The 144,179-nt window shown below is 41.6% G+C and overlaps 6 protein-coding genes across 7 annotated transcripts in view; 5 read left to right on the top strand and 1 right to left on the bottom strand.

Moving 5' to 3' along the window:
• Positions 1-14,481, top strand: part of ABHD6 (abhydrolase domain containing 6, acylglycerol lipase) — a gene marked incomplete at its 3' end in the record, with an annotated part of 22,834 nt that extends 8,353 nt beyond the window's left edge. The window contains exons 2-8 of the mRNA XM_084246531.1: positions 375-531; positions 1,916-2,029; positions 4,810-4,942; positions 7,765-7,922; positions 9,291-9,345; positions 9,561-9,661; positions 14,305-14,481. Of these exons, the coding sequence (XP_084102657.1) occupies positions 375-531; positions 1,916-2,029; positions 4,810-4,942; positions 7,765-7,922; positions 9,291-9,345; positions 9,561-9,661; positions 14,305-14,481 (895 nt within the window). The remainder of the gene's footprint in view (positions 1-374; positions 532-1,915; positions 2,030-4,809; positions 4,943-7,764; positions 7,923-9,290; positions 9,346-9,560; positions 9,662-14,304) is intronic.
• Positions 14,482-21,435: 6,954 nt separating this feature from the next.
• Positions 21,436-24,922, top strand: RPP14 (ribonuclease P/MRP subunit p14; the record flags this gene model as incomplete). Its single annotated transcript, XM_084247676.1, has 5 exons — positions 21,436-21,521; positions 21,620-21,704; positions 23,861-23,937; positions 24,346-24,424; positions 24,866-24,922. The coding sequence occupies exons 1-5, from the start codon at positions 21,445-21,447 to the stop codon at positions 24,920-24,922; spliced, it is 375 nt and encodes a 124-aa protein (XP_084103802.1). The 5' UTR covers positions 21,436-21,444.
• A 107-nt stretch (positions 24,923-25,029) lies between these two features.
• HTD2 (hydroxyacyl-thioester dehydratase type 2) lies at positions 25,030-25,536 on the top strand (the record flags this gene model as incomplete). Its single annotated transcript, XM_084247348.1, has 1 exon — positions 25,030-25,536. The coding sequence occupies one exon, from the start codon at positions 25,030-25,032 to the stop codon at positions 25,534-25,536; it is 507 nt and encodes a 168-aa protein (XP_084103474.1).
• A 7,633-nt stretch (positions 25,537-33,169) lies between these two features.
• PXK (PX domain containing serine/threonine kinase like) lies at positions 33,170-105,947 on the top strand (the record flags this gene model as incomplete). The annotated part of the gene is made up of 18 exons (XM_084246530.1): positions 33,170-33,271; positions 56,200-56,250; positions 59,068-59,115; positions 67,460-67,646; positions 75,757-75,834; positions 76,169-76,242; positions 77,098-77,172; positions 80,796-80,900; positions 81,473-81,574; positions 82,776-82,937; positions 83,329-83,446; positions 84,651-84,729; positions 86,948-86,996; positions 91,313-91,390; positions 91,914-92,000; positions 92,739-92,808; positions 95,493-95,555; positions 105,730-105,947. The coding sequence occupies 18 exons, from the start codon at positions 33,170-33,172 to the stop codon at positions 105,945-105,947; spliced, it is 1,746 nt and encodes a 581-aa protein (XP_084102656.1).
• Positions 105,948-107,229: 1,282 nt separating this feature from the next.
• Positions 107,230-112,307, bottom strand: PDHB (pyruvate dehydrogenase E1 subunit beta; the record flags this gene model as incomplete). Of its 2 annotated transcripts, XM_084247977.1 has the most annotated exons (10): positions 107,230-107,922; positions 108,223-108,364; positions 109,059-109,150; positions 109,480-109,590; positions 110,002-110,287; positions 110,438-110,473; positions 110,582-110,644; positions 110,732-110,839; positions 112,124-112,177; positions 112,266-112,307. In XM_084247977.1, the coding sequence occupies 10 exons, from the start codon at positions 112,305-112,307 to the stop codon at positions 107,777-107,779; spliced, it is 1,080 nt and encodes a 359-aa protein (XP_084104103.1). In that variant the 3' UTR covers positions 107,230-107,776. The 2 variants fall into 2 exon arrangements, with proteins under 2 accessions (XP_084104103.1, XP_084104104.1); XM_084247978.1 differs by lacking the exon at positions 112,124-112,177.
• Positions 112,308-143,697: 31,390 nt separating this feature from the next.
• KCTD6 (potassium channel tetramerization domain containing 6) overlaps positions 143,698-144,179 on the top strand; it is a gene marked incomplete at its 3' end in the record, with an annotated part of 2,273 nt that continues 1,791 nt past the window's right edge. The window contains exon 1 of the mRNA XM_084248074.1: positions 143,698-143,769. Coding sequence (XP_084104200.1) covers positions 143,743-143,769 — 27 coding nt within the window. The 5' untranslated portion in view covers positions 143,698-143,742. The remainder of the gene's footprint in view (positions 143,770-144,179) is intronic.

Raw genomic sequence — 144,179 nt, 5'->3', positions numbered from 1 at the left:
CGTACATTTTGAGGAATAAAGCCAGAGCACCAGTGCAGGGAGATATCAAGAACAATTTCTCCCTCTCAGAGGCTCTAGAAAGCTGTATTAGCAAAAGGCCATTATGTGTTATACTTTTCAAGGAAATGCCACTTTCTTCTTTCTATTTAGAGTCACTGGGGATATTCATACCAGAATGTCCACTTAAGGTGCTTTCTGAAATGGTTTTGCTAAGTGTTTCTTGAGGGCCAAGGTCTAGGAGACTTGGAAATATGCACAGAGGAGGAGGAGGAGTGGCAGAAGTAAGATTATAGAGAGGATCTTTCTCCGCTCCCTCCTGAGGTCACTTCTTTGGAGCATGTTGATTTTGTTTTGCCTTTATTTCCCCTCCTCAGGTACTGGCGGAGGACGCTGGGCATGCAGGTCCGCTATGTTAACCATGAAGACTATCAGTTCTGTTATTCATTCCGGGGCAGGCCTGGGTATAAACCTTCCATTCTTATGCTCCATGGATTCTCTGCACACAAGGATATGTGGCTCAGCGTGGTCAAGGTACAGTTCCAGATTCTTCTCTTTCAAGATGATGTCACTCAGTAAAGGGTTTCCCCTTGGATATGGTACCATTAGAATGGTAGAAAACAAAGAGAAACCAGAGTTATAGTTCAAGTCATCTGGAAACTAATGCAACATATAATTCAATTTTGTAAATTATAAATTTTGTCAGATAAAATCTGACTTGGATGTTATTTTTTATATCTTCAAAATCATTTCATTTTATGAATATCTCTTAGGGAAGGTTTCTGACACTTTCATCTTAAGAACCATCAATATCGTAACTATTAAGGTCAAGTGTTTAAAAAATTGTTTGTTCCTTTGTACTCTAAGTTTCTCTTTTTCCTTCCCCTCCTTTCTTTTCTCCTTCCCTATTCCCCCTTCCTCCCTTTCTCTGTCCCTCTACTTCTGCTTTTTTTTTTTTTTTTGGCTTAATCATTTAAAGAAAAAGTCAATCTAGCAGCTTTCTGGGCTAGTTTTCCAAATCAGTCACTTTCTGTCCTGCGGGTTTGATGACTTGTTTTACTTGTTAAGAGTGTTGAGCTGGCAAAGGTTGGAGCTGGGAGAGGTCTTGGAGGGAAGCATCCTAGGATCCCATTCTCAAATAGAACCATAGCCCCCCAAGTACTGTATTGTGTATACTAGAAGGAAAAGGTTCACACAGCCGCTAGTCATTTCTGTGTCCTTCCTCCCGAATTCTGCTCCCAGGACAGTCGTCCTCATGTCTTGGTGAGCCTCTCACTTCTTGTCCCCACCTTAGTATAAGTGTCTTTCATATAACTGGATATTTATTAGTTGATAACTGATATTTCTCATTTTCCTGGTTAAAAGTGACACATATTTAAATGAAAGAAGGTGCTTTTGGAAAATAATCACCCCAAGAATTAAACCTTAGTGTTTAAAAGAAAAGTTGAAACCAGAATGAGATTTTTAGAGATGGTGGTTGGGTTCCCTTAGTAGGTTGGTTCTGAAGCTGTCTAGGACTCTGGGAGACCAGAACCATCCCATCTCATTCCAAATCAGTGGCTACATGGCTGGAATAAGTGTGGAAGGGATGAGGGAAAGGAGAAGGTAGTAGTACTTGCCAACAGGTATCAAGAAAGAAGAAGAGACTCAAGCTGCTACTCTGATATTGTCCTGTTTGATCAGTCTTTTTCCAAGTCCCCTCCCTCTTGTGTCTTTGGGGCCTGTACTCTCTGTGAAGTTACTGACAGTGCTTATTCACATCAGATGTTACTAGGGTTGAATTCTGGGTGACCCAGGCCTATACATCCTCAAGGATGACCATCTGGGTTGCTTGGTAAGTGGGTACAATCTCCCCAGAAAAGTAGGCAGACGTATTCTACATACCACATACTGACTCTGTTGGCCTGTGTGTCCTCAGTTCCTTCCAAAGAACCTGCATTTGGTCTGTGTGGACATGCCAGGACATGAGGGCACCACCCGTTCTTCCATGGATGACCTGTCCATACAGGGGCAAGTCAAGAGGATCCACCAGGTAAGCAGAAAGCTCCATCAGAAATTGTCCATAAAGGGTCTTGCCACCACAGCATGCCCAAACCTGGACAGCACCTAACGGACTCATACTGACTCATAACCAGTCACCCATGCATTCTGCCTGCAACTATAAACAAAATGACATCCCAGTGGTTTCCTTGGTTGACTGTGGAAAGCCAGGGTTTATTGCAGACTGTTCCTCTCTATGCCTAATATTTTTTTTCTGCTATCTGGGCTTTTTCTCAGCTCTTTCAAAAAGGAATTAAGAATTCTCAAATTTCAAAAAGGAATTAAGACCATTTCCCTAGAGTCTCTTTTTCTGCTTACCAACTATATTGATGATAGTAGTAGCCTGTCTGCCTAGTTTGGAGGATAGTGAGGGCCCTCTTTGCATTTTGTGTATTTTAGCATCTATATTCGGCCCCCTCCATCTATACTTTCAAGGCCAGGGGGCTCATACACAATTCTAGAATTTAGTAATCCATACGTTTCAAATTGATGTTTAGGACCTGATGTTTAGGTATAGTCCCTTTATAAGGATGTTGATGTCTCTCACATACCCCCTCCCCAATTAAACTATTCTAATGAGGTCAAGAACCTTGGCTCTTTGCTCTATCCTCAGCAGCTGACCAGATATATAATGGATATCTATTAATTATTTTTTATACTGATGGATATATGTGGGTGGATAGATGAATACTTGGGTGGTTGAACAGACAGATGGATAGGTGGATAGTTATATGAATGGACAGTTAGACGTGTCGGAAGTGCCTTGAATTAGGGTAAGTGTCAGCACACTGTCGCCCAGGGGCTTTATTTGTCCTGCCTTCTATTTTTGTAACCTAGGTTTTATTGAAGCACAATTTTATCCATTCACTTATATATTGTCTTTGGCTTCTCTTGGCAGCAGACTTGAGTCATTGTGACAAGATCATATGGCCCAAAAAGCAGAATATATTTCCTCTGTAGGAAATATTTACACCATTGAAAAGCTTGCTGATTCATGAATTAGCAGAATATTTGTTAGTTTTATACATATAAGTCACTCCTCAGTCACTAGTGCCAGGTAAAAAGCCTGCCAAGATAATGAATGCAGAATTTTAGATCCCTTTTCATCAATAGCTCTTTTCAGTTGTCCTCATAGGAAGTACTAGGGATTTTTGCTCTGTAGTCACTGTTGTCACTATCTATAGTTATAAAACCAGGCTCCTTCTCTATTCCCCCACCCCTCAAGTTTTATTGATTTGCCAATTGTGTACATAACTATGTCATTTTGGGAATACTACTTCATTCCTCCATGCGTGCACATACTTCATGCACCTCCACCAAAGCTCTAGTGCTAATAGCCTATCACCTGCCCTCCCTCGCTCCTCCTCCCTCTTCACCCCCTCTGGTATAGGATATATTGTAATATAATTTTAGTATTAAATTATTCTAGTGTAATGTTTTACAAAGTCTAAGAATTTGTTGTGTTTTGCCAGTTTTGGGTTTTTTTGTTGTTATTTATATTCCATAAATGAGCAAAACTATCTGGTAACTGGTTTTTGTTTTCTGACTTATTTCACTCAGCATAGTCATCTCAGGATCCCTCCATTTTGTCCCAAATGGCATTATTTCATTTTTTTTTTAATAGCTCAGTAGTATTCCATTGAGTCTGCAATTTCTTTGTCCCATCATCTGTCATTGGGCATCTGGGTTGCTTTCATGACTTGGCTGTTGTGAATAATATTGGATGTTGTGAATAATACTGCTTTGGAACACAGAAATACATAAATCTTTTTAGGATAAATACCTAGCAGTAGTATTGCTACATCATATGTGTGTATATATATATATATTTTTTTTTTTGAGGACTCTTTATTCCGTTTTTCACAGAGGCTGCTTCAAATTGCATTCCTACCAACAGTAGATGAGTGTTCCTTTTTCTCTACATCCTCATCATTTGTCGTTTCCAGTCTTTTTGATATAGGCCACTCTTATAGGTGTGAGGTGATTTTTCATTATAGTTTTGATTTGCATTTCCCTAATAATAAGTGATGTTGAGTGTTTTTCGCATGCCTGTAAGCCATCTGAATGACTTCTTTGAAAATGTATCTATTTAGGTTTTTGTCCATTTTTTGATTAGGTTGGTTTTTCTATAGTTGTTGAGTTTTATAAATTCTTTATATATTTTCAAAAATCAGGTGTGTGATGGGAAACTATCTGCTCCTGGTCCATAGGTTGCGTTTTTGTTTTTGTGATATCTTTCTCACACCAGATGCTTTTTAGTTTGATATAGCACCATTTGTTTTTGTTTCCCTTGGCATTGGAATTGTGTCCCCAGATGCAATTCTGTGGCTGATGTCCAGCAGTGTATCACCTGTGTTTTCTTTTAAGTATTTTGTTTGAGGTCTTATGTCAAAGTTTTTAATCAGTTTTGAATGAAACTTTGAGTATGGAGTGAGTTAAGTTGTTGCAAGTGGCTGTCTAAGTTTCTCAGTACCATTTGTTGAAGAGGTTTTCCTTTATCCATTGTATGATCATGGCTTCTTTGTCAAAGGTTAGCTTTTGTATGGGTTTATTTCTGGGCTCTCTATTTCATTGGTCTGTACTTCTGTTTTTGTTCCAATACCATGCTGTCGTGATTGCTAACACTTTATAATATAGTTTGGAGTCAGGCAGTGTGATAACTTCATTTGCTTTTTTTCTTCCAGGATTTCTTTGTTTATTTTGGGTATTTTATGGCTCCATATAAATTTTATATTTGTTTTATCCAAACCTCCTTCTCATTTCTCTGTCTAGTTTGTAGAATGCCTCAAGCTAAACAAAAAGCCTTTCCATCTGGTTGGCACCTCCATGGGTGGCCATGTGGCTGGGGTGTATGCTGCTTCTTACCCATCGGATGTCTGCAGCCTGACTCTTGTGTGTCCAGCTGGTAAGTTACAAGGCTAAAATATCCCCATGAGTGACTTGAACATAGTGGGGCATGAATCTAAAAGAGCCAATGTCTGCTATGACTTCTTCGAATCATCTTTTTGATCTGTCCTTCCAAGATATGAAATACTTTAGTGATTGTTTACCAAACAGTAGCTGTATAACCACAATCATAATCATCCTGACTTTTAAAATATTAAGCTAACCTTGTTCCACAAAAATTTTGAGATGGTTAATTTAAAAATGTTTAGTACTTTGTGACATATAAATATGTTTAAATATAATGATAATATTGTCATTTGACATTTATTTGGTTCTTTTTAGCTAAGTTCTTTATATAAATTTAGTTCTCTCCATAATCATGTGAAGTATAGTTTTGATTATTATGCTTTCTGTTGAAAACTCAGAGATCTTTATTCCTTACAAGATTTTTTTAAAAATGAAGTTTAGTTTCTCTGTTCATATATGTATCCACATGCACATCCATGTAAGCAATTACATGTCCCTGGAAGTTATGACCTGAAGTTAATTTATTTACATTCATTTTTCCTTGGATTTATAATGTGGTAGAGAAAAAGTTCTTAATTTTTTTCTCATTTCCTTGTTTCCTCTCTCTCTCTCTTTGGTTCTTTATAGAGGTATGATTTTAATATAGGATATTGCCCAAATTTTAACTCATCTTAGTGGTTTCTTACATGTGTAATTACTATGTAGATCAAGTTATCATGCTCATTTTATAGGTAGAAACATTGAGGCACAAAAAAAATTCTGTTAGTCTAAGAGCCTAGGTAGGAATGGATCGTAGACTTTCTGACTCTACAACCAAGGTGTGGCCGCTTTGGAAGTTCTTCAGTATTAACTATGTACCTCATATGACTCATGTCTTCTGCATCCTTTCTATGATTCAAATAGAACCAAGATATGAATTTAATACATACACTTTCTCCTGAAATGTAACTAATATGATTTAAAGTGTATCACTCTGAAAATTATTTACATGAATTTAGTTTATATGAATTCAGGTTTGTTAAGGACATTAAAATTGAAAGCAAACCTCCAAAGAGTTGTCTCTTTCTCTTTTCCTAAGTGCTATGTCTGAAATCATTTGCTCTTTTAATAATAAAGTTTTAAAATTGAAGGAATGTGCCTATGAAAGGTTATTAGATTTTAAATCACTCATAGAAGGTCAAAACTAACTGGATTTTAAATTTTTGTTGAATTGTCAGAGAAGAGTTTTACACCTAGTTTTAAATTAAAAATTTTAAATTAAAAAAAAATTTTAAATTAAATTAGTATGTGAAAATGAAAACATAGAAACAAGTTCAGGATTATTACCTATCTAGATTTTTTACTTCAAAATAATTTTAAATATACAGAAATGTTGCAAAGATAATATAGAGAGTCCCATGTGCCTTCACACAATTTCCCCCATTGTTAACAATTCACATGACCACAGCAAATTTGTCACAACTAAGAAATCAACCCTGGTGTATTCCTAGTAACTAAATTCCCGACTTTATGTGGATTTCATTAGCTTTTCCATGAATGCTTTTATTTCTGTTACTGGATCCAATTCAGGATACCACATGACATTTAACCTAGAATTACTTTTAAAACTAGGGGAAATAGGTCATGCAATCTGCATGGCATTTTGAAAGCTACACACAATACCCATGTGAGATTTAAAGGAGTTGCTGAATATGGGACATTGATAAAGTCTGGATTTCTGCAGCATGGTATTGACACCCCTGCCTTTCTTTCTGAAATCTACCTCTTCAACTCAGATGAACACCTAGAAACTTGTTAGTGTTAGAAGTGAAAATTAGGGCTTCCCTGGTGGCGCAGGCTGTTGAGCGCAGTGCTGTGAAGCTGTCCGCAGCCCCTGCAGCGCGGGTTTGATCCCAACCAGGGAGATACCCACATGGTGCGGCATACCTCTCCTATCTTGCACGCTACTCTCCTCAGTAGTGTGTTTCGGTCAGTCTGCCTGTTCTGCTCCCCACTTTGTCTTGGTGAATCCTCTCACTCTCCTGCACATCTGTCCTGTACCCTAGTTCTTGCATGCATGAATAAATAAATCTTTAAAAAAAAAAAAGACGTGAAAATTAGTTTTGCCCTTCTGCATACATTAGTTTGCGTAACTCTTGTGTTATGCTCCAAGGTGACAGGAAATAATGGTCAGTCTCCAAGCTGTTCAGTCACAGGATCCTCTGATGCTCTCCTGAAAGAGGAACTGTGTGGAGGCAGCTATTGCCGCAACCTGAGTAGGGGATTCCCCCACTCAGTAGGGGATTCCCTCTTCCTGTGTTTTGTGTATTGTCCCCTAAATAAGTGATTACCAAGTGAGTCTAGGCCAAGAGGAGTAATCACTCCAGGCTTGATTTCTTCCCATCATGTATGTCATCAGATCTCCTCTCAGTGATACAGGTGTGAGAGGGTCTCTTGCAAGTTGTTTTCCAAACTAAAGCTTTTTAAATGTTATCACACATCTGAATCCCCTGGCAACTTGTTGAAGTGCAAATTCTGATTCAAGAGACTTAGGGAGGGGCTGAGATTATTTATTTCTATAGGCTCCCAATGTTGCTAATTCTTGAACCACAGTTTGAGTAGTGTCTAAAATAGTTTTAAGGATTTTTTTCCCCCACAATTCTCAGAATATGGTTTTTACTTTAGGCAAAGATGGGAGTATATTTAAAAAAGGAATCTAGTGAAAAATGCCTGAAATATATTAGCTCTGGGCTGATACTAGAGTTTCCTTAGAGAGAATGAGGTTTGGTGAGAAGGTGAATATATTGTCAAGCTGTTCTGGTTTGAATCCCACAGGCCTGATGTACTCAAAAGATAATCAGTTTATACAACGACTCAAAGAACTGCAGGCTTCAGCTGCTGTAGAGAAGATTCCCTTGATTCCCTCCACCCCAGAAGAGATGAGTGAAATGCTCCAACTCTGCTCCTATGTCCGCTTCAAGGTGCCCCAGCAGGTAATGTGATCACAGCAGCAGTATGCCTGCTCTCTGCCAAAGGCTCAGCTGACAAGTACAGCTTTCCCTCCTTCCTGTACTAATTATCTAATGGTGAATTCAGCAAGGATCTGTACAGTGCCTGTGACAGATCAGGCACTGTGCTGGCCACAGTGATTAATAAAAAGAGAAAGTCCCTTGGCTGACACAGACCAGTAGGGGTGGTGGACAAAGTAACAAGTAAACAAAGAATTATAAATTATAATAAATTTTATAGAGGAAATGAAGATAGTACAGTGATTGAAAACAGGGACGCAGGGGAAGTTTGGTAAACTTCCTTAAGGGAACAGGACATGGAGAGGGAGAAGAGCAGGGCAAGCCCAAGGCGCTAGAGAGGAGGCCAGGGTGACTAGTGCACAGAGGTGAGGGAGAGAGTGGATTGAGATGAGGTTGAAAAGGAATGATGGATGGATGCAAAATGGACAGATGCATGGGTGCAGAGTAGATAATAGAATAAAGCAAATCTCTGATGCGGAGCACTGGGTATCGGGCAACTTCCCACTGGTTTCCTCTCTGGGCTTCTACTAATCAGATTCTAGTCATGCTCCAGAGAGTTGGTTTAGTTCAAAGCAGTTATGGCTGGATCTTCCCAATTCAGTCAGTACACAGGAGTCCTGAGAGACTCTTACAGGGTAGATGAGGAACGCACAGCAGCTAATGTGAACCATGTATGCTACTTTGAGAATCCTGAGGCAGGAGGAAAATCCTGAGGAGAATCCTGAGGCAGGAGGGCTGTGTTCCTTCTGGCCAAGGCACCACTCTGCATCAGTATCCCAGGTCCACTTCCAGCCTGTCAACATTTGCTGCAGCTTTGCCAGCCCTCAACAGGGAAGGCAAAGACAGTGTCAAATAATAAACAGAGAACTATAGAACCCTTCCCAGAGGTCTCCCAGTGGTTGATGTCTTCATTAAGAGGCCCATTATCTCCAGCAGTTTAATTTTTTTTAATAGATTTTGTTCTGTATTTAGATTTGATGAATTATTACTTGATGTTATTTTCATTCTGATTGTGTCTTTGGCTAAACAAAGGCTCTCTTAAGATAAAGTGGCTCTCAGGCCATCTTGGGTGTTTTTTTTTTTTTTTTTTTACATGCTATAGGGACCTTTGACTTTATGTACTCAAGTTCTTTCCTAATTACAAAGATCAAAGCCTTTCATGACTTTTACTCCCTATTATATTGCATACCACATACGGAAATTCAGAGCACCAGGCCCTAAAAACCTTGACAGTGCCATAACTTCTAGACTTTATCTCTGTCGTCGTACCAGTGCCATGCGAGGCCTGAAGAAACAAATCTCTTGCTTCCTGACTCTGTTATTTACACTTAGATCCTGCAAGGTCTTGTTGATGTCCGCATCCCGCACAACGACTTCTACCGCAAGCGTGAGTAGTCCTGCTTTCATTTAAGTTTTGAGCTTGTGAAAAGTGAAGTTTATTTGTGACTGGATTTTGTTTCCTAAATTCCTGAGGCTTTGTTTTCTGGAGTCCCTCAAAAGAGAAAGTGGAGGCCTGGACTCGATGATGGTCCCCAGACTGTAATTATGTGGCACCCACAGGCACAGCCCAGCATTTACTCATTTTGTTTTCCTTTCCTGAAGTGTTTTTGGAAATCGTCAGTGAGAAGTCAAGATATGCCCTCCATGAGAACATGAACAAGATCAAGGTCCCGACACAGATCATCTGGGGGAAACAAGACCAGGTATGCCGTGTGACCCTGGGGTCGCCTGTGCCAGTCACACTAGCCTCTGAGGAAAACAAGGCACCCAACTCCCTGCTTGGTTTCCCACATCAGGAAGAGTCAGATGCTAGTGTTTATGGGGAGCATCATTCTATGAGTTCAGAGCAACAACTCTGGTCTCAGCAACCTCTGAAAGGCAATTTTTTGCACCTAAACACTACCTGAGTGAGCATCACTGTGCATGTGGTTTGTGAAATGTGAGAGGGGCTGAAGGGTGAAATCTTAGATATGAAATCCCTGGGTCAAAGGGTGGGTGCATTTTTAAATTTTAATAGATCTTATCAGATAGCTGTGTGTGGTTTGCTAGAGCTACTGTAACAGTACCACACTCGGTGACTTTAACAACAGAAATTGATCATCTCATGGTTCTAGAGGCTGGAAGTCAAGATCTAGGTGCCAGCACATTGGTTTCTTTCGGGAGCTATGACAGCACCTACTTCATGCCTCTCCTCTTGCTTCTGGTAGTTGCTGGCAATCTAGTGTTTCTTGGTTTGTAGATACATCACCTTGATCTCTGCCTTCCTCTTCACATGCCTTTCTCCCTATGCCTGTGTGTCTCTGTGTTTTAGTTTCCCCTTTTGGGAAGGATGTCAGTCATATTGAATTAGGGGCCCACCCTGCCCCATTATAACCATGTCTTCCCCCGCCCCTAGTTTTATTGAGATAAAACTGACATACAGCACTATATAAGTTTTCAGGAGTACAGCATGATTTCACATACATGTATTATAAAATGATTACCACAATAAGTTTAGTTAATATCTATCATCTATAGATATAAAAGAAAAAAAAATTTTCCTTGTCATGAGCATTCTAAGATTTACTATGAACAACTTTGATATATATTATAAAGCAGTATTAACTATAGTCAACTGTTTTACTTCCTCTGAACTCATTATATCTGCAATGACCCTATTTCCAAATAAAGTCATTTTTGAAGTTCAGGGGCCTAAGACTTCAAAATATGAATTTGGGTTTGGGGGGGGCACAATCAACCTGTAACAGGTCCTCAATAGAGATACTTATTTGCATCCAGAGCTCCTTTTTTGTTTGCAACTAGTCTTTAGAAATAGTACAGTACTGAAAGTTCTTCCAAAGTTTAAAACAAGAGGTGGTAGTATGAAACGGAGCATTTAGAAGGCCCGCAGACAGAATTACAGTGTTTGTTAAAGGGTATCCAGGAGTCTTATGCTATTGAATATTGTGTGAAAAGGAAATCAGAGAAGCTGTCCCCATTAAGACAGTTCCTCTAAGGACCCTGAGGTGAAAGCCACCATTGTAAGCCTTACCTGAGTGACCCACACACCCTAACTGTGTTGTTGATGAACACATAGGCAGAAAGTCTGACTGGGACCACAAAGGCCCACAACTGTGTGTGACAGCCCAAGAGAAGAGACTGGGGAAGAGAAGCCAGACCTGTGTCCATGTTGTATGGGGACGGAGGAATGCTGGCATCTGGATGCTGAATCATTGTGATCTCAAATCAGCCAGGTGTGGCCCAGGCTGCACAGCACAGGAACATGAGCTTAGAGAGGTGAAGGGCTCCAGTGTTCCCTTCTGCAGCAGCCAACACTCCAAAAGAGCTTTGTGTGTGCCTGACTCAGGCCAGGTCACAGCGAGTCAGTCAATCAGAAATCAAGGGACAGAACAATCAAGTCTTTTTTCATTCTGAAAATCCCAAAAGTGATTGAGGTCTCTCAGACCCAACAGGGAGAGAGGCGAGTACCTGTCACCCTTTAGAGAGAGTGCAGAAGTGAGAGCACTGGCTTTGGAATCTGAAAGTCTGTGTCCCAGCCCTGCCTTTGCCTTTAACAACCTCTGACCTTGAGCAAGTCATTCATTTGCTCCATATTGCGGTTTCTCTTCTACTACTTGAGTGATTGTGAGACTCAAGTGAGGTAATATCTTAAGATGGTCTTTCTCCAGTTGTGAAAAAATAAATTAATTCTCACCCAGGCCCTTTGCCTCTGATAACTGGCCTCTGCCTGTGATGCAATTTCCTCCAGGACTCTGAAGTCCATTTTGTTCCGGAAACAAATTCCATGGGCCTACTATAAATATCATCAGATCATTAATGTGTCCTGTACACTACTCTCAAGGCAAAGGCCAAACAGCAGATATTTTGGGAGCTCCTTATTTCATGATCTTTTGCTTTCCAAACTGTTTTGACTTTTGTCCTGCCTTGTCATCATTATTTGGTAACACAGACCCAACCCTGCCAGGCTGAATTCAGCCTCCTTTTGACCCTGTGACTGTACTGCATAACTGTAAGGGGAACGTTGTGCATTGTTGTCCTGTCTGTGTGAACATTGTCCACTGGATTTGAGCAGTACACAACCTGTAGAACTGAAACTGGCAGTCATTCCTGAGAAGTGCACATCAGCTCAAAAGAGCTCCACTCTTTAGTCCACCAGAGGAGGAAGGACTTTGGGAGATATATAGTCTATATATTCTTTCTGTCCCTTCTTGCCAGCACAGTACCTGGTATGCAGGAGACCCAGAGTGAGTGAGCAAGTAAGAAAGTAAAGTGAAACTGCTAACTAGGGAAGGAGACCAATCTACCAACTGTTTGCACATTTAAGCCAGCAGCTGGCTTAAATGTGCAAACAGTTGGTAGATTGGTCTCCTTTGAGATATATATATATATATATATATATATATAATCTAGTATGTGCCTGACACTGTATTAGGCCCTCAAGATACAGTAGCAACCAAGATAGACAGACTCATGCCCTTCAGCAGCTGATAGCCCACCTACCACTATAGCATCTGGCAGGGCTGGAAGCTGGGTGAGATGTGCATGTCAGTACAGAGTCAGATCTTGACCTATTTATAATTTTGACAGTTCGTTCATTACAGATCTTTCGCATTGGTGTTTATTTTGTTTATTTTTTTATATTATTATTTTTTTAATTTTAATTTTATTTTTATATTCCCCATACAATTGCAACCCCCTATTTTGACCCCAATCCCTTCTTCCCCTGACCCTCACCCCATAGAGTGTCTCTGATTCATAGTTGTTTGTTGATTTTGATTTTTACTTTCTTATAGTTATTCTTTTTCCTGGTCTCTTATTTAAGTTTTCTAGATTCCTGCTATGAGTGAGACCATCCAGTATTTTTCTTTTTCTTTCTGGCTTATTTCGCTGAGCATCATCCCTTCCAGCTCCATCCATGTTGCTGCAAATTGCATGTGTTTATCTTTTTTGAATGCTGAGTAATATTCCATGGTATATATGTACCACATCTTCTTGATCCAGTCATCTATTTTTGGGCATTTGGGTTGTTTCCAATGCTTAGCTATTGTAAACAGTGCTGCTATAAACATAGGGGTGCAGGTGCTCTTTGGAATTGGTGTTTCTGTGTCCTTTGGGTAAATACCTAGGAGTGGAATTGCTGGATCATATGGAAGCTCTATGTTTAGTAGGTCCAGAAATCTCCACACAGCTCTTCACAGTGGTTGGGCCAGTTTGCACTCCCACCAACAGTGCAGGAGAGTTCCCTTTTCTCCACAACCAAGGTGTTTATTTTTTTTTAAACACTATATACAAGTAGTATTCAGGTTGATTACTGAGCTTTTTAGAGCCTGCTTGAATTTTGTGCCCAAGGTCAGTGCTCCACTTCACAGACATACACCGGTAGGTACGCCCTGCACAAGAAACAGCTGACATAGGTCCCACAGACATGTGTATCTCAGGGGAACCCCTCAGCTGTTCCATGGGCCTCTGGGTGACCTTGAGGAATGCTGGATTTGACCAGCATAAGAGTGTCAAAGTTAGAAGCTCAGGTAGGTGTTTTTGTCAATGCATGGTGATTTTTGACCTCTAAGAAGGATGGACACTCTATTGGGAGTTACCATGCTTTGACCTGTTCACTCCACCTGCACTTCCTCTGGGTATTTTTCCACAGAGCTGGATTTTATTTCTGCTCATTTACCACAGTAGCCTTAGCTGTGCATGAGTGATGAAGCAAAGAGGTCCCATTAGTCATCAGTGTTCCCCCCTTTCATTAGGCTTCCCAGTAATGTTCCCTCTCACGATCCACGGGTGCTCTGCATTTTTCCCCAAGTCCCACCTCTCCTTCCAGCTGGGTGGGAAATCTTGGTTTTGATGATCTGGGTAGATAAGAATAAAGCTTAAAAGCAGACAGCACTCTTTACAGTTTTATTTTTGCTGTTAACAATGGAGAGAAGGGGCACTCCTGTTATGATGAGCTGAAAGGGAAAGTGATTAAGAGAGGGGATTTGAATGCAAATCCAGTGCCAGAGAGGATGTTGGGGGGAAAATTAGGTCAAGTTGGCACAACAGCAAGGTCATTCAGATGAACTTAAATGAGTTAGTTTTTAAAAAATCAGCTTTAGAAAAGTGGTAGCCTTCTTGTTGGAAAAGCGTTCCTAGTTATTCACAGACTTCAGGACCTGTCTGGCAACCCTACCAGACCAGATCCCCTCAGTAATGCCGGCAGCTGCACAACTCCTGGTAGGCGGTTAGTTCCATCTGAAAGTCACAGGAATGACTTGGTCCTAAAATTCAGGCTGAGGTAGGAGTTTTGACCTGGGTGTCTGAATCTTTTCCATCTGTTGTTGTTTCCTTTTCTGTCCTTCAGGTGCTCGATGTGTCTGGTGCGGATACTTTGGCCGAGTCAATTGCCAACAGCCAGGTAGAACTTCTGGAAAACTGTGGGCACTCAGTGGTGATGGAGAGACCCAGGAAGACAGCCAAGCTCATCGTTGACTTCTTAGCTGCTGTGCATAACACAGACAACAACAAGAAGCTGGACTGAGGCCCTGACTGCACCTGCACTCTGCACACGCATCCTCTCCCACCCCCAAATCTGATGCAACCACCACTTCTCAGGGATCCTGCCCCAGATGCACCGGAGCGCCAGTGTCCCTGAGCAAATCAGTCCCCTCTCCCTGGTCTCGACAGAGCTTCAGGGGCCATGAGGAAATCTCCAAGATGTTTTTCACAAAATGCAAACTCACATGGAACAATATAAGAAAACCCAGCCATGAAATCTACCGAGAAGTCTTTAAGTTCATGTTGCAAAGCAGTCACCTTGGACCATAACCACCTTGGCCATTTTCTTTAAGACATGTGTCACAGACTGAGACTCGAGTTATTTCTGTTGCTTTAGATGTTCTCCCCCGCATGGTCACTGGCTGTCTTAGGAACATTAGTTCCCTTTCACTGAGCCCATTCTGTTTATGTCTTATTTAAGTTTTACATAAGATACATATGTGAATACAGTCCATCGCTGTAAGTACAGGAAGGAAACTAGCAAACTGGACAGTATTTACAGGCATGGAAGGGCGATGTTCCAGCCAGCCCTCAGAGCTACCAGAACAGCAGAGAACACAGGTGGGAGTTTGATCGGCCCCCACATGTCAGGTTTGTCTCCAGTGAATCCAGAACAGTCTCAGTATAAAGAACACCTGGCAGGGGGAGTTTCCTGGGAATAATTTATTATTTTTAACAATAAGACCAATAAAGCAATAACATTCTAGAAAGCTATCTAATATCAGACCCGGGCTCCTTGCTCAAGCACCTTGTGGGCCTCTTTTCTATTTTGCTGTGCTACTGAAAACCCTTGGATGTAAAATACTAGCTTGTTAATGAATTCTGTGAATTCTGTGAACAGTAATGTGATTGAAAATAAGTCTAACAGCTGTAAAAGTGACCACAATATGACATGAAATAAATTCAGTAAGTCTAGATCAACAACATGCAGATGGTTTCTATTTCTAAGCTTCTAATTAAGTGCAATGTTGGCACATTTGTGTTTTTAAAAGTAATGCTTGTTTTACAGGCTAGGAAGAACTTGCTTGGATGAATTGTTAGCTTCATGTTTAGAAATTATGTATTAGTTTATATTCAATTGAAATTGTATTTCAAAAACAAAAGGCAAAAATGACTCACCTGTTTCGTTTGCTGCTCTTCTCTTGGATCTACCTAGTCTCTGCAGTAGCTTTACTCTTTCAAATGTTTATAGAGTCTGTAGGCAAGGAGCTCTAGAAAAAAAAGTGAGATGAACTTTATAGTTTCCATCTTAGGAACCTAGAAAACAATAGTCAAACTTGAAAAAATGAGAGGAACTACCACAGATGGGAGAAAAAAAAAATCAATGAAATAGAAAACAGATGCTATTAGCCATGCTGCTGGTTCTAATCTCCTATATTTACCATTAATGCTGAGCTTAGTAGGTTCTGGGAGAGGAGGTCAGTCTTGGTGGGTTTCAGAGATGAGTTTCCTTAGGGTCACTGAAGATGCCCTGAACCTGCGTAAGTACCTCCAATTAGAACCCCTACTGGGTGCGGGAATTATTATGTCCTGCATTGAGCAAAGTCTAAAGATCATCTCCAAACCTCCAAAGGAGTCTCCATGCCCATCCCCAGTAGGATCTTTTGGGCGGGTGTACACTGGCCCTCCCCCCTGAAGGACCCATGATGGGGAAGCATCCACTGAATGTCATGAGCAGAGCATGTGAGTGTCGCTTTTGACAAATCTATAGAGTAGATTTTAATATTTATTTATATTCTTACATCTTTGTTAATTTTTGGATAGTATTTGATTTCTCCCTTCTGCCTTGCTTCTCCCACCACCATAGCACCAAGATCCCTCTCCTCCTTCCTTCCCTGCTGTTTGCCTCAGATCTATGGTCTGCTTGCAAGGTTTGGTTTTTTATCCCTGTCCCTTTAAAGTGGGTTTGCATGCCTCTCCTTTGGCCCTACACTTCTGGCCCCACTGTGCTAGGAAGAGAGGAAGACAAAAAGCACAGCTCCCCCTTGTGCTCACCTTTGTGATTGTGAAGAAGCTTCTAGTTACTGCCAGCTAACTGCCCTGTGTGCCACACCCCCCACTTCCCCCAGGGCCTTGTGGTGTGTGCCTTAATCACAGTTTTGAAAAGACTGTGAAAGACTGCCAGAAGCTTCTGAAACAACAATGGAAAGCTTCACAATCACAAGTGGGCTCTTGATCCCAATACCTGGAGTCAGGGCTGCTGAAGATGAACCCTCCCCTGTAGGTGTTAAAGAGGCTGAGGGACAAGCAATGGTTGGAACCCAGTTTACCATCAGCCTGGGCTTCTTGTCCCAGGTAGAGGTAACACTGGGAGTGACTGATGCAAGAAATGCATTAGTTTGGTGGTCCTGCTGGCTCTTCCACTGAAGCCTTGTGAGTACAGGGCCAGGGTGGTCATGATGGTCTTTTCCTGTTTCTGCTTATCTTGTAAGGACAGCAGGGCAGACTTGGGAGAGTGAAACGAGATTAAAAAAAATAAAAATAAAAAACACACCTTCCTGTTTTAAATGAGGGAAAGAATAGATTTTTCGTAAGTTGACAATTGTGTTTCAGAGAGCAGGCCGGCTGAGAAAAGCATTTGCTGTCCTCAAGATGACCTCTCATTGCCCAGACAGAAAAATTAGCCATGGAATTAAGACAGAAGTTCACTCCTCACACATATAGGTAGGGACTATATCATATTCAGCAGTAGTAACTACATAAGATTCAGGCTATCATCCCTTTGCCACTTCAAGAAATTAGAGGATGAAGGATCTCTCAGGGAGAATGAGACAGGAAGGGTACAGACAAAGGCAGAGGGACAGGACTCAAGGACAGAGATTTGCTATTCCTATTATTTACATTCAGCTGGTAAATAATAAGGTTAAATAAATCTGACTCTAGGCCAGAAACCTGCTGCCATAAATTTCCTTTATTCATAGTGCTTTTTTGTACAGAAGGCTTCAACTACCCCATATTATGGAAAGGCTGACATCTCTGAGTGGGGAAGGAGGCAAACTGCGGCCTTTCCTGCCTACCCAGCACCTCTGGGAAAATGTCTGCATGTTCTAAGACAAGATAATCCAGTCCCTACTTGTTCAAACTCCCTCTATTTTGGTTAACCTTTGGGTCCTGTTACGATTAAAAAATCTTGCTAAAGAAAAAAAAAATACAGTCAGAACCAGTTCAGGACTTCATCTGTGAGCCCCATGTTAAATAATAGGGTTCAGATGAGATACTGGGGTTCAGATGACTGGGATCTTTAGGTTACCTCTGAGGAAAGTTTTGGCAGGGTTCCCGTTTGAGTGGCACACAGCAAATTTGCCATGGAGATGAAGATGTATTAGGAAAAAGGGCAGGTGTATTAGAAAAAAGGGAAGAAGATGTTTCCACAGACACAAGCAGTGAGAAACAGCTGCCTTTGAAAGGGGTGGGTTTCTTAAAAGAAACACCTGTGCAGACATAGGTAGGCAGTCTTGGGATGAGAGCTGCATTTTGCCAGGGCAGGAGTTATTTTGATAGTGTTCCTTTTGGGGGTAAGGGTTTATTCCTTTGTGGTATTGTTAAATCAATCACTTCTAGGGTGTAAATGAATTAATTCGTAAGGACCCGTGAATCTCTGTAATGGCCCTCAACCTCCATATCCAACCTCTGGTCGAAGACTATACACCTATGGGTATTTTCTAGAGCAGTCCTTTGTAATGACTGATTGTGGGGTAAAGAAAATGTCAGGCTTTTCTGCCCTTCCGCCATCAGGATAGATGATGGATCCCTGTGGTCCCGAATGCATGCCTGATGGCGGGCACCTGGAATAGGGTGTGGGCATAAGTAGATGGGATTCAGCTGAGCTAAGACTGTGCTTTTTAAGGGCGGCGTCACGGGGACGCCAGCAGCAGCAGCAGCAGTAGAAGCCAAAGCAGAAGTCGAAAGAGAATCCGAGAAACAGCAGAACGAACGCCAGAGAGCCCAGATAGAGTGAAGACTTGCTGGGGGCTGGGAGGCCTGCCAGCCTCCTGGCCCCCCAGCATCCCTGCCTGCCATATGCCTGGTGAACCCCAATAAAAAAACCTGCAAAAAAACCACTGAGGACTCTGACTCCTCGTTTACCTGGTCTGCATGGGATCAGAAAACCTGCACTGTGGCCATTCCTGCCTTTACACCGATAATTCCTTTATCTCCATCTCTGGGCCAGGATTAAGGATTTTTCATTTTTATAGTTGGTTTAATGATAATGTTGATAATTTCTACCCCCACCTCCAATTTCTGGTCTTGTGACGCCTCTATCCTAAATTTCCCACGCTAAGCGTCCACCAACCGGGGAGGTTCGCTGCCAGGTTTCGCCTAGCGTCCGCGGCAGCCTCCCGGGCTGGCGCTCGGTGAACACACACACATACAAACACACACACACTCTCTCATTTTATATATACATGTATAAATATAATCAGAAGCTGAAATGTATGTCAGAAGTCCACCAACTAGGTCTTTCTCATTTAAAAGTCTCTTTAATCCTCAATTGTGAACAAGAGAACACTGAGAATTCAAGCAATTGTAAGGCACTCCAATTTCAGTTTGGTATTAGAAAGTGAAAAAGTTTCCAAGTTCTTTTATGTCCAAAACTGAGCTACTCTGTTTTTTCTTGACAGCAGCCTGGTAAGATGGGTTTACCAGAAGATTGGTTTAGGACATCTTTCTCCCATTATGTGGGTGTTATCTGATAATATTAAAAGCTATCTTTGGATTATATGAGTTCCGTGAGATAAGCTGTGGTTTCTGCATGGTGTCTGGCACAAAGTGAGCATCTGCTAAATATTGGCTGTTATTAAAAACCATATATATCTCGTGAGTATAGGTGGTGTCCCCCACTGAGTTCCCAGTACCTAGTAAAAAACGGGAGCTCGGCAAGGACTTATTGAGTAAATGCATGGATGAAACCTGGTTTACATTTGGAAACGGGATCAACTGAATCTTTTCACGTCAACCCAGACAGAACACCTACTCTGTGATGGCACCAGAAGGGACATTGAGAACTGTCCTTCCGGAGTGCCTGACTTACAAGATGCTCAGCAGAAAGGGGTGTTAGGCATAAAGATGAATAATCAGACAAATGAATACGAAGCGAGCTTCCGGATCGAACAAACAGACCCGGCGCCCCATTCTCTATGCAGATATTTGCATACACAGTTTTCTCCCAAGTGGGCACCAGGGAGCGCAGAGTTAACCCAGGAGTTCTGATGATTACGCCTGGGTCCTGAAGGGGACGCCGCGTGATTACGTCATATCCGTAGCAACGATCAAACATCCGGGGGCGGGACAGGCAGAAGCCAAATGTAAACACCCCCTCGAGTTTGCCGGCCTAGGTTCTGACCTCTGCTCGGCAGCGCCAAACTTTGGTGGATGCTTGTGCGTAACAGGAGATAAGCGAGGCGTCGGGCTATTCGGGCGGAGAGCGGGTAAGTGGAAGCCCATGGAAGAGCGGCTGTTTTCCTGGAGCGGGCCCAGTCGCCGTGCTGGTGACGCACGGACGCGCGCGCCCGGTCTTGCGCTTGCGCACTGGGGAGCGGCGGCTGGCAGCGCGGCGCGGCGCGGCCTAAGGCACCGAGCGCCAGCCCAAAGCTGGTGGGGAACCTCCCCGGTCGGTAGACGACACGACTTCTGGTCTCGGTTTCCTAGAGTGGCTGTGAAGACTACGGGCACAGAGGTGCCGAGTAAATGGCGGAGGTTAGTTGAAAATTGACTACTTGATCTGAGAGTAGGGGGTTGAGTTTTGTTTTTGTTTTTTAAATCGAGATTTAGCCCGCAGATTATATATTGAATGCATGTTGTGTGCATGACAGTCTTTTACGTCTTGGGAAACTGCGATGAACAAGACAGATTCGCGTTTCTCGTGGAGCATTCGGTCTTTTGGGGCAGGGGAGTGAAGCACAAGTTCGATCCCGGCCGGCCAGGGAGCTACCCACATGGCACAGCAGGCCTCTCTTGTCTCGCCCGCTGCTTCCCTCAGCAGTGTATTTCAGTGGATCTGCCTGTTCTGTTCCCCACTCTGCCTCTGGTGAATCCTCTCACCCACCACACCTCTTACCTGTACCCCAGCTCTTGTATGCATAAATAAATCTTAAAAAAAAAAGTAAATTACATGCATGTGTTACATGGCGCGAATTGCTATGAGGGGAAAGTAGGGCAGGGACCGGGACGTGGAAGGGAGGTGTTGTGACGTTTAGCCCATGGACCAAATCGAGAGGTGAGATTTGAGCAGATGTCCTAAGGAGTTCAGGGACTCAGCCGGGAGCATTCTCAGCTCGTGGAAAAAGTAGAGGTGAGGTCTAGAGGCTGGAGGGAAACTGGTGTGTGAGGAAGACCTACTAGACCCGTGTGGTAGAGGGGATTGAGCAGAGATGTAGGACTTGAGGTGAGAGTGGTGGAGGAAGCAACAGCATAGGTAGGACTTTTTCTGTCAACTTTAAGAAATTTGTTTTTGCTCTGAGTGAAATGGAAGATACAAGGTTTCGAACAGAAAAATATTGAGGCTGGAGTAGGTTTTAATAAGCTTACTGTGCTGATGTAGAGACTAGATTTGGAAGGGAGCTGGTGGAAGCAGGGGTACCTCTTTCCCAGCGTTCTCTCAAAAGTGGGAATATTTTTTATTTCATAAGATCACTTTGAAGTCCTGTGACCGTAAGGCATGTGACGCATCTAGCACAGAGCTCACTACTCGGTAAGGGAAAGTGTTAGGTGGGAGATGTTAATGGAAGTAAGAGTACAATGGCTTGGCATATGTAAAATATAGACACTTCCTTTGTGTCTATGTGTGTAAAACTTTAGTTTGACCAGGATTCGATGAATAACTGTACTAGGAGGTCTTTAAAACTCAAATAGGTCCATTCTTATTTAAAAAGTGTGAAATTGCTCTCATCTTGATAATTCCTAGTCCTCTTCATAATTACCATAGGTGTGATCAGCGTTGGAGAAGATGCCAGCTCCAGGTACCACATATGAAAGAGTAGTTTACAAAAATCCCTCTGAACACTACTACCTGAAAGTCTGTCTGTAAGTTCAGTCTCCTGTTCTAGTTTAAATTGCTTTCTTATGACTCTGGGTAGCATCAAATTTAAGAAAATGTGTTTTTTCTCTAATTTTTTTAACAGAGAATTTCAGGAGCGTGGAGTTGTACTGAATGCCGCACAGTTCAAACAACTGCTTATTTCAGCCCTGAAGGACCTGTTTGGAGAGGTATGGAATAATTTGGAAGATTGAATACTCCTAAGATGTTCAAACTCTACAATTGTATTTGAAATTACAGGGGCAGACCTTCGAAGTGAATTTTTGGTAGGTTCTCAAATGCCTTCTGTTTGACAAGGAAATTGCTAAACAAACATTTGTTCTACTATAGTATGGTCTAGACTGGTAACCCACAAACTGCTTTTTTGCCAATTGTGAAGATTTCTGGTTTGTCAGAACGTAAATCAGCCACCTTTTCCCTTACTGAGAAGGCCTATAAAAAAACACAATAGCTGAACTAAACAGTGTGCCTAGTGATATTGCTGATTTACATTCTGATGAAGCTCCTTATCTTGAGTACTTCTGTTTTAACATTCACTTGAAAGCAATTAGAAATTTGAGATGGAACACAGACAGAAGATTTTCAGGAAATTATTATCTGATTCATACATTCTGTCAAATCAAAATCTGCTAAGCACCTCATCAAAATTAAAAATTTTTATGCCTCAGGAGACTTGGTTAAGAATATTAAAAAACAAGAGTTACTGGGAGAAAATACTTCCTAAAACCATATATCTGACTAACAACTAATACCTACACTATAGGAAGAACTCTAAAAACTCAATAGTAAAAAGCCAAATAATCCAATTAGAAAATAGGCTAAAAAGGGCCTCCCTGGTGGCCTGGGCTTAAGTCTCAGCGCTATCACTGTGACAGCCTGATTTTGATCCCAGGCCAGGGAGTTAACCCGCATGGCACAGCAGACCTCTCCTATTTTGCCTGCTGCTCACCTCTGCAGTGTATCTTAGTAGATTCCCCTGTTCTGCTACCCACTATCTCTTGTGAATCCTCTCACTGCCACACCTCTGACCTAGACCCCAGTTCTTGTATGCATAAATAAATAAATCTTAAAAAAAAAAATTTCACTTTCACAAAGTAACATACTTGGTAAAATTCCATTAATCTTGAAATAACATAATTATATACTATCTGGAGAAACAGTGGTTGCCTGGGCTTAGGGATTAGAGAGTGGGGATGAGGGTAGCAATATAGAGGTAAAAGGGGAGCCTCGTGGGTCATTCTTTAACTTAATTATGCTGATGATTACATGAAACTATTTAATAACAGTTACATGAAAGTATTTAATAACAGTTACATGAAACTTATTTAATAAACTTGCACAAAACTATGTATATTAATATATACACAAAAATGAATGCGTTTCTATTCAGTGACCTTGTTGATAATATACTATAGTTATGCAAGATGCTGACATTGGAGGAGGCTGGGTGAAGGGTACACGGTATCTCCCTGAACATTTGTTTGCAATCTCACGTAATTCTAATTTTTTTAAATGTTTAAGAAAAAAAATAATTGTGTACCTTCTTTATGTCAGGAATAAAACCTGGTTCCTGGGGTTATAACTGTAAATAGACAGAAGTAGCCTCTGTCTCATAGTCTAATGGTCTTGGTTATTTTGGCAGGAATTATCTTATACAATGGTAAGAATGATGACCATTATGAAAAAGGACTTAATGGAGACCTTTACATGAAAGAGCAAAGCAAGTGATTGAGCCTAGTCTTGAGAATCAGAGAAAGAACAGTTTAAAGATTTGAAAGGTGAGGAAGCCTTAGCAATATGAAGAAATTATTGGAAGGGAGAATTATAAAGAAATTATAGTATAAGGGGAAAATTCCAGACAGGAGTAGTTAGAAATAAACAGGTCCAGTATGCTAAAAACAAAAACAAAACAAAACAAAAAAAACACTTTTTTTGGGCCTCCCCTGTGACGCAGCGGTTGAGCGCTGGGTTGCAAAGCTGCCCGCAGTCTCTGCAGCGCCATTTCGATCCCCAGCCACCGGGTGAGGGTCCCACATGGCGCACAGACCTCTCCTGCTGCCTGCTGATCCCCTCAGCAGTGTACTTTGTCAGTCTGCCTGCTCTGCTCTGGCTCTGGTGAATTCTCTCATCCTCCTGCGCTTCTGACTGTACCCAGTGCTTGTATAAATAAATAAATAAATAAATAAATCTTAAAAAAAAAAAGACAAAAATATGTATCTTTTAAAAAAAATGACACTTTTTGAAGGAGAAAAGCAGTTGACAGGATTAATTCTTAGAACTTAAGGGTAACGATAATAGTTTGCTAATAACATTATTCCATAATTAGGTTGATGCTGCCTTACCTTTGGATGTCCTAACCTATGAAGAGAAGACCTTGTCAGCTATCTTGAGAATATGTAGCAGGTATGAGATAATGGAAATTTTCTGATATAACAGTAAAGGGATGACTAAAGAAATAGAGCAAAAATGTTCATTGCTGAGAATGAGAAGAGTTTTGTTATTGTGAACTCTAAGCAGCTTTTAGAAGCTGCTGGGGGAATATAAATATCCAGTAGGAGTTTATATTCTAGAGAGCAAAACTTGTGATTTGGCTAAAACTACCTTTTCTTAATTGATGATTATCGTTGCAAATTCAAATGGATGTTTTAGAAACATTCTTAATTGAGACTCATTTTATCTTTATGCTTTTACTGTTAATGTTTTTTAAGTTAGGGTATCTGGAAAAAACTTTCTGGACCATCACTAACAAAAGGTACTAGGGGCATGTTGAAAAGGCATATCTTTATTTATACTTGTTTGATCTTTCCTCAGTGGCCTTGTCAAATTGTGGAGCTCTTTGACCTTGTTAGGATCCTATAAAGGCAAGAAGTGTGCTTTCAGAGTAATTCAGGTAAAAAGTATTCCCTCATGAAATTCAGGTGATACTGGGTGGTGGGTAAAACTGCTTTTTAATATATGTCCCATTTTTGTGCTTGTATAAATCTAGGTTAATTAACATCATCTTGTGGGGTGGGAGGGCTTGGAACTTAGGACTTCATTGCTTACAATAGAACACTTAGATTTTAGATTGTATGGGAGATGTTTTGAGATAAAACTTGGAATCCTAATGGTAAAGTCTCTTAGTTTTTTGCTTAATACCTTTACCATACATATTGAAATGCTCTTTTTGAGTTTACTGGGATCACTTGTTTATCTAAGGCTACTGCTCAGGATGTTCTTTAAAATACTACTATATCAGTCTAGGTTATCATATTAAACTGGGCATGTTTCTATATTGTCCTATGTTCCAATACAATTTTCTCCTTATATTCAATGTTAACTTTTCTTTTAGGTTTCTCCATTTCTCCTTGCATTGTCTGGTAATAGTAGGGAACTGGTATTGGATTGAGTAGTCTTCAATGTTAGAAACATTCTTCTACCTTTTGATGCCAACAAAATGTTTGAAGACTGAAGCAGGCTATCATCTCCTGTTGGTGGGATTTGGGGTTGCTAAAGATGTTCCCAGTAATTTCCAGCTATCATCTTTGGTGGTGTGGACTTCAGAGGAGAATCTGCCTGAACCAGCTAGGTCTAAGCAAGCAGCACTTTCAGCATGTGCACATCAGAGTTGGAGACCGGGCTGAACTCAGCAGGGCCTTCACACAGAGGGATGTGGTTACCTTCTCAGAATTAACGGGTGATGTCAACCCTTTGCATTTAAATGAAGATTTTGCAAAACATACGAAGTTTGGAAAGACAATTGTACATGGAGTGTTGATCAATGGACTTATTTCTGCTCTCCTCGGTACTAAAATGCCAGGACCGGGGTGTATATTTCTTTCCCAGGAAATTAACTTTCCAGCACCTTTATATACTGGAGAAGTTGTTTTAGCATCTGCAGAAGTGAAAAAGCTGAAGCGACTCATTGCTATTATTGCAGTGTCATGTTCTGTAATAGAAAGTCAAAAGACTGTTATGGAGGGCTGGGTTAAAGTTATGGTCCCAGAAACTCCAAAATCTTAAAGTATGTATCTAAAGATGCAAGTTCAGTCTTCAGTGTTACTGTTATTAACAGTTTGTGAGGAAAGCAAGGACTGCTGCTCTTCACAAAGAAATGACCAACAGGCCCAGAAGCCATGTTAGGGGAGGACAGTTGGTGGTGGGGTGTTCAAATATCCACTTTCCAATTTGGACCTCTGCTTAATATAGACTTGAGTATATTCATCATCTGTTTTCAAAATTGGAAGAAAAATTGGGAAGGTTATTTAGCTGAAGGTTATTTTAGGATTTGAAACCTAGTTGTGTTTGGATAACACAGACCTACCTGTGTCTCACTGAATTTATAACTAGCTAGCATTTAATTATTGAAGATGAGAGAAGTTGGGTCATCCTTGAATACCTACCTTTGAATACCTAGTAAATATTTTTAAATCCTGTTCAACAGTGTCTCTGTTAAAGTTTTTTCTGATTTGTTATGTTTACAACAAGATGGCTTCTTGCTCAATCTTCAGTGGCACTTGCCTGTCAAATGGATTTTCTGTTATTGAAGAAGGATTTACAGGTGGATTTGGACTCAGTTATATACTGTCGTGTATAAAAACAGTAGTAGTAGCTACTACTATTTTCCATTCTCTCCGTTAAATAAGGCTAGAGATTTCCCTGACTTGAAAGCTAACTGGGCCACACTATACACAGATAAACACAGTATACACAGACCAGTCTTTCAGGATGTCAGGCTCTCTGTGTTGGAAATCTACACCAACATAATAGATCTTTAATGCAAAGTTTCTATTTTAGTGCACATTATTTTCTCCCTTTCTTGAAAATATTACGCAGTTTCCATTGCATAAATAATACATGCTTATTGTAAAAAAAAAATAAAATAAAAGTACAAAACCATCATAGAGACCGGGTTTTTTGTGAGGGCTAAGGAAGAGGAAATATGAAATATATTCGTACTGAATGGTCATCTGCAGCAATTTTTTTTTTAAGATTTATTTATTTATTTATACAAGCACTGGGTACAGTCAGAAGTGCAGGAGGGTGAGAGAATTCACCAGAGCCAGAGCAGAGAGCAGAGCAGGCAGACTGACAAAGTACACTGCTGAGGGGAACAGTGGGCAGCAGGAGAGGTCTGTGCGCCATGTGGGACCCTCCTCCGGTGGCGGGGGAGCAAACCGGTGCTGCAGAGGCTGTGGGCAGCTTCGCAACCCAGCGCTCAGCCGCTGCGCCACCAGGGAGGCCCATCTGCAGCATTTTTTAAGAGAAGGATCTATAATGGAACGTACAGGTGGAAAAAGTTTTTTCCTCCTGCTAATAATCAGTAACGAGATTTTTTTTTAAGCTAGAAGTGTATTGGTTAAAGAATTTTTCTAGTCACTAGAGGGCAGTGATGCATATATAGTGAGGATTAAAAAACTAACGTATTTCATACTCGTTTATGAAGGTGGAAATACCAAAATCACTATCAGGAGCAAGGATGCTTTATTCTCATGAGTCAGATCCACCTGAAGAAAGCTTATTTATATGTAAAACATTACACGTGCTGAAAATTTGATATAACATTGAAAGAAAAAATGGGCAGCTTGAGGTACAAATAAGAACTTGAAGCTAACATTTCCTATGCCTGCAAAACTCATCCCTGGGACTTAGTGGCAGTCTTGAAGTACAGGTCCAAAAATACAGTGATGTTATCACTAGTATTTATCACAAGCTAATTTTCTGTATCTTTGAAACAACTTGTGAGGTTCATATCCCTTTTTTATAGGCAAGAAAACAGACTAATACTATGTGATCTACCCAAGGTTGTACAGCTGGTGTGTGGTAGAAGTGGGATTTAAACTGGGAGCCTGCCTGTCTCCAAAGCCCTTTTTCTATCATTCTGTGGGTCTATAGTGTTCTCATTAGAGTAGTCTTGATTTTACTCCCTATTCTAGTTGTAGCAATTTCCTATATAGTATTTTTTGGTGGCTTCCACACATAACTTGTTGCCTCCTGATTTTTGTGAGGACATCCAGCAAAAGGTTATTCTGAAAGTGAAGTGTGGCAATCCAATATGGTGGGGAAATAAGGAATGTCAGATCTGGCTTACTACTGCTGTCTAAATACAATTTCCCTTTTTTTTTTTTAAGTGCTCTGCACGTGTCATAGCTTTCTTTGGTATCTGTAAATCATTGCAAAGTCAGAATAGAGAAGTAGAAAGTAGGCAACAAGTTAGGGATACTGCTCTGTAAATGATGATTTGTCACTTTTATTTAAAGCCAAGAGTTTCACATCACTCATACTATGTAAAAGCCAGCTATAAGGAAAGCCTATTGCCTTGCATTTTCGTTTTGAGTCCTGTGTGAATTGTTAGAAAGAATGACTCTTTTCTAATTAAAATGTAAATGACCTTCAGATGAGGAAATCTCTTCCAGATAATTGAGAGGTGGTGAACTTGATTGTACCAGGTCACATGTCAGTACAAAAGCACTGACTAAAACAGGCAAATTGTACTAGCACTTTCCACATAGGGGCATTGTAAGCCTGCAATTTATGCGAAGTCTCATTATCATGGAAAGACATACCCATCTTAAGCAATTTCAACCTAATGTACTGGAAAATTGCTTAACAAATTTTTATATTCTATTAGAAACATTTCCATATTGGTGAAATGTCACCCATTTTTCTGAGCAGCAAATCTTGAGTAGCAAACAGAGAAAGCCTCACCACAGACACCATTTGTCTTGTTTATTCATCTAGAAAAAGGGATTGCTAAATGTACACCAGTACCTTTTAGGTAACCACAGGTTTTCACTTTGTACTGAATTATTAGTCATTTTTATTTTATGTTCCTAGAGTATGATTCAGAGACCAATTTGCTCCCAAAGAAAATTGCTATTAAATTACATCTATTAAGGTTTTATATTAAAACATACTACTAAGAGTTGACTGTCACTGAGCAGCTGTGCCACTCTGAATGCCACATGTGTTAGCATAACTTATTAACTAGCTCTGTCTGGGAAGAATAGGAGTGTTGTAGAATTACTCTTGGGCTACACATAAGTATCTCCAGGATTCCAGATGTTTTATTTTGTTCTGAGCTTGTCTTCATTTGGATTACAAACACTGCAGAGATAAGAATTCTCAGAGAAATTATGGGTTGGAACAAGATCGCTAGCAGAAGACATTTAAGTTCAAAATCATTAGAAACCCAAGACTTAATCTTGGTAATACTTCTAGAACAGGATTAGTAGAGGGTCCCACTTCAATTTGTAGGCCACAATTTCTAGGGTGGCTTTTAAATACAATCCAGTTCAAATGACCTCCGTATAAACCCTGGGCAAAATTCCTCTGTAGTGTGGAAAATATTAACAGGTCAAGGAAATAAGTGTGAGTTGAACTTTTGTTTTATATCCAGATCATGAATATTTAAAGAAAATCATTTTAAGTTGGGAGGTGATAGTGCTTAGGAACCACTGTTGTTCACGAGCTTCAGTGATTTGATTTGTAGAACATTTGCCAGGTCCGGAAATATCCTCACTAAAACTCATTCTTTTCAGTCAGTCTGGCCAAATGTCAAGTTGTTAGATAAACAACCTGTGGGCCATCTAAACATTTGGCAACAATGAAGAGTATAAATCTTTTTCCCCTTGCTAGCTCTGAGTAGTTGTATATGTGGCAAAAACTACGGGACTGCATTCTTCATGAGCTTTACCGAGCCTGAGACAGAAAGCAAAGCTGATTTGGTTCAGATCAGCTCTGCTCTGGGGGCGGGTTTCCCCACATTTAGCATGAGCCATTCCAAAACCAAATGGATGTGGAGGCTGCTATAAGGTTTGGGGTTTGCCACCCCCCTCAAAGGTATATAGGGGCCCAGTTAAGTCCAGGATCTTCAGAGGATCACTGACAAGGCACTAATTTGGGTAGAAAATAAAATCATAAGGCTTACCATATTGTTATATTCTGAGGGGCTTCTGGCAAAATTTCCAGAGAAAGGGAGAAATTAGATTAAGGGTTATTTACTGGAATCATTCCATCAAATATCTGATTTCTCATTTTTCCATTTCCCTTGTCAAGAACATTATACAAAGGTGTTCTTTTTTGACCTGGGCAACTCAGTTGTATGACTTTTTTCTAAATATGCAAGTGAAATATTTTTGTGAGACATTTTTAAAAATCATAAAATCATAAAAATGCAAAGAATCATCCTACTTCCTAGAGAACACATTTTTAATATTTGGTGGTCCCTTTTGGTGTTTTTCTTGTAAATAAAACATGAGCCCATATAAGTGCATACATTTTCTTTCATTTATTAGCATATCAAGAGCAATTCCCAACATCAGTAAATATTCTTTGATAATCTGTTTTTTAATCACTGCAAAATATTCTAATGATTGTACCATGATTTGTCCATCCCCTTATTGTTAGCTATTTATCTTTGTGCGTTATATGTTTGCACTAATCTCTAATTACTTCCTTGGTATATCCCCCTGGAGGTGGAATTACCAGGTAAGAACATTTTCAGAGCCCTTGATCTGTACAGTATTGTCAAATCCCAATTCCTAGTTTACATGGTAAGTACTCAGTAAATAATTGGTAAATGAATAAAATGCCTTTTGGAGAGGTTGGGCCAATTTATACTCCTACCAGCAGTACATGAGAATAGCCTTGTCTTGGTCAGTAAGCATCAGACAGAAGTAATGATTAAAGAAGAATTTTGATTTCTGTGAGTCTGTCAATAAAATAACCATTTGCTTTGAGGAAACGGAAGTAAAAAGTTGAATCTTCCATCTGACACATGGTTTTGTTTTAAACATACTGGGACACAGTGAAACGCAGGAAGAGTTTTAATTGTTTTAGCACCAACTCATGAAGTTCTATGTTTCCTTCTTCATGTTTCTCTCCATTGGGTCTTGGTCCCTAAGTCAGTTTGTCATGACTACTTGGCCCCTTGGGGTTACCCACAATCCATTAAACTTAAGATCTGCAGAGGTTACCCTTTAGAGTGCAATTTAGATGTCAAATTTTGGTGGTGTTGATGCTGTCACCAGAAAACTTGCCTGAAATATAGAAATTTAGGGGTGATAAATTTATGAGTTAAAAACCTGGCGTTCTCAGAAGTAAGAGGAAGAAAGCAACTGGTAATGTTTGTGAAAGGTTCGGCATGGTAAAGAAAAGGAGAACCAGGCTACATTTCTCAAAGGGAGGGAAAGTTTATTGCTCCCAGGGCGGACCTCACACACCCAAGGTGGGGGTCAGTGAAGCCGCACACATTGTTAGGGGGAAGCAGGGTTTTATAGGGTAAGGAGGGATCAGGTGGGAAGTTGGGCTCGGACGGCGGGAAAAGTTTGTAGGGCGCAAAAAGATTCCTGGGGCAGGTAGAGGTTCTTTGTCTGAGAAGAGACTGTAGGGGATGGGGGGAGGCTCACTGCCTGAATCCTCCAGGCAGGTATCCGCATTCCTGCCCCCCAGGTGGGCTTCCTGGTTGGCTTCTGCATTCCGGCCTCCTGCATGGACATTTCAGTTTGTGTCCATACAGGTATTGTTTCCATTTGGAGATAGGGAACTGGGGCTGAGAGGTTGGTCACACACATCTGTTAAGGCCCAGAGTCTTGGAGCTCAAGGTCATCTAATTCCAAGTCTAACTCCACCATCCTTAGAATGCTGCCCAACAATATCTCTGTGATTTCTGTGTGTGTGTGTGTGTGATTTGGTACAGATGGTGTTGTTATAGAGCAGCCCCGATATTGAACGGGTTCCTGGCTGTGGGTCCTCACCCGCGTGCTTAAAAGGGACTTATTAATACTCCACTACAGGCACACACAAAAGGTTAATAAAAGGTTTATTTACAAGGGAAAAGGAAATAAGGAAAATGTACAACTCAGGGAGAAAATAGGGAAATAAAGTCTTTAATGCGTCCTACCCGATCCGCCGACCTGGAAACCCAAAGTCACTCTCAGAACTGGCCAGACGCTGCGAGCTGGTGGAGAGCCAAAATGGGGGACCCCCCAAAGCCCACGTGTCTGCCTTTTATATCCACCTGGCTGCTTAACCCCACCCTCAGTTCCCAGCTACCTTCCCTTTGGTGGGGATGGGATTTGGAGTTCCCAGTGTCTTTGGCTTTGACCTGGGGTGGGGGTGGAGTCCACAAAGCCTGTATGGAATTAGCTTTAGGACATCCTTTTCCTAAGAGTGTCAGAATGGTGGTCTTTGGTTCTGGCTGACTGTGGGCAAATTTGGAGCTGAGGAATCGATCCACAAAATTCTCTGGGTTTATGGTTCTTGGGGCCCACAGTGGGCCCTAAGACTCCAAGTCTGAGGGATCTTGGTGAAGGATTCATGGGGTTGAAGGCATTGTGTTGAACTGTTATAGGACAGGGAGAGGGGCAGCCCAAACCCCGCAAACCTGCCTATTCTAAATGGGTTCTGCCATCCGCCGCATCAACACAAAACATATGACACTTTAATGGGAAGGAACTTTAATAAAAACTAGGAAACAATACAGGTAAGGCAAAGAGTCTAGTTTCTAAATGAAGCACCCAAAGTTACCCGTCCCCTCGTGGGTAAAACTCCATCCATATGGGATCGGCCCAGAGCAAGGCCCCAAAGCCTGCCACAAGTCTAAAGCATCTTCCAGTGGGGACCCACAGAAAAGGGTCAGAAACAACCAGACAAGCCCAGAAGGAAAAGAGCAAAATCAACATCAAGATAAAAGCTGCCATGGTCACCTCCCCACGGGTCTCACCCACATCTGTGTCACCCCGTCCATGACCAAAAGACAAGCGCAGCTTCTTCACGTGTCTCTAGGCTCCATGTGCCTCCTCCAGGTCTCCTGGCTCCATCCTGCTTCCTTCCTCAGTCTCTTCTTCTGCTTCTCCTCTTCCTGCTCAGCTCCACCCTCCCTTGGGTGGGGCAGGGAACCTCCCCCTTTCCTGGGGACCACCCTGTTACAGAACTAAGATCTGGGGTCACTTTTTAGGGTTCAGAGTTCTAAGAGCTTGGGTGTGAGAGTTCTGGGCTTCAAGAATTCAAGAATGGGGCCTAGTTCTGAGTGCTCAGTTCTTAGGTTCTTGGGTCTGAAGAGCCAAGTTCAAGGGACTTGTAAATGGAATCTGGGGTGGGGGTGGGGGCAATTTTAAAAAGTTTCTGGGACTGTAGGGTGCAGACCAAGGATCCTATCTTGAAGTTTTATGGGTCTTAAGGGCCTTGGGCCTGGGAGGCCAGGGTGGGGACGCTGCAGTTGTAAAGATCGAAGTTTGCCAGACCAGGCTTTTGAGGGCCTCATGTGAGAAGCCCCAAACTGAGAGGACTGCTGTGGGATTCTCTGGGCCTGCGGGGTCCTGAATGGCAGCAGGCCCAGGACGTGGTGTCTTCGGATAGGAGAATCTTGGGAGGAACTGTGGGGTGGGGTGCCGCGTCTGAGGCCCGGCGTTATGGGGACCGCTTGGGGGCGACCCCGGGGCCTGGGCCAGGGCGGCGGCGGGCGCGCGCTAGGACCCGCGGGAGGCGGCGGCGCGGGCGGCGGCGCTAGGACCCGAGGGGCGGGCGGGCGGCGGCGGCGCGCGGGGCGGCGCGTGTTGACAGCGGCGCGGCCGTGGAGCCGGGCGGGCGGCGGGAGTCGGCGCCTCTGGTTCCTGTCCCGGGTCCCGAGGCGCTGGCGGGCGGGCGTCCCGGGATGGCCTTCATGGAGAAGCCGCCGGCCGGCAAGGTGCTGCTGGACGACACGGTGCCGCTGACAGCCGCCATCGAGGCGAGCCAGAGCCTGCAGTCCCACACGGTGCGCGGCCCGGCGGGCGGGCGGGCGGGCGGGCGGCCCCGGGCCGCGGAGGGGCAGCGGGTGGTCGGTGCGGGCGGTCAGCGCTGCCCCGGCGGGAACCCGGGCGGGGGGTGTCGGCGCCGCCGGGAGGACTCTGGGGTGGCGGTGGTTCTGGGTCGGGGCCCCCGGGGCCCAGGCGAACGCCGCGGTCCGGAGGGGTCCGGGTGGGAACCGCAGCCCCCGAAACGGGAGAGGTGGTCAGCGGCCGCCCGGAGCGAGGCTCGGAGCTACTCGGCGGCATCCCGGAAAGCAACTCCGAGCTGGGGGTGGGTTGGGGTTGGGTTCCCGGGCCCACCTTGGGCCGGCGGGGTAAAGGGATCACCCAGGACCCTCACCCAGCCTTCTCCTCCGCCTTTGGGGCCGCTGAGTTTCCCTCCTTTCACATGGAGATCCGAGTGGTGCAGACGAGGGTGGGCCGGGCAAATGGAAGGCTGACTCTAGAGCTCACCTGCTGGGGTAGAAGAGCAAAAGTGTCGAGGGTCTGTCGCCCCATTTCCAGGTAAGCGACTTGGCAGGAGCTTGGGGGGAATAGCGAGGGAGGCGTTCTAGGGTTCTGTTATGGCAGGTGTATGATTGTGCTCCTTCCTTCCTCCAACCTGCTGTCTAGTGGGTAGTGGTAGCTTTCATTTGAGTTTAAAATCCATTGGAGTAACATAAAGGAGTAATAGATTCTCATAGTAAGATAGAGTTCATTTCTGTAACATATAACATAGACTCTCTTTTATTGTTGTTTTCATTTGCATGTACCACCCCACCCCCAACCACACTATGCATTATAATTTACAAGCCATAAACCCAGGAACCAGTAAGAAAGCAGAAGTTGCCAGCCAGTGGGATTTTGTTTGGGAAATAATGAATGGGGAGAGGCATTCCTTAAATTGTAATGTTTTGTTAGGTCACCAAATCAGATTCCAGCTCAGAGACTTGTTTGTTTACCATTGCAGTGTGTTTGGGGTTCATCATCTGGAGCTAAAGCTCACAATAGCTTTCTGTTTCTTTTTTTTTGTTTAATCTGTTCTGGTGACTTCAAAGAAACCTTTTATTCTGTTGTATTAAAGTGGGACTTTTTTGAACCTGTTTCCTCTTCCAACAGCTATGTTTTGTGGGACTTGGGTTGTTCAAAGTATTCATTTCCAGTTAGGAAAATGATTGTATATTTTAAAGTACATTTTATTTCACGGTGCTTATCTTTAATCCTGTTCTATAGACTTGTGAGAAGCCACTGTATAGGAAAAATTTATTCAACCTCTGTAGTAATTTTGCCTAAGAGAGCATAGGTTATGAGTTGAAATTTAGACAGGGCGTCTCAATAAATTCTGCTATTAAATAAGATTTTCAGCTTGAAGATTAGCAAGTAAATTTTGTACCTTTCAGAGAGTGGGGGTGAGTCTTTTAGATTTATTTTGTGCTGAAAATAGAGTTGCTTATAAATGCTCACAGGCCACTGCTTCCTAGAAGTATTCTATGATGGCCACTGCCTCAAGCCTTGTTTCACTCCACATTAACCTTGATTGGTTTTTTCTGACTGAGAAGAGCGATACTTGTTACTCATTTTGGGGTCCTAGTCCCTGGCATCTGATAGCGTTTTGTGTGTATTGTTGAATGAATAAATAAATGAATTGGAACCTTATTTTGCCTCTTTCCATTTATAAAGTGTTAGTGGCAAAAGTTTGAACGAGACATCTGAGGCATTAAGTTAGGAGGTCTTAACTTTAGCAAGTTCTTTAGCTAGGTGGTGAAAGGTATAATATTGTAGAGCTTTTCTTTAAGAAACAAGGTAAAATAATTTAGAGAATGACAGTTCCGGTAATGATGACTGAACACCAAAGACAGTGACTCACAGGAGACTCATGGAGGCAGATGTGGTGGAGTAAAAACACGCAGCATTACCTTGCATAATTTTTGACTCCTCTGTGTTCTTATTATTCTAGCTTTCAAGTCTGAGACTGAGAAATATTGCACTTGCAGAATTTTATTAGCAAAATCATATGCTGATTCAAACTTTTAGAACTTTTTATGAGTAAGTTCCTTTAAAACAGGAACTGTTGGAAATTATTTTTCAAAGAATTATTTGTCAAGGGTGGTCTATAGGAGAAGGTTGAAGGTGGCTTTCCAGAAGGGAGCCGCTGCCCCCCCAAAAAGTCAGAGATCTCTCCACCCTTTGACATGCTGAATCTCTGGGGAGTTACTCCTTGACTATAGACAGAAGCATACAGAGGAGTCTCTAGTAGACAACCTTGTGTTGGAAGAGGCAAGACCTTCATATGGGTTTGGACTGACACTAGTCAGGTGACATTAGTTGGCTAAGTCACTTAGGCTTTTAATCTTTAGTTTCGTCATCTGTAAATGAGGGTCATAAATGCCTGCCCTACTTGCCTTGTTACTGCCTACTTGTTATAAAGATCAAATGAAATGATCTTTACAAATTATTTGTAACATGCATTCCTTCTTCTGTATCTACTCACTTCCTGGTGACAAATACTCAAAGGGTTAAACACATTAAAGTGTTGGTTGCTATTGCAAGTAAACTAATTTTTGTCCATAATTCCTTTCATTTATCAAGGTTGTTTATCCTTGGGAAACAATTTATAGTAGATTTTTAAATTTTACTTATTTATTTATTTTTTTACAATGTTAATTTTTGGACAGTATTTGATTTCTCCCACAGGTGTAATTCCTGTAGTTCTCCTACCAACCACCATAGCACCCGTGCTTTATCACCATACTCCCTTGTTCTCTTCCCTCCCCTGTTTTGGCATCCCCCGTATCTATGGTCAGCTTGCAAGTTTTGTCTTTTATCTGACCATTTGTTCACTTTCTCTGTATTCAATATATAAGTGAAACCATCTGATATTTATCTTTCCCCTTCTGACTTATTTTGCTTAGCATAATCCCTACCTGCTGCAACAACATTGCTGCAAATGGCATCATTTTTTATTGCTTAGTAGTATTCCACCGTGTATTTATACCAACCACATCATCTTGATCCATTCAGCTGCTCTGGGGCATTTGGGTTGTTTTTATATCTTAGCAATTGTAAATAGTGCTGCAGTAAATATACAAGTGCAGGTTTCATTCTGAGTTAGTGTTTGTGTGTTTTTTGAGTAGATTCTTAGGAGTAGAATTGCTGGATCCTATGGTAGCTCCATTTTTAATGTTTTGAGGAACCTCCACACAACTTTCCAGAGTGGCTGGACCAGTTTACATTCCCACCAGCAGTGCAAGAGGGTACCTTTTTCACCACCTCCTCACCAGTATTTGTTGTTTCTAGTTTGTTTGGTTTTTTTAATAGCAGAAAATTTTAAGTTACATTGTTACTTAGAAATTATGGACTGTGAAAATTAGATTCTGTGGGTTAGAAAATACAGATGCTAGAATGATGAAGGGAACACAAGATTGCCACAGAAACATGTATTGGAGGAGCAACGGCAGAAAGGGTACAGGCTGGTAGGTGATTCTATGCTTCACTGTAGTTTGAATGATTTTACTTTCTATAGGGGAAGATATTTAAAAACTTAAGGAGAGGATTTTACTTTATAGCGTAAAGTCAATTTAGCTTCAAAAAAATAGATCGGACCTCTGCTATAAGGAAATAATAAAGCTTCCATAAAATTAGAATGGATAGTAGTTAGGGGGAGGGAGCTTTCAGTGTGGGGTGGGAGGAAAGGGAAGGATTTTCTAAGCTAAAGCAGCACTGGTAAATTGTGAGAAAGTTTGGGAAGACTAAGAGAGATAGCAAGAGAAGTAAGTTCTTGGCTCCATGAAGGGAAAACTTTTAAAGTCAATAGGCTGAAAAAACTGCTTACTTAGCTGAAACAGAAACCAGAGGAAACCAACAGTTTTTGGAGATGGTTGTTATCAAATACGCATATCCAATTTTGCTGGTTGGTAAGCTGTGGTGTGATAGGTTTTAATCTCAGTTTTTTCCTTTTAAAATACTCTTCTGTGAGGTTCGTCTGAATCAAGGCCCATTTACTCACCATTAGGTGCATTTTGTTCTTGAGAAACAAAAGATAATTTTAGTGATATTTGAGGCATAACAGAACATTTAAAAAAAATCTGTGGGAAAGATAGTATTACATGTTAAAATCTTTACTGAAAATGGATCTCTCCTTGAACCTTTCACTTTTGGAAACTGCATTCCAACATGGTTTATTTGTTCTACAAGATTCATTCACTCAACAAAAATGTACTCAGTGCCTACTCTGGGCAGGAGAGGTGGTCGTGAACTAGACTGCTCTTGCTTTCATGGAGCTTTTGTTCTGTTGGATTCTGAGAATTTCTGTTTTCCAAGGTTCAGTCAAGTCAACCAGGATCTTCATTTGTCATAACATAAATGGTCTTGGGCCTCCCCTGTGGCGCAGCAGTTGAGCGCTGGGTTGCAATGCTGCCCACAGCCTCTGCAGCATGGTTCGATCCCCGGCTGCTCCACAGCCACCGGAGGGTCCCACATGGCGCGCAGACCTCTCCTGCCGCCCGCTGCTCCCCTCAGCAGTGTACTTCAGTCCTTCTGCCTGCTCTGCTCCCCGCTCTGGCTCTGGTGAATTCTCTCACCCTCCCGCGCTTCTGACTGTACCCAGTGCTTGTATAAACAAAACAAACAAACAAACAAATAAATAAATAAAACATGCCTCTATTAAAAAAAAAAAATAACATAAATGGTCTTGAAGTTTCTTTTGTGGCCTGGTTTATTGAACTTCAGCTTCTTATCTGGCACCTTTTTTTTTTTAGTCTTTTAAATTCTATTTAGCACCAGAATGCCCATACAAATGTAATACCAAATTAGGAGACACCATTGCCTTCCCATCCTGACATTTAAAGTGACTGGGCTCAGTATCAGAATCCATCTTGACTTTCTTTTGGGATGCCATTTGGAAGTTTCTTTACAATTCCAAGTTATACAGAATACTTAAAAAGTTGCTTTGAAGCTATTTGCAAAGACTAATGCAGAGAGTGTGATAGTTAACTTGAAGCACTTCCACCCATTGTAATAGGAGAAATATTGTGTTGCTGGTTTTTTTTTTTCCCCCTGGGAAACTAGTCACTCATTTTCTGCTTGGTTATATATTTTCTCCCACTTATCCTATAATTAGAGAACTCTGAGTCTGAAACTTTTAGAGACTGGTGATTATTTAATTCAGAGATTGCTATTTCTTTCTCTTGAAGAAGTCAGTTTTTTGCAACTTACTTTAGGGGTTGGTGATTCTTAATCCTCATATATCACCTTTTTTGAGGATTATCCCACTAAAAAGTTTCTTATATAATAGGAATACAAATAAGAATGTGACTGTAATTATTAGGAGGAAATGTTGGAGTCTGGGGCTGAAGTTTATTTTATATGAAAAGATAGTTACATGTTCTGTTTCAAGGGAAGTGATGAAAACATCCACCTAAATGTACACAGGATTGTGATCTTGAGCTTGTTCAAAATAGAGATTGTGGCTGAAGGTCTAAATGGTTCCTTTTTCAAGCTGCTAGAGGTTTTTGCTCCATTTTACCTAAAATGAATTCCTTTATGTTTCAGATTTAGGCGTCCTGAGAAATTGGGTGCTGGACCTGAACGTTGTTTTAGAACTTGTAAAGTTCTTATGTGTTGCAGTGGGCATCATAGTAAGGAAGAGTAATAGGCTTTTTCCTATGTTTTTTTCCCTGTTAAACTGGATTATCCTTGTCAGTGATTTCTTTCACAAGTAACATGAGCATTGGGAGGAAGAAATTCAGGTGTGACTTCTCCTCAGAGGGCATCACAGTGGGCTCTTAATTTTCAGTTTGAAACTTTTGACTCATGGCTAAGGGACAAATACTTTATCTCGAGCAAATACGTGGGCTCCTGGAAAGAAAGAGTTTGTGCAGATTGTCTATTTAATCTCTATCTGACCTTGCTGAGTATCAAATTTGGGGCAAGACTGGCCAATTTTTTTTTTTAAGATAAATTTTTTTTTAAAAAAAGATTTATTTATTTATACAAGCACTGGGTACAGTCAGAAGCGCGGGAGGGTGAGAGAATTCACCAGAGCCAGAGTGGGGAGCAGAGCAGGCAGAAGGACCCAAGTACACTGCTGAGGGGAGCAGCGGGCGGCAGGAGAGGTCTGCGCGCCATGTGGGACCCTCTTCCGGTGGCCAAAGAGCAGCCGGGGATCGAACCGGTGCTGCAGAGGCTGCGGGCAGCATTGCAAGCCAGCGCTCAACTGCTGCACCACCGGGGAGGCCCAAGACTGGCCATTTCTAACTGAAGATCAAGATAAGAAATATTTCCTCTTGCTTACTGTAGGAGTACAGTTGAAAGCCAAAGGGATTTCCATTCCATTAGTTGTCTTCAAATAATCAAGCAGTTATTTTTTGGTGACTGGGAGGGGACTCTTATTTATGAACATAATGGTAATTGGTAGAATTCATTGCAGTGTAACAGGAGTTTTCTGGAAAGGTCTTTTTTTTTTTTATTGTAACAGCTTTATGTACTTCATATACTATGTACATTTCAGGAATACAATTCAACAGTTCTGTGGTTTTTTGTTTTTGGTATATTTCCAGAATTGTATATCTAGGATGATAATCAATTTTAAAACAATTTTATTGTCCTGAAAGAAGCCCCGGACCCCTAAGCTGTCATCCTGGAAAGTCTTAAAACATGGCAGGATGCTAAATTCAGAATAAATTCGTTAACTTTTTGGGTCTACCAGCTTCAAGTTCCTTATCAGAGGGACAAATTCTTTGTAAAGTCATATCTCCATGTTTATTTAACCTCTCAGAACCTCACTGACTTGAAACCTCCCCTTAGGCTGTGGATCTTGAGGAAAGGATGACGATTGGGGAAATTAAAAAAACTGTAAAGTGAAGAATTAATTATTTTCATCAGTGAAATACAGGTATCAAAAAAATGCACTACATTACCACATATACCCTACTTTAAGAAGACCCTCTGTTTAAAACAATAGATGAAATATTTCCTGTTCGTGTGGAAAAAAAATTGCTCTAGGTGTGTTTGGGTGTTTGTGCCTCAATGACTTACTCAACAGCGTGGCCCAGGGGAAGGCTAAGGGCTCGGTGCCATGGTTCCTCCTGCTTCTCAAGTACCTCTGTTTATCAAATCTAAACAAGGCTGCCCATATTTCTTTGACATAGAGCATCAGAAACAGGTCATTTCTCCTTAACTTAGTGGAGACCTTTTTGAGGTTGTAGGAGGAGGGAACGAACAGAGGGTAGGTATGGGAGAATCCTGGGTCTGAAGTCTCGTCAGCTATCGAGGTGGAAAGCAAAAGCAGTGTTGTTCACCAGGGCCTCCCTCTGAGCCTGCCCTCTGCTCAGGTGATAAATGATTCCTGGTCAGGTACTTGCTGCACTTTAGTCCTGCACGCGTTCCTTTTTGCAGAAGCAAAGGGAAGTGGCACCGGAAGCAGGTCTGCTCACACCAGACCTCTAGCATCTGGCCATCATGACAGCACCCATTAATCTACCAGAACACAGGAAACTGCCATGCCAGAGGCACCTATATGCGTGACCGAGGAGGTCACCACATTCACTGGCATCCTCGCACTTGTTTATTCCATGGGTGTTTCTGAAGCTCTGCTCTCATGGGCACTGTGGGTGACTCCAGGGATGCAGGGGTGAGCAGGCCCTGCTCTAAGGGTGCTTGGGTTTTTGTGAGGGGGGAGTGAAGGTGGTATTCAAAAGTGACCAAAAAGGCAAGTAGACAGGCTCAGAACTGGCAGATGGGTTCCTGCAAGAGGCCCCTGGCAAATGCCCTTTTTGGCTCTTCACATCCAGCTTTTGTTCATCAGTTGAGGAGTTTCAACGTTGGTGTCCACACATTTGACCTCTGGCAATGGGGTGAAAAAATAGAATAGAAAGTCCTGGGCTTTGTTTATTCTCCTGCCACTTCCCTGCCAAGTGATGGTGGTAATTGACGTTTGTGGGGGGCGGGGGGGGGCGGGGTATAGCTGGTATCTTCAGGATGCTGTTTCCTGAGAAATGTACTTATGTGCTATATGACCCAGCTGACTTCCTTTCCCCTAAGTGGTACATCAGTAATCAGGCTGTGGGTGCCTATCCTGACTTTGAATATAGTTCATGCAGTGAAGCACAGTTTTGGCTTCTGTGTGCTTCGTAGCATGAAGCTTTTTGGAAAGCTTTTCAGGTGTTGGGGATATTAATAAACTCTTATGAAGAGTCTTTTGTGCCTGGCCGCCCTGTGCTGTGTATTAAGATAAAAACATGAATTTAACAGGGAGCTTACATCCATCCTGGTTGAGGCGGCAGACACATAAGCCAAAGGTGAAGCAAGGAATTGAAAGTGCCTTTCAGGGGGGATAGTGAAGGCGTGGTGGCAGTGGCTCCCTGCAGGTCCTCCTGAGGGTTGGTGTACTAGGAAAGGCTTAACAGAAGTCTTTCAGAGAACTTGATCTAAGCCAGTATCGCCCCCCCCCCCCAACATTGTTGTAAACTCCTTTCATAGTAATATTGAGTTGCAAAAGTTTACCAAAAATTGTAAAAGAAAGATGACTTCAAACCAAAAGAATGTTTTATTCATATCAGTACATTAATAAAGATCACAACTAATGTTTGTGATCTGAACCATACTGGTTTTGGAAATATTTAGAGACAGAAAGAATGCTAAGGTGAATACAACTTAAGGCACTGATAAGAGCATCTTCAGACCATTTGCAGAGTTACCATTTTTAGGATGATTTACAATTTTTGTATTTCTCATTAACTTGTGTTTTGTGTTCCTTAAGCCTCCCTTTAGTGATGGTCTACTGTGGGGGTAAATGAAACCATATATGACTAAGAACAAAATCTCTTAAAAGGCTGTATAATTGTCAAAACCAGGATAAAGCAACTAAATCATGACCATACTCATTGATCCCCAGTGACCTTTCTCACGCTTCTTTTATACACACTCAGAGTTTTTCAGTCTGGTATGAATTAAAGAGAGAAAATATTTAAATATTTTATTCACAGATTCTTTTTAAGTGGAAATAGAAACAGAAGATTTATAGCTTTTAATACATAAAACCAGAAATACCTTCCAGGTCCCCTAGCTGTTCAGCCTGTTCTCAACTGTTACTAAACTACTATTAAGGATCTCAGTTTCAGAAATGCAGGAATGACTATGTTCTCTGGGAAAGTCTGTTGGATGCAACCCTTGCAGACATTAGGAATTCATCAGTTCATTCAGCAGGTACTGCTGAAAGTATGCCAACGTTTCCAGGCCCCTGCTCTAGGCACTTGGGGTGTAGGTCTAAGCAAGACAATTGTGATCCCTGCCTTGTTTTGTCATCTATTCCAAAAGGATTTATTTATTTATTTTTATTTTTTATTTAAAGATTTTTATTTTTATTTATACAAGAGCTGGGGTACAGACCAGAGTTGTGGGAGGGTGCAAGGATTCACCAGAGACAGAGTAGGGAGCAGAACAGGCAGACTGACCGAAAGCACTGCTGAGGGGAGCAGTGGGCAAGGCAGGAGAGGTCTGTCTCACCATGTGGGATTCTCCCTGGCCGGCCTGGAATTGAACCGGTGCTGCGGAGGCTGCGGACAGCTTCACAACGCAGTGCTCAACCTGCTGCGCCACCGGGGAGGCCCCCAAAGGATTATTGTGGAGGATTTTGCTATGGCGCCAATGATGTTGGGAGAATATGGTCACTTGTGAGGCCCCTTGGTTACCAGGCTAAGGGATGTGAGGGGGCAGTGAAAGTGGTATTTTAGGAAGCTTTACCCTGGTGGTACTCAAAGTTTAGTAAGAAGGGTGAAGGAAGGGGAGCAGCGAGTCCAGGGTGCCAATGAAGCAGTCAAGTTAGAAAGACCACATCACGAGTCAGTGGCAGGAAGGAGAGAAGAAAAGAGAGAGGAAGGAATACAACAAAGGAAAAGTCTGTTAGATTTTTTGAAAGAAACCGCAGAAATGATTAGAGAAACAGTACAAGGTAAGTGAGGAGTAGCTGATCTTCCCAGATCATGAGTCTGAATTTGGTTTTAGACATTTTGAGGAACGTGGAGAAGGCAGTGGTACTTGCTGTGGTAACCCCTAATGTTGTTTAAGCGCTTATTTACTATGTGCCAAGCCCTGTACTAAGTGCTTTATATTACTTGTCTCATTCTTCTCCCTCTTATCTTGGTTAAATTTGTTGAGGTATAATTTATTAAATACGTGCAATAAAATTTACCAATTTGATTAGTTTTGACAAATGTATCTTCTCATGTAACCACACCTAAGTGTCATCATTCCAAGTGTTTGCTTGGTGCTTCTTTGTAGTCAGTACCCCCTTAGTCCCAGGCAACTACTGATACGCTTTGTAACTATCATTTCACTTTTTCTAGAGTGTCGTAAGTGGAATCTTGCAGGAAATAGTTGTGTCTGACTTCTTTCTCTTAGCGTAGAGCTCTGAGAGTCTCCCTTATTGTTTCAAGTTTCATTTTATTGCTGAGTAGTTTTCTACTGTATGGATATACCAGTTTGTTATCCGCACACCAGTCTGTAGGCATTTGCATTGTTTCCACTTTGGGAATATTGTGAATAGAACTGCTATTGTGCAGACATATTTTCATTTCTCCAGGGTGATGAATACCAAGGAATAGGATTGCTGAGTCATGTGCTAAGCATATATTCAACTTTGTAAGAAACTGTCAAAGTTTTCTAGAGTCCCATAAACAATTCTGAATTGAGTTTATTATTTACATTTTCCAGTTCAAAGAAAATAAGCTATAGAGTAAGTAATTTGTTCCAGACCATAGGGCTGTGACAGCTGAATGAAAGTTTGTATACCAGTGACCTCTGAACGAAAGAGACCAGTTGATATCTGCAGAATGATGGACTATTTGATGGCTCCACTATTCCTTGTCCTAAACGAGGACACATTAGGAGTCTTTTTTTAAGATTTATTTATTTATTTATACAAGCACTGAGTACAGTCAGAAGCACGGGAGGGTGAGAGAATTCACGAGAGCCAGAGCAGGGAACAGAACAAGCAGACTGATGAAATACGCTGCTGAGGGGAGCAGCGGGCAGCAGGAGAGGTCTGTCGCGCCATGTGGGACCCTCGCCAGCGGCCGGGTATCGAACCAGAGCTTCAGAAGCTACGGGCAGCTTCATAACCCAGCACTCAACCACTGCGCCACCAGGGGAGGCCCCACATTAGGAGTCTTCTCCTGAACTACAGAACCAAACACTGCTTTAGGTGACCATTTCCTCAGTTCTCCCATGCTAGCTTCATAAGAGTGGAGTTAATTTGTTCCACGTGGTTGAGGCCTTGGGGCAGTGCTGTCCAGTGGAAATATAATGCAAACCAGGTATCTAAATAAAAATTTTTCTAGTAGCCACATTAAAAAACTAAAATGAAACAGGTGAAATTACTTCACTAGTATATCCTACTTAATTTATATATCCAAAATATCACTTCAACACGTACTTAATATATCTTGCATTAATTATTAATATATCTTGCATTCTTTTTTTTATTTTTTTTAATTTTTATTTTTTTTTATAAAGAGGCATGTGTTTTTATTTATTTATTCGTTTGTTTTGTTTATACATGCACTGGGTACAGTCAGAAGCGCAGGAGGGTGAGAGAATTCACCAGAGCCAGAGCGGGGAGCAGAGCAGGCAGAAGGCCCGAAGTACACTGCTGAGGGGAGCAGCGGGCGGCAGGAGAGGTCTGCGCGCCATGTGGGACCCTCCTCCGGTGGCCGGGGAGCAGCCGGGGATCGAACCGGCGCCGCGGAGGCCGCGGGCAGCTTCGCAACCCAGCGCTCAACCGCTGCGCCACCGGGGAGGCCCAAGAAGGTCATTTACTGGGTAGCCACTGTTAAGAGTTTACTAGGATCATAAGGTGGAAACAAAAAATCTTAGTCAGAGACCTGTTCTGTTTTAGTCCAACTGAAATTAACTTCCATTCCAATAACTGAAGACCCCATAAACCTGATGTCCACTTTAGGCATGTTAATATGAACATGTTCCTTTCTATCAGCACCTGCCTACTGTATGGTGGGGCTTGTTTAGCATTATGTGGAGAGAAAATAGTTTTCTTACTTATACACAATTTGTATACAGGGCCAGATTATGTTCAGCGCAGATTTGTGGATAGCAGTTTGTGTACATGAAATAGGAGGTGGGATTTCCATATCAGGAGACAGTGGGCAGGGGGGGTTCTGAGAGCTCTGCAGCTACATTAACTCATTTCCCAGGTCTGGATTCTTGTCTGTACTCTGCTCTTCACTCGTCCAGCTCTTTCCTGACTGGATGAACCGGTTCTGCCTGTTCAGCTGACCTCTGTTCATCAGAATGAGAGCGTTTATGATTGAAAGTATTTTGCCTAAAACCATGGAAGGTAGGGACTGCTACACCACTGGGTCGAGCAGACCTGGGGTTGAGTGCATTCTCATCACTTACAGTCGAGCACCCCTGTTTAAGGTATTTACCTCTCTGAACCTGGGGTTTCTCATAAAAGAGAGGTAGTGATGCTTGCCTCCAAGTATTGCTGGGTGGTGGAATGAGCTGAAGGACGGAAGGCATATAGGTAGTGCTCCATAAACATAGCAGATATTACCTTCAGCTCTAAAGGACATCTATGAGAGCATGACATGTATAGTCTTTATGTGGTTGGTGTGCATTGGAGCTAGTGTCTCAGAGAATACAACGACATTTTTCAGCAAGATAGAAAAAATATATGTGTAGTCAGCCCTTCATTATCCTTAGTAATGGTGACTAGTTCTATTGGAAATTGTTAAAACCAGTATGGACTTCCAAGCTAGCTTGATTTCAACCCATTGCTTCAGTCTTCTTTCTACCAAATGTTTGACCAGCCTTGATACTAGTAGATGAGTTCATTTATTTGACGTTCATCTTCTGCTTCCCCAGTCCACCCAGACAGTAAAAGTGCTGATAGTCATAAAATGGCCAAAAGTTCCTTTTCCAGAGGAAAAAAAATAATGGCATACTGTGCTTTTATCCAAACTCAGATCTCTCTCCTTATCTTTACACTCGGAATTCCTTATTTTCAAGCAGAATGTGTTACAAAAAGGATTGAACTACTGATTCATGCAACAGTATGTTTACATCTCAGAGGCAATTTGCTAAGTGAAAGTCAGATACAGAGAACTGAATGCTGTGTGATTCTACTTAAATGACATTCTGGGAAAGACAGGATAGGAATGGAGTACAGATGGGTGCTACCCATGATTGGGGTGGGGTTGATGGAGTATAATAGACAGCACAAGGGCTATTTGGGAGTGATTTGGGGTGATGAACTGATTTTGATTTCAATTGCAGTGTCAGAACTCTTTATTCCCTTAGAGAATGAGTTTTACTGTATGGAAATTTAAAAATAGAGCTTAAAAAAGGTAATACGTTTTAAATTACATGTGTAGCAAATCAAGAAATGTAAAGTAGTTGTTTTCCTGATTATAAAAGTAATATATACTCATTGAGTATAGCCTGAAAAATGTAGAGGGGAAAAGCCAAGAATTAAAGTCACCGATAATTTCACTTTCAGAGACAGCACCTGCTAGTGTTGGTGAGTTCCTTCTTGTTATCAATGATTTTTTTTTATTGCGGTAACAGTGGTTTACAGCACTATATGACTTAGAGGTATAGGATCACACTCTTCAGATGTATGTTATCACACCACACCCACCACCAAGGCACCCATAATCCATTGTCTCGAAGATTATCTTATCTTTTTTTAAATATTTAACATTATAGCAAATGCCTTTTCCCATGTAGTAAAACATTCTTTTAATTCATCCTTTTAAAGGCTTGCATTCTTCCACTGTATGGATAAACTATAAATAACTTATCCACTCCCTTATTGTTGATATTTAGGTTGTTGGTTGCTTTGGGAGGAGACTTAAATTTGGCACATTTAAAAGTGGGCTTGGTGGGGGAAGGGAGGAGTGATTAGGGTTGAAATAAGGGGGGGTGGGGTGGGAATTATATGGGGAATATAACCAAGATGAAAATGCATGCATTGTACAAAAATGAAAAATGATGTAAAAAATATTAAAAAGGTGGGCACAGGAGCTAGAACAGTAGAGACTGGTGTAATGATGTACTCCCTGATAAAAATCTGAGACTGATACACTTGCTTCTTGTGTTCAAAGAGAATGTTTGCTTTTTATTTGTCTTTGGTGCGATTAATAATACTGCCTCTGTCTCCTTTGCTTGATGACTAAAGTCAAGACAGATTCACCAGCAGATACCTGTGTTTGCCATTTTTCTTAGCAGAGATGAAAACTAACAGTTACAAAGCTGGATGCTCTAAATCTGTGATCTCATCTACTACTCCCCACAATTCTGTTGGAAAGGTATGAACATGGACTGAATAAACTGAGGCTTAGACACTCAGAGAAGATAGGTCACAAAACCAATCCGTGGCGACTGGGCTTGGAATCTGTCTATCTGTGAAATAAAGCCCCTGCCTTTTCCCACTTGTGGTTGTGGCATGGGGGAGGGGTGACAGTGCTGATCATTACACAGTGACCTGCAACTCCTTCAGGTTCCAGGGGAACTCTGAGTGGCCTCTCTTTGGGGCCCTTGCCCCTGGGGAAGTAGCCAGAGGGGAAGAGCATTGCAGTGCTCAGGGACTTAGGTTGGTACCAGCCTAGGGTATGAGGGATGAGGAGTTGGCCGCCTTAGCTACCAACGCCCACATAAAAATATTTCCAACCAGATTAGAGTTTGTGTGTTTAATCATCTTTTCTAGCCAGTTAAACACGTGGTGATGTAGTTCTCTCCAATCATATTCTTTGTGTCTGTTTCTATGCTTTTAGGGTGTCTACCCCCACATTGTGAGGCTTATTGAACAAGTGAAGCTTGTATTTCATTTTTCGTTACTACTTGAGCCTCAGATTTTCAAGGTTTTTTTTTTTCCTTTGCTTTGCTAACATGTAATTTGCTTCCGTGTCACCTAAGGGTCTTTGTACTATAAAATGCTTCAGGAACTGTTGTTCCAAAATGCTGTATCCATTCTGGAGTCTGTCTGAAGTCAAAAGGTTTTTTGAGTGCTGCTTTGCTGTACTGCTGCTAGCCGGAACATGGCTGTCTTTGAAGTTGTTGTGGAGACAGCTCCCAGGCCGGGCTGCAGAGCTCCCTGCAGAGTGTGGACTTCAAAAGCTCCAGAGAAGGCAGAGAGGCCTGTGTGATACCAGCCATGCGGCTCACTGTGGGAATCAAAGCATGTTTGTGATATGTTCCTTGTCCCTTCTGTGAACATGGACTAGAAACTGGAGAATTTGTTTTGTATGAACTTTAAGCAGTCAGTTAGACTGAAAGTGAAGTTATTTGTCTTGGTTGAAAAGGAGATACACTTGGCTTCCCTCGCCTGCGAAAATTTCGGTGAAGCTTGTGATGATTCTTCAGGAGCCTTTAAAAAAATCTTAATATTTTAATTTGTTTGGGGTAGATTTTGCACATTGTTGGATTGCACAGCAATGAAAATAAAGCAGGTGCATTCCAGCACTGGAAGCCTGTGGATGAAATAATGATAAATAATGAATATTTAGCAGAGCAAGGAGTAAGCCTTAATTCTATGTGAAATAGTGAGGATTGTAAGCCATCGGGCTGGCGGCCAGTGAACTGAGTAGAAGTCCTGCAGCTATGAGAATGTCCTCAGAAACCAAGCTGCCCTTCAGGGTGATGCTGCCTGCTGCCCGGGGGGCTGCGGCTGTTGTGCTGTGCAGTACCATGGCCTGAGTATTGACTGTATAAGGGGATGATGGTAAGTCTGTAGGCTGGGAGATTGCCTGAGTTTCTGGAGTGCTAGTTGGGTGTAGGGACCCATGAAAATGAGCAGCATATGCGCTTCCGCTCAGAGGCTAAATAATTAGTGTGCCATCAATGAGTATTTGCTGTGCTTCTCTTATTGACCTGACCTTGTGCTATTTGGAATGCAAAAAAAATGTGATTGATTCTAGGCTTTGAAGAACTTAATCACGTTAGAGAGAGGCTTCTTCCCCACACATAGACAAAATAGCAAGTGAACTGCCCAGGTTTTGATAGGTAGAACAACAAAGTGAGTAAGTAGGAGTTGTTGGGGACAAAGAGCCTGGCGGGGTGGAGAAGGGTTTGCATAGAAGGAAGGGTCAGGACAATTTTGGTCAGGCAAGAGGAGAGCACAGGGGCCCTGGAAGGATCTGGAGTAGGTAATAGCTTAGTGGTAGAGGCCCAGCGAGTTCACTTGTGCCCAGCATTCTTTGCTTGCCTTCTTATGGAGGGAAAGTGCCAGCAGGTTTGGGGATTGAACCCAGAGCAGTGGGGTGGCCAGTGAGTGCTAGAAACCAACAGACCTGGTCTCCTTCCTCTCCCAGCCTGCCCCTCTCCCGTCAAGGCATCTATCCTTCCAGAGACTCATCATCCCTCAGGTCTGAATTGAGGGCAAGGGTCTTCCTTGCTCACTTCAAAGGGCCACTTACTGATAGTGTGAGTTGAGTGTTGCAGTGGAAGCCACTGCTACAGAGCCAGTGTGGTGGATCTGTAGAGGGCTCAGGTACATGCTACACCCACAAAGGCAGAAGAGCTGAGCCCGTACAGAAGGGCAGGGAGGAGTGGGGGTGGGAGAGAGGAGACTGAGGTTTGGTGGGTGCTTGGTTCATTTGTTCCCTTTCTCTCGTGAGAGGGGTATTTTTGTAGTGTGGTGTTGCTTCCTGTTTAAGAGGTTTTAGAACCTGGCTCTCATCCCCGGTTGTACATGAGAATCACCTGGGAAAATTTTTAAGACCTACTAATATTTGTGCCCAGTCCAGACAAATTGAATCAGATTTTCTGGGAAGAAGGGTCAAGGCATAGATAGCTTTGTTTGATTTTAAGTTCTTCTAGGTGATTCTAGAATGTAGCAGGGTCAGGTCCTGTGCTTTAGAGATAGAAATGTGGGAGCACTGTCAGGTAAAATATCTCCAAATAACTGCCTGTGTCTTTCTGTACCTAGTCTCAGAGTAAATTTGGTAACTGTGCCAAAGGGGAAGAGAGAAGAATTATTTAGGTTACACTGGTTTGGAATTTTACCTTTCTTTCTTTTAACACTTTTCTTTCAAAGTCATTTGTGTTGTAGCCTAACCAAAGTAATTTAGGTCCAGACAGATTCAAAATAAGTTTTCCTAAAATCTCATCATCTGCAGCATCTTTGAATATCAGCTACAGTGTAGTGAAATCTTAAACACCTTTTTGGAGACACAGGAAACAGAAAATGTAAGTGAGAATGCTTACTTGGGTTTAACTCATTAATTAGTAGTTGCGGAGATGACAGCTCCTACCCTCAGGTTAGGACTCAATAGATCTACATTATTAGGGTGAGCCCCCTAAGTTCCAGACTAGTTAGGACCCCTATCTTTCAGGGCTGCAGAAAGAGCTGGGATTCAGGGAATCCTGGGTAACTGAGGGTTGCCAGATGTGCCTGGCCAGTTTGGAAGTTCTTAGGAATCAGTGACTAATCAGCTGCTTCCTAGTGTTGCAACCTTGGACAGCTCACCCAGTTTTGCTGAGTGGAGCTGGGATCTCCTATGTTCCAGGCAACTTGTGAGGAATGAATGACAAATATTGAGAATGGGATTTAGCAAAGCTTGGCACAATATTGGTGCTCATTTGACATTAATTCTCTTCTCTTCCCTCACTTAAGTCAGAAATCATGTGGTCCTGGGATCTTTCCAATTTGAAGAACTTTAACTCCAGACCACACTGACTTGCTAAAATCCCCACATGCAAGGACTTGCCAAGCAGCCATTCTCCACCAAAATAAAGGGTTTGGTATCCTGAGGAGGAGCAGGAAGCAGGCCCTTTGGGGAAGTGGCCGCAGATGGCAGGGTTTGATGGTGGGCATAGATCCATGTGACTCATACTGCTGGGCCTTTAGATTTTCCTCCATGCTTAATGGGCCTTGGTGGTTTATTGTCTCTTTTATACTCACTGTAGGTTCTACTCCACATCAGAGAGGGTGGTAAAGATGGAAATGATTCACTGGAGATTTCTGAGTTGCTGACTTTAGCTCAGGAGGTGGAGGCCTGACTTGAAATGTTGGTTTTCTACTGGTCCCCAGGGCACTCTTCTCTCTGCTTGAATAACTACAGCCTGGTTGCAAGCAGTAGACAGCTGTGCTATGTTTTTCAGTTTATAGCACTGGAAATTCCTTTTGGTCAGGCTGGATGGTGATATCAAGTAAATTTTTAAAAATTCAAATGGTTTATGGTTAGGGACTAGCTATCGAAGTGGAATAAGAATATTTCTGAGCAGAACAACCTTATTTCCCCTTCTCTTTCCATATCTGTAGCCACGTGGCACATGGGACTTGGCATTTACAGTGGAGCCTCTCTCAGTGTCTCTTTACAAAAAAACACAGTAAATAGTAGTGATATGACTACCACTTGCACCATTTTAGGTGGATATGCACACACTGTACAAATGGTGTTTGGGAGTGGCGTGGGAACCAGTTACGTACAAGAGCAGATGATGAGGAAATAATTCCACCACTACCACCCTGTATCCCACCTGCCCATGGACTGGGATGACCCCCCATACTTGGTCCACTTAAGCCTGGGTTTCCCAGCCTCAGCACTATTGACATTTGGGACTAAGGGTTCTTTGTTGTGGGGACTTTCTTCTTCACTGTAGGTGTTGAGCACCTAACTGACCTCTGTCTACTAGATGCCAGTGGCATAGGTACAAACTTTAAACTCACAATGCAGAACAGCACATGTTTACTTATCAGCCAACCTACCCGGAGTGCCCAACATTGAATTTTTTAAAATTCATAATAAACATTCTTCTGATAAATCACAGTGAAGCAACAAATGCATGAAATGATTTTTGAGAACATTTCCCCCAGCTTTAGACACCAAAAAAACTTGTCTATACTTAGTTGTTTGGAATTATTCAATTATATGTGCTAATTTCAATTTTGCCAGTAAGACAAGCCTGGGAAAAGAAGAACATTTCAAAACTAAAGACTGATTCCAAAATATAAGATTGTCAAGATGTTTTTAGCATATTATCTATTTAGAAATTGTATATATTCAGAAATAATTGCATTAGCATATTGCTTAACAGATTTGCCACACTCCACAAATTCATTTTGAAATGTTTACTTTCCAACCCCACAGGAAACTGGCTAAGTATCATGCCAGATATATAACTAATTCACTTATAATTTAGTGGATATTGTCCTTAACATGTTCCAGAGGAGGCAGAAGTTCTTGCCAATGTGGTCTTTATCAACCTTTGCTAAATAAACAGAATGGATATGAATGATGGTGTAATAAGATCTATTTTAAAGCTATGTTACCAGGTTCAATGCTCATTTGACTTCATTTTATAAATAACCTATTTAAATCAGAGTTAATTCAGTAGAAAGAATTTGTTGAGTAGTGACTGACTTTGAGTATTGCCTAAATCATACTATCCAAATATATTAAAATAATTCTGAGCATTTGAGGAAAAATTGTTAACCTTATAAGATTCAATCTGTGTATTAGCCATAACTCCCTGTATATATGGAAGCTGGATACAGGACCTATAAGCTGATATAAGGCTGGATTAGGTCTGTGTTTTCTCCCTACTTATTAGTAAGAATTACCTGAAGAAGCTATTAAAATTTCTAATTCTTGGTTTTCTATCCTAGACATTCTGACTCAGTGTCTGGAGCAAGGCCTCCAAATGTGGATTTTAACACCCTCACTTGCCCCTACCCCTGCAACCTAAACTCTGTCTTTACTTTCTGGGGATTTCATGATCTATTTTAAAGCCCAGTTACCAGTCTAACAATGGAAGTTTGGGGATCACTGGATTTGGTTTCTTGGGAAATGTCATTAGTGTGTATCTATTCCACGTGTTCACTTATTTTCTGAATTGTGGCCTTTTCTAAGCTGACTATGCATAAAAAATGTTAACTTCGACACTGAAAGTCATGGATCATTGTCTTCTGACTACTACTACCATCTGACTTTGGATTCCTGAGGTTAATTTTTTTATTTGAGGTAATTGTAGATTCACATGCGTTTGTGCATATGAGAGATCCCAATTTTTTCCAATAGTAGTATTTTGAAAAACTATAGTGCAGTCCTATTTACAATAGTTAAGCTATGGAAACAACCCAAATGCCCCAAAATAGATGACTGGATCAAGATGTGGTAGATATACACCATGGAATATTACTCAGCAATCAGAAAAGATAAACACATGCAGTTTGCAGCAACATGGATGGAGCTAGAAGGGATCATGCTCAGCGAAATAAGTGAGAAAGAAAAAGACAAATACTGGATGGTCTCGCTCATAACAGGAATTTAGAAAACCTAAATAAGGGACCAGGAAAAAGACTAATTAATACAAAGTAAAAGTCAAAATCAACAAGCAACTATAAACCAGAGACATACTACGGGGAGGGAGGCGGCGAGGGATGGGGAGAGGAAGGACTAGGGTCAAAATAAGGGGGGGTGCAATTGTATGGGGAATATAACCAAAATGAAAATGCACACATTGTGCAAAAATGAAAAATAATGTAAGAATTATATAAAATAAAATATTAATAAAAAAACTATAGTGCAGTCTTACGATCAAAGCATTAACATTGATGCAGTCAAGATATATTCAATAGAATATTTCCTTCAATCCAAGCAATCCCTCGTCTTAGTCCATTCAGATTGAGCTATAATAAAATACTATAAATTTGATGATTATAAACAACACACTGAAAGTTCAAGATCAAGATGCGGGTGCAGTTGCCTTCTGGTGAGGGTCCTCTTACTGGTTCATAGCTGGCACCATCTCAAAATATCCTCACATGGTAGGAGAGGCAAGGGAGCCCTATGGAGCCTCTTTATAAGGCACAGTCCCATTCATGAGGGCTTCACTCTCATGACTTAAGTACCTACCAAAGATCCTACCTCCTGATACCATCATCTTTGAGGATTAACATTTTGACAGATGAATTTTGGAGAGACACATTCAAACTCTAGCACTTCTCTTAGCCCTTCTATAATCACATCTATCTCTTTCTCACACCTACCCTACTACTGCATCCTCAACTCTTGACAACCGCTAATCTATTCTTCATATTACACTTTTGTCATTGCACGAAAGTGGTATTATACAATATATTGGAATTATACAATATGTATTTTTTTAAATTTTTATTTAGTAGAAGAACTGGGGAGTAGGCCAGAAGTGCAGGGGGTGAGAGGATTCACCAGAGACAGAATAGGGAAGAGAACAGGTGGATTTCGTGAAATACACTGCTAATGGGAGCAGTGGGCGAGATAGGAGGGGTCTGCTGGGCCATATGTGGTTCACCTCCCTGATTGGGGATCAAACTTAGGCTATAGTAGTGATAGCGCTGAGACTTAACACCTGTGCCGCCAGGGAGGCCCACAATATGTATTCTTTTGAGATTCTTTCATTCACCTTAATTCTATGAAGAGTCATCCAAGTGTTGTATGTATCAGTAGTTTATTCCTTTTTGTTGCTGAGTTGTATTCCATGACATGTATTTGACATTCTTTATTTAACCATTCACTTTTTGAAGGGCATTTGGTTTATTTATATTTTTGAACTATTATTCAATAAATTGCTAAGAACATTAATGTGCAAGTTTTTATGTGAACATAAGTTTTCATTTCGCTGAGATAAATGAATCCAGTGTAATTGCTAGATTGAATAATAGTTAGATATTTATATTTTTTGAGAAACTGCCAAATGTTGTTCTAGAGTGTTGTACTATTTCCATTTCCATTGGCAACATATAAGTGATTTAGTTTCTCAGTATCCTAGCCAGGACTTGGTGTTATTATTTTTTTGTTTCAGCCATCCTCATAGGTGTGTAGTGATATCTCATTATGATCTTAATTTGTATTTTCTTGAAGCGTAGGAACGTTCAACTTCTTTTTCACATGCTTATTTGCTGTCTGTATATCCTCTTCAGAAGAATGTATATTCTGCTGTTGTTGTATAGAGTGGTCTCTCAATGATAATTGAATATGTTGGTTGAGGGGCCTCCCCGTGGTGCAGCGGTTGAGCGCCGGGTTGCGAAGCTGCCCGCGGCCTCTGCAGCGTTGGTTCGATCCCCGGCTGCTCCCCGGCCACCAGAGGAGGGTCCCACATGGCGCGCAGACCTCTCCTGCCGCCCGCTGCTCCCCTCAGCAGTGTACTTCGGTCCTTCTGCCTGCTCTGCTCCCCGCTCTGGCTCTGGTGAATTCTCTCACCCTCCCACACTTCTGACTGTACCCAGTGCTTGTATGCATAAATAAATAAATCTTTAAAAAAAAAAAAAAGAATATGTTGGTTGATGTTGTCATGTTATTCTATATCCTTTCTGGTTTTCTGTTTCTATCAATTGCTGAGAGTCTTTAATTGCAGTTAAAGTTTCCAACTATAATTGTGGATCTGTCCATTTCTTCTTTCAGTTCCACCAGTTTTTGCTTCACATATTTTGGAGCTCAGCTGTTTGGTGGATATACATTTAAGTTTGCTATGTGTTTCCTTTTTTTTTTTTTTTTTAAAGATTTATTTATTTATGCATACAAGAGCTGGGGTACAGGCCAGAGATGCGACGGGTGAGAGGATTCACCAGAGATGGAGCAGAGAACAGAACAGGCAGACTGACTGAAATATACTGCTGAGGGGAGCAGTGGGCAAGACAAGAGAGGTCTACGCCACCATGTGGGTCATTCCCTGGCTGGCTGGGGATCGAACTCGTGCTGCAGAGGCTGCGGATTGCTTCATAGTGCGGTGCTTAACCCCTTGCGCCACCAGGGAGGCCCCAAGTTTGCTTTGTGTTTCTTGATAGATTACCTTTTCATCAGCGTTCCTCAAAATTTCCTTCTCTGTCTCTACTTGACCTGGTATTTTCACTTATTTTGATTCTCTCATTTGGGGATTTCATAATTGAGGCTGTTTTCTTTCTTTTTTTTTTTTTTAGGAATATATCATTCGAGTGCAAAGAGGAATTTCTGTAGAAAACAGCTGGCAGGTAAGGATTTTTTTGTCATTAGAAAAATGTGAAAAATGTGAAAAATGTTAAAATAAAATTCTGACTTGGGGCATCTAAAAAATTGGAAAAACCAGAACATGCATAATCTAAATCTGAATTCTCTCAGATATAAATCTTTAGCTTTGAGACAGGTATTATAAAAAGCTTTACGTATCCCCAGTTGTTTGGTTAAATTCGTATATGCTGTTACCGTGAAGGTATCTCAGAATTTGTTCTTTAGCTTAATGAAGGTAGGTAGGATATACAAATCACTTATTTTATTGCTCAAAATTCAAACTTTTTCCCTTGAGACTTTGGTTTGGATATGGGGGTTAGAGTAGAAAGGTGAGACAGTGTCTTGGACATGGTGTAGTCTGGGACACTATATTCATGGACTCCAAAGTCCACCTATGAGCAACTTCTAGTGATCCGTTGAGCTCCCTCATTGACTAGGTGCGGGTCTTCTCACTGCTCCTTGCTCTCCTTTGCTCAGTGGTGATCTCAGAGAGACAAAACTACACAGCTCTAGGTCCTTCTCACCCTGGTTAATGGCAAAGGGTGGCTGAATTATGAATAGGGGCCGTTTCTTTCCTATTTTAGTAATTGAAGTATCCCCCTCTCCTCCCATCTTCTAAAAATCTTACCCACAGCCTAGCATGAACCTGACCTCTTACCCTAAGCAGTCTTGGACCACAGTGATCCACACTTGTTCATTTCTTTGTCTGAAATCTCACATTGTTGTTTTTTTTTTTTAAAGATTTATTTATTTATGCATACAAGAGCTGGGGTACAGGCCAGAGATGCAGGGAGCGGGGGTTGAGAGAATTCACCAGAGTCAGAATGGGGAACAGAACAGACAGATTGACCGAAGTACACTGCTGAGGGGAGCAGCGGATGAGTCAGGAGGGGTCTGCTGTGCCATGTGGGTAGCTCCCTGGCCAGCAGGGGATCGAACTCATGCTGCAGAGGCTGCGGATTGCTTCATAGTGCGGTACTTAATTAACCTTGTGCCACCAGGGAGGCCCTCACATTGTTTTTTTTGTTTAAATACTTATAATATTTAACATCTATTTCAACATGTATGAGGCACTGGTTCAAGCACATTAATTCACTTAACCCTTTAATAACTGTCCTATGTGTACAACTGTTTGATTGGACTGATCTATTCTCAGGATTGAGAAACTGGTTCTATGACATATTCAAGCTCAGTTTCTGAATTATGGAAGTCCCAAAGGGAGGATATAGGAGAGCAAAAATGTGCCACCCCAAAATGTATCTTTTTAGCAAAAAGTCTATTTCCATAGGAGAAGCAGTGAAGGCTATGTGCGGGTTACTTCTTTGTAAAAGACATTTCCGTGAGTGAAGGAAAACTCTGTCTCCCTAACTAGTTTGGGAAGGCCTGATCTTAACTCTTTCAATGGAGAACTTAGAACTAAATGTATCAGTCATACCTTTGTTTTCTGTAACTTCCCTGGTAACCTTCTATAACCGATTTTCTTTGCCCCCTAACATCATGTCTTAGCCGAGGTTATTTCAGATGGTGTCTGAAGCCTCATGGGTCAATTAATTTTATGGGGTCTCTCCCATGTATACAGGAGGTATAATGTTATTATTAATCTTCTTTGTTTTTTTTTTTTCCTCCTCTTATCAAAGACAATGCAAAACAGTCCTATATGGTAATGTTTACCCCATTTTATATTCAAGAAGTACGTAACGGTCCAACATCACACTCAAATCAGTGACAGACCAGAGCTGAAATTCACATATTCTCTATGTTTATCTCTTATGTTTCACTCCTTTGCACTTAACAGGAATGGCTTTGTATTTAACTTTTTGATGTATATTTGATAAATGACCAATAATAAGGTACTACTAGAAAAGTCAACCTTTGTTGCAGCTTTCTAGATCCAGTGGTTTAGAATCCCTGGGGATCCTTACCAAAAAATATAGACTCTTGGGCCTTACCCTTGACCCAATGGATTAGATTTTCTGTGGGTAGGATCCTAGGTGATCTTTTGCACACTAACATTTGAGAATCATCAATAAAGGTTGAAGTCAAAGCTAAATAATTTCGTTGACCAGATCCTGAAGAGCCAGAGAATTTGACTGCGACCTAATCTGTGGCACCAATGTAAATGAGGAGGAAAGTATAGACAATGGGAGGTGGACTGCCTGCCAAGAGGGGAAGCACTGGGTATCAGAAAGAGGTGTGGCCAGCCTGGCTGTGGGTTTAGTGCAGTCTCTAGAGTGGTGGGGTCTCAACTGGGGAACGTTTTCTCCAGGATAAGGAGAAATAAGCCCCCATCCTTTTTTTTTTGCTTTGATTTCATGTTCAGTAAAACTTCCTCTTTTTTTTGTAAATTATTAATTCCTCTTTCCTGGTGCCATGTTAAGGAGAAATACATTTGGTTAAACCAACTTACTGTGGTAATCATTTCACAATATATGTAAGTCAGATGATTATGCTGTCCACTTTAAAACTATACGGTGCTATGTATCAATTAAATCTCAATAAAATTGGGAAAATCAGAAAGACATTTAAAGGACTCTTCACCCTGAAAGCAAACACATCATGATTCTCTCTTGCCTGTTGACATCCTGTGAGTTTGGCTGGCATTAACCAGTTCCCTCCAGCCCAACCAGCACTGGGGCACTGCTAGGTATGTTTTCTAGGCCTGACAAGTTAAGCAAGATAAGCACCAGATATAAACTCTACCACCTTTAATGCAGCTCTATTCTAGAATGCCAATAAATATTAAATAAAGAACTGAAAAGAGATGATCTTGCTGAATCAAAACATTGTCTTGTTTCTTACAGATTGTTAGAAGATACAGTGATTTTGATTTGCTGAACAACAGCTTGCAGGTAAATATTTTAAAACACTGATAGCACACATTCATTTCTTGGGGTGTTTTAGAAACTGGTTAGAAATGGCAATATCAAGAACAAGAAATAGCAAATTTCCTTGGCAAAGAAGATCAACTCATACTTAAACAGATGACATGTGGCTATAAAAATAAATTTCTGGGAACTAATGTGATTTATAATTAATAACACCTTGCAATTTAGTACCTTTGCACAGATGGAGTCCTTAGCACAATTGTGGGGTGCTGTCTACTGTCTTCTTTTTGCAGATTAGGAACGATTAAGTGGATTGCTAGAGTTGTTCACTTAGATAAGTTGGGACTGTCCACTAAACTGGGCTGCAGTTAGCATGCCAGGTCAACATTCAGCAGTAACTAGAGACTTTTTCAGTATAACTTTTTTTCTTAAATGCTATTTCTAAATCCATTTGGTTTTAACATTCCTAACGTGGTGGCCATAATGGAAAGAGGTCTGATTTGTAAAGTCTTTGTCTGGGAACATAGCCAGTGCTGATAATGATTGCTAATAAAATCTCAAAAGGGCTTTAGCACCATAGAAAGTACTGGCAACAACACCCATGTTTTTACTTGGCAAATTGGTCTTCAAGTGCTTTGAATTACTGAACACCATTGGGCTTATATCATATCTTTGATTTGATTGTAGAAAGCCTCTTAAACCTGTCAGAACACTTGGCTTATGACTGGCTTGCTGTGAGAGGAAGGACTGCTCCCTCCTTCTGTGGGCCAGCCACCATCACTTATTCTAGGTAGCCTCTGATCCTGTCCATAAAGGTCAGGAAAACTGCTGTCTGGGAAGGAGCATCATGCTCCCTTTCCTTCAAAAGGCCACGTTTTATTGATTATACTTTGGAAAATAGTTTTTGTAGAATCCAAACTTTAACATTATTTACAACACTGCTGAAAGCATGAGTGCCTTCTGATAGAATTGACCCAAATCTCTGTAGACCTTTATGTAATTGCCATATTGTTATGCATTTGACATATGTTGTGTTTTTAAATTTTAATTATAGTATGACCAATTTAAATCTCCAGATAGAACATTGGCAGAGATTGAATTCTCCTCATAGATGAATTTTAATTGGTTTCACTTACGGATTTTAATACTATATTCTTTCCACTGAAACAAAAGTTGTGGTGACACTGTAGATAAAGCTCTATTGTACATTTTATTCCAGCAGATTTTCTCCATAAGTCCCTCCAGACATTTCCATGTGGTATTTCCAGAGTGGTGTGAGCATTGGGGAGTTAACGTTTGGCCTACTATGTGCTTTTACTTTTATCCACAAGTGATCCTTGTCCACTTAAAGACGGGGGTGTGGTCTTTATACAAATGTTCAGCCAGGGCTGAGTAAGAATTGTGGGAGAAATATTTCTGAAATTGAAGTTGCCACTCCCCAAGAATGGGGGTTAGAAGAGAGGGTTTTATCTATTTGTTCTTGCTTTGGATATATAAGATTGAATCTCTGTGGCTATTCAATTATGGCCATGTAAGTATACTGGAATTTTATTTTTGTTTCAGTGTAATTTTCTCTTTTAAAGTGGGCGCTTTCAATGAGCATCTTATTTCAAATGCAAATATCCACGTGTATTGATATTGGCTTGTGTTGAGCAGGATTGGGCCAGACATCATTTCAGTGGGAGGTTTTTCTGGATCCAAGTAAACAAACAGAAGAAACTATATACAGCTTTTTGGCAACAAAATAATTTCAAAACAACCTCCACAAAACATACCAAAAAAAAAAATCCAAAACCACAAAATAAAACTGTGTCCATGATTTTCAGTGTCTGATTACCCTTCTAGCAGATAAATGAGTTCCTGCTGAAGGAAGAGAAATACAATACACACATGCAGAATTGCCTAGCAGAAAAATGCCTAAGTGAAAAAATAAAGTAGAATGTAACATTATACACACAGTACAGTATAATTACATGACATGTTTAAGGGAAAAGGCTGAAAGGAAATGTGCCAAAATGTTAACAATGGTGATCCTCAGGTAGTGGGATTACAGGTTATGTTTTGTTTCTGGTACTATAAACTGTTCAGTACTTTCCAAGTTCTCTACAAATAAGCACAAATATAGGGGGAAAAAACCTGCACTTTCCAACTTTTTATAGTGAGTATATTTTGTGGCAACAATGAAGAAAAATCTCCCCTTTACTTTAAAGGCAGCATTAACTTAGTAACCCTCTAGGGAGACAGCATACAATGAAGAAAAAGAAAGAATTAGGTGTTGAAGTGATGGGAACTGGGTAGAGAGTCCTTAGACTTGGGAAAAAAAAAATCACCTCAGCCCCTTATCAGCATTGAGAATTTGGGTTAGTTATTTCCTCTCTTGGTCCTCACTTTCCTCACGTGAAACAAAGGGGTTGAACAGATGGCTTTCAACTCTGTTATAGGACAAATATTTTGTTATTTGGATTTTACTGCCCATTGTTGATATAGGAGAGACTTCAGTGTACACTGGGGGGAAATTGGAAGAAAGTTAAGAGTCTATGGAGAGATTTGAATTCCCTGGAATGAATACTCACTGGAATATGGCTGGATGTAATTTGCAGATCATTAAGATCTAGTAATGAAAGTGAGAGATAAACAGATTCAGAATTTGAAGGTTTTTCCTCCATCAAACGAAAACTAGTTTTCTTGAAACTGTTAATGACTTGTCGTGTAATTAATGTAGAAACTTCTACTAGGTTAACATAGCTTTGGTGTTGGGCTCTAGACCACCTTTTGGCAGTTGTTCCTTTGCTCTGTCATTCTGCAGGTGTTCCGAATGGAAACCTTTGGGAAGTCTCTGCTGGCTTTCTTGTTCTCTTTCCCTCTACAAGGAATTCAAGAAGGGCATCTATAGAGCACACTGAAGAGGAAGGTTACTGAAAATGGGATGACGAGGTGCCATGGCTTAAAGCCATCAGTGTAGGAGTGTCTAGGGAATCCCTGGCCTATTGACTTTATCATTATATGCTGATATTCTCTTTCCCTCCCATCTAGTCATGGGAGTTCTAAGTTTTTTATTCTGTGATCGGTCAGCATTTAAAAAAAATTCTAGGTGAAAGCTGAAGGAAAGTAAATACCTCTTGAGGGCCTCCCCGGTGGCGCAGCGGTTGAGCGCTGGGTTGCGAGGCTGCCGGCGACCGCTGCGGCGCCGGTTCGATCCCTGGCTGGTCCCCGGCCACCGGAGGAGGGTCCCACATGGCGCGCAGACCTCTCCTGCCGCCCGCTGCTCCCCTCAGCAGTGTACTTCGGTCCTTCTGCCTGCTCTGCTCCCCACTCTGGCTCTGGTGAATTCTCTCACCCTCCCGCGCTTCTGACTGTACCCAGTGCATGTATAAACAAAACAAACAAATAAATAAATACATGCCTCTATTAAAAAATAAATAAATACCTCTTGAATGCTAATCTATATTTTTCTTTAAGCAAAATTTAAAAATACATATACTGTATAGTTTTATTACTTTTAGCAATATTTTTAAAGAGATCTTAAACCAGGGTAAGAAAGCACCTCCAGTCTGTCTAGCAGATGGACAACAGCAAGGACAGTTGTTGGCAAAGAACTCTGTTTTACCTGATGAGTTGCAAGAACTGATGAAAGTTTGGGGCAGATCAGTACATTTTCCTAAAGTGAAATGAAGCATGAGAAAATAGATTGGTTGAAACTTGTAGACCACAAGCTCAAAACAAATACTTTTTCAAATTCATTTCCACATCCCCGCCATGAATGAAAAATAGCCCTGTGGGTGTCAGATGTGATCTCCTTCCTGAGTGACATGGGTTCAGCTGGGTCAGCTGTTGTGTAGATTGTACAGGCAAATCTGCAGTTATTGGTCAATGATAAGTTTTTTTAATCCTTTCTGTGTATGTGATGAGTTGGATAAGCAAAGGAGTTCTTTTTAATAGAAAAAAAAAGTAGTAATGAGCAATGTGGACATTGCATAGTATAGAATGTGGGCACTTCCCACTCCCAGAGGTAAGCTATTTTCAAGACTTGTTTTTGCACATATAACCATAACCCTGGACTCTCTCTCCCCTCCTCACTTCCTCTCTCTCTCTCTCTCTCTCTCTCTCACACACACACACACACACACACACACACACACACACACACGAGATTATATTCTGCAACAATCAGAGTTGCAGAGTTTTTAAGAGAAATAAATCAGCTGTTTTCTATAATAATTTTCCTTTTGATAACCCAGTAACCCTATATTACTCAATACTCCTAAACAACAACAAAATAATAAGAAAGTGATTGATTTTAATGTGTACTACTAAGTGATGAACTTTCTTTATAAGTGTGGTTTTTTTTTTAGCTAATAAAGAAACTGTTCTTAGGTAAAACCTAATTGTATAAATGAGGAAAACGACCTGAAATTGAAGTGTCTTATCTGGCAGTGAATTATGCCACAGTGGAAAATTCATTCTACTTATGCTGTAACATATTTTTATAATTATGTTGGAGAAATAGGCAGTTTAGAATTGTCAGCTCACCTTTCCTTCTTGTTTCGTATCGAGTTCAAGGTCTTTGTTATTGTTTGAAAAATACAGACTGGGACAGACTAAGTTAGGTTTAGATTACATCCTTGTCTGAATTCAAGATGCCCTTCCCATTAGACCTTCCTCTTGATCAATACACTTGGACTGTTCTAAGTGTTTGTAGGGGCAGGACTGGACACAGTGCAGGTTTTCAGATCCAGCAGACCGGGTAAAGGAGGAGTCAGAGTATGGTGGAAAGTATAAGCCTGTTATATTCTAAAAAAGAGAACAAGAAATATTAATTCTCATAAAAAATGACAGATATGTAGTATTAGATTAATAAATGATCAATTCATTTTCATTACCATGTACAAAATACATTTATCTCTGTAGAGGCAGGACTGGACACAGTGCAGGTTTTCAGATCCAGCAGACCGGGTAAAGGAGGAGTCAGAGTCCTCAGTGGCTTTTTGCAGGCTTTTATTGGGATTTACCAGGTACATAGCAGGCAATGGTGCTGGCAGGCCTCCCAGCCCCCAGCAAGTCTTCACTCTTATTTGGGCTCTCCAGCCTTCTTTGCTTCTCTCTCAGCTTCTGTTTGTTCTCTGCTTCTTGGCTTCTGCTGGTGTCCCCGTGACGCTGCCCTTCAAAGCCCATTCTTAGCCCAGGTGAATCCCATCTACCTATGCCCATACCCTATTCCAGGTGCCCGCCATCAGGCATGCATTCAGGACCGCAAGGATCTATCATCTATCCTGATGGCGGGAGGGCAGAAAAGCCTGACATTTTTTCTTTACCCTACAGTGTTCTAATGCCACTTGGACGATTCTAATCTAAGGACAAGTGTAGAGTAGCACAGCTATATGAGTGTGATCTTGTGCATTAAATTAGGATGCTTACCTGATATGTTTTTTTGTGTGTTTTAAAAAATAGACTGTTTTTAATGGTCTGGAACATGATAGTAGGTTGAGCATCTGTATTTGTTTTCCCTTACTCCTGAAGCCACTCTAAAAAAACAGTAAGTTGATCTTATAAACACACACATGCGTACTCTCTATCAAGGACAAAAAAAATAGAAAGGAGAAAACTACAAGAAAACATCAGAAGGTGAAAATCCTGTGGATGAGACCTAACTGATTAAGCAGATAAGGGAAGGCAGAATTCTTAGATGGGCTAGTGTGGGGGATAACCCCACCGGTCCTAATTTATACCACAAAACCTACAAGGCTTTAGTAATTGACAGAACAAGGCCTCCAGTATGGGCAAGGTCAAAATAAAAGAAGTTGAAAGTTGTTTAAGAGGCAATCAGGTCCCCATATCGCCCCAGTCTGAGTATTTATGCCGGCCATTCTCTCTTCAGCAGAAAACTGTGTATTTATTCTCTGGAAAGGGTAAAACGACTTTGGATTGGGGAATGCAGGAAGTGCTGAAAATATTTACACAATAAATGTGAGCTCTGCTTCACCTCACCCCACCTGTCCTCCCCAAGCCTATTTCCTCTGAGCTTCCAAAATACTGGCAGTCAGACCTAGACCTCCAGAGAGGAGACAGAAGATTTTTATTTATTTATTTTTTTGTGAATCTGTCCAGCCTAAGAGGAAGGAGCTAGAGACATTGAGGTCATAGGTAGTTCAAATGAAATAGTTAAGATCAGGTGCTACTAAAAGCCCACTGTAGATAAACTGAAGCCACTTACCCAGAGCTTCTAGTCCGGTTTTGGTGCTTCCCTCTTAAATAGGAGAAGATAACCCAGGACCACCAGATTCTAAGGAACACTTTTAGTATGAAAGATAAAGACCCAAAAAAATGGGGAAAAAAGAAGAAAGAGGCTTCAGGAAGCAGAACAAATGCACTTCTGAAAAACTGTAATTTCAGAAAGATAAGAAATTGCATTACATTTGGGATGCTGTCAAGGAAACACAAAAGAAAAGAGTACTTCGAAATAAAAGAGTGTAGGGTAAGGAAAATGTCAGGCTTTTCTGCCCTTCCGCCATCAGGATAGATGATGGATCCTTGTCCTGAATGCATGCTTGATGGCGGGCACCTGGAATAGGGTGTGGGCATAGGTAGATAGGATTCAGCTGAGCTAAGACTGTGCTTTTAAGGGCGGCGTCACGGGGACGCCAGCAGCAGCAGTAGCAGCAGCAGCTGCAGCTGCAGCAGCAGCCGAAGGAGAAGCCGAGAAGCAGCAGAACGAACGCTAGAGAGTCCAGATAGAGTGAAGACTGGACTCTATCAGATAGAGGCCTGCCAGCCTCCCAGCCCCCCAGCCAGCACCCCTGCCTGCCAAATGCCTGGTGAACCCCAAATAAAAAACCTGCAAAAACTCACTAAGGACTCTGACTCCTTTACCCGATCTGCATGGGATAAGAAAGCCTGCACTGTGTCCAGTTCCTGCCCTTACAAAGAGCTATAGTAGAAATGAAAACTGTTTTAAAGGATTGAAAGAGAAAAGAAATACTTGAGATATTTTTTTTAGAAAGTGTTTAACATATGTAGAAAATAAGAGAAAAGAGATAAAAATAGAAGACTGGTTCAGAAGTTGGAACACTGGTTCCAACATTGGAAAATAGGAGTTCCAGGGGAAAAAAAGGGCATGGAGGGGAAGAAATAATGACCTAATACAAGAAAATATCAAATAACCTAAAGATATTAGGTTTTAAATTGAAATGGCTGAGTACTCAGCACAGAGGATGAAAATAGACACACATGAAATTCATCAGCTAAGGTCAAAGAGATGATCCTAAAAACCACCAGGGAAGAAAAAAACAATCAAGAGTCTACTGTGTGATCCTTTAATAGCAATGCTGGAAACTAGACCATAATAAAGTAGTTTTTAAAAATTCTGAAGAAAAAAAATATTTCCAACTTAGAATTCCATATCAATACATGCTGCCAAGGAATTGTGAGGTAGAATAAAGATATTTTTCCTTGCCCCCCCTTTTTAGGAAACGGACAAAATAAGGGGTCGTCAAAATAAGGGGATAGTCTAAGAAAAAGGATGGGATGGGTATGGAAATGGGGTTCAGTGGGAGAAAGGCAAATGCATCCCTGGCATGATGATGAAGGGAGGTTCCAGGATGCTACTTTTGTCGAAGGTGGAGGGACACCTGCTTGGAGCAGTTTGGTGGGTTCTGTAAGATACGCCAGAAAAATATCAAAGTGATATATCTACCTGAATATATCTACCTGAATATCTACCTGAGGTTTATATGAAGAATTTGAATATAAAACTAAAATATATAGACTACCAGTTAATGGAAAAGTGAGTGTGGATCTTTGGCTCAGTTGTGACTGTCATTTACCTAATGTCCTATAACTATATTGGAAGGACAGATGGGATGAAGTCAGGACTGTGAAAGAGAACTTAATCCTCATCTTCCATAATGAGAGATTTATAAATAATGCCCAAAAAGTGAAAAGTCAAGTGTAACAATATGAACTTTCGCTATTGCCAAAGATCAGGAAAGAATTGAAAGTAGCTGTCTGTAGGCGTGGGGAATGGATATGTGACCTAATGGCAGGGGTAGTAGTGGAGGCGTGTCGTGGGACTTCAAATAATAGTAGTAGTAATAATAATAATAATAATGAACTTTTGACTCTCAAAATTGTATTTGTGTATAATTTGTATAAAAACACATCAAACTTTGAGTTTTAAAGTTGTCATATTTAAGACAGTATGTGTCAATTCTATGTGCAGTTTTGTCACATTTTTATAGTATCACTGAAATTAGCATGCATCTTAAAATCCATGGTGTTAGATTGAGTGAAATATGATGATTCAGGATTCTGATTTATCTTATTTGGAGATGGCATGAGTATACTATCTTTTTTTTTTTCTTTTTAATTCAAGATTGCAGGTTTAAGTCTACCTCTTCCTCCCAAGAAACTGATTGGTAACATGGACCGTGAATTCATAGCTGAGAGGCAGAAAGGTCTTCAGAACTATCTCAACGTTATCACGACAAATCATATCTTATCTAATTGTGAGCTGGTTAAGAAGTTTTTAGATCCAAACAACTATTCCGCAAACTACACTGGTAAGCCAAGGGACCTGCTGTGAGGGTCATGGGACTAGAGAGGCTCTAGTCTTTCCCCAAGATAACATGTATTGTCTACTTACAAGGCAGAGGTATGTCATTTGTTATAGGGTATTATCTGCTTATTAACAGATATAGTCTATATATTAACTAATATAGTCTATATAGTCTATATATCTAATATAGTTTATATATTAACTAATTGCAATATGTATAGAAGAAAATAATTGCTCTGTATGCTTGTAATGTCTCCCCAGAAAAATATGGAAGAGAAGTTATTGTGTCTACATACTTACACTCTTTATTATTTTCTCTGACAGAAAAGAAAGTAAATAATCCACAATAATCTATATGTAGTTTCAGTTTGATTTGTATTTTCCTGTTATTGTATTTACAATATATAGTATGTTGGGTTTTTCTGGGAATTACATTAAACACAGTGGTGATTTAGAAGCATCCTTTCTGTGTCTTTCTAGTTTCAGGGCAAAGCCTAAGGAGGAGGTTGTTTCCCTGGATCAGGGCAGCAGCCAGGGCACTCGGGTGGAAAGGCCTTCCACACAAAGCTAGCAGTGATGATAACCTAAGCCTGGTGTCAGCAGAATGAGTGTTTAAACATTTATTATACTCTAGGGAAGGCTTCAAGAGACCAAAAGAAACCGTTGTAGACCTACATCAATGACTAGAATTCAACTGATGTTAAAGCTACACCAGTTTAGGGTCTTTGTTAAGTGGAAATTTGGTTATTATTAACTTGATTTCCTTGCTAAGAGAATAGATTACTTACTTTTTGGGTCCTCAAGACACTGCTTTTTAATTCACTAAAAGGAAGCACTTTTATCTTGTTATAGAGAGAGAGAAATAGAAGCCTCCTTATCAGGAACCAAACTTTTCTGTGTAATAGTATCACCTGGGAAGCTTTAAAAACATTCTGATGCCTGGTCTGCACTCTTACCAGTTCAATCAATCTCTGGAGGTGCAAAACTCCCCCAAGAGATTCCAATGTGCAGCCGAGTTTGAAAACCACAGCTCTTGGGCCTTGCTTCTTACAGTGTGGCCCTTGACCAGCACCATTGGCATCACTAGGAGCTTGTCAGAAATGCAGAAATCAGGCTCCATCTCAGACACACTGACTTTAATAAGGTCCCCAGGTGATCTGCATGCATATTACAGTTTGAGAAGTTTTACTCTGAAATGTGCCTGCCGTCTTCTAATGGAAGTGCCCGTGGAGTAAGAAGAATGCCTTTCCTGCAGTCATCCAACTATAAATTATGAAACAGCACACTGAATTGTTACAAGGCTGCTCTTCTTCCTCCACTTGCTTTTTGCCATGCATAACAGGGCCAGGGCTCCCAGGTCAACTTGCCTCCTGTCAGAGTATTATCTCTCATAGCTTTCACTTCACCATGCTTTACCTTAATTGTTCTCAAGATTGTCAAGCCTTGAGTCCTCTGGTTTCTCTCTTATCGAATCAGCTCCATTTCAGTGGTTTGTTTACATTCTTTTCCTGAGATTGCCTATAAATGTTCTCCAGAGGACAAGTATCCAGGTGTGGTGCACGTTATGTAAGGATGCTCTTTGTCCCACACACCATGATTCTGGGCTTTGCCTATACCTGTGCTGGGTGCAGAGCTGGGTGTTGGGGGTGCCCCGTGAGGAAGATTTCACTCCCTGCTCTCAGGGAACTTATCCTGGAGGTACAGTGAGTCACTTTGGGTCACAGCTAAAGGGATCTTGGAGGAGGCATATCAAGATTTACTTTCATTTTAAAGATGAGAGCTCCAGCCCCCAATGTTGCACATTTGTGTGATTATCTGAGTGTTTTCCAATTAAAATGGTGCCTGACCCATAGAAGGCTTTGTCTGATCTCTGTAGTTCCTGCTACTGTAGCCTCCCTTACATGCTGCTTGTTCTTGTCACTCTCTCCCAGCGTGGCAGGCAGTCAAGTGTCCAAAGCAGATGTGGGGAGGATATAAGAAGGCCACCAGCGACTCCCACCAGAATCCAAATGTTCAAGAGGCTGGCCACTATCTAGAGGGCACAGTCCAGTACTGAACCAATAGGGGATGGATGCTATTTTGAGAGAGATGCTGATTTATTTCCCCCTTTGAATGAAATGTCAGAACTTGTCGTACTCCTAGGCTGAGTCACCACCAGAAAAGGAAGCCCAGGCCTTCTCTTCCACACCAGCTTGAGTGAGCCATTCCCCAGAAAGACAGACAGACACAGCCAGACTTCCCGAAATTCACAGCATGCTCATGCTTCCAAGCACCCTCTGTGTACCTCCAACTTCTGGCACTTCTCTAAGCAAGGCTACTTTCCCCTTTTAATGTGGGTAATGTCTCTGTCTCTTGCCATTTTCAAAATAGTCTGTGATCATTGCCCAGCCTCACTCCAGCAGGACTTGATTTCTATGTGCGGCTACAATCACAATGGCAATTCTGCATGACTCCATGACTGAGGTTGAGATGTCTTGATGGGGGACAACTGTGATGTCAGCCTGGTCCCCAGAGGACAGGACACCAGGAACTCTCCAGACAATGGCAGCTGCCTCTTCTTCTCCCCAGCCCCTAGCCTAGGACTTTGATCCTTCCTTTTCTATGTTCGCTAGATGACAGTCTCCACAGAAAGAAAATGCCAGCCCTTCGTCCTCTGTGGGGGAATTGTGAGTTCTGTTTGAGTCAGAAGTCGAATTGAAGGACAGCTCTTATGTATAGGGTGAACAGCTATCCCCATCATGATGGTTTGTGTGGGGAAATACAGACACACACACTCACAAACCCCACTTATTTACAAGGTACTTCTATTATTATAACACCTCCTGGCACTGTGGCTATCTTCCTAGCTCAAACCTCAACCCCCCCGAGAGCAAGGGATTTTTAAATGTCCATGCAGAGTCACTTGGACCAGAAATCAGCAGGTTGGATCCTGGTCCCATTTTGTCATCAGCAGCATTTCCCATCTGTGGGCTTCAGGGTCCTGGCCTATTAATAAGAGCTGGGAGAGTAGAGAGTAGACCGGGAAGTGTGAAGTTACCTTTTAGTGCAAAACCCCAGGAATCCCAGGGGCAGGTCAATCGTAGTAGACTCCATGGTAAAGAGGGAGGAAGGGACAAAGAAGGGACAGGAAAAGGGACTTTTAAAAAGTTTCTTTATTTTTCTTAAGTTTTATTAGTTGCCAGTAGTTTACATAACTATTAATTTTGGGAGTACAACTTCATACCTCCGTATGTGAACATGCCTCACTTAGCCTCCACCAAAGCTCTAGTGCCACAATCCTGCCAACTTCTGTCCCCTGTCTCCTCCCCCTCCCCCCATTCTCTCAAAGTATTATTCAGAGTCTCTGAATTATTCTTGTTTTACTATTTTTTTCTTTGGTTATTTATATTCTACAACTGAGTGAGACCATTTGGTAACTTTCATTTTCTGACTTATTTCACTTAGCATACTCACCTCAAGATCCACCCATTTTGCAGCAGAAGGACACCATTTCATCTTTTTTAGTGGCTCAGTAGTATCCCATTGAATATATTTTCCACAGTTTTTCTTTCTTTTTTTAATTTTTTAGTTTTTTTAAGACTTTTTTTAAAGATTTATTTTTATTTATTTATACAATCACTGGGTACAGTCAGAAGCGCGGGAGGGTGAGAGAATTCACCAGAGCCAGAGCGGGGAGCAGAGCAGGCAGAAGGACCGAAGTACACTGCTGAGGGGAGCAGCGGGTGGCAGGAGAGGTCTGCGCGCCATGTAGGACCCTCCTCCGGTGGCCGGGGAGCAGCTGGGGATCAAACTGGCGCTGCAGAGGCTGTGGGCTGCTTCGCAACCCAGCACTCAACTGCTGCGCCACCGGGGAGGCCCGTTTTTCTATCTAGTTATCTGTTGATGGGCATTTGGTTTAGTTCCACGTCGCACCTATTGTGAATAATGCTGCCTTGAACATAGAAGTACATAAAAGTACATACATCTTTTCATATTAGTGTTTTCATATTCTTTGGGTAAATACCTAGCAGAGATGTTGCTGGATCATATGGTATTTCCATTTTCATTTTTTTTTGGGGGGAATCTCATACCATTTTCCACGGGGCTGTACCAAATTGCATTCCCAACCAACAGTGAATAAGTGTTCCTTTTTCCCCACATCTTTGCCAACATTTGTTGTTAACAGTCTTTTTAATGTAGGCCATTCTTACAGAGGTGAGGTGGTTTTTCATGTGATTTAGATTTGTATTTCCCTTATAATAAGTGATGTTGAGCATTTTTTCACATGACACCTGAATGTCTTCTTTGGAGAATTGCTTATTTCAGTCTTCTGCCCATTTTTTGGACTGGATTGCTTGTTATCTTTGTTGTTGAGTTGTTTGAGTTCTTTACATATTTCGAAATTATTCCCTTCTCAGAGGTGTGATGCGCAGCTCTCTTCTCCCAGTCCCTAAGTGGCCTTTTCACAGTTGAGGTACAAAAGCTCTTTATTTGATGTAGCCCCATATGTTTGTTTTTCCTATTGTTTCCCCCTTGCATTTAGAGATGTGTCCCCAAATATGTCTCTGTAGTTGATCTCCAGGAGTGTATCCCCACTTTCCCTTTGTGTATTATTTTGTGCTTTCAGGTCTTATATTCAAGTGTTTAGTTCACTTTGAATGAAGTTTTGTATATGGACTTAAGTAATGATCTAGTTTCATTTTGTTGCATGTGGCTGTCCAGGCTTCCCAGTGCCATTTGTTGAAAAGGCTTTCCTTTCTCCAGTGTATGGTCATAACTCCTTTGTCAAAGGTTAACTGTCCATATTTGTGTGGGCTTATTTCTCAGTTCTCTATTCTATTCCAACGTAGTGGGGCATTTTACTCAGAACAAGAACAGGATGCTTTGGAGAAGCTGGAATCCCGTGTCCACTGTGTGTGCGTTCCTGTGTCACCCTCTGTTATATAGACTGGGGATCTGGAGTCCAGTTGTAGGGCTGGAGGGGGGTCAATGCTTGTTCCCTGCAGTCATAGTATGGGGCTTGACCTAGGAGTTGCAATGCAGTACACAATAGGGGTAGCTGGTATATCCTGAGCTGAAAAGTTGGAGCTTTGTGGGAAGCACGGAATGGGCTTGAAGGTTTTGCTCTGCATTTCATGTCTGGAGTTGTTTATCAGCATGTGCAAAGTATGTAGTTTCCTCCCATGTGTCAGTCAATGCCAAGAAAATAGAGGGCAGATGTCTTCCTGTTCATGAATGTATTTTTTTTAAAGATTTATTTATTTATGCATACAAGAGATGCGGGGGGTGAGAGGATTCACCAGAGACAGAGTGGGGAATAGAACAGGCAGAATGACCAAAGTACACTGCTGAGGGGAGGTACAGGCGAGTTAGGAGAGGTCTACTGTGCCATGTGGGTTGCTCCTTGGCCAGCCGGGGATTGAACTTGTGCTGCAGAGGCTGCGGATTGCTTCATAGTGTGGTGCTTAACCCCTTGCACCACCAGGGAGGCCCCATTAATTTATGTTTTAATGGGAGAGACATTTTATAGCCATTGAACATGCACTGACCCTTTAGTTTTTGCTTCATCAAATATCTGAGTACCTACTATGTGCCAGGTGCTACAAATACAGCAATGAGGATGGGATAGTCCTCCTACCCCTCTCAAGGCACTTCTACAGAGAGATCAGCAGTGAAGACCAGCCGGGTAAATACTGGGCAACACCTTAGGATGGGGGAATAGGTGATGCAGAGCTGAAGATGGAGGAAGGCTTCTCAGAAGAGGTGATACTCACATGGAGATTGAGGATAAGTGTCAGTTAGCTAGGCTAAGAGGCAGAGACTGGTGCTCCAGAAGAGAGAAGTATTTCCATATGGCTATGTGCTTTACTGAGATTAAGATGTATCCTTCCAGCCAGAGTCTAGTGGAAAAGAATAACCCTAATATGGGGCAGACTGTGGGTGGGGGACAGATATAGCCCTGGGAGAACTCAGTGAATGGACTCCTGAAAAAAGGGAGCAGTACTTTTGGCTGAGCCTTGAAGGATAAATGGACAGGAGTAGAAAAATGCTGAGAGCTGGAGGCAGGTCAGTCTTTAGGGACCAAGGGAGACAAATCTCAGAATGAAGAGAGTAGGAGGTACCTCATGTGGAGGAGATGAAGCCAGAAAGCTAGGCTAAAGCCAGAGCTAGGCGGAACACTAGGTTTAGAAACTTGGTCTTGATTTGTTAAGGACACAGGCACCAATAAGGAGGATCAAAGTGTGTTGCCAATAGGATCAAAGTGTGTTGCCTGAGTCTAGGGAAGGAGGGATTAATATTGGTTGCATGGTAGTCTCCTGATTTACTTGATGATAAATGAAGTAGATCTGAAGATGGAGGAAAGAAAGGGGAATGTCCTTTCTACAATTCTCTGACCTCTCAAGATTAAAAAATGTTATTTTCCAGTCCTCAATTTATCAGTAACAAATCTAGCATGTTCCATGTTCACTGCTGTTTCCCCTTCCTAAAACAAGATGTGGTAATATGTGGTAATAGCACATAATAAACACTTGAATAATGATTTTACGGGGAATTATGAATCACTGCTAGTCTTAAACCATCTTTTATAGTCTCTTAAAATGACATCATACCACGTCTAGAAAATTATTTTTCATGATCCCTCTCAAAGTTTATATGAATGATTTTCACTTAAGATAATTTCTTTCAAGTTTTATTTATGTTTAGGTTATTTTAGGATTGTTTGTTGTCAAGTTATTTGGGAAATATTAAAAGCACTTTATATCAGTTGCAGAAGAAGTGTGGAGTTCCCAGTGCTGACAATGAAAATTTATGTGTTTTTGCCACACCCAATCCCTCCCAATAGTTTGTCACATTAGGGTAGTGAGAACAAATGTAAATGGAGTCAGTTTTGCAGTTGATCATCTCAGATTTTCTTCTGTGTGGATAGCTTGACATTTTACATATTGAGTCAGTAAACAGAGCTAGTAGATTGTTTTCTTCCCTGAATCTCTTATTTCATAATTAACTGTAAAATATATTAAAATGACATTGTTTGCCAAGCATTTGGCATGATAATTCCAGTCTAGGTCATTTTGACATATGGAGAGCATTTCTGCCAAATTTTATGCCTTTCCATTGTGCTTGGAATGTAATTAATGCCAGACAGAGGTGAAATTCCACTGAATTTGCAGGATTGCTATTTGCGTTCAGGGATCTGAAGTGGCCACATTTGCTCACTGAATTGAGGGGAAATAGCAAGTTAACAGATGTTGCGATTTGCAGGAAATGTAAGGGCACAGTTATTCTGATAATTTCTTACTACTATAAACTTGAAAGAACTTCCTCTTCTTATTGTCTTCTTAAAAGGGGGGAATGTTCTCATGATAAATGAACACAAAGAGAAGGATGAATTTTTTTCCTAGTAAACAGGCACTTGGTGACTTCCCACAATAGAACTTGTTGTTGCTGTACATAGATGTTTTTCTAAAACACTGGCTTTTATTTCCACTATATATTTAAGGCTAATCACTTCTTTGTTTGTGAAAGCTATACTTACATGAGGAATGAAGATGGGATAAATATCTCTGGGAGCAGCATTAAATGCTGTTCCAAGATGACCTTCAAACATTTCCAGTTTTGTGCTTGGGTTGTTGTTTGGTGCATATATTGAATTCTTGGCTTACACCAGCTAGTTTTACATATTCTAGATCTCCAATTTAAATATATATATATATGTTGTACATATGTACACATATATGTACACATTTATTAGTGATTATTCTTTTTCTTTAATAAATATATTAATTTGAAATAATTTCAGAAAAGTTTATAGTAAAAATGGTGATGATAATACAGTTTCCTTATTCCTGGCACCCAATTTCTCCTGTTAACATCTTATATTACCCTGGCAGTTATCAAAACTAAGAAATTAACATTGGCATATTACTATTAATTATAGATTTTATGCAGACTTCACTAATTTTTCCACTACCCTTTTTGTTATTCCAGGATACAGTGTAGATGCCCACATTGTATTTAGTCTGTGTGTGTTTTTTTTTTTTTTCGATAGTTAAGTTTTTTTAAGAAGGTCATCCTTTATAGTCTTAAGCTTTCCTGATACGTTTGACTAATGAGTCTCTCAAATGTCTTTGCAGAGATTGCCTTACAACAGGTTTCCATGTTCTTCCGATCAGAACCCAAGTGGGAGGTAGTGGAACCATTGAAAGACATAGGTAAGAGATTGGCATACCCATTCTGTTAAAAAAGATGAATCACATGACTGGATTCTTTGTCATGCTTTCTTATAGTTATCCCAAGAAAGCTCTTAAATGCAGGTGATTTTTCCTTTTACCTTCCTAATTCTTGAGGATGCGGTGCTTGATTTTTTTTTTTTTTTTAGTCCAACTTTAATCATGTCAACATTACCAAATGGTGATTTTACTGTTGCCTGTATAGCTATGGGTAATGTTGCCAAACTTAATTTTCATTAATTACTTAGTTAATTAAACTTATATCCATTAATGTAAAAATTATGTAGCCATAAACACATCTATGCTTTTATGGTAGGTTGGAGGATAAGAAAGAAATATTTCTTGATGAAGATTAAAAATCAGCCAAAGGAACGGCTAGTGTTAAGCTGGGTAAGCTAGTTTATTTTTTTGCTGTTGTTCTTTTTTGCTTCCGTCTCATTTCAGGAACTGTAGATTTTTTTTAAAAGATTTAGTTATTTGTACATACAAGAACTGGGGTGTAAGCCAGAGGTGCAGGGTGGGGTGGGTGAGAGGATTCACCAGAGAGTGGGGAGCAGAACAGGCAGACTGACTGAAATACACTGCTGAGGGGAACAGTAGGCTAGACAGAAGAGGTTTGCTGTGCCATGTGGGTTAGCTCCCTGACCAGTGGGGGGAATGAAACTCATGCTGTAGTGGCTGGCAGTAGCTTTGCAGCGCTATCTTTAACCCCTTCGCTACCAAGGAGGCCCCTAGATGGGTTTTTTAAAGTCGATATTGACAAGAGCATTATGAAACTGTATTTGTTCCTGAAGGATGTTGTAAAGGCCTCCTCTTTAAAGGAGAGTCATTTTAAGTCACTTTGCTTATACATTTAGTTATAGCTATGTGATTATATTTAATCAACTAGTAAACATTTGGAAAGAAATAGGAACAGCTTGAAATGGTCTATTGAAACCTCTTTAGGGCTGGCAGTTTTGCAGTTTGTTTTAATGAAAATACATGGGCATTGCTTTATTTTGTGTCTCACTTGGGAGGAGTTCAGTAATACATTTGGCCAGTGGAATTAGGTAGTATTACAGTCCTGTTATTAATATGTTTACATATGCTTCTCTAGAAAAGCTTTGAAACAGAAAACTTAGTGTGGTTTTCATCTTTGGTTGACAGTCATATATTTGAACAAATTTTTGAAAAATGAAAGCCTTATAAAGAAATTTTCTTTTGATGACCAAGGCAACATTCTAATATTTCCTCACATGTTTTCAGGCTGACCTTGGCCCTGACAAGTATCTATCAGATAAAGATTTTCAGTGTCTAATCAAACTTCTGCCTTCCTGTTTGGTGAGTACAAGTTCTTTTTTTTTTTTTTAAATTTCAGGTGCTAAAGTGGTAATAAACACACAGACTTTTTTTTTTTTTTAAGATTTATTGATTTATTTATACAAGCACTGGGTACAGTCAGAAGCATGCAAGGGTGAGAGAATTCACCAGAGCCAGAGTGGGGAACAGAACAGGCAGACTGACAAAATACACTGCTGAGGGGAGCAGCAGGAGAGGTCTGCGCGCCATGTGGGACCATCGCCTGTGGCCAGGGATTGAACCGGCGCTGCAGAGGCTGCAGGCAGCTTCGCAGCCCAGTGCTCAACTGCTGCGCCACCAGGGGAGGCCCAGTACAAGTTTTTTATTCTTGGTGCTGATCACAGTTTACACTATTTTCTTGTGGGTGACTGTGGACAGAACTGGAAATACTCTACAGACTCAAGAGAATGGAGCAGTACCTTGGATTTCAGTTAAGACTGAAATTATGCAGGGCAGCTCCCGTAAAGTAAATCAGAAGCCATTTCAATGGCATTTGGGACATTTCCACACCCCATGAATTGTAGTCATTTAAATGTAGCCTTTGTGTTTGAAGCAAATATCAGTGGGAAAGCAGTCACTTCTCTGAGCCTTTTGTTCTTGGTGAGGGTGGAACTGAAAGATCTGTTTCTAGCCTGAGAAAACAGGACTAATATGGATTTAGATAAGCTAAACAAGGGAAAGGCAAAATAGTCCTTTTGCTTTTTTGAGTTACCACTTTCTCAGGCTAACTAGCTGAAGTTAGCCTTGAAGAGTGCCTGGTATTATTTATACTAATGCACAATTCTAACCAAATGTCTTGAGAGAAAAAAATCACATCGATATATTTCAAAATATATATAGACTTTCTTCAGAAGACTAATCTGACCAGAAAATTGAATTAGTGTTGATGTTCTTTGTCTGCGGTCTGTATAAGTGTGTAGGATCCTAGAATGAGTCATTCAACCAGTTGGGTTAGCAAATTCATTTTTCAGATAGTTTCTTGTCAAACTAGAAAAACTAAGCCTTTAATGAGATGTGATATATGCCCCCCCCAAAAAAAAATGGCATGGTCTTTAATTTTGATTAGTTGTATGGCACAATTCTAAATTTCCATTAATGGATGTGCTTTTTAAAAAGAAGATAGTACAGAAAGTGGTGTGTATTAATTGCAGCAAAGCCAGAAAACATAGATAAGCAAAAATAAGAAAATAAAATTCATCCTTAATCTCAACCAAACAGAAGTAGGAGCCAAAATTTTTAGTTGTTGCTTTTCTAAAATTTTATATGATTATTTTCAAAAAATTGTTTTAAAAACTGATGGTTTCATTAATGGTATACCAATAATATCTTTTGCTTTTGATAAAATAGTAAAACATCATTGTACTGGCTACATAAAATTATTGGCTATACCTCAATATATTACTATTATTATTATTTTATTGAAGTTCACATACAATTTATGGTATTACCTACCATTATATCATTTTCTGAACTGGTGAACAGCCCTTGGTAAAATTCTAGAATGAGATGAAGTACAGTGTTCTCTCAAATTTTCATAAATAGTCACATTCTTGGAAAATTCAATAGCAAAAATATACTCTCTGTTTACATGTAAAATAAAGTTAGATTCTGGGCTAAAATTTATCCTAAGCAGATTTTTCACTCTTCTGTATGTCTAACAGGAGAGGGGGAATCTGTGTATTGTACAAAAGTTGCAGGCACACTGCTCCTATTCCTGCACCACATCATTGTAGCAACAAATACTCATCACCAAATTTCCACCCTGCACATAAGGGGGAGTTGGAGAGAACACTACAAGAGGACCGTAGATTTTGATACTTTCGTTTTCAGAAAGATTTCCTTATATGAGATTAAACAAAATTTGTTGCATAAGTAACTAGAGTTTGGGCACTGAGATTTACATAACTTATATCCAATTGATTTTTTCAATTGATATTTTGATCATTTTATTAAATTGATAAGAATAGGTTGTCTGAAATCTGTTCTCACTTTTAAAAATAAAATATGCTTCCCACCTTTCCTGTCATTGATCCCAAAACAATGACTTGGACCTTGCTGACAGCCTTTACTCCTTCGACCTATTCTCAGCCTACCCCCCAAATTATAATTCTTTACTCCTCAACTCCTCTTTCAAAAAGCCCTTGAAATAGCTGCTCTTGCTCACTTTTAAATAAAAGCAATATTTTGAAGTAACATTTCATTAAAACATATAATAAGTTCAAGGTGTGCATCATTGAAAATCATCATCTGTATTTACTACACTAAATTTACTGCTAAAAGGCCTACTTTACTCTTCATTGTATAAGCATCCCATTTTACCTCTTTTTCCCTTCCCCTGTGTACTTCAACTTAGTCAACTAATCTATTAGACTTTCAGATCACATCCAGTTTCTTTACTCTCATTATATAAAAAGTCATAATGAATAATTTTAGCTAAACATTTGTGTCCATTCTTAATTTTTTTTTTTTTTTTTTGTGGGATCCTCGCTGTGGCCGGGGATCGAACTGGCACTGCAGAGGCTGTGGGCAGCCTCACAACCCAGTGCTCAACTGCTGCGCCACCAGGGGAGGCCCTTAATTAATTTCTTAAGATAAATTGCTAGAACTAGTTAACTAATTATAGGGAGACGTTTTGAGACTATGTAAATATCCTGTTCTTTACCAAACTTACTAGTTTTTACATTCATGAGGATTTTTCTAACACCATAGAATCTTCTGTTTTTGTTAATTGATATTCTACTATAAGGAAGAGCTTTCTATTCTTTCTTCTTTGTTTAATCAGTATGAACTCAGGGATTTTAATTTTATTCATTGGGTTTCTTTTTGGAGTGGCAAAAATGTTTAGAATGTTTTATATGGCTGTTGAATAACTTTATGACTATTGAATTGTACTGTTTGAATATTATGAATTGAACTTTATGAATTGAACTTTATGAATATTGAATTGTACTGTTTAAATAGATGAATTGTAATCATGCAAACTATATTTCCATAAAACATTTGTAATTAGATTTCAAAAATATTTGCATCAGCCATTTTGAATCATCAAAATACACACTCCACTAGAAGGACAGAAAGATACATGCTTACTGCTTGGGGTAAGGACCATGATGCCAAGAGATGCTGCTTTTGCTTGTTTTCTACCTATCACGTGTGTCCCTGGCTTGGCAATGAACAGAATGTGAAGTGTTAGGCAAAGCTGTGAGTGAAGACACATTTATCCTGGTCCCCACTTGGCTATTCTAAGATTTGACTCTATTCTTTGCCAATTTACAGAGGTAGACTATTAAAACTGCTGTTCCAAAAATTCATGCTTTGCTTTTCTCCCACTATACTTTTGCCTGAACTATGAGAATGGGCTTATTAAAGCAGATACCTTCACACATGTAGAGTTTACAGTGTCGGTTATTTCCACTTCCTTTTGTCAATATAGTTTATATTCTTGCTTTCATCTAAGGAATGAGGTAATAGTTGGCTATTTAATAACTCAACAATGCTTTGTGTTCAGGGAATAGCCCCACATTTGTATGTAACTAGACTAGTGAGGTGGTACTTGACCCTGCATCTGATGAAAGCAAATGTGAATTTCTTTTTTGTTTTGGCAGCATCCTTATATCTATCGGGTTACCTTTGCCACAGCTAATGAATCCTCAGCATTGCTAATTAGGATGTTTAATGAAAAAGGAACTCTGAAGGACCTGATCTACAAGGTACTACGTGTACAAGTTCATGATCATAACAGAAGTTCACAAGTCCGTTTGCTACTGTTATTGATACTTGATCTCTAAGGTTCAGAGATTTTGTTTAAATTTTTATTTTGAAATTTATTTTCGTTTTAGCACTGAAATCTGCCCAGTTTGTTTAAATAGTATTCCTTTCCCCATATAGTTAAGGTTGAATATTTAATGATTATATCCATTACATTGTAAGCTGCTCTCTTACATAGGTTTTGAAGTTTGTGTCTTTCACTTAACAAAACAGTATTGAACTATCTTAATAAAACTTGTGGAAAAAATTTTTTCCCCAAAAAAGTCTAAGGGTATATAAAACTTTGGGAGTCTTCTAAGGCTAAGATATATCTTAGATATATCTTCACTGGACTAAAGGAGAGGACAGAACCTAGGTCAGTGTCTTTGTATCAGCTATATAGACTGTTGCATTCCTAAAGCCCAAGTCCTTTGGGCTGACGTTACCTGGTGCCCCCAATCTCTGCAGAAGGTGGCCAAGTGTAGATGCTGACTCCTCTACTGCTTTCTTATGTGCTCTTTGTTCTTTTCCTAAGTCAAAACCAAAAGACCCATTCCTAAAAAAGTACTGCAATCCCAAGAAGATTCAAGGCCTTGAACTCCAACAAATTAAAACATACGGGCGACAAATATTAGAGGTAAGAGGCATTAATTATTTAATAAATCAGTCAATTAATTTTCATTTATATTGGTTGAAATTTCACCCAACCTTATTCTTTTGGGAACGTTCTCAGGCAGTGTCCAAAATAGTTTTAAGTTGTATAATATGATCACTTAAGCTAATTTTTAAGCAGATACTTGAGAGTATAGCAGTAATAATTTTTTAGCTTTTTATTTATTTAATTTTTTAAATTGGCTTACAGTGCATTATCATCTATTGGAATTTAGTGTCTGATTTTCAAGAACATTACTGTGTGATCACCAACTTTTGTGTTATCTTTGGTTGATCTTTATCTTTGTGCAAAATTCTTGACTTTATTATATATTTTACCATCTGGCTCCCTTACAGAAGAGTAACTAGCATGAAAAGCCTTCCCCTTCATTCTCTAGAGCAGTATCCTCCAAGCTCCTTGGATTGTGCAGCCCCAACAGTGAAAACAACTCAGGCATCCTCCCCTAATGTCATATATATGGAACTATTATATACACGTACTACTACTAATATAATTCGCACACTATAAGTTAAGAAAGTGTGATATTAAAGACAAAACAAATATTGATGCTGTAATATTTTCTTCTAGTCCTCAGTGGGTTGTGCTGGGCACCCTCTTTGGCTAACACTGCCCTTAGTTTGTGTCTAGGCATCTTTGCTGATGGGTGAGCCACTGTTTGTTAAATGGCTGCCAGAAAGTTTGCTTCTTTTTGTGGGAGCCTGCCATGCGTTTTTGTTAATAAACAGCCAAATATATTCTGAGGGGAGATTGGGCTAGAGATGTTTTCAACTCAATCCCTTTTCCTGAATAACTGGCCGAAACACTGACATGATAAGCTCATCTGTGCAGGAGGAGCAAGACTTTGCTCTGAAGAGAACTGGCCTGTTAGGATCAGAAAGTGTTTACAGTAGAACCTTCTGGCCTCAAAGCTGTTAACCACAAGTAGATGCAGGCTCCCTCTCCAAAGTTTGGAAATGAGGGAGCTTGGCATTGAATCTCACAGCTGGAAAGCACTCAGCATCATCTCCTTTTATAAAGAAATGGAGGTGACATTTTTCTTTAGGAATCTCCCCAGTGACCTATTTGAGTTTGTTTCAAAATATGTTGAGCTAAGAAGCAAGTCTAACCTATTTTATATCTGAATGAGTTGAGGGGAAAATGTAACCTAGACATTTTTTTTTAACAGGTACTGAAGTTTCTACATGACAAGGGATTTCCTTATGGGCATCTTCATGCCTCCAACGTGATGCTAGATGGGGACACTTGCCGGCTGCTAGACCTTGAGAATTCCTTATTGGGCCTGCCTTCCTTCTACCGATCTTATTTCTCACAATTCAGGAAAATCAATGTAAGTTTCTGAAAGTAATGAAACAGCAGATTCATTTTTAGTTATAAATGATCCCCACGGCAGAGCAGATGATCTGCACTATGTAGAAAATGGAACAGTAGGGGTAGGTCAGCCATCCTTGCCCTTATTTATCCCACAGAAGATTTCTACATCTCCAAGAATCTAAGTTGAAATGGTAGATTGAACAAGGAGGGATAATGAATCACTGATTGGAAAACCATGGAAGGAAGGACCACGATCTTTGGTCAGAGCAATGCTTTGTGAGCTTACAAAAGGCTTTGGAATTGCATTTTTGCTGATTCGGAGTGGGTTCCTCAGTGCAAGCCTGGATGGAGCAGGACCATTGGGATTCACAAACCCAACTTTGCCATTGCTCTCTTTTCCTCCACAGACGTTGGAGAGTGTGGACGTGCACTGCTTTGGCCACTTACTGTATGAAATGACTTATGGACGACCACCAGACTCAGTGCCTGTAGACTCCTTCCCTCCTTCGCCATCTATGGCTGTGGGTCAGTATGGGGTTTGGAGAAGTCTTTTGGGCCCTGGTAATCTGCAGAACTATTCCTCCCTGTTCCAGAGTTCAGAAAAAACTCAGATGTTACTATGTTCCACAGCGAGAATTCTTATTCAATGTAAAAAATGTAAACCAGATCTGAGTAATTTATTTAAATGCACTTCACTGGAAATTTACATGGCTTGTCCATTTGTCAAGCTATCTGAAACCTCAAGGGAGTTTTTGAAACATGTATTAAAATTCTGGGAGAGAAGGATGGGTAGAGTGAGTCTGGTACAGAAGAAGAAATCAGGACCAGGCACCTTGAAGCCCATCTTATGGACCCAGGCTAGGCTTAAAAATCAGACCAAGACTGGCACAGGACCTGCCAGGAAGGAGCCTTGCAATTCCAGGGCTAGGAAAGGCAGACAGAAATGCAGATGCCTGGCAAGTGGAGTCCAGGAACTCTTCTACCATATTAAGGGGGTTGTGGGGAGCCAAGGAACAGGTGGGAGGGATCTCTAGGAGATGGATGTAGGTAAGACACATCCAAGGACCCTTTCATCGCTTCCCCATCTAGCTCAGAACTCACTGCTAGAGCAGAGAGGGGAGACCAGGGTAACTCTTGGACCACTGGACCTTTGAGGTGTGCAGGTCAACCCTCCCTCAGCTGTTAGTTCTGTGTCACATGGGGTGGTTCAAGGGAATAGGCTCTAAGGTTACTTTGTATTGAGTTGGAACAGCTGAAACTGAGCAGTGACCCATGAGTAGAAGATATGACTGCTTTTGTTATCATCTAAGGTGTTGGATGATGAGATATCAACAATTGCCTTTCTGTGTGCCGGTTTTGATTAAAAGCAGGCGAGCAGCAAAATGTCTTCCAAGTCCAGAATTTTACTTGTGTGTAGTATTTACTTCTCTTTTAAGAAGCAGACACTTTTATGAATGATATCTTAAATCCATCCTCCAATTATTTTTGAAATATATTTAGCTTTCTGTGCGCATGTGGTTTCTGAACCATTTATTTTGAGTCATCGGTAACGTCAGTGTTGCCAGCATTCGCCCATCGCACATACGCCATCTGTCTCTGTGTGAAGAGTTTTGACACTGTCCCCATCAGCCTGCAGACAGTGGTGGCAAAGCAGTGTCAAACTTTTCGTCACCAAGTGGATTTGCCAGCATGTTCTGTGGAACTAAAATGTGTATCTGTTCATTTCAAGTGGCCGTGTTGGAGTCTACGCTGTCTTGTGAAGCCTGTAAAAATGGCATGCCTACCGTCTCCCGCCTCTTACAGATGCCGTAAGTCAAGCGTATGCCCTGGTTGTCATTTCATAACTGTTGAACACTGGACCACTAACCCAAGTGCCTGGTACTGTAGTGAAGACTCAGTGTGGTCCTTGCAGAGCCAAAGTGACCTGCTTGCTGACGGTCCATTGCTGCATGATCTCCTAACCTTTCCTTGTGACCACTCTGCTACCTTAGTCTGATTGCTGTCCTTAAACATCAGTGTCATCTTCACGTGCATTTCCCTGTCGATGCTAGATTTTGTACATGTACATGTGGCAGCCTTAGGACCCTGTTTCAGTGCACCAGTTGGTTCACAGGTGTGAATAAGGCACAAGGTCCACCCTCCCAGAGGAGGACGTTGTGTTTCTGGCCTCCCTTGCCCTTGTTTGTTCATTTACCCATTGGATAACATTTATTAACTACCTGACATTACCAGACTCTGTGCTAGGGAGCTTAGAGCCAGAGGTTTTCTCCTTTAAACAGGATTATGAATAGATCATGGAGGCCATGGAATAGTGCTCTGGAGCCTTCTTTTAGATATGTTTTCTACCCCTTTATTGAAAGGCAGTAGAGTGGTTAAGAAGAATGCTCCTGAGGTTAGACATATCTGGGATGCTCCAACATTGCCATTTCTACCTGGCTGGGTGACCATGGATATGTTTACTACCTGCTGAAGATGAGTTTCCTCAACTGTAAATTGAGGAAATTATATCACCCTCTCCTCAAAGGATTTAATGAGATGATCCTAATATAGTACCAGGCAATAAATGAGTGCTTCTTAAATATTAGTTATGATTAATATTGATTCAGCTTCTATTTTGTGAGCACAGTGCACCAGGCAGTATACCAGCTTGTTGTATAGCACGAGTCATTAGCAAAGAGTACTATGGGGAAACAAGGGGCTTGCCAGACTTCTGAGGTGGTAACATTTCAGTTGCCTTGTGTGTCGAGAGGGTCTGCTGTAGCCCAGGCACTGTCCTAGACCCTGAGGATCCAAGATGAACAGAGAGAGCAACCCTAGCCTCAGGCCTGTGGATGTGACATTCTAATGTTCAGATGACATTAGCATGTCCCTCTGCAAACCAGCTACCACTAATGACAGTGTGAAATGGGAGAATAGATCCAGTTAGGGAAACAAATACATTTGCAAGAAATGTTTAGAAGAAAATGCATTTGTAGCTAAGGAACAGTCTGTTTCCATGTGATTCACTTGCATTTCCACCGTCCACTCCAAGTCTCTTGCATCTTTCCTAGTCTTCCAGTTCTAAAATGAATCTAAATAATTTTTGTTCACTTAAGTCTTTTTACCCTTGGGCCTTTGGCCTCAAAAAGAGTGCTTGGAGAGCTATGAACTATGTTCAGTTGAAATGTCTTGTCTGGAAGTTAATGGACCCCTGACATTGAAGGGGAGTTTTCTCTCCATCTCTAGAGCTGCCCAAGAGGAGCACTGCAGGGGGGAAGAAATTAGCATTGTGGCTTCTACTTGTGATGCAGTTCCTATCCTTTAACAAGGGGGCTCTTCAAGCAAAGACCCACCCATGGCTGTATGGGCTCTGCCAAAACAGCCAACTAAATTCTCTAACCAGTTTTAGCCAAAGTAGCTCAGAATTCCACATGCTTTTAGTAATGTACTTTTGAAGAGAGAATTGATATACTCTAAAAGCTGCTATTTCTTCTTAAGAGAGCACAAGAAACACTACTTTTCTTAAAGAAAATTACTTTCCCATTAGATTCCAATCAGAACAGTTCCTTTCATATTGCACATTTTTATTATTGAGCTTTAGGATAAATTTTATCTTCCTAGTAGGCAAAAAATATATATGAAAATCAACTATTCTGTTTAGAAATATCTGCTGCATATTATTTTAGAATATAATGAGTAGAATAGAAATAATACTATAAATATGATTTGCAAAAATAAATGTTCTCAAAGTGTTCATTAATTTGCAATATAGCATAAGAGGAATGTTGCTGCATGATAGGGAAATAACCCCCAGCACAGCCCTAACCCAATCCCCCATTACACCTCCGAGATAGTGGAGAGTGAGATTTTCTCCAGGCCACACTAGTGGCCTGGAAACTCCTTTGAGCTTGTTGGTAAAGATGAAGTAATGAATTGGTCTAGGACTGGGGGGTGCAGTGGGTACCTCATGGCCTAAGAATGTCTCATGCTTTGATCCTGTTCTGAGAGTACACCTGGTTTAAGAAAGATTGTTTCTTTTTTTTGCAGATTGTTCAGTGATGTTTTACTAACCACTTCTGAAAAGCCACAATTTAAGGTAAAGCAAATGATATAATTTTCTGGTTTGTCACATAAATAGATTTTGAAAATTAGGATCTTTTTCCTTTTTTAATGAGATGCAATTGACATATAAGGAGATGCAATTGACATTAGTTTCAGGTGTACAACATAATCATTAGCTTTTTGTATATATTGTGAAATGTTTACTGCAATAAATCTACTTAAATCTGTCACCACTAAATTATAGATTTGTTTTTTCTTGTGATGAGAACTTTTAAAGTTTACTATCTTAGCAACTTTCAAATATATAATGCAATATTACTAACTATAGTCACCATACTGTATATCACATCACCCAGATTTATTTTATAACTGGAAGTTTGTGCCTTGTGACTGTCTTCACCCTCCTCCTAACTCCCACTTCCCATCCACCTCCTTGGGCAACCACTGATCTGTTCATTGTAGCTGTGAGCTCTGTTTTGTTTTTGTTTATTTTTTTTATAGATTCTACATATAACTAAGATGATACGGTATTTGTCTTTCTCCATCTGACTTATTTCACTTAACATAGTGCCCTCAAGGTTCATCCATGTTGTCACATGGCAGGTTCCTTTTTAGGGCTAAATAATATTTCTCTCTGTGTGTGTGTGTGTGACATTTTCTTTCTTTTTTTTTTCTTATATAGTTGTTCATTTTTGTACAATATTTGATTTCTCCCCATATGTCTAGTCCCCATAATTCTCCCACGACTGAGGCACCCGTGACCATCACCATAGCCCCTTGTGCTCTTCCCTCCCTATTTGACTGCACTCCTTCCCCTCTCCCCTGCTGTATGCCTCAAGTCTGTAGTCAGCTTGCAAGTTTTGTCTTTTTCCTGATCCTTTGTTTGGTTTCCCTGTTTTCTCCCTATAAGTGAGACCATTCAGTATATTTTCATTTTCCTTCTGGCTTGTTTCACTGAACATAATCCCTTCCAGCTCCATCCATGTTGCCACAAATGGCGTGAGTTTATCTTTTTTTGACCGCTGAGCATTCCACTGTGTATATATACCACATCTTCTTGATCTAGTCATCTACTTTTTTGCGCATTTAAGTTGTTTTTATGTCTTAGCTATTATAAATAGTGCTGCAATAAATATAGGAGTGCAGATTTCCCTTTGAATTTGTGTTTTTGTGTTCTTTTGGTATATTCCCAGGGGTGGAATCACTGGATCATTTAGTATATCCATTTTCAGTCATATTCCCCCTCCATCCATTTTGACTTGACAATCAAAAATGTCTCCAAATGTTGCCAGATGTCCCCTAGGTGCTAAGGAGTGTAAAATCACTCACATTTAAGAGTCACTGATCTATGGGCAAGTACCTAATCTTTGAGTCTTTGTTTACTCAGCGTCTAGAATTGATGAGAAATACCTGTCTTTTGTCATTGGACAACTGAGATAATGTTTGTAATTGTCTTGTTCAGGTCTGGCTCTCATCAGCGCTTGCTGTTATCATAATTTTAGGTTGTTGAATAAGGGTAATTCTCTTTCTCTTTGTATTCCAGAAGAACATGTAATACTATTATGATGAAATTAAATTTAGGAAAAAAAACAAAACCCAAACCAGGGGTGGAGTTAGAAGATTATATAGGTGAGAGAGATGCTTTCCTCTGTTGTAGGTTACCTTTTAGAGGAGTTCTGACAATAATGGCTTCTTTGGAACAAAAGTAGGAAAGAAACACATTTAAATTCATCTCTTTCACACTGAAATTCCTCAGGAAATGTCTTCCGCCTTGTAAATAAATATGCTTTCTTCTCAGCCCCACTAGTCCAGCCCTGGGATTATTGTCAGGCCATATTCTTCTCCTCGACCAGAGAGTCTACAGCAAAGACAATATGATTTTTAAAATGTTTAAAAACACCCATTTTTTTGATATATGTTTTATTTCTGGAAAGACACAAAAAACTCATGGTCTCCATGGAGGGAGCTAGTTGAGAGATTTTTTACTACATGCATATTTTTTTTTTTTTTTAATATTGAGGAACACTTTTTCTTTTTTCTTTAAGATTTATTTATTTATTTATACAAGCACTGGGTACAGTCAGAAGCGCGGGAGGGTGAGAGAATTCACCAGAACCAGAGCAGGGAACAGAACAGGCAGACTGACGAAATACACTGCTGAGGGAGCAGCGGGCGTCAGGAGAGGTCTGCGCGCCATGTGGGACCCTCGCTGGTGGCCAGGGATCGAACCGGTGCTGCAGAGGCTGCAGGCAGCTTCACAGTCCAGCGTTCAATTGCTGCGCCACCAGGGGAGGCCCTACTACATGCATATTTTTAATAACTTGAATTTTGAACTATTTAACTATTACCTACTCAAAACTGGTTTGTATTTAGATTTTTAAAAGAATAATAAAGACAAAATGTTGTGATCGATGGATGTCTGTTTATCAGACATTCTCATAATTTGAAAAACTATTAAATTCATAAATGACAGGCTCAGAAGCATACCAGGCTATTGTTAAGAATATCTTCCAGCAGGATAAGTCTTAATCTTATGAATGTCAGAAAATAAATCTTTCACAGAGATAATTTCTCTGAAGTTAACAAAATATACATGTGTACACATTCCAATAAGTTTATATTTTTTATTTTAATTATGATAAAGAAAATAATTAAAATGTATCCTCTTAACTATTTCTAAGTACACAATTGAGTAGTGGTGATAAAATTCCCATTACTGTGTAAAAGATCTCTAGAACTTTTTCATCTTGCAAACTGAATTGCACTCCCTCTCCCCTTTTCTGTCCTTAGAAAACAATTCTCTTTCTGCTTCCATCATTTTGACTACTCTAAATATTTCATATGAATGGAATTGTATAGTATTAGTCCTTCTGTGGCTACCTTATGCCACTTAGTATAATGTCCTCAGGTTCATCCATGTTATAGTATGTAACAGAATTTCCTTCTTTTTTAAGGGTGAATAATATTCCATTGTATGTATATATTCCACATTTTGTTTATCTATTCATCTGTCAGTGGACATTTGGATTTTTCCCATCTTTTGGGTGTGTAGATACCTCTTTGTGACCCTGCTTTCAATTCTTTTGGATATATACCCAGAGGTGGGATTGCTGAATCATATGGTAATTCTAATTTTTTTTTTTTTTAAGGAACTTCCATGCTATTTTCCATAAGAGCTGTGCCATATTACCTTTTCATCAACAGTGCACTAAGGTTGCAATTTTTTCACATCCTCATCAACACTTATTATTCTCTGTTGTTGTTTTCTAGTGGTATCTCATTATGGCTTTTATTTGCATTTCTCTAATTATTAGAGATGTTGATCATATTTAAATATGCTTATTGGCCATATATATTTATCTTCTTTGAAGAAATGTGCAGTTTCTTTGCCCATTTTTCCCCTTTGATTTTCTGATTTTTTTCAGCTTTATTGTGATATATTCCATTGTTTTATAACAAATGTACTTTGTCATTAGGTTTAGTATTTAACCAGTTTTTCAGTTGAGTTATGTATTTTGTTGTTGAGTTGTAGGAGTTCTGTTTGTGTCCTGGATATTAACTCCATAAGATTTATGGGTTTTTACCTTCTATTCCATATTCTATTCTTTTCACACTGTTGATTGTTATTAAGTTTTCTGTCATACCATTTGTCTATTTTTGCTTTTGTTGCCTGTGCTTTGGGTATTCTATCCAGGAAAGCATTTTCAAATCCAATATCATGAAGCTTTTCCTACTTTCTTCTGGGTGTTTTATAGTTTTAGGTATTACATTTAGATCTTCAATCCAATCTTGGGTTAATTTTCATATATGGTGCATATTAAGGGTCCAGCTTCATTTTTTTATATGTAGATATACTATTTTCCCAGCACCATTTACTGAAGAAACTGACCTTTTCCCTATTGTGTAATTTTGGCACCCAAAATGAAGGTTTATCTCTAGGCTTTATATTCTTTTCTATTGTTCTGTATGTCTGTTTTAATACCAGTGTTGCATTGTTTTGATTACTATAGCTTTATGATATATTTTGAAATCAGGAAGTGTGAGCTCTCCAATTTTTACCTTTTTTCCCAAGATTGTTTTAGCAATTTGGAGTCACTTAAGAAGTACTAGAATTACTTGAAATGTATACCATGTTTACTTGTGTGTTGGTTTTTTATATTCATTGCTAAAAATGCTAATGGCGTGAGTATATTGGGGATACTAAATGTGGCAGGGATAGGATCTAAGTGGACAGCTTGTAACTGATTTTATTCTAGTTATTCTCCTTCTTGATAGCATGTTGCTCCTTTATTACAACTTGAGAACACCCAGCCATTTACTCAATGGATTATGTATTTTCTCTTCTTTCAGATCCCCACAAAGTTAAAAGAGGCATTGAGAATTGCCAAAGAATGTATAGAAAAAAGACTAGTTGAAGAACAGAAACAGGTATTTGCTAAAAATTCATTACCTTTTGATCTTTCAGTATCCCATCCTCTGTTGTGTTAATCACAGTGATTTACTTTTGACTGATTGTTCATTCCATAAACATTTCTTGCATATTTGCTCTGAACCAAGTTCCAGGCTTGATCCTGTGAGACAGCTGAAACTTCACAGCCCTGCTCTCTTATCAGCTCAGCCTATAGGAGATACAAGAATGTCCCCAAAAGAGGGTTATCCTTTGTGTTTAGGCCAAGCTGGGTGATGGAGGGGCAGTTATGGTCCATGCTCTGAAGATACTGGGGACCACACTCATCTTTAAAAGAGAGAAAGGCAAGAAGGAACTGGGAAGTAGGAAGATTTCATACTCTGGCATATTTTCTCTGAAATATCCAGACCTAAGCTTGGAGGCAGACAGGCTGAGTAAGGAAAGATTTTTTTCGTCCAAGTAATTTGACTTGGCAAAGCATGATAGGGATTTTCATTAGCATGAGGTACATTTACATTTGTGGTGAACTGTGGTCTCTTAAAGATTCACCAGCATCGAAGACTAACAAGAGCTCAGTCTCATCATGGATCTGAAGAAGAAAGAAAAAAGAGAAAGATTTTAGCTCGAAAGGTAAGCCTGGTGTCTCTCTGAAGTCTCTCTAAGAATTCTTCGCAACATGAGAAGGAATTTCTAAGTTAATGATACACATTTTGTTAATGACAGATTTTGTGCTGTTTTCTCCTTGAAAGTTAACAATTGTTTTCACATGACTGGTTTGTAGTTGTTGTTTTTTTTTTAAGATATATTTATTTTACAAGAACCAGGGTATAGGCCAGAGACACGGGAGGGTGAGAGGATTCACAGAGACAGAGCGGGGAACAGAACAGGCAGACTGATGAGAAACACACTGCTGAGGGGAGCAGCGGGCACGACAAGAGAGGTCTGCCACACTGTGTGGGACCCTCGCCAGCCGGCCGGGATCGAACTGGCACTGCAGAGGCTGCAAACAGCTTCACAGCGCAGCGCTCAACCGCTTGCGCTACCAGGGGAGGCCCACTGGTTTGTAGTTTTTGAAAAGGAGTTCTATAGTAGCATCAGTGAAGTGAACCACACAGTTTTCGGGCCTGCTGGGCTGATTCTGGCCTGATGTAATTGGGGGAAACAATTGGCCTGAGGTAGTGAAGTCAGCATTCTTGGGTTTGTTTTTTCCCCCCTTTGGTTTTGGCTTGTGGCTTCTTCACTATTTTTAGTGATGAGGCCAGATAATGACCTTGTCTGTTACTAGCTTAACTGTATCCCTGGAAAATATTTTAACTCCCAGCTTCAATGTGTTTATTCTTTGCTTTTCTCTCTCTCTCCTTTTTGAAGAAGTCAAAACGATCTGCTGTTGAAAACAGTGAAGAACATTCAGCAAAATACAGCAACTCCAATAATTCAGGTAACTTGTTATAGATTGTAAGGGAGCCCAGGATCAAAAGGCCAGGACTAAGAGTCAAGAATTCTTGTCTTCTGGTGGCAGAGACTGGGTGGTGCAGTAGTGAATGTAGACAACAAAAGAACTCTGTCCTAATGAAGGATTGTGACAGTATTCATAGGGATACTGGCAGGGCCCTCAGACTCAGCATTTTCTCTAATGGCGAGACTCGATTAACCAAAGATGATCATTAGCCATGAGAAAAAACTCACCCAACTTACAATGCAAGGACTCCTGTTTTTCAATAAAGCATATACAAGCAGAAACTGCCTAAAATCCTTCCATATACTCCAGTTCCCCAACCCCTGCCCCCTCGCCCATGGTAGGAGGATGTAATACCCTCCTGAGTAGATTAAGGGAAGCATGTGGGCTGGTAAAATCTTTATTCAAGAAGGCCTGAGATTGTAACAGAGAGCTCTGTCTTGATCTCCCTGGCACTCCCGGCTATTCCCTATCTAGCCCTGCTTTGGGCCTTAATATACCCATCTTTGGAAATCAAGCCCAGATTGAATGATGCCTTAGGGTATTCTACTTCTTCTACCTTGTGAATCTGTGGAATAGAGTTCCACAAAAAGAAGGGGAGACAATCCTAACTCAGGCAACTTTGGCTTAACCTTGGGGGGGGCCTCAGGGAGGAGAGGGCTTTAGGTTGAGGTATAGCTGTATATACATTCAGGCAGAAGAAGGACCTGGCAGAGGGAGAAGCCGAAGATACTAAAGAGAGTGATGGAGTGATTGGAGCAGGATGGAGGTGGGCAGAAAGCCAAGGGGCTTAGCATCAAGAGCCCAGCTGGCAGTCTCAGCCCTAGAGGAAGCCCACCAGCCCATCTATCTTCCCTCGAGGCAGAAGCCAAGAGGCAGAGGTATTTAAAAGTGGAAGGAAGGGAGGAAACTGAGTGTTCACATTCATTCCCTCTCAGTCTTCTGGGTGAAGTCGGTGAGGAGGACGTCTTCTGGGGCACAAGGAGAAACAGTGAAGGGTGGACTAGCCACAAGATGTGAAGGGTGGACTAGCCACAGCTAGAGAATGCAGATGGTGTGGGCAAGAGATGGTAAGAGCTGGGAAGGAGGAAAATCAGACTCCAGAAGGAGGGTGAGCATCATGCTGACACCACTGCCTGCGGAATCTAGGCCAGAGAAGGGCTCAGGGAGACCAAGAAGGGAAGAGAAGGAGGGAAAGCCCCAGCCCTGGAGGTCCAGTGAGGACGAGGGCAGGCCCTTGTTATGGAGGCTAGGAGCGGAGAGAGGCAGGACGCTGTTGTGGCTGGTGGGTACTCTCAGAGTTGGAGGTCTGTTTTCCTCATGGTTGATGGGATGGACATGGGCCAGATTATCATCATTAGGCCGAGACTTGTGTCTCCAACGTGTATGTCTGGCAGGCATTCTGTTCAGCAGCTAATTCTTTATAAATAAGAGGAAGGCTGTGTTTTCTGCTTCCAGAGGCCCTGCCTGCCTGCAAGGGTTTGTGCCAGATGCATCCAAATAGGATTCTGAGGACTCCAGTACACAGCCTTATCTCAAGGAGTTTAGGAGAGTAAAGTGCACTTGATGGAAATGAACAGATCATCTCCAGAGCCCATTGGAATCACAAGTTTAATCTCCCCATTGAAATCTGTGTGAGCACTACAAACCAGTATGAAAATAGCATTAGTTGAGTTTTACCTCCTTTTTCAGTAAAATTCTTCTCATGCTTTATAGGAAGGTAGTATAATGCTACAAATAGTAGAAAAGCGGTGTGGTTTAATTAGGACATTAATTCTCATGCTCACTGTCCACTTCATGCCCAAAAAGAGCTATGGGTGGTGGATGAGTGGTGGTTGGAGATGTCTCAGGAACAGCTAGTGGCTTCTTGAGGGCGTGATCACAGCCCTCCCTGGAGCTTAACCCTGAAATAGGACCTCCATGTGGAGGAGGAAGCTTATGTAGGGACCTCCATGTGCTCATTGGGCTACTTCCATGTCAGCCAAGAAAGAGATTTTATGGAGATTTCTGAGCAATGTGGAGGTGCTGAGAACTTGGGAATATTTGAAACATAACACGGTGACCTAGGTTCAGAAAAAGTATGCAACATATAGGAATAGGCACATTGTTTTAATATAAATAAGGGGTGTTACTGAATTTTGGGGTAGAAAAGGCCTAGGAAATTCACACAGTGAATAGGCTGAGCCTATGTAATTGAACATACTACTGATAAACTGGAACTTCTACAGAGGGCATTATTGGGGGGATATGGTGGGGGATTCTCACCTACTTTGGAAAGGCCTCCACCACACTGGTGTGCACCTCTGTCCCCTGGACTGCTGTGGTCACTGTCGTTTTGTCAGTCATTACCCAGGGACAGGCGTTGGGTCAGGAAGAGATGCTGCAGCCAATTGCCTAAGTTGTCAATTACGCAAAGTTGATTTCAAACCAGACCGCAATGGGGAGCAGTGGCAGACCTTGAGCCTTTCGTGGCTGGGGAAGGAAGCTTACTGAGCACTTGGTGGCAGCCATGGTCATTGGTTCTATGTTCTAGTCCCAACATTCTTTGGACCTCTTTAGCTTTTACCACAAGGCCTACACACTAAGCTATGTGCAGATTCTTAGACAACTGTGGGTCCCAGATTGGGCATTTAACCCCATGATGGTTTCTCTGTGTTTTCTCTTAGCAGGATCTGGGGCCAGCTCACCTCTCACATCCCCTTCATCACCAACCCCACCTTCTACAGCAGGTTAGTGATGGAGTCAAAGCAGCCTGCCTCCTCCTTCTTTCCCCCACAGGAGGAGGACTTTCTTTTCCCACCTTGACTCACACATTTCAGGGGTTCTATAGCACCAGCCTTCCCCAGAGAAACCAGTGGGATGCAAGTTAGTGGTGTCACTTGGGAGAGCTTAGTGCCTAGATATCTGAAGTTGGATTTCACAGGGATTGGAATAATTGCTTTCAGGGCCACTAACCCTCTGCCTCCAGCTACAAAGCTTCACACAGGGCTCCTCGGATCAGAGCTTGTCTTGCTAAGAGCTTAATCAAACAAAACAAATGTTGGCTGCCCAGGGGCCCTTCCCACCCAAGCGCTCTCCTCAGGGAGCCCAAACATAATGGGGTTGTGGAATAGGGGTGTAATAACCACCCAGCTTCTGATTTCCTGATAACTATTTATATTCTACTCTGTTCTGCAGTGCATTTAGTCTTTTGAATATTTTTCTGTGGCTAGCCTTTGTTTTGCCTTTGTTAATTAAATACTGTGTTTTGTTTGAAAAATGTAAAAGGAAAATCAGAAAGAATATATACAAAAATCTCAAATTCTGTGGTTTCACAATGCTCTCTTTCCTTCTTTCCTTTTGAACCAGTTTCTCTCTCCTAACCATGTTGTAAGAACACATTGGGGCCACCAGTGTCTCTCTTTTCACTTCTTTAAATGAACCAGATGTTTTAGGTGTCGAGGAGCTGGTTCTGCTCCTCTGAGCTTATAGGCTATGCTTGGAAGAGTTGTTGCAGCTGAGTAGAAGGAATCATTGGCAGGGGTTGATTTATGAATTGATGATGCCATATTCATTGAGATTAAGATGGCACCCAGGAGCTGCCAAGAGCACTACTGACCACTCTCAAATGCTTCTGACTGACCTGCCTCAAAAAAATGACAAGCAATATAGGACTAGTTTGAATGAATTACTTCTGGCTGGAGGATGTCTCTCCTTGCTGCGGGTGCTCACTGGTGACTTGCTGAGAGTATTCTGCGACCAGAGTATTCTGGGACCTATCTGAGTCCTTAGTTCATGAGGATGATATTTTTTTCCCTGTGTGGCTTTGTCAGAATATTTTTATTAGAAAGTCCCCAAATATTGATCAAGACAGAAAATAAACTCTTTCATAGAGGAGATCTGTGTAAGCTGATCAGAAATTTCTAGAGATCCACTACCTAGCTCCTGTGAAACCATTTTCTAGAAGACAGGATATTAATTTCACACCCATTAGATACATCAAGGAAATTGGAGAGAATAGAATTCATAAACTTGCTTTAAGAAATGAGGCTTAGTCGTATAGAGCACCTCGCTGTGTGCATTAGATGTGGTGCTGGGAAGTTAACTACCAGTTCTCATTTTCAAATGCCTTGGGGAATTCACAATCTACTTGGATTTCTTCATGAATCATCTAATTTTCCTGTGTTTTGAAGGAGAGTTATTTCATACAGTTAGCAAATTTGCATGACAAGAGGTAACTTTTAGAATGAGATGAGAAGAAAAAAGAAGAGTCTTTAGTAATTAGAGTCAGCATTGGAAAAACTTCATCTGAAGTGGGTGGGAGCAGTGGGGGGCATTGCTGTGAATCTGACAATACCCATCCTGAAGGGGTGGGGCCCTAAGCACGATGCCTGGCAGAGATGAGCCTTACACAGCAATACTGGCTCCTCTTTCCTTTATCTCCTTTAATGTTTTGTTGATGAAACTATTGATTTAGCCCCAAACACTGTGCTCTTGTTACAGGGCAGGGAGAGGGACAGCCCAAACCCCGCAAACCTGCCTATTCTAAATGGGTTCTACCATCCGCCACATCAACACAAAACATATGAGACTTTAATGGGAAGGAACTTTAATACAACTAGGAAACAATACAGGAAATGCAAAGAATCTAGTTTCTAAATCAAGCACCCAAAGTTACCCATCCCCTCGTGGGTAAAACTCCATCCAAATGGGATTGGCCCAGAGCAAGGCCCCAAAGCCTGCCACAAGTCTAAAGCATCTTCCAGTGGGGACCCACAGAAAAGGGTCAGAAACAACCAGACAAGCCCAGAAGGAAAAGAGCAAAATCAAAATCAAGATAAAAGCTGCCATTGTCACCTCCCCACAGGTCTCACCCACGTCTGTGTCACCCAGTCCATGACCAAAAGGCAAACGCAGTTTCTTCACATGTCTCTAGGCCCCACGTGCCTCCTCCAGGTCTCCTTCTGGCTCTCTATCTTGCTTCTTTCCTTCCTCAGTCTCCACTGCAGCTTCTTCTCTTCCTGCTTAGCTCCACCCTCCATTTGGGTGGGGCAGGGAACCTGGCACCTCCCCCTTTCCTGGGGACCACCCTGGTACAATCCCCCCTTTTAATTTTTATTACACTCTGACCTCTTCTGGGCATTTATTATAATGCATCTCATAAAAACAGCAAATAGCATTGCCTGCCTAGCTTTACAAGCCCTAAACAAGGCACCCCATATTGAGGTGATGCTTTCAGTTACTTGAGATGCATCTGTTGAGAGCCCATGGTATGCCAGCCACTGTGCCTGGTCCTGGGTGGCAGAGGTGGACAGCCAGACAAGGCCCCGGCTGGGGTGGTCTAGTGCCTCTCAGGAGCTCCAAAATGATAGACACAATTCAAACAGATGTTTGCCTTGGGATCCAACCATGGCATTTTTTTCTCCCAGTAGTCCACTTCTTAAATAGAGGATTTCCACCTGAAAACTTGTCACCAACAAGCAACACCTGGAGCTTCTGTTCTGTGCAAGACATCAGGGAGATGGAAATAGGTAGCAGCTTCGAGCGATGCAGGTGCACACGCTGATCCATGGGAGAAGCTCAGTAAATTCTTACTGGTGGATTTGCAGTGGTTTGCTCTGCCCCAAAAGCTCTGCTGAGTGAGTGAGGGTACACTTGCAGCCTCAGGGCTGCCACTTCTAGCAGGCTTACCCTGCTTGGCTTGGCCCCTCCTTCCAGAACAAGAGGCTGGTGATCTCTTTAGGTTCATCTTTAAGCTCTCTGCACACTGCCTATCTTGTTAGAATTGTATTTACTCCAAGTTATATCTTTATTTTTAGGCCAGGCTTATGGTTTTAAAAGAAAGCATGCATTTTGGGAACTAAGGCAGGGGTGGTGTCATCCAGCTTTATGATGAAATGCAACTTTCTCAAGAAATGAAGGAAAAATTTTCACTTTCAAGGGCTGGTGTTGAAAAGGCATTCCTTATTAGGTGGATTTATAAAGGTGGCATCTCAACTCAACCTGGGAGTCCTTGGGAACTAACCCCAAAGGCCGTCACTTGCTACTTTTGGAAACTTGGAAAAGACACTTCACCTCCCTGTGTTTCAGGTTTCCTACTTGCCAATGAGGGTAATAGGAATGTCAGTCCTGTTGGGTTATGATGATTATCCAGTGACTTCCATGTGCACAGAGGTTAGAACAGTGCCTGGTACAGGAACTCCATACACTGTGACTGGGAGACCTGGAATGAGTCATTTTCTGTGCCTGCGTCTTGGTTACCCTATCTGTAAAAGGCAAAAAAGTGGGAGCTACAAGAGACCAATGCAGTCCCTTCTAATCAAGCGTACTCTAAATCTGTCTTGGCCCCTGTCCTTAGGCATTTTGCTACGCAATAGATCAATTTTAGGCAAGTTCAGTTTGACAGCATTGCCTTTCTTCCTCAAAGCATCCATTTTAAGCACATTTATGGTCACTGAGTGTGGTCTTAAGCTCAGTTACTCTTTGGATGGGGCAGAAGTGACAGATGTTTGTTTCTAAGTGAAGGGGTCTTTCTCTCATGAGCCATTTTCTAGCTTTTAATAAGGCTGGGCCCCTCCTGTTCTTACTGTACCTCCCTGCAGTGGGACCCTCTTCCTAGGATCTTTACCACACTGATGGGAGGGACATTATCTCCCTTCCTGCTAATGATCCCTCAGGTGGGTTCCAAGTCTCTAAAGCTATTTATTTATTTCTTTTTTCAGTGAAAACATTCTTAGCACTTTTTTTTTTTTTTTTTTGCTAAAGGTTATGTTTCCTGAATCTAGAAGGTTGCTCTTTCAAGAAATTTAAAATTCTTTATCCTGACTTAGTGGTAAATGTCACCAACTAGTGTTTACTCTTTGGATTTATAGAACTGAGTGGTTTAGAAGCTGATTTTTCCTCCCATCCTCCTTTTGGGAGCAGACAGACCTGTTGCCTTGCTAATGCGTTAAAGAACCACCACCATCACCAACAAGAAACAACAAACAGACTTGCAAAAGCGTATGTTGGGAAAGTTAAGTAAGGAGGAGATCCTAAATTATTGGGGTTTTTAATAAACATATTTAACATATTGAGGCACTATTCTAAGTGATTTATACTCATTTTGATTAATCCTTTTGAATACTTTCCCATCCAGTGAAAACAGATTCTACTGTAGCTACATTAAAAAAAAAAAAAAAGATTTATTTATTTATTGATTGATTGATTGATTGATTTATACAAGCACTGGGTACAGTCAGAAGCGCGGGAGGGTGAGAGAATTCACCAGAGCCAGAGCGGGGAGCAGAGCAGGCAGAAGGACCGAAGTACACTGCTGAGGGGAACAGCTGGCGGCAGGAGAGGTCTGTGTGCCATGTGGGACCCTCACCCGGCAGCCGGGGATCAAACTGGCGCTGCAGAGGCTGCGGGCAGCTTCGCAACCCAGCGCTCAACCACTGCGCCACCGGGGAGGCCCTGTAGCTACATTTTGCAGATAAACAGAGGTTCTTATAGGGGATAAAGGACCTGGACCAAGGTCACACAAGTAGGGGATGCTAGAGCCAGGATTCGAACTTGGTCTGTCTTTGTTCACAAATACCCAGTGAAAACCCCACTCATTTTTTAGGGTGTTCTTGGATGCACTGCAGGCCTGTATTGTTGTTAAACAATAATTATGCTTGCTGACAGGAAAAAAACCCTGAAAGTCAAGTCCAAAAACCTGGATTTGGGTCCTAGCTCTCCCAATTTCCAGTTGTGACCTTGGACAAATAATTTCCATTCTTTGAAGCTGTCTCCCAAAAGATTTCCTGGTCTGTATGAAGTAGATAGTGTACACAACAGGTTTTAAGAGCAGTGAACTATCATTAGTTACAATCTAAGAATACTATACAGGAAAATTCTAGCCCAAAATTAAGGAGTAATTTTTTTTTCATTTTTATTTATTTTTTATTTTTTTAATATTAATTTCTTTTATTTTTTATATCATTGTTCATTTTTAAACAATATTTGCTTCCCTACCCCCTCAGGTGTAGTTCCCATAGAGTTTCCTTTACCAATGCACCCGTGCACCATCACCTCAGTCCCCTGTGCCCCTTCCTCCTTCCCTCTGATCCCTTTCCTGCCTCCTCCCCTACAGTATGTCTCTGATTTATAATTGTCCGTTTTGCTTTTTGTGTTTTGTAGTTATTTTTTTTTACATTGATGTCTTACTGGGTTCCCCAATATTCCTGCTATAAGTGAAACCATCTGATATTTTTCTTTTTTCTTCTGGCTTATTTCACTGAGCATAATTCCTTCTAGTTCCATCCATGTTGCTACAAATGGCATGAGTTTATCATTTTTGATTGCTGAATAACATTCCATTGTGTATATGTGAAGAGAGCCAGTGGGGTAGTTTGTAGAAAACCCATTCTGTAAGAACAAGCTGGGAGAAAGTTAGGTTTCTTATCTAGAGCTGGAGGAGGGAAAACAGAGCTCTGTGGGCACAGTGAGGGAGCACTTACTTAACAAGTAAATGACGCAGCGGTTGAGCACTGGGTTGCGAAGCCGCCTGCGGCCTCTGCGGGCCAGTTCCGTTCGATCCCCACGATCCCCGGCTGCTCCCCGGCCACCGGAGGAGGGTCCCACATGGCGCGCAGACCTCTCCTGCCGCCCGCTGCTCCCCTCAGCAGTGTACTTCGGTCCTTCTGCCTGCTCTGCTCCCAGCTCTGGCTCTGGTGAATTCTCTCACCCTCCCGCACTTCTGACTGTACCCAGTGCATGTATAAACAAAACAAACAAACAAATAAATAAATAAAAAACATGCCTCTATAAAAAAAAAAAAAACAAGTAAATGAGGCACACAAAAAGAGATGGATACTTAGACTTTTGGATGTTCTAGAATTTGTCTATTAAATCAAAATCTGAAGCCCATTCTAGGCTCAAAGTTGATATCTCTGAAAGGGTCACAATTGTGTTACAAGCCAGTGCATTTTGTGGTTAACTTAAGTATATTCCTAGTTTGGTGGTGAGAATAACCAGCATGTGATTCAGACTAATATTTTACTGTCTCTTTCTGTTGGCTTAAATGACACTAAAATCTGAATAATGACTGTTCTCCCCTCCCCCCTCTCTTTGCTGTCTTCAGTAGAGCATGCACCATTTTGAACGTGAATTTTCGGTAAAGTAAGCTATACTGATTTCTCTAACTTTAAAGATGCTCTGTTTCTGTTTGTGCAATGGGACCCAGTGCTTTTAGATCACTGAAATGATGACCAAATGGGAAAGCAGATCCAAAACAATTTGCTTATCTGAATATTTAAATGAAATGCAGCATCTTTAAAAAGCACCCAAGTGACTTTATATTCATTTCATTTTCATCATGACCTTCAAAATCTTCATTTCCACTGTGATTTTAGTTGTGAAATACAGTACTAAAACCTGCAAATCAGCTGCATGGCTTTTGGGTATATTTTAATTTTGGATATCCATATCTCAAAGTTCTGTTGAAAATGTTGGTTTCTTATTACTCTGATGAAAGGGGAAGGGTGTTAGGCAATAGAGTTTTTGGTTCTAGGGAGGCAACTTACTTTTATACCTGATAATAGGGGAAATTTTTTTTTTTTAAAGCACCCTTAATAGTTCTTGCGTTGGGATGTGAGAACAGCCTCCTCATTCGTCTGAGGCAAAAGGTGAAGGTAGTCCCAAGAGCTGGGGGCTGCCTGCTTTTAGGGGTCACTGCTCTTCATTCCCCTTCAAGGGTAGCTGGTAGGTATGTCACTCTGGTAGCCACATGGCCTCCCCACCTCTGGACCACAAAGGAACTGAACTGGTCAGGCCTCTGTGAGTAGACGGGGACCTGTAGATTGCCCACTGCTAAAGTTGGCTCCAAGGAGAGCACTCTCAGTCCTTTCCATTAGGCTGGTGAGATGCTTCTGGTCCAGCGTTCCTCCCTAGATCTCACCCAAGCTCGTTTGGAGAATAAGGTTGCTGGAGGGTGTAGCAGTTGGCTCTTGGGGTTGTTGTCTAAGAGAAAGTGAGATTGGAGAAATCAGGATTGATTATAATTGCAGATAATCATCCTTCCTCCTAAGTTGCTGCAGGCCAGTGCTGGATAGTTCAGCTGGCAGTTCATCTAACACGGAATCTGTCCAGTTTGTCTGGACATGCCCCCTTGCTGGGGTAAGGGCTAGCAGAGGCTCTTTGGTGGGAGGAGGTCTTTCACATGAGGAGTGAGAGAGCTCAGGCACTAGGCAGTTGTTCCCCATTTTGTCACAGGCCAAACAGCCAACGCTGGATTTAGTCCTTATTAGCACATTCCCCTCCCCTTATTACCAATATGTTGTAGCTGAAGCCCCAAAGAACCTTTAAAGGAAGATTATGGACCATAGAAAAGGCAAAAAGAAAGAGTAAAAAGAAAATATCCAATGGGGCCTGTAGTCAGAGACTGAATTCCAAGTCTGTGTCCCTGCTCCTCCAGTACTGACCTGGTGACTCCTGGACCTCCTCCCCCCTCCCACAGTTCTGAGCTGGCAAGCAGAGCTCTAGCCTTGCTCGCCTTAGTCAGACAGATCAAAATCTGCACTAGTTTCCGCAGGTGTGGGAAGGCAGAGTGGGCCTGCTGTTCTCTTGGTCTGGCCTCTGTGAGTGGACATCAGGTGACTTGCTCCTTACTCCTGGGATGAACAGCCTCTTCTTTTGTACAACCCCCAGCATCCTGTTTGCTTTATAGGCACAGGTCACCCTGTGGTGCTTTGGCCAGTGTGTTTATTTGCATTACCTACATATTCAAAGAAATTCATTAAATGTTGAAATAATTTCAACCTTTACTTGGAAAATAAGGATCCATTTCCTGAACACCACCCCTAACTCCAAAGCTCTGTGGTAGTAAATTGATATTTCTAATTTTGAGTGTCTGGTAATAATGCCAAAGTCAAGGGTTGATTCCTGCTCAGAGCCAAGCAGTTTTATTCTGGGATGAGAGGACAGCCCCATGCCCAAGTTCAGTCCCTGGTCCCACCTCTTGCTTCTGGAATCTTGGAATAGAGGGGAGCTTTTCTCTAGGTGGTCGCCTCTGCGCCTTTAGTAGAATACTAGAGTGCAAAGTGCTTTCGTAGCCTGTTTTGTCATCTGTCACTTGCACTGACACTTCTGCAAGGGTTAAAGCACAAAGCCGGGATGCAGGAACACTGGTGCTCATTCTGGTGCACACTGGGGCCTGAAGGTCAAGTCCAGATTCCACTGCCCCTTTTTGGTCATGGGAGGGCGGGGGTTAGGAGGTGGGTATCGGGTGCCCTCTCACTCCTTGCTGCAGTTAAATTCCAAGAGCCTTTAAAGCAATCTCCCATCCTGCTCCTATTTCACTAGTCACTACCCAAAAACCCCCTTCTGAGGAGTGCTTATGTCCCCCTCTGAGGAGTATTCATTGTCTCTGCTCTTCTCATCTCGACACTCATTTCAGGTTTAAAGTTCTTTTCAGCTGTCTAACTGTAATGGAAAGCCAGGAACATTTTTTTCACATTCCACCTTGGCATGGAACTTCATTCATTACTTGTTACTGTGTGAAACAGTGAAAATTACATGTTGCTTGTTTGTCTGTAATGCTTATATGTATTGCTCTATTATCATTATTTGAGAATTCTAAGATTACAGAGCATGAAAGTGTATGTGTGATTCTTTAATTTCAGCTGCCTTAGGTTTGGGTAAAAGAAGGTAAGTGGTTTTCTATGAAATACAAGGCTTTAAAACCCTTGCCTGTCACACTTAGTAAAAAAAGAATGCACACATCTAAGTTTTTGATAAGTATTAATGAGTTCTAAGTGGTAATTGCTATCACCATAGTACAGTAGCAGTTTAAGGAGGCAGCCACCCAGCAGAGTGTTTCCAGGCACAGCCCCTAGGAGGGGGTCAAAGGTAAGAATAGAAACAGGTAGTTACCAAAAGCCATAACATTCACAGGAGATGAGGCAACTAACCCTGTGGCACAGGCAAGTTCTTGAAAGCAGAACTTTTTCTGTACTTGGTATTTATATTTCGTCCAGAGAGAACAATTCATTCATTGATTCAAAACAATAAAATTCAAGTGCCAGATGTTCATGTGTCAGGCAGCTAAGGGAAGATTTAGATTGCTGTCCAGTTTTCTTTGCATTGCCCGCTAGGGTAGAGCTGGACATTCTAGTCTATACTGATGAATGAGCATAGGTGTAGGATTAGCATAATCCCATTCTGCTCTTGGTTTGACCACCAAGGAAAGAAGTCTTGAGGAAGCGCCTCCCTGGGAATACCACTGCCAGGAAAGAAAGGCCTTTGCCCCCCCGCTTTGGTTGCCAACAATTATTAGCATTTTATATTTCTTTAGTGCAGAATAATATGAAATGATTATTTGAGACAGACGCCTCTGGGGAATCTATAACTAGCAGGCACTGGTTCCTTTCTGAGAACCAAGTTGGTTTGTCACTTTATATTAAATCGCATATCCTTCAAGTATTGTTGTATGTTGAAACAGCTAAAAATTATCCATTCCATTTTAGTAATTGATATTCAGGTAGCCCAACTCTGCACGCACAGATGTCTGTATTTAACTGCTAGCTCAGGAATAGATGGAGCTGCCTGGGATATGGCTAAAGTAACTGATGGAACTTTTCTTTCGGGACCATTACTAAAATTTGAAAATGGAGTAAGAGCCTCACGAGAGAATGTCACTGTGTAGTTTCCTATAGCCTGTGATATTTATTCAGTCTTTTCTCACTTGACTGTTATTTGGGAGAAATGTCAACCTTTATTTAATTTCCCCTTGATGCTTCTAGCTTTCCTGTTTAGTATTTTAAAAACCATAGTGCTGGGTGTCTTGGTCCCCTGAGGAAGAACACTTTCAATCTCAGCAAAGTGCATTCTGCCAAGGACTGAATAGCAGCGTGTGTGAAAGGTGTCGGCGAGATGGTACTGATTGTCACTTTTCCTCCACAGGGATATCTGCATTACCTCCACTTGCTCCACCTCCGCCTCCACCTCCACCACCAGCAGCTCCCTTGCCTCCTGCCAGCACAGAGGCACCCACACAGCTTTTGCCCCAGGCTGTGAATGGCATGAGCAGAGGGGCCTTACTCAGCTCCATCCAGAATTTCCAAAAGGGAACTCTGAGGAAAGCTGAAACCTGTGATCACAGTGCCCCCAAGATCAGCTAAAAGCTTTGTGTATACACTTGGGGGGAGAAGTTCTATTCTTCCCCTCCCCAGGTACCCTCTTCCTGGATGAACTGCTGAGCCAGTACAGCCACATTTTGCAGAGGCTTACCTATGAGGCTTTTCAAGAGGGAAATTTTCTTCAAGTAGAATAAAGACAGGCTGGCTCTGCTGCCTTAGGAAATATTTTGCTCCTTTATTAAAGGAGACTTGTTCATCCTCTGATGGGCATCCTGGGGCAGCAGCATATTGAAATCAGTATTTTCACAAGTGAAGGAAACACAAAATAACAAAAACAATGACAACAGTCAGAGTGAACGGCCTGTGTGTTGTAGTCCCTTCTAACCTGTCAGCTCATTGAACCGTGTTCCTCTCATAGTTCATTTCTCTATCCTAAAGCATTTTCCAGTTATTTCTTAGGTAATTACCATTTTTGCTACCTTAATTTCATCTTAGACATTAACACTGTAGCCCGAAGCATAGTTATGTCACTGAGTCAGAGATGCAACTGAGTTCAATTTCCCCATAAATAGAATGGGGGAAGCTTGTAACATTCTGTATGTTCTAACAGGAATGCCATTATGATAATAGAACTCAGGGCTGCTAAGACAACTACTCTAGACTCATAGTTCTTTTTAGTTAGAATGTATTAAACAGACAAGACCTGGTAACATCAGAAAAAGCTCTTGCCAACTAGATCTTCTTAATCCTCAGCAATTAAGTCAAGTTTGAGGTGTGTGGGAGTTATTATTACAACACAAGTAAATTTGGTATCTATAGAAATCAATTCTGATTTTTGAAAGATTTACCCAAATACATCACCTTTGTAATATTACTCATTTATAGGAAAGATCCTTTATCCTATGATTTGCTTAAACCCTTAAATAAATTGCACTTTAAAGGATTATAAATAATCCATTTAAAAATTCAATTACACACATCAGTGTTGGTTACTATGCAGAATGTCATTGTGTACAGTTTCATGTAATCTGTGATAAATGTTCAACTGTATTTTTTATTAAAGTAAACCAAGAAAATGTGTTGCTTAGCTTGGCTTGGTATTTTAAATGATAGCTTTTGTAGCACTGATGTAAACAGAGAATAGATCCATACAGTATTTCTGAAGTTTTCTTCCCATCTGTCCTCTCTGTTTTCTTGTCATGTTTTCCCTTTTAATAAGAGCTAACAATCCATCCTACTATTTAAGTTAGGGATCACTTATATTTATCATCTTTTTTTGACAATGGGAAAAATACCTGACATGAATTTTGCTTTAATTTGGAAGGAACTCTCTTATAACCAGGCCTTTGAAGAGTGTGTGGACAAGTTCCTGTTGTGTGATGCAGTCTAGGTGACTGATGATTAGTGATTAGTTCCTGGTGGCACTAATTTAATAGAATTTTAAGATTCCCACCCCACATTTGTTATTTAAAGAATGTAAAAACTTCATAGTTAGGAATTCCTTTATTCCTTATCAAAAAAAAAAAAAACTTAACAGTAAATGTAGATTATATGCTTTTATTTTACATACAACATTTTTTGGATATATCTTACTCTGCCACCTTCATATCTTATCCTTCTAGTCAAGGGTAAAATTTTACATTAGTCTTATCAAAGAACATGGCCACTGTAACAGACAAAAAAAAAAAAGCCTAGGAAAGGAGAATGGAGTTTTTCCACATAGAAGCATATTTACACTTCTTCCCAGTACAAAAACACCTGTGTTGCTGCTTTAGAGATAACTTTGAGTCATATGGTATTACAGTACAATTCAGGTAAAGTGTCAGCAAGTATTTTAAGTAAATTCCAATGACTTGAAATTCAAGTCCAAACTAGATATTTAATGTTTTCTTTATTGCAAATATGATGTCTTTCACCTGAGGCACAGAGTTGTCTTCTAAAATCTTTGCATAAGGCATAGGGACATCAGCACCAGTGACACGAACTGCAGGAGCGTCCAGAAAATTGAATGCTTGCCCTAGAAGAGAAGGAGGCCCGACTGAGATAAAGACAAGATAAGCCAGCTGAGCATTTCTATCTTGACACAAGAGGTATGGCTGCCCAAAGAAGAGAAAACCTAAGAAAAAGAGTGCTAATTATGGGGATCGTTCTGGTTTTGCTTTTAAAAACATTTACCTAAAGGAGAAAAATGCCAAACTCACAGAGTTGAAAATTTAAGTCATTTGGCCACCTCTATGTTTTGATGTCTTTATCCAACATCCAGGTATAAAATGTTTATGACAGCTCAACTAATCTAAAACCAGTTTCTCTGGAATACCTTCCATGATCCTGGCACAAATTTCAGCTCCTACTCCAAACTGTGGCCAGCCTCCTTCCACAGTTATGAGATGATTTGTCTTCATGACACTGTTTTCTATTGTTTCAATGTCCATTGGTCTGATGGTACGCAAATTGATCACCTAAACAGATAACATAATAAAGTTTACAGAGCCACTGCATCACAAATAGTCTTATTTCCACAATACTATATCCTTTCTATTTCCTGTTACTGGTTCTAGAAAAATCTAATTGTCTATTTCTGAACAAAAGGTAAAAAGGGAAACTAACTAAAACAAAAATATATATCCTATCATAGCAGCTCTATTAACTTACAGAATTTATTTATCCTTCGCTAGCTTTGACTTCCTTCTCTTCAAAATAGTAACTGACATTTGACTGCTTTCCATGCACCAGACACTACACTAAATGTAATTTTCACATTTACCCCAATGTCCAATTGGGAGAATGGGGAAATATATTATCCCCATTTTACAGCTTATAAAACTGGACTTGGAGTTCATAACTTGCCCAAATGTAACTATGAAGTGGTAGGTTCTAGATATGAAAGGGTTAAGTCTTGCTGATTTCTGTTTCTCTTTCTCCCAATCCCCAGCTCCAAGGCCTTAACTTGCAAAAGCAGTTTTAAAGGATCTAGGACCTAAGTAGTATAAAGCTAAGTGTTTGAAAAGCAAGTCATCTTCTAGCTTCTTGTGGAGGCAGACTGACAAAGCAAGTTTCTATATAGCTTGTTACAGAATTTGAGCTCCTATTTTTGAACCTGAAGTTTAAAAGGAACCTCTCTTACTTGCTATGAAGAAGTGAATGTCCACTCACCTCACATTCAATTCCCTCTTTAGATAGCACTGTTGCAGCTTCTAAGCAGTGGCCTACTGGTCTCGAATGGGCAACCACAGTTACATGTGTCCCTGAAACAGAGTGTGACAGATTAGAGATCAGGTCTGAACTAAAGATGATGCAGCCAGCTATGGCTCTTGTTCAGTTGTAAAATCTTCAGCCCAACTTCATCCTGGTGAGATAAGGAATGTGGCAGCCTTTCAAGAAATAAAATACAGATCTAGTGGACTGAGATTTAGAAAAGTACAAGTGTCTGAGCAATCAGGGCACAATACATTCTTAATTTGAGCTCATCCTATAATTTCCTAGTCAAAGTAAGGGGCAATAATGGCTGGATTAAATTTCACCAACATAAATGGAGGGGCTGGATCACAAATAATGGTTAAATCTATACTCTTACCTTGCCTTTCAATTTTGGCTTTTCCAATAGGAATCAAAAAATCTTTTGACTGAGCTTCTGTGGGAAGTTCAAAAGGAACTCCATACATTAATTCATTCTCTAATACCACCACTGAAAAATAAAAATATTTAAACAAAGGTAATGCGTGACTAAAAAATTTTTATGTAATATTTCATTCATTTTTGTGGAAAGTTTTACCATGTTGATTATGAAGCCCCAAATCCATGCATTTAGTTTAGCCCAAAGGGTAGTAGGTACTGACATTTGTAGTATTATCAATCCTAATTTTATCTAGAGGTTAAACCATTGTAGGTATGCAGTAAATGTCTTTTACCTAACTGCCCCCCTTATACTCAGAAATCAGGAAAAGCTCCACATTTTTACTATTTTCACTATTCTCTCTAAATCATTAACACCTTTTATGTGAAAGCCTAACCAGGAGCCTTTGATGGTTCCTTCCATACATAGATTTCATTCTAGTTTTTCAATATTCAAAAGAGAACCAAGGGTCACTTTGCTAACCTGGGTTATTATCCCGAATGGCTGATTTAATAAGTCCTTTTGCATCTTCTGAATTCCAGGGGCTGACCACCTTTAAGCCAGGGCAGTGCCCATACCAGGCAGCAAAGCACTGTGAGTGTTGAGCAGCTACGCCTGCTGAGGCACCATTGGGCCCTCTGAAGACTATGGGGACAGACTGAAGGCCTGCTGACATGTAATAGGTCTTGGCAGCTGAGTTTATAACCTGGTCAATGGCTTGCATAGAGAAATTGAAGGTCATAAATTCACAAATGGGTCTCAATCCAGCCTGTCAAATCAAAATTATAGATATTAGAAACACAAAAGGCAGCAATGAAGAGTGGCAAACAACCGCTCTGCTCCTCCAATATTCAATGTTTCTAAAAGGTCAGAATGAAAGAGATTTTTCTGGATAAGCTTCATAAAGAGAAATACATACCATTGCTGCACCCACAGCAATTCCAGCAAAGCCCATCTATAAAGTAAAATGCAAGCATAAGTAAAAATTCACAAAAATTACTTTAACAATGTATACTATAACAGACATGCCCTTCAAAGGTCTGCTTCCTGACGGAAGGCTTACCTCAGATATAGGAGTGTCTATGATCCTCTTATCTCCGTATTTCTTCCACAGGCCTCGACTAACCTACAATTATTAACCTCATTACTTTTAAGAACATCTGGGGTAGAATAGCCACCTCAATTTTGGATAGCTTTCACCTATCTTAGTTACCTTGTATGCTCCATCATACTGTGCAACTTCTTCCCCAAGCAGAAATACCTTCTCATCTCTTTCCAGTTCCTCATCCATTCCTTGATTTATAGCATCACGAACTGTCACCTGTCACAGGTGTGGGAAAACTGTCAATAAACTACAGGATTATTTAAGAGCCTATTGAGATTCTCTCTTTATAATTAAGTAGGCTGCCCACAGCATACAATATAAAAACTATCACTTGACTAGGCTTCTCACTAAAAGTTCAAAGAATTTTAAAAGTAACATTTCTATCACTCATAATCAGTCTTGACTGGATGTGTTAATGAGCTTACTCAACACTTCCCTGACATGCACCAAAGCTAAAGCTAGACCAGCTCATAACCAGTTTCCTAAGTGCAAAGAACACTGAAATTTTATTTCCACGCATGGGACAGTGAGCCAAGTAAGCCTAAATACTACTACATATTGAGCACCAGTAGGTGCCAGGCATTGCCAAACACTTTGCCTTCAGGATACAGGAGTTGTTATTTTACCACAACGTTGTTTGAACCTTCTAATTAAAAAGGGGGAGGGTAGAACTCCTCGAAATGTTGAACATAGATTATCATAATCCAACAGTTGCACTTTAAAAATGTACAGCTAGAAGACTGAAAGCAGGGAATTCAATACTTGCACACAAACCTTCATAGCAGCATCATTCAAATTCAAAAGATGGAAATTATCCAAATGTCCATCAACAGATGACTGGACAGATAAAATGAGGCATATGTATACAATGGAATAATATTACATCTTAAAAAGGAATGAAATCCTACTACATGCTACAATAGACTTGAACTTTGAAAACATTATGCTAATTGAAATTAGCTACACAGAAAAGGACAAATACTGTATGATTTCACGTTTAGGAGGTTACCTAGAATAAATTAATTCACAGACACAGAAACTACAATACAGGTAACCAAGTCCTATAAGGATATGAGGAGTTAACTGTTTAATGGGTTCAGGGTTTTTGTTTGGGGTGTTGATAAAGTTCTGCAGACGGATGATGGTGACTGCACAGTAGGGTGAATGTCCTTAGTGCCGCTGAATAGACTTTAAAATGATTAAGTTTTATGTTGTGTGTATTTACCACAATCAAAATTAAAAAGGGCGGGCGCGGGAGGAAGTGTCCAGTCTAGTTTCCTCAGCTTGCTCGTCTGACCCTGATCAGCCTCTCTGGAGTCACACGCTGGCGTGACGGGTTTGGGGCGGCCCACGCAGAACCGGGCGCTCGGCCGCCTCCCGCGCTCGCGGCCGCCCCCGGCGTCCACCCACCCCGCGCAGGCGCGACCCGGCCCGCGCCGGCACCGCCGGGACCGCCGGGCACCCACCCATCCCGCCCCAGGGGTCGTCCAGGCCAGATACCTGCAGTGCCGCGGGCGAGGTCCGGTGGAAGCGCCTCCTCAGCAGCCCGGAGACCTAGCGGGGAGAGCGGAAGGGCGCTCAGAGGACATGCAGGCTGGGCAGGAAGGGCGCGGGGCCCTGGGGCGCCCGTGAAGCCGCCTACCTGATGAAGGGGTCTCCGCACCAGCGCAGACACCGCCGCCATCTTGACCGTGTCCTCTAACTGTAGTTGAACGACAGCACCGCGGGGCCGCGGACGTGTCAGGCCCCGCCTCCCTCGCCGCCGCGGGCCAATGGCAGGGCGCGGCGCCGGCGTGCCCCGCTACTTCCCTCCTCGGGTGAGGGGCCGAGGGGCGGGGCGAAGTGGTGCCCGCGCCCGGCCTCCCCTCCGCTGGGGCGACTCTAATCAACTTTGCCGGGCGCCAGAGGAAGTTGACAGGCACGCCGGGGTCACGTTTCTAGCTAGTGCTGCTTGAAGGGATGGAATGAGGGGGCGGAGGGCAAAAGTCAGATTCCACAAAAAATGAAAGTCAGGCTCATATAGCAGAGCATGACTAGCAGCTGCAGAGTTAAGCCGGCCTTCTGCCAGCGCTGAAATGCTCTGGGCTCCAAGGAGCGATTTTATCCTCTCCAGTGAAAGGGGTTCCCATCTTAGCAGTGAGTCTAGTCTTCCCTGGAACGTCGTGTCTGTTGGTTCCTCAGAATGCGAACGCGAGCTTTCATTGACGCATTAAGCGCCTACTGTGTGCCAAGCATTGTGGTAAGTGCTTTCATAGGTCATTTTATTCTCACAGAAACCCTCCCAGGTAACTAGTGTTACTGGTATTATCCCCGTTTTGCAGATGGGTGAACTGAGGCAGAGATCGGTTTGTTGACGCAAATGAGTCAGCATGAATGTTAGCTGATCCAACTCTAGAGGGGAGTCCTTTCTCACTGTCTCCTACTGCAGAAGTTGGGGTCCTGCCTGGGAGAAGGTTACAACAACCTGTATCTAGAGAGAGTCTTGTGTGGTCAAATTCTGGACTGTAGAGGCAGTCTCTGGAAGCTTCTGCTCTTTGCTTTTAGCTTAATCCTTGAAGATTACATGGAGCTATTGGGAGCTTCCTCAGGCCCCACTTGTCCTCAAGAAATCCCAAAGAATAGTTCTGTGAGCTCAGGTTGCCCAACAGCAAACTCAGAGCCTGGGTTTAAGCTAAGGGCTCTGAGAAGCCATTACAACAGGGGAGTGACTGGATTGTAGGAATCTGGTGTGGCTGCTGAGTGAGAATGAGAGATAAGGGGATGAAGGCAGAAGCAGGGAGCTGGACTGGGAGCAGCCTCCAGATAGAGGCAGAGACTGTCTTGAGATCTCTTTGGGATTGGAGTCAGATTGGTGTGAGGGAAGGGGAAGAATTGAGGAAGATTTTTTGTTGTTGTTGGATGGATAGGGCACGAGGAGCTTGGGAGTGGGTGGGAAGCAAGAATCCATTCTGAACAGACTGAGTTTAAATGACTGGTCATACACAGGTCAGACATAGGAACCTGGAGCTAGAGGGTAGCTAGTGCTATGATATAAATTCGGGAACAAATGCCCTGAGATGGTCTTTAATCTCTGGACCTCTGCTTCATTATCTGTGAAAAGAAAAGATGGTCTCTAGGATGGAATCAAGACCTTGCACATTCCCTTACCTGCCACTAGCATCTAGATCCTTTAGTCCTTGGCAGGAAACCCCAGTTACAGCATCCTTGAGAAAACCCTGGATTTGAGTTGTCAGCCTTCAGGGACTCCTGGGTTCTCCTTAGACTGAAAATGTGAGTCACTTCTCACACCATCCAACACTAAAAGATCTCAGCATTAACATTACAAAGCAAAAGGGGACCTTCAGGTGAATAAACAATGACCCAAAGAGATGTCAGAATCTGAACTGTGTTCTAGAGAATGGACAAAATTCTTGGGCCACATTTACATGGAGAGTCAAAAAAAGATGATAACACTGAATCACTGCAGTTAATTCATAGCCAACTTAGAAAGGCAATGTGGCTCCACAGAGCTCAGCTTACCTCAGTCTAGAATTTTCTTTTTAAATAATAACTGTGGACATTTCAGGCCCATTAGGTGTATTCCCTGGTAGATGTGATTTCCTTTCAACTCTGTAAATGACCAGTTTGGAAAAGCTAGGCATGATTTTCTGTTTAAGAATGAAAGACATTCTGTTTAAGAATGAAAGATTAAAGTGCTAAATTTCAAATCCAAGTCTTTTTAATAACCAGTCTATATTCATTTGCTCAGTAGACCTTTTCCTTCTCAGAATTAAATCTTTCTGAAGTTATGGGCACATTTGGGTTCTTTGTCAGTCATCAGAAAATCCTTTGTTCAAAGATTTCTTTGTTTTTTTTGAAGATATATTTATTTACATACAAGAGCTGGGGTATAGGCCAGAGATGCGGGGGATGAGAGGATCCACCAGAGACAGAGTGGGGAACAGAACAGGCAGACTGACTGAAATACACTGCTGAGGGGAGCAGCGGGCAAGTCAGGAGAGGTCTGCTGCGCCATGTGGGTTGCTCCCTGGCCGGCCGAGGATCGAACTTGTGCTGCAGAGGCTGTGGATTGCTTCATATTGTGGTGCTTAACCCCTTGCATCACCAGGGAGGCCCCATTCAAAGATTTCAACCTATAGGCTTGACTGACTCCCCAGCCCCTCCATGGTAAGCAAGGTTTTATCAAGGTATTAATGCTCGCACAATAGAACACCTATTTCCACCACCCCAGAAAATTACCTCAGTCATTCCCCTCACATTACCTTACAGGCAAGCACAGATCTGATTTCCATCCTCTTATTATAGTTTGCCTGTTTTAGAACTTGAAATAAAGTAGTTACACCGTGTGTACTCTTTTGTGTCTGGCTTCTTTAGCAAAATGCTTTTGAGAGTCATCCATATTGTTAAGTATCAAAAGTTTGCTCGTTTTTTTCTTACATTTTTTTTTTGCTTTTGAAAGACTTTAAAAGAAGTTGCAAAAATAGTTCAAAAATTCCCATGCTTCCTTTACCCAGCTTTGCCCTTTAATATCTCACACATTGTCAACTATCAACTCAGAGACTTTACTCAGCTTTCACCAGTTTTTATATGCTCTTTATATATGTGGTACTACAGAATTTTATCTCATGTACAGGTTCATGTAGCCATCAACATAATCAGAATATAGAATTGTTCCATCACCAAAAAGAAACAGTCACACCCCCTCCCACTCCTAGCTCCTGGCAATCACTGATCTGTTCTCAATCACTGTAATTTGTTATTTCAAGAATGTTTCAACAAGATCCAACATCCATTTATGATAAAAACCCTCCAAAAACTAGGAATAAATGGAGCCCAACTAAGTATTATAAATTCCATAAATGACAAACCCATAGCCATATCACACTCGATGGTAAAATCAGTAAACAGCAATAAAAAGGAGTGAACTACAGACAAGCTGATTCTAAAATTTATATTAAGAGGTAAAATACCTAGAATATGTCAAATGATTTTGAAAGGAGTAAAGTTACATGAATCATACCACCTAATTTTGGAATTACAATTGTTTAACAGTAAAAAGTAGAACTAAATTTGTTACTACTTTATTGGTATTGGGGAAGTAAAACAGACAGAGAGATCAATGAAACAGGAGTCCAGAAACCCACCTATACAAGTCTGGGCAACTGATTTTTATCAAAGATGCAAAAGCAAGTCCATGAAGATTGTATACTCTTCTGAACAAATTGAATTGGAATAATTTATTGTTATTTTTAATTTTAGCAGGTAATCCAGAAGGTTAAGTTACAAGTTTCAGTCTGTGTGTTGTGGGCTGTAATTCCAAAGTCAGGCTGTAGTTCCAAAGTCAGTTTGAAAGCATTTGCAGTGTTATTTGGATCATTTCCACAAATGGGACACCCACTGATCAGCCAGGGACCTGGACTACCTTAGCTCAGTTGATAAAGATTATGGTATGTCTTTAGGGTCAGCTCTATACCTGTGAGCCCGATAGTTCATATACAACACTCTGGGCTGTCTTTCTTGATCTCATTTCTATGATCCCCAATACTTTCTGATATCCTAGAGTCTCCCTGGTACTCCAGCCAGAAAAAGAGGTGTAGTATTGGGTTGTTGGAAAAATCATGATGTATTTTTCTATGTTTTTCAAGCAAAAATATATCATGACTTTTCCCATAACCCAATAGTTTCCCATAACAAAACACCCACTGTGTGGCATAAGCAACCGAAATTAATTTTTCCCCCAGAGGTCTGGAGGCTGAAAGTTCAAAATCAAGGTACTGGTGGAGCTGGTTTACTCTGAAGCCTCCCTCTCTGCCTTCTTGTGGTGTCTTCATATGGTCTTTCCTCTCTACTTGCATAAACCTGTGTCATAATACCCTCTTTTATTTTATTTTTTTTTAAATGGAGGTGAGGCTTACATGACACAAGGACCTTTTTTTTTTTTTTTAAAGATTTATTTTTATTTATTTATACAAGCACTGGGTACAATCAGAAGCGCGGGAGGGCGAGAGACTGAGCCAGAGCCAGAGCAGGGAGCAGAGCAGGCAGACTGAAGTACACTGCTGAGGGGAGCAGCGGGAGGCAGGAGAGGTCTGCGCGCCATGTGGGACCCTCCTCCGATGGTTGGGGAGCAGCCGGGGATTGAACCGGTGCTGCAGAGGCTGCGGGCAGCTTTGCAACCCAGTGCTCAACCTCAGCGCCACCAGGGAGGCCCCATAATACCCTCTTTTAAAGACATCAGTCATAGGTTTGGGGCCCACCCTAATGATCTCATTTTACCATAATCTCCTCTTTAAAGGCCTTATTTCCAAATTCAGTAACATTCTGAGTTACTGGGAATTAGGGCTTTGATATATGAACTTTGGGGGAGCACAGTTTGGTGTTCAGTAGAGTAGGGCTTTAGTTTCCCTGCTCTTCTCTGCATCAGGGGCCAAGGCAGAATTAGTGAGAATGAAAGCAAGGGGTTCTTTCCACATTCTTGGAACCACAGCAAATAAATTGGTTAAAGGCAAATAAATTGCCCCTACCTCAAATTTTCAAGCTTCTACCCACTTCTGTCACCAACACCACTAAGGTATTGCCTCCAGACTGGGGCATTTTAAGTTGTGTTAAATACTGTCATATTGCTTTCAATTTTTTTTAAAGATTTATTTATTTATGCATATAAGAACTGGGGTAAAGGCCAGAGATGTTGGGGGTGAGAGGATTTACCAGAGAGAGTGGGGAACAGAACTGGTGGATTGACTGAAAGTGCCTATTTTCCTATACCCTTGCCAATTCATGTGCACATGTTTCTACTTTGAGGTATCTGCATTACGCTTCTGCTGGCAGGAACAGGCATCCTAGCTCTGCCATTTACTTACCATGGACCTTGAGCATCTCATATTTCAGGCATCTCATCTGTTGAATGGATGTTTTAGTCAGTTTGAGTTGCTATAACAAAATATGCTAGCTTATACACAAAAGAAATTTATTTCTCAAAGTTCTGAAGATTTGAAGTTTCAAGATCAAGTTACCAAAAGATCCAATTTCTGATGAGAATCTGCTTCCTGGATCATAGACACTGTCTTCTCAATGTCCTCATATGCCTGAAAGGATGAGGGAACCTCTAAGGTCTCTTTTATAAGGGCACTAATCCCATTTGTGAGGGCTCGCCCTAAGAGATAATCATCTCATAAGGCCTATAAAGACCTATATCACATTGAGGTTAGGTTTCAACCTATGAGTTTTGAAGGGACACAAATATCAAGTTAGGCATCCCTGGTGGCACAAGGGTTTAAGTACCGCACTACGAAGCAATCCACAGCCTCTGCAGCACGAGTTTGATCCCCAGCCGGCCAGAGAGAAACCCACATGGCGAGGCAGACCTCTCTGTCTCGCCTGCTGCTCCCCTCAGCAGTGTATTTCAGTCAATCTGCCTGTTCTGTTCCCCACTCTGTCTCTGGTAGATCCTCTCACCCCCCGCATCTCTGGCCTGTGCCCCGGCTATTGTATGTATAAATAAATTAATCTTTAAAAAAAAAATCAAGTTAATTGCAAAGGGGATAATAGTAAGACTGCTATGAGGATTAATTGAGTTAATGTTTGTAAAGCTTCTTAGAACAGTGTCTGTCATATAGAAAGTATCATAATTATTAATTAATTTTTAAAAATGAATTAAGGTCTTCCAAGAAAACTCCCTATGCCTACCTTCTAGAGAGGATGAGATGATAAATACTTTAAATACATTTAAATAATAAATATTAAATACTTTAAATGAGCTTTTGCACAGTGCCTGGTACATAGTTAATGCTCCATAAATACCCACCATTATTCTTGTTGGGGTTTCCCTGGTTTTCATTGTGGGCTGTTCTACAGTGAGTAGCTGTGAGTTAGTAGCCAGGTCTGATGTACCCAGTCCACTGCGACTTTGCAGGAGGAAACTCTTCTTTTCTAGGAACAGTCATTCTGAAGTACATTAGGTCCTGAGGTGCAGCCTTCTGGCAGTGTAGAATCCCGGCAGCTTTACCTGCCTGCTCACGCTGGTACCCTATGTGGCAGCAACAGTTAATGCAGGTGAAAAATAGGCCCTGGATTGGCAGGTAAGCACCCTGTTCTTGGCAGGAAGACCAGGAAAACACTGTTTGTGATGAAAAGCAGGTGGGTGATGTGATAGAAAAATTAGAGAAGGGGCTTAATGGATCTTGGCTGGAAAAGAATTAGTCTGGCCAAATATAATTTACTATGTGGTAAAAACCAACTTGGAAAAAGTGCTAACTAGATCCCTTCAGAAATAAATTAATTTTAAAAATGTACCATATATGTAACATAGTGTACATAGTGTGTAAAACATGTAACATATGTATATTATATATATTGTATATTTGTGTATGGAGAAAGAGATCTAGTTAGCAAAGAATTCTAACTACTTGGTTTTTACCACATGCTGAATTGTATTTTACATTTATGTTATATTGTAACACATACATTACAAGTTAACATGCATATATTAATAGGTATATTGTATTACATGAATGTGCATTATGAATGTATTAATTCATACAAATTAGAGTATCAATTTGGTTCTTAACACTGAATTATATTTTATATTTATATTGCATTTTCTGATATCAGAAAATAGCAACATGTGATACAGTAGTCTGTGGGGAAAGGCATGGAGCAATTTTTCTTAGAGCAGCCCAAAAGGGGTAAGTGTCATGGCCACCCACTTCCTACTCACTGGCCTGCTTCTAGGGGCTCTGTCACTTTTCTGCTCAATGTGATTATCCCACCAGCTCTGGGCCTGACGGGAGCCTTTGAGAAGTGGGGGAGTATGAAAAAATGGAAAGAGGGCTGGGCTATGAAAAGGCTCAAATGCCAGGCCCATCCATGGAGGCCTCTTGGTACCTGAGCTTTTTGCAGCCCTGTCCTGTCTGTACTGCTTTTTTTAGGGTGAACTCAAAGACAGTGAACTGACCTTGGGACCTAAAAGCAAATGAAAGGCAATCTGAAATGACTATAGTCAATGTTTATGGAGCTGGTACTCTGTGCTTGGCATTGTGCCAAGTGTTTTACACATATGTTCTCATTTAACTTAATCTACCCTCACAACTCCTCTCAGAGGTGGTTATTATTTTTTTTTTTAAGAGTTTTTTTTTTTTTAAATAGAGGCATGTTTTTTTTTTATTTATTTATTTTTGTTTGTTTGTTTGTTTATACATGCACTGGGTACAGTCAGAAGTGCGGGAGGGTGAGAGAATTCACCAGAGCCAGAGCAGGGAGCAGAGCAGGCAGAAGGACCGAAGTACACTGCTGAGGGGAGCAGCGGGCGGCAGGAGAGGGCCGCGCGCCATGTGGGACCCTCCTCCGTGGCCGGGGAGCAGCCGGGGATCAAACCGGTGCCGCAGAGGCCGAGGGCAGCTTCGCAACCCAGCGCTCAACCGCTGCGCCACCGGGGAGGCCCGCAGAGGTGGTTATTATTATTGATAAATTAATTTATTTGGATAGATTGTACTCACAGTAAAAAATTCAAAGGATATAAAGACATTACTGAAATGTGGGTCTCTTATCAAATAGGTCAAGAAACTTAATACAGACATAAATCAAATATGGCAAATAGTAACAGTGTGGCATGTAGGTGGTGAGTAGATGGGAATTCATGGCATTATTCTTTTAACTTGTCTGTATGTTTGAAATTTTTTCAGAATAAATTTGAGAGACAGAAAGTGAGTCTCCTTTCAGTCTCAGTCTCCCTCATGATCTCACATTGGCACCTTAGGCTATTTCTGGTACCACATTAGTGGAATTTAGTTTTTGAAAAGCTTTTGAAGCAGAGCTGTTCAGGACTGGGCCATCCAGGTGAATTCCCACTTTCCCAGGTGACTGTTTTGTTCCCAAGACTTACCCATAGAGGGCACCCTCTCCACTTAATTGACAACTGCTAATGGCAGAAGGTGCAGAAACCACAGTGCCAGGGCTGCCGCCACGTGACTCATGAAAAGTGGGGCCTCCAAAAGTATAAATACATCTGTTCTCTGGCCTTAACCACATTTCTTGTGGGTTGCAAAACTCAGACTCTGAGCCCACAATTTGGCTTAGCAGCATCGAAGGCTGAAAGAGGGAAAGGTTGCCCAGAAAGCTTCTTCACCCACGTGCTGTACTGTGAGCCTTTAGAGGACAGATAAAATGCCCCATTTGGGGCACAAGACTCTTCATAAGATTCCATGCATTTTGATGTTTTGTTGCTGATTACTTGATGAGGTTAAGTAGTCCTTTTTGACTAATGGAAAGTCATTTTCTTTAATACATTAGAACCCATTTGTAACAGTGGGCATGGACTACGTCTCAACTAATAGTACCAATCTTCTTTTATGTGTAATTGTTATATTTAGGGAGACAAGAGTTCATCAAATCTTCTCTGTATCCTGTAAAAGGGAACTTAATTATATTAATGAATATGTAACAAAGAAATTTAAATCAACACCAATAAATGACTAATCAAATACAGACATTATTATATTATAGTTGACATATGCTGTCATTTGAAGTAGGCTAAATTTTTTGCCTTGTGCATATATAAATATCTATTTCCAGAGATGAGGCTCTTTGTAAAAAATGTATATGTTGCTTAAAATATACCATAAAAATGGAAATATGGCATAGTTGTTGAGAAAGCCAGTTTTGCTACTTCAAGGAATTTGTTCTGTAAACATAATCACAAAAGCAATGGGTGAAAAGATTTCTGTAAAAGATGATTCATAGTAACTTTATAAAAATATTGTAACTATAATAGAAAAAGGAAATAATTAGATATTCATGGGTAAGGGTGTAGATAAAAAATATATATATACACATATGGACATGGTACAGCCACAAATTGAATATTATGAAACTATAAAATGAATAAAGAAGTTTTCTGGATAAGAGAGGGATAACCATCTTTCTACTTTTCTGGAACTTCTTCAGAATGGTTTTGAAGGGAAGTTTGAAAAGTCAGTGATACTTTCCACCACTACTTTGTTTTTTAAAAAAACTTTGTTTTGAAATAACTATATATTTATTGGAAGTTGTAGAAGTACACAGTGAGGTCCTTGTGTCCTTCCTCTAGTTTTCCCCAATGGTTACAGCTCAGGAAACTATAGTACAACATCAAAACCAGGACAGGACATTTGTACAATGCATGTTTGCTATTGTATCACCTGAGTAGACTTGAGTAACCATCACCACAATCAAGATACAAAACTATTCCATCACCACAGAGATCTCCCCCACACTGCCCTACCATAATCACACCCACCTTCCCCCACCCCAGTCCCTGCGCCTGGCAACCACGAATCAGTTCTCTGTCTCTCTAATTTTGTCATTTTGAGAATATTTTATAAATGGAATCATACAGCGTGAGATTGGTTTTTTTCCACTTAGCATAATGCCCTTGACAGCCATCCAAGGTTTTGTCTATATCAGTAGTGTGTTCCTTCTTATTGTTGAATAGAATCCCATGGAATGGATGCCCCACAGTTTGTTTAATCATTCACCTATTATAGGACATTTTGGTTATTCCCAGTTTAGGACTATTACAAATAAAGCTGCTATGAACAGTCACACATAGGTTTTTATATGAACATAAGTTTTCATTTCTCTGGGATAAATGCCCAGGGCTGCAATTGCTAGGTTGTAGGATAAGTGTATGCTTAGTTTTTCTAAGAAACTGCCAAATTATTCCAGAGTGCTGTACCACTTTACATTTCCAAGCACAGTTTTCTTTTTATACAAAATGTTATTGACTACTGTTAGTATAATGGCACTAGGCCAAAGGCACTTGAGGCTCTAAGACATTTTTATTTTCTAGAGAAAATAAAGTTAATATATGTTCAATGAGGAAACAAAGTAAGGTCAAGACTAAGCTCTTTGCTGGCCCACAGGATCCCATATTTATCCTTGTAGATTTTCAGAATGTTTCTTTCCTCACCATCAAGCTAACCTTTTGTTGGAAAGCTACTTTTAACACATCGTGCAGGTCACTAGGGTCTATCCCTGACCTGTGACCTCTGGTTGGATTCTGTCCCAGGGCTCCCCATAAAGCTTGGACTCATTCTGCAAAGTTCTACCTCCAAAAATCTCTAGAGATCTAATTGACTATGTCAGACTAATTTCAGAACCATCCCCCTCTGTACCCACACACCCAGCCCCAGCACTAAATAACATTAAAATTTCCCTACCCCCACCAACCCTCCAAGCTTCAGTTAAACTACAGGGGTGCAGTCACACTCACTTGTCTTAGGAGTGCAGACTCCGGGTTTCATGCTGGCTGTCCTGGTGTCCTTGGGCAAGTAACAACTCCCAAGCCTAAATGTCCTCATCTGTACACTTGAGACCATAGAAAATAATAGTACCAGCCAAGAGAGCCAGAATATGGTTATTCTGCAGATGGTCTACTATGGACCAACTCAGGATACAGTGTGAAGAAAGAGGAGACCCTTCCCTCAGGAGGGTAATGAAGAGAAAACATGTGTGCAGTGGTAGGCCCAGATTTTACCATATAGTTAGCCTTCAAAAGATGTTTTTTGTTTTATTTTTATAGTCAAATGCAATAATTGTTTATGGACGTCAGTGAAATGGGGACCCAAGACAATACGTTTGGATTAGTATATTCATGTCCATTGTAGTCAGACATTAATCGCCATTAATTGTTGGTACCTGTCCTGGTCATTCCGTTGCTAAGGTGAGATCATTTGCTGACCAAGGACATTCATTTTGTGCTTAAATCCTAGGATTAACTTCTGGATTTAATATCTTGAATAACAAATTCAGTAAGAGTCTCTTGTCATAAATACACAACTTTGAATAATCTTCATACAAACTTGCAAAAAAAGCCCCTTACACTGTGTTTGAAGGTTCATATATTATCAATATACCACACAATGAAGAACAATATACCACACAATAAAGAACAATTTCATTGTCTATAAAGGTGACATATTTCATAAGTCCTTCATCAGAAATACAAAATTTAGTATGGGAAATCCTCTTAGAAAAAAAATTATGTTTTTTAATCCTTAAAAATGCCAACAAGGTAACACACACACACATATTTTTAGAGAGAATGGTGCTAAGTGAATGCAAGACTACTCAAAAGAAGTCTGAATTTTTTGCAAATAATTATGAAAATTAATTGGTTGAAATTGGTCACTAGGTAAATTTATTACTGGGACATGTTTCTCTTATCTCAGTGGTCTATTCCCAGGGCAGAACCAACATGGCTTCCATGAGCAGTTTGGCCATTATAGTAGGGCTGGATGGGAGTATTCTGTTGGTTGACCCTAGATACACACACACACACACACATACACAGGCGCGCGCGCGCGGACACACACACACCAGCCTCTGGCTACCAGGATGGGCGTAGAGTATAGATTTAGGGCCTCTTTGACTTCCATAGTGGAATTTGGCACTCACATAAGCACAAAGGTCTTTACATGTAACCAACAGAGTTATATAGTAAAGAATAGACAGAGGCAGGTAACATGGGCTGCAGTCACTGCTCTTAGCTCATCCAGCTGTGTGGCTGCAAAAGTTCCCTAACTGCTCCTCAGCCTGAGTTTATTACTCAAGCATGAACTGCCAGACTGGATTTAGATGACCATCACAATCTCTGTAAGCTCAAAGATTTCCTGACATTCGCTGCTGTCAGAGCTCCGCCCATGTTTTGACCTTTCCAGTCCATGAGAGGCTTGCATGGAGATAAGGAATGCCATTTTTTGTTCAGCACTTGAAGATAGCCAAGACTTTGACAGAGCAAAGGTTAATGTTCTGTGTCTCAAAGATCTATTTCCCCAAGCTCTCAGAATGTAAATGTTAAGGTGATGAAAATACTGAAATCTGGTCTCTGGTTCATTTGCGTAAGACGTGCTCTCCCCCTTTTGGTGCGCCCCTAGAGCAGACAACCTCCTCTGTGGCCTGAGACTTCAAAAACATGGGGTTAGCCTGTCAGCACTGATTTAAAGAGACTTGGTAGATCAATTTGCTTCTGGGAAAGAACTGACATTCCCAGCAGGACTTGGGGGCTAATAGTGAAACTCTGCTGGCTTCTTCCCTCCAGCAGGGGCAGAGTGAGTCAGATGTTTGCACAGAAAGTTGTGGTGTCAAATTCACAAATTCACACACCTTATGTCTTCACCAATTTAGCCGGAAAAGGTGTTGCAACAGCAATTTTTTTTTTTTTTTGTAATTTTAATTGCAAAACCTTAACCATGAACCCAAATCTCAGGATTTCATAAGAACTGTGTGTGAAAGGTGTGACTAGTGGCTGTTTTCTGCCAGGTGTGCTTATTTGTTCCTCCCCTTCTTCATTAGCTTCCTTTACGATGCCTGAGCCCAGACCAAACATTCATGGACATTTGCACCAGCATGATCTCCTCCAGGCGATGGCCCTTGGTGAAGACTACAACCTGCCTTTCTTCCCTACTCCCTCCTGAAATCTGTGCTTTTTTTTTTTTTTTTTATTTGAAGTAGCTTCGCAGCATCACATTGTATAAGTTTCAGGTGTGCATCATTGGACTTTTATACTCACCCCAATTTCCTTGAAACAAAATAACACTGAATTTATCTTGCGATAGCTGGCATGGATCTCAGTTTCTAACTCAGGTGAACAAAAATAAAGCCTTCTTTCCTAGAATCCCCTGAGTACAGACCTCTGCCCTGTTTAGCTGGCATAAGACCCCTTTCCTGGGCTTATACTCCCTGCTCCTTAGCAACACACATATACCAAGTGTCAATGCCAAGGCAAGGGAGTGGGATGGTTTGAGTTCCGGGTCATCAGTCCACATAATTGTTGCAGGGATCAGTTGGCCCTGCCCATGGGGCCCCCTTGGCTCCAGGAGTCTCTGTTGCTTTCTTGCCCTCCTGGAGCCCCAGGAATCTTTCTGAGCCTGTTCTCATGGCTGATCATACCACTTTCCTTCTACAGTCTTCCAGACTTCAGACAGTATTCTCAGCGTCAATTCCCTTCCTAAATGGGAGGAGGGGGAGAAAGGAAAATATAAGAACCAACAATGTGGATTAATACCTGCCAGCATAATCCAGGCTGGCAGCCAACTCTCTTTTTCTCTAGCTGTGTTTCTATGTGGGAGATTATAGGCATGTACTTTATCAAAAGAAATGATAATATGACAAAATGTAATATTCTCTAATATCTATTGCGTATGCGCAATAATATCTATTGCGTAGTGCCAGGTTCAGACCTGGCACTCTCTGAATCCATCAACATAATTCCCTTTTAAGCTAAGGACTATTATTATTTCCAATTTATAGATCAGAAAATTGAGGCCCAGTGAGGTAAACAATCTGCCCAAGGTCACCTAGCAAATAGTGCATGAGCTGGGATTTGAATCCCTTCCTTCCTGACACTAAAGTCCCAGTCCTTACTTGTAAGCAGAGATCAAATGCTAAAAAAAAAAAAAATGCCAGATCCATAAACCTGGCGTGCCACTTAAAAAATGTAATTTTTATGCAATCTATACTATGACCCTCTATCCATGGGACTCTAAGCCAGTACCCAGCAGTTACTCCAACTGCAGGGCCCACGTCACAGGTCAACAAATACTTTCTGACTGCACGTTTCACAAGTAATTTTGCATTTTCAAACAGTTTAGTGACTGTTTCAGATGTGGCAGAAAAAATGAGAAGTTGCTGGTGGCACTGTCTTCCTAAAAGAAATAAGGGAAATCCTTGTAGTTCTGCTTTAAAAAAAATTGCCCGCAAGACTCCTTCAACTTTTACTTAGTTTTGGCTGCCCAGCTCCCCACCAGACTCACTTGGGATGGGATGCCCTGCAGGGTTTGGCAAGACAGACAGACCTGGCTTTTAAATCCCAGCTCGGACACTTGCCGTTTGTGTGAGCTGGGCTGGTTACACACCTTTCTGAGCCTCCTTAAAATGCCCATAAAAGGGGAGCAATATAATAAAACCTACTTCAGGATGTAGCGAAAGCACATAGGAAGCACTCAGCATCTCATTCCTTTGTTCATTCAACCAAGTTCCTCAGCGTGTTCTACTATTTGAACTTTAAACATTAGGTCCTTCTGAAAAGCCTTCAAGTAAAGGCTGCCATCCCTTTGGATGGACTGTTTACCAATGTAGCTGATAGACAGTGCGTTAGAAGGGTGTTTTTGGCTGCAAGGAAGAGAAATGCTGACTCGGACGGGGTTAAATAATAAGCAAATATGTAATGGAAAGGTGTGAGGATTGATTCAGTGGCTCAGTGGACCCAGGCTTTCCATTGCAACTCCTGCCTCCTCTAGGGTAGACTACACCAAGGCCACAGGTTAATTGGAGCAATAGGTAAAGGCATCATGTAATAGCCAGAGGTAAAACAGGGGTCTTTTATTCCAGTGTCCTTTTCTTAGCAGCCAGGCAGTCTTTCCCAGAAATCTCCTATCAGCTGTATCTTCACATTTCACTTGGTCACACACTAGCGTCTGATGGGACCACTAAGATGGAATTAACCCAATTAGGATTTATCTGTGAGCTGGGGAGGAAGAGCTCATTTCCTAAGTCATGTGGGGAAAGATTGTTCCTGGAATGAAATCCAGGTTCCATTAGCAAAGGAAAATGGGGAGGATTGTTTTGATCACCTCCTCTTCACCTGTTTAGTGAGGGAGGGATGCCGTGCTAGGGTATGGGATAACTGAACACGTGACGCACTGGGCAGGGGAAATCGACAGTGCTTCACCAATCACCTGTCTCACAGCATGGTGGAGATGGGTCCACATGAGGGGTTGCACTTGGGAACAGAGTGTTTGTGGTATCAAGAGGGTAGTGTACTCCTTAATTCCTTCAGGAGGACAGCGCTGGCTTGTTGAGACAATTCCATGGGCTGGCAGGAACTGAAGCCCACTTCTTAGAGATAAGAAGGAACTGTGCTTGGTGCTGGTGATGAGAAAAGTATTTGGCTTAGGGGACCTGATCCATGAGAATAGACTCAGGAGGGTGCTTTATGGTTAGGCTACCCAAGTCCCTCCCAATTCCACCAGGTATCAAAGCAGCACATAAAATTAAACTTTAATTTCAGATCTTACACCACAAGGGTCAATGAGGGATTCATCCATTCATCCATCCAGCCATCCATCCAGCCATCCTGCCAGCCAGCCAGCCAGCCATCTGAGCAACCTCCCTTCCTTGTTTTCCATCATCCATTCAACTGTCCAGCCATGCATCTACCCATCTGTTCATCTGTTCATTCTCTCTTTAGCCATCCATCCAGCTAGCCATCCCTCCTTCCCTTCAGTGAGCCTTCCACAATGTATTGAGGCAGCTAAACCTTCTGACTACATCTCTGATTGTTACTCATGGTGTCTAGCTCGCAGTTGTGAGTGGTCCACATTTGGATCAGTCCTCTAGTCCTGTCACCAACTCTTTACTCAATGCTAGACTAGCCAGCAGGGTCTGCTTATTGACCCTGGAATATGCTGTTTTTAATTCCACTTCTGCTAGAACCATCCTTCCCTCTTCTACGCTTATTTAAAGTCTACCCTCCCTTGAGCTAAATCCCTCATTATCCAAACATATCTTCTTTCCCTTCCCTGAATTCTGCTTATTTTTTGTCAGCCCAGAACCTTTTGGCAGCTGCTTTATTCAAGAGTCTAAACACACACTCCTATGTGTCACTGTTTCCTGGGGGACTGTTCGTTCCCCTTTTAATGTTATTTCCCATCTCATTAGTATCTTTTCTCATCAACCTCATCACTAACTCTCTATCTCTTGCATCTCCCTCATTGTGGGAACGAGAACAGCCCCTTTTCATGCTCCTGAGTTTTCATAGACATTTCCTGACTTAGTGGAAGTCAACAAAACCCCTTAAAAATATTGATGGTGTAGATTTAAAAAGCAATTTGACTAGAATCTCTAAATGAACATTTATCTAGCATCTAATGTGTAGAAGACACTCAGTAAAAAAGTGTTGAGTTAGTCAACAAAAACACCTGAATGGCTTTAAAATTCTGAATATTATTTTTCAAAGGCTCCATATTGATGTATATGCAGGGAATGCAGGGCTCACATAAATTATTTCTTTCTTAATCTAAGTCACTGTTTCACTGGCATCACTCATTTGCTTATATCCCTGACAATTTTTGTGTTTCCTTATATTGATTAGTTTTAAAAACTATTATAGACCTAAGCAATAGTGTTGGTGACATCCGGGGCTTGATGTACTTGTTTTTTTCATGTATCTTAGAAAAAAATACCCAATTAAAATAGCATATCATGATCTATGTGCCCTCTAATGTTATTTCATGTGCCACAATTGGAAAACACAAATTTGGCTGTATTTTATAATAAAAAAAAAAACCCAGTCAGAAAAGACTTCTGTTACATGGGTACTATTGTGTACATCCTCTTTTTTTAAAGATTTATTTATTTATACATACAAGAACTGGGGTACAGGCCAGAGATGCAGGGGGTGAGAGGATTCACCAGAGACAGAGTGGGGAGCAGAACAGGCAGATCAACTGAAACACACTGCTGAGGGGAGCAGCGGGTGAGACAGGAGAGGTCTGCTGCACCACGTGGGTAGCTCCCTGGCCAGGAATCAAACTCATGTTTCAGTGGCAGCATATAGCTTCATAGGTTACATCTTAACCCTTTGTGCTACCAGAGAGGTTCAGTGGGTGCTTCCTCTTATCTGAACATGTGAGTAAAGACAAAACTCTAGAGACAAAAAGCATTTCAGTGACTGTTTGGGGTTGGAGATTGACCTGGAACAGGCACCAAGGAAGTTTTGGAAATATTCTAAAACTGGATGGTAGTGATGGTATACATTTAGAATGAAGTTATAAACTATATATTTAAAATGAATATTTTATGGTGTGTAAATTATGTCTCAAAGTGGAAGATGAAGGAGGAGGAGAAGAAAAATGGTCATCTAGGCGGGGGCTTGAGGGGGCTTCTGGCAACTGGGTTGCACTGTTTCTTGAGCTGGGTATTAGTTACAAGGGTATGTTCACTTTGTGAAAATTCATTAAGCCCTTCATTGATGCCCTGTGCACATTTCTATATGAACGTTATTACCCAGTAGCAAAATGTACCAAGATATTCAGCCAAGATGGGGGACGTCATTTCTTCTCACATAATAAAAAGTTATTAGTTTCCTGCTTATGATTTTATATAATTACTTCACCCTGCCAACTTAGTTTCACAATGTTTAGAGTTTAAGTTTTGTGTGTCTTCAAACAGAAAGGGTTATAAAAAAGATTTATTTAGCTAATCACACAAGTGCTACAAGAATGTCAGCGGAAGCCATTGTTCCTTAATTATTCATAACAATTATCCAGGTGGACGATCTTCAACTTGCAACCAAAATAGATGGATGTTTTAAGAGGCCTTGGCAGAACAATCAAATCAGTCTCAAAAAGTCCCCCTCTTCAGCCCAGTTCTCCCGCTGCCTGCCAGAGTTTCGATTCTATATTTATCTTTTCAAATCAGCAGTATAGCAATTAGTTATTATAATAAGAGCTAGCAATTTATTGTGTGCTGACTTCATGCCAGGCTCAGCATTATCAGACTTTTTCATATTTTAATTGTCTCATTTCATTGTTGCAACAACCCTGCAAAAAGTGTTGTTTTAATCCATTTTACAGTTGAGGAAACTGATTCTGTGGGATTGCTGAGGGGCTCCCAGCCCCAGCTGCTGGTGAGGGACAGAGCCAGAGAGCAAGCTGGGGTCCCACCCTATGTGCTCTGCTAGTCTAGTTCTTGACGTCAGTGACAGGAAATAAATGACACGTGTAACAGAATTCTGAATCCCAAAACATGGTTCTTCACACGGTTACTATAGTTACTTCTCTACATGATGCGCTCCCTTTTTGCTGAGATGACAATGAATCCACTGTTAGCCGTTGAGGTGTTGAACCTCAACCATCATCATGAAACTCAAGGGACATTTTAATAGGTTTAAAATAGCATTCCTGCCTTTTAATCACATCTTTTATTTCAGATGTTCCTGGCACATTAACAGATCCTATACTATGACAGTGATGCACCTTGCACCTGTGAAAAACATAGGCACTCTGTAAAGGCGATGCAGAGTCTCACAGAACTCCTTGACAAATCAAGGCATTTGGGTGGTGGTGCATGGGTGCCCCCTCCTTGGGTTGGGGGGAGGGAACTTGGTGGGAAACAGGCAGGAAGATGTGTGCAGAGACCTTAACTCTGTTAGGAAAGAGAGATCATAGAGCCAGGAGAGATCCAGCTTTGGAGGGATCAGACAGCCGAGGCAGGAGCTATATTTTGTGAGTGAACAAGCAAACACACGCAAAGGAAGTGGTTTGAATTAGAAAGGGGCATGTGGACAACCAAGGCCTAAAATTGAGAAGCATCTGGGACACTGAGCTGTTAGGGTGGATGAGAATTCAGAGTCCAGAGTCGTTTTGCTTCCTGCATGACAGCTGGTCAGGCAGCTTTAGTCCCATTTGACATATAAGAACTCTCAAGACTCATGAACTTCTCAGATGTGGCGCACCAAGACACATTGGGACTAAAGACAGAAGGCAGAGTTTCTGATTTCTGGACTGACATAAGATGCACACTCTGTAATTACAGAGTCATGGTGGTGAAGAGAATGGTGACATCCAAGGACAGCCACAGAGCCAAGCGCTCAGTCCTGGTGAGAACCAGATTCCTCCCCCTGGTTCTGCAGCTCCCAGCAGGGTTCTGGAAGCTGATTAAAGAGAACATTGCAAATAATAGGTAATTAGAAACCATATAAAAAGAAAAAAATGCTTTTGTCAAACTTACCAAAGCGTCTCCATGGCTGGAAGTGGGGGAGGCATTGGAAACTGCTGGCTGCAAGGGTCAGTTGTGTGGGGGTGGCCCAGTGGCTGGGGCACGTGCACAGAGGGACTGGTACTGGGGTTCAGGGACTGAGGGAGGGGAAATCTGTTTGGAAATGTATTTCCCAGTGTGGGCAGCCAATGAGTAAAATGTTAAGGAAGGCCTCATGAGCAGCTCAGCTGGCAAAACCAATGGTACAAAGACCAATGGGGTCTGAGAGGAAGAGAAAAAGACCCAAAGAGACAAAGGATCTGTCGCCAACAGAAGCAAAGTGGAATGGGTTCCTCCACTGACCTGTTCTTGGCTGTTCAAAATGCTCCATGAGGAGTAATGAGAAGGAGCTCAGCAGAGTCTTGGGTCCAGATAATTCATGCAGTGAGCTGCTTTAGGGTCACTTACCTTCCGGGATTCCTAGCGACACCCCCTGCTTGGGAGGGGTTGCGGAAGGGAATCAGCCAATCAGTTCAGTCTTGAGGTGACCTGCTTGGATTAGATAGCTCTCTGCTGTAGAGCAGATACCCCCTTTTACTGCCCCCCATGCCCCTCCCAATCTTTGTGTCACTTCCCTTCCCAGGAGATCCTTACTATCCCCTTTCAAACTGTAGCTGATTGAAAAGATCCCCACAAGGATTTCCATTTTAATGCCTAGGAGGTTGATGTAGAAAACTCCTTAAGGGACACAGACTCTGCATTACTGCCCTACCAATCCTGGGGCTCCCGAGACTGGAGAGTGAAGTGTGAGAGGGGGGCCTCTAAGTGACAGAGGCAGGGGGTGGAGGTAGGCCAGGAAGGGGAACTCCCCATTGCTGGTTATCATTCCAGAGATTCATCCTACTTTGGGGGCTGAGTTTCATCTGCTGGTTCCTTTTCCCATCTTGTTTACCTTTCCTCTTCAGCTCCCTTTCATTTCTCCACTCAGTGAACTTTACTATTTCCTGTGGCCGGAGTTGTCCTAGGTGAAATGAAACCCTCTGAGCAAAGACTGAGACACAGTTCTCTCTGTCAAGCAGGACGCGTTCTGGTTGGTAATGGACAAATTCAAAACAGAGGGAGCATTTATATTCACTGGGGGCAACCGAGCAGGGGGGCAGTTTGTGAACCCAGGGATAGGGGGTGAACAGACGTAGGTGGGTAAGGTTGGAGGCCAGGGGGATTGTCCAGAAGAAAGGGGGGAGGGGAAGTGCTGCTTATTCCTACTAGAGCTGCCAGATAAAATATAGGGTGTGCATATATTTAATGCAATATTTGGGACATACTAAAAATGTATTATTTATCTAAAATTCAAATTTAACTGAGAAAACTGTATTTTCATTTGCTGAATCTGGCAACCTTGGTTCCTGATGAATAACCAGTAATTTGTTGAAGGCAGGAAGGGCATCCTACAGAGGGAATAGCATGTTGCAAAGTTACTTGGAGGTGAGAGATCCCAGGATTCATTTAAGGAGCACTGTCCAGTGGCGGGAGTATGGAACGCAATGGGGAAGAGAGAGAGTAGAGAGAATGCACCGAAGTTTCATAGTTGTTGAGTATGTGCTAAGTTCCTGGCACATTGTGAAGTTCTGGGGTGCTATTGTGAGCTGGACAGACACAGCTTCTGCTCTCGAGAGGTTCACAGTCCAGTTGAGAAGCAGGGTGGTGGGGAGAGAGAAGGACAGGCACTGGAGAAGTTTTAAGTGCCTGGGAGGTTAGGGAAGTCTTCTTTGAGATGGTCACAAAATGCTGAAGGATGAGGAGACAGACATGTGAGGCGCTCGAGACGAGTGTTCAAGGTGAAGGGATCAGCAAAGCAGATGTGAAAAAATGTGCAGCGGGTCCCAGAAACCAAAGAATGGTTGGTGGGGCAGAGAAAGAGAGAGAGAGAGAGAGAGAGAGAGAGAGAGAGAGAGAGAGAGAGAAAAGAGGCTGGACAAGGCAGGCACACAGAATTTGGACCCCATCTTGAAGGTAATAGGAGCCATTGAAGGATTTTAAAGCAAGCAGGATGATACAACCAGCTTTGCACACTTAGAGATCACTCATTCTAGAGACAGGACAATGGATTTGTAGAGTGGGGTGGAGGGCCAGGGTGGGGGCTACTGCACATCCCAGAATGACTAGTTGGTGGCTTGGCCCAGCGTGACAGTGGCAAGGATGAAGAGAGAGAGAGAAGGAAATGGATCCAGACTGCACTGAGAAGGAAGACTTGGCAGGACTGGGTTATCTGGCACTGGGAAGTGAGGGGGCGGGAGGAGTAGGCATGACTCAAAGCTTCTGGTTTGGACAGATGGGAGGATGGTGGCATCATTTGTGGTGCTGGGCTGGGGACTTGGGGTTTTGGGGGTGGTGAGGCTAGAGGGTTCACGTTTGCACATGTTGAAGGTGAGAAGGCTGGTGCTGGACCATCAGAGCATGGAGAAGGAGGAGAAAACTTTGGGGAGCCAGGCAGAGTTGTGTTTGTGTCTCTCTTCCCACACTTAGCTGTGTGGCCTTGATCAATGACTTCACCTCTCTTTGCCTTATCTCATCTATACCATGGGACCATAAGGGTAATTTGCCCTCAGAGCTTTTGGAAGGGTGTTATTAGAGCAAGATAACCCCTAAGAACCCCACCTCCCTACTGGTAATCATGCCCTTGTGTGGTGCCTTCCCACGCTGTAATATCCGTGAGACCAAGAAAATACAGGTATGTCACTTTCAAGGCTGGGTTGTAAAAGACATTATGTATTCTATCTTGCTGTCTTTTACACGACTAGCTCGGAGTACGCCAGCTGCCATGTTGTCATGAGGAGAGCCTGGTGTGGTAAGGAACCACTGCTTCCTGCTAAAAGTCACATGAATGAGATTGGAAGTGGTTTCTCCAGCCCTAGCCAAGCCTTCAGGTGACCAGCATCTAGACTGCAAGATCTGCTGCCTAGTAATTGGCTTCCAAATTTTTGACCGACTGAAACCATGAATTGTTTGTTGTTTTAAGCCCCTGCGTTTTGGGACAGTTTATTCCATGACAATGAATAACTGATACAGAAGGCATTCTGAGCACAGTGACTACTAGGGGCCATAGGAGATGCCACATCTGCATCTTCACTGTTCAAGAGAGAGACCTGGGTTGGATATGGGAATTTTTGGGATTAGAGACAATAATAGAATCCATGGAGGTGACTGAGTCCGTCCCCAGGGAAGGGTAGATGCACCGTAGGGGATGGTCTTGGGGTGAGTAAAGTAAGAGCAGGAGCTGGTCGATTTCTCTGCTGAAGTCAGCTCTACCCTTCTCCCCACCTGGTGGCTACACTGACCCTCAGACATGGCTATCAGCCCCTCATCGCCCCACCAAAGCGGACGCTCCTTTACAACCCTTACTACAGGGTGTCCACCCTCACGAAGGACAAGCAAGGAGGTGCTCTGGCCACAACCCTGGCGTCCAGGTCTTCCTTGGCCACTGCGTCAGAAGCAGGTGTCCCTGCCCTTACTCTTCATCAAACTCTCTCCCTGCCCCTCCCGACACATATCATAGCCTGTCATTATTTTGTCTATTTCCTCGGGCTTTTCTGTTTTCTCATCAGGACAGCCCCCTCTCTTGGAAGTAGTGGCATCAGGCCTGGCACCTGGTCGGCGCCCCTCGCAGGTTCGTGAAATCATAGCCGACACCACTGTGGGGACCCCAGGCCCGAGAACCCCAGCGACGACTGGGCACGGGACTGGGCTGAGCCCAAACTGGCCGCGAGCCCCAGCTCAGGGGCGTGTCCTCGCGGCTTGGGGGCGGGGCCTCGGGGGCGGGGCCGCGGCTTCGGGGCGGGGCTTCCCGGCGGCAGCGGAACCGGCCTGACCGCGCGGCGCAGGCTGCCCTCGCCGCGGTTCCTTCGGCCGCCCGCCCTCTCGCCTCCCGCCAGCGCCGCCGGTAGGGGGCGCCCGCGCTCGAGGCGCCGCGGCTGCGCCGGGGAGGCGCCGCCCGTGCAGGGCGGCTGGAGCAACTCCGGGCGCGGGCTCAGTCGTCCCCTCAGCCGCCGTCGCCGCCGCCGGGCGCGGGCTCGCTTGTCCTCGCGCTCGGGCTTTCGGGCCGCCGGCGTCTCCCCGCCCGGCAGCCGCCGCCGCCGCGCAGTGAGTGGGGCGGGCCCGGGCTGGGGGCCGGGGGCCGGGGGCTCGGCGGGGCCGGGCGTCAGGAGGAGCCCGCGCGGGGCGGCCGGGCGAGCGGGGCTGAGGAGAATCCTCGGCGCGGGGGCGCGGGGAAGCCGCGGCGGCGGGGCCGCGCTGAGGGACCGCGGGGAGGCGGGGACGCGCGCTCCGGGGCCGGCACGAACCCGCGGCCGGCAGCCCCGGGCGGAGGGGTCGGGCTTGGGCGGGGGTTCCGGGCCCGCCCGGCGGGGCTCGCGGTGTCCGCGAACCCGGGTTCCGGCGCGCGCCCCCCGCCGGGGCTCGGGGCGCCCCCTGTCCCGTGCCGGGGCTCAGCCCGGGAGGGGGAACTTCGCCTGCGAGGCAGCGGCGGAGCACGGCCCAGACGGGGCCACCCCGAGGTTTGCTCGGAGAGGGTTGTTTGTGGGGGTGGCATGATCAGCCGCCGTTTACCCTAATTTGAAGCCTTGGAGGGTTTTCCAGCCCAGAGAGACTCGCACCGCAGCCGAGTTCTTTATGCTCAGATTCGTGTGTATCGTGGCATGTTTCATGCTCGATGTCAGGGGTGATAAATGGCCGTGCTAACGGGGGGCCCCTGGGCACCTGCTGGGTGGATGGGAGCGCAGGCTGTGGCTGTGGGTAGGCTGGGAGAAATGTAACAGCTCTTGCTTGGATATTCTGCTGAAGTTACATTTTTTTGTTCAAGTATTCCAGTTCCAGAACAAGTTGATAAATCCAATTTTAGGACTTTGATAGAAGAGGCGTGAGTGGCAGGCACCCAGGGTGACCTGGTTTGTCTAAGAATGTTTGGGGTAGCTCAAGTGTCACTTATCATTTCCACTTAGCACTTTCGTTTTCTTGCTGTCACGCATGTCACAGTGCATGAATGGTTGCAAGGATAGGAAAGAAGCTAGGGGACAGCATTTAGCCTAGGCCTGAGTCCAAGATTGAGATCTTTTCAAATGAACAAATGTGTAGCTAGGAAAAGGAAATCTTTTTACCTACCTGACCCTAATGGGTAGGTTGAGAGACTTGTCCTTTGGTCGAGAACTATCTGTCCATACTAATACTTCATTTTGTGTCGTGCCATGCATAAGGATTAAGTGGTCAGGACACCCATAGATGCCTTTCCTAGGTTTGTGTGATTTCAGTTTTCCTAATTATTTTAGCCAAAGCGTTACTACATAAAGGGTTCAGAAGGTGGATCCTTCTGTGAATCTCAGTGTCTTGGGTTTTGATATTTGGGATGTATTTAAAGGGAATACACATTTATTTGGATTCAACTTTACCTTGGAGATAATCCTGAGTCATGCTTTAAAGAAGTTCCTTCTGTGATGAAGAGCTCAGATGTCTGGTGGTCTGTATAAAAGTCAGATGCACCCCTTTGCCTGTAGTTCTCCCTTCTGGAGCTCTGGGGAATGTAGAACCTGAAGACACTGGAACCACATTAAGAGCATTTTCTTTCATATTTTCCCTGTATGCCAGTGCTCTAAATTATTTGTGTCCACACTCAAGTTTCTCAGTCTACCACAGAAATTTTGTTTATGATACTGCCACTAGTGTTTTCACATTTTTAATATTTGCAAGTTTACAGATGGTTTTATATTGATGATCTTGATTATTGTCTCTCCACGCCCCCCCCCCCCCCAAAGAAGCTGGTTATAAAAAGTGATTTGCTCAGGTTCTCGTATTTAGTAGTGGAACCAAGTTGGGGTACAGATTCCCACCTATAACCAGTTCTTTTTCCTTGATACTGACCTGCTTATGACTTCAGAACCTTAGTCCTGATCTGTTGCCCTGTAGGACAGTTGTTGCCTTTGTGTTGTAAGTAGTATAATTGCATTTGAGGAGGTGTTATTACCCCATTTCATCTTGTAGAAACTGAGGGTAAGAGAAATATTAATGACTTTGTCACTGTTTGTGTCAGTCCTTCAGTATTAAGGTCACTTTTCAACCTAGAGTGTCTTAAAAGAAAGGCATCTAAAAGAAGACTACATGGTGAGAAGAAAGGAAAAAAGAATTAGATTTAGAGAAAACAATCCATTTCTTCAGTGGTATGATTAAGAATAACCTAACACTATAATCACTTTCTCCTGGCTACTTGTGCTAGCCTGTATGTGAATGTTAACCCAAAAGACTCCTTTAGATGTCATTGAACTAGTTGCTATAAAAAGTATTACACTTTTAAACTCCCACGTTTCAAGAACAGAGAAATTCAGTACAAAGGTAATTTTGCAGGTATGTTTAGGTAGAATTTATTGTGTCTTCTTTTCTTGAATGCCAGACATAACGATTTTAGTAGAAAGGCATTTAAAAGGGCTTGTAGAAACTCTGGGAAAGCAACAGTTATAGTTTGGAAGTCTGTATTGCAATGTATAGGTTGTTATAGAGAAGTAGGACTTTTGCCTAGGGAAATTCTTAGCTTGCGTCTGTAGCAGAAATGGTAAATCCACAATATTTATGTTAAATTATTTCATCAAAACCATAAAGCCTATAATTGCAATTCTGTAGAGGGGAGGATAATGACTTTTAGTGTTGTTAGGTTATTTTTTTTAAGTTACTAATTTGTTGAAATGTGCGTTTTTGGGATTAGCTACTTTAGAAAATTCTTAGCAATTTCTTTTTAAGGTTTTTATAAATTCCTTACCATGTGTTTTCTCTTGGTTAATTATCTGCTAATATGGCATTGTCAGAATTTATACATTAGTCACAGTTAACCTTTGAAGCCTTAATGTGGGTGAATTTTAGTACTGTTTTATATTTTTTTTTTTTTTTTTTTTTTTTTTTTTAGAGGCATGCTTTATTTATTTGTTTGCTGGTTTGTTTGTTTGTTTTGTTTATACATGCACTGGGTACAGTCAGAAGTGCGTGAGGGAGGGTGAGAGAATTCACCAGAGCCAGAGCAGGGAGCAGAGCAGGCAGAAGGACCGAAGTACACTGCTGAGGGGAGCAGCGGGCGGCAGGAGAGGTCTGCACGCCCTGTGGGACCCTCTTCTGGTGGCCGGGGAGCAGCCGGGGATCAAACTGGCGGCGTAGAGGCCGCGCGCAGTTTCGCAACCCAGCGCTCAACTGCTGCGCCACCGGGGAGGCCCCTGTTTTATATTTTTGAGGGGTGGTCAGCCAGTTGTTTCTGTAAGAATTTTATCTGGGGCCTCCCCGGTGGTGCAGCGGTTGAGCGCTGGGTTGCTAAGCTGTCCGAAGCCTCCCAGCGCTGGTTCAATCCCCGGCTGCTCCCAGGCCACCAGAGGAGGGTCCCACATGGCGCGCAGACCTCTCCTGCTGCCCGCTGCTCCCCTCAGCAGTGTACTTCGGTCCTTCTGCCTGCTCTGCTCCCTGCTCTGGCTCTGGTGAATTCTCTCACCCTCCCGCGCTTCTGACTGTCCCCAGTGCTTGTATAAATAAATAAATCAATCTTTAAAAAAAAAAAGAATTTTATCTGTACCAAAGATCAGATCTTTTCAGGTAAACTGATTTTACAGGATCAGGAACTTTTCTTTGAATGTTCATTGTTCTGTTTGTTAAGACTTTTCTTTAGTAAGAAAAGTCATTTTAAAGGGATTTTTTTTCATTGTAACCATTATAATCTCTATTTCTGACAATATTTTTGAAATACTAGATTTTTCTTTGTCTTGGTCAAGTGAATCACGCCCATTTGATGCCCATTTCAAGATAATCCTTCTGCTGCCTGTCTTGTGGTCATTTAACTTCTCATTAAACCATCCACTGGAGACTGTGCCAGAAGGGAGAGAGGATGAAAAGTAAATGAATCATTTTCTTTTTTTTTTTTTAAAGATTCATTTATTTATGCATACAAGAAGTGGGCACAGGCCAGAGGTACAGGAAGGTGAGAGGATTCACCAGGGACAGAGTGGGGAGCAGAACAGGCAGACTGACTGAAAATCACTGCTGAGGGGAGCAGTGAGCAAGTCAGGAGAGTCTGCTGTGCTATGTGGGTTGCTCCCTGGCTGGCTGGGGATTGAACTTGAACTCCTGCTGCAGAGGCTTCCGGACAACTTCATAGTGCTGTGCTTAACCCCTTGTGCCACCAGGGAGGCCCATGAATCATTTTCTAATTGTTAGCAACTCTGGAAAATAATTCAGAAGAGGTTGAAGCTATTCTGGAAATTTTTTGGATTATGTTTTATTTCATTCATTTGCATTGTTTCTTAGATTTCCCTAATAGTCATCAATTCAGAGATAGATTGTCCAGCTGTTGGATAACCAGCAGTCTTCCTGTTTTTTGTTTTGTTTTGTTTTGTTTTCTTGCTGTATATAAACATTTCCACAGAAGAGATTCAGAGGTAAAATTTAATCAATACAATGTTTTTCCTTAGAGCTCTTTAGTGGACAGTTTGATTTTGGGGGACAGTTTAGTCACTGTTACTGGAAGTGACTAATAGTAACTTCTGTTTCATTTTGAGGCTTTGGGGTGCTTTTTAAGAAACATAGGCTTATATAGATTCCCATAATTGCTTTCCTGAATTATTAAACTTGAGGTTTTATTACATCTTTGTACCAGAATAGAACCTTGGCTTTTGCTATGTAACAGATTCAGGTGCATCATCTTTTTTTTTTTTTTTTTTTTTGATTAAACCATTGCTCAAGAAGTTATCTTGTTTTGATTTAGCACTAGGAACAAATAAATTAATAGTGGACAGATGTTGCATAACAGCTGTAACATTGATGATGTTTGTTTTTTCCTTGTCTCTGGTCTTCCATTTCTTATTTAACCATTCAGATATTCATAGATTGGAGTTCTTAAGGTCACTTAAGACAGAAGATAGCACGCATTAATCACACTAGTGAGTAGGTTCTCACTATTTTGCCTCAAGGGGAATTTTTACAAATCCATTATGACCCCTGTTCTTAGACTGAGTTCCTGTTTATTTGTAAATAAATCTCTACTAGGTGGATAAGGCTGGTAGGTGACTGTACGGGGTTTAAGATTCTGTGTTTTTTTTTAAGATTTATTTATAATTTTTTTGACTTTTCTTTTTCATAATTTTATTTTCATTAAGGTTACATAGGTTTACAATACTATATGATTCAGAAATGTAGGATCCCACCTCTTCAATTTTATGTTAGCACTACCAATATATTCATTTAATAAATAAGATTCTGTTTTTTTTTTTTTTTTTAAAGATTTTTTATTTATTTATGCATTCCAGAGGTGGGGCATGGCAGGGGCTGGTGAGAAGATTCACCAGAGACCGAGTAGGGAGCAGAACTAGCCAATCTCCTGAAATACACTGCTGAGGGGAGCAGCGGTCTTGACAGGAGAGGTCTGCTGTGCCATGTGTGTCAGTTCCCTGGCTGGGATAGAACTCCAGCTCCAGTGGCTGGGGAAAGCTTGACAGAGCTGAGACTTTTAACTCCTGCACTACCAGGATGCCCTTTTAATTAATTAATTTTTTTTCAATTATGTTCTTTTGATTTCCAGCCCAGGAAGGGATTTATGGAAAGATCCAGCTGCTTTTCAGCTGTAGGACCTTGAGCAAGTCATTTAATCACCTCTGTTGCTATCTTTTGCATTTCTAAAATGGGTAAAGAAACCCACACCTTGCTTGTAGGAATGTTAAGGGGGTTGGGGAGGGAAAGAGAGGCCTTCAATATCCTTGTCTACTTGTTTCTTCATTCTACAATCCCTTCTCAGGTTGTCCAAATATACCTTCAGTATCCTACTGAGCAAGCTCTTCCTAGAAATTTGCCCTCCATTTCCCCATTTGTAATTGTTCTTTTTCTTCCTGCAGACCTCTCCCATTCTGTTTATTATATAGCACTTTTGAATTCTTTTCTGTACTGCAGTTATTGCATGTTGCCTTTCTTCATAGTTTGAAAGCTGCATTAGGGCAAGGATTGTGCCTTTCCTATTTCTGTGTACAGCTTTCTCCTGCTCTCCAAAAGCAGAACGTTTCTATTTGATAAGAGTTGGTAGGTTATTTTGGGGAGTCTGGAAACGCTATTACTATTAGTTTATATTTGCGTGTTCCCAGATCCCCCAGAATAACCTCCCAAATCTTTTCAAATCAGAACATTCTGCTTTCAGAAAACCTGTAAAACTGTATCTGCATTGTACATAGAATCCCTCCTCCTCTATGCCCCACTCCCCGGTTGACCTATAATAAATGTTGGCTGAATTATATTTGAGACTGTCAGGAATGAATATTTTGGGTGATGGAAAGATGCCAAAGATGAGTATCCGGCCAGAACCTTTGGATGACTAGCCTTTTAAATCCTCAATTACTGATCTGTCACTTATATCAGAACTGACTCAAATTCTTGAAATATCAATTGGTAAAGCCTGTTTCTTGATTCTGTTCACTTAAATAATGTTTATGAAACAAGCCAGAAAAATGATAGGTTGCCACAGAGCCCTGAATTTGACATTTGTTCCATATCTCACTCTAACATGTGGAAACCTATCTGTCTCCAGTGCTGAGTGTGGAGAATAGAAACTGACTGCACATTGTCTGGTGCATATTTTTGCTTGTTTGCTTTGAAGAATGTGCAAGGTGGAGAAATAGATGCTTCAGGCTCTGATTTCAGCCCATGCTGTGCTATGCAAATGTTCTCTACATGCCTGAGTGACCTTTTGAGAAAGAGCCTTTGTGATCTTCCATGGCCAGGGCCTGCTCTGGGAATTGTGTGCCAGATTCCTCTAAAAGTGGGAAAAGTGAATCTGTTTAAAGACCACATAAAAAAGCCACTGCTTTCCTGGATAAATACTGATAAGTCCATGTTTCTTACTATCTCTTGTCAGAGTTTTTGAATTTTTGAAATTTATTCTGCAGTGTGCTTTTCAGGTTGATTTGGGGAATGATATGTGTGAGAAGGACTGTTCAGTAACTGAGAAATTGCTTTTGAATTGCAGATAAAAGTAAATTCAAACTGGCATCATTAATATCTGAGTATTTATCAGTGTCTTAAGGCTGTCTTTTCATAAGTATTGGCTGAGTGACTCTCAAATTTGTAAGGTTCTTTTTGTCCCAAATTGCTCTCATTGTTTGACATTTAAATTGATTTTTACTTGTTTTGATTATTGTACAAAATCAAGTGCAACATTATTAAAAGTATAATTAGCTTTTTGTTACAAAAGAAATACCATTCTTACGTATTTCTCTAGAAAAGCACAAATAGCAGGTAATCAAGGGATCCCATACAAATGGGGTGCACACTCTAAATCAGGGTCCTGCCATCACCCACATAAAGACAAAGGAAGCAGACTCTTAATGTGATAGGTCTTTAACAGAATTAATGTGCATATAGAGGGAAGAGATGAGAGGATATTGCTAAAAGTTTCCCAACAACACCCCAAATTACCTATCTTCTCATGGGTAAATGCCCAGCCAAACAGGGTCAGGCTCGAAGCAGAGCACTGAGGACTGAAGGCTTACTACAAGTTTCAGGCACATTCTAGTGGGGAACTGCACGAAGTGGGCAAAAGGAGCCAAGCAAGTCAGGGACAAAAGTTGCTAAATCAAAGTACAAATGAACATAACGGCTACCACTGTCTGCCAATGACAGCCTCCCCACATGTCCCTTCCAAGTGTTTCTCATATCTTTTCTCCATGCATTGCCTCCAAGTCACCCCAAGTCTCTGGGTGCAAGTCCAAGCTGGAGAAGCCCCTCAGCCAGCTTCCTTCCATGTTCTGTAGCTGCACCTGGCCATTCAGCGCCGCCCACAGTTCCCAGTAGCTAGTCCAAGGCAACAGTACTTGAGTCTTTGAGGTTTATACTTTTTAGTATTTTACTGAGATGTTTAGTTTGTATAGCTGCAATGTAGATGAAACGAATGGTCTTTTAAATAAAGATTGTTATAGGTTTGTGCCAGGGTAAGTTTATAGAGTTAATAATGTTCTCCTATAGAAATTCAAAAAATTGAATTTTCCGAGAAGATAGGTAGAATTTGAAGGACTGTTTTACTTGGTAGAGACTTCCTCCTTCTAAGTATAGGATAATTGTTCCCCTGTAAAGGTTGTCAATTTCTCAAATACAGTTGTGGTAAAGATAGAGGTTGTGTAAAAGGCTGGAGAGGAATTCTTTCTTCACAGATATTTTCCCTGTAGTAGGTTTTAGTTGAGCAGAGATGAATAGTTTCTCGGTGCTTAGCCTGCTCTGTTGGGTGGAAAAACCAGTCTTATTTATTTTTGTGATTACAGGTGCTATCACATGTCTTTCTCTCTTCCCCAAGTTTACCTGGAACCTGGGCTCCCGGAGACTCAGCGCTGGAGCAGATGGATAATGGAGACTGGGGCTATATGGTGAGAGCTTTTGCAGATGCATTTTGAAGACTGGCAAATTATTTTTGCGTATCTCTTCCCTTTCTTATGTATTCTTAGGTGTAGACATTTTTTAAGGATGAAAATTATAAATAGGTGCACCCATATTTTGTGCCCCCTTTTAATTAGTTTAGATTTATTTTTTGGTTTGTGTTTTTATGTAGGCAAACTCAATATGGACTCTCAAAGTAACTTTTTATAATCACTTATTTAACAGAGACCATGACTTTTTGGTCTTTAAAGTATGTTCCTCTGAATTGTTCCTCATGGAGTAGTGACTCTTAAAGCATCTAGTAGGTAATGTCAGAGGACATTTCCTTGTGGTAGGGAAGTTAAGGGTTGAACTGCCATTTTTTCCACTTGCACTTTTTTTGTATGTGCATGTGTCTCCC

Source organism: Talpa europaea (assembly GCF_964194135.1).
Source record: "Talpa europaea genome assembly, chromosome: 11".
NCBI lineage: Eukaryota > Metazoa > Chordata > Mammalia > Eulipotyphla > Talpidae > Talpa > Talpa europaea.
The sequence above is the reverse complement of the archived record's forward strand: the minus strand, read 5'-3'. Positions and strand labels throughout refer to the sequence as shown.